The sequence below is a fragment of the Schistocerca piceifrons genome, chromosome 4, assembly GCF_021461385.2.
Source record: "Schistocerca piceifrons isolate TAMUIC-IGC-003096 chromosome 4, iqSchPice1.1, whole genome shotgun sequence".
In the NCBI taxonomy this organism is placed as follows: Eukaryota; Metazoa; Arthropoda; class Insecta; order Orthoptera; family Acrididae; genus Schistocerca; species Schistocerca piceifrons.
Genome location: NC_060141.1, coordinates 799115948 through 799260126, shown reverse-complemented (window position 1 = coordinate 799260126; position 144179 = coordinate 799115948). Strand labels below are relative to the sequence as shown.

The 144179-nt window shown below is 42.9% G+C and overlaps 1 protein-coding gene and 1 pseudogene across 1 annotated transcript; both read left to right on the top strand.

The window, feature by feature from the left end:
- The first annotated feature begins 41773 nt into the window (after positions 1–41773).
- Positions 41774–41891, top strand: LOC124796491 (annotated as a pseudogene).
- Positions 41892–48569: 6678 nt separating this feature from the next.
- On the top strand, positions 48570–115113 carry LOC124796181 (polyglutamylase complex subunit TTLL1-like). The gene is made up of 8 exons (XM_047260271.1): positions 48570–48676; positions 59708–59773; positions 63829–64007; positions 69764–69947; positions 80479–80680; positions 91496–91726; positions 103214–103323; positions 114996–115113. The coding sequence occupies exons 1-8, from the start codon at positions 48570–48572 to the stop codon at positions 115111–115113; spliced, it is 1197 nt and encodes a 398-aa protein (XP_047116227.1).
- The last annotated feature ends 29066 nt before the right edge of the window (positions 115114–144179 follow it).

The following is a 144179-nucleotide window of genomic DNA, read 5'->3' as shown; positions in this document are numbered from 1 at the left end:
GCGCGGTTCCACCGGCCGGCTCTCTGATTCTACAAATGCTGGAAATGTAGGTTTGGCTTTCCTTAATCTATTTTCTATGATAAGTCGTAGGGTCAGTATTGCCTCACGTGATGCAATATTTCTGTGGAATCCAAACTAATCTTCCCCATGGTCCGCTCCTGAGGGATAGCTTGCCACATTCTGTCCAACTGATGCGTTACATCGTCAAAATGCCGATATGGTTGGAGTGCCCTTGCGTAATTCTCCAAACTGGAGGAAGATCCCGCTACCTTCCAGGACGAGACAGGGTTTTTCAACCACGAAAGCAAGCCACACAAACTGTCGCCGTGTCTGGGTGGGTATTGTCTTGCTGAAATCTAAGCCCCAGATGGCCTGCCGCGAAAGGCAGGACGCACCGTTGTGCTGTAACGGTGCCGCGGATAACAACCAAATGGTGCCTGCTTTGAAACGAAGTGGCAGTCCAGACCATCACTCTTTGTTCTAGGGTTGTATGGTGGGCCACAGTCGGATTGGTGTCCCACTGCTGTTTGGGTCGCCTCCAGATTCATCTCTGATGGTCACCGAGGCTCAGTTCTAAGCGGGACCCATCACCGTTGACGATTCTACTCCAGTCAATGAGATTTCTGGCCGAATGTGCCCGACACCACTGTCAGCGGGCTTGTTTGGTGCACAGACGTCGGTGGTAGTCGGCGGAAGGGACACCGTTAGCTCAGTCCTCCTTCTGTGAGCCGCCTACTCATGGCCCTTGTGGTCACTGAAGAATCACTTGTACTTCCGATGGACGATGATGATGAATCTGGAGCTCTGAATAATTCTCTGACGATTGCTCGGTCCTCACGCTCTGTCATGTCTCTAAGTCGACAACTTCCTTCATGCCGCTGTGTTCAGTGAAGGTTCACCACTTCCGGCCAACGTCATCCAACAGTGGTATCGCTCCTATTCAAATGTCGAGCGATTCGCCGGTTATTCAAACGGGCTTCCGTGTGTCCAAATACACGTCCTCTCTCAAATGCTGAGGTCTGCGTAAATTATTCACGTGCATGTCTGCGAGGCACAGTTGCTGTCAAACTGTATGCGGACTGAAATTCGCAAATACTTTATGCGCTGGTATCGAAATGTCTTCGGTTTATTATCCATGGCAGCTTCGCACCGAAACTGCACTCCAGCGTCACACATTGATACCTGTGTGTATATCAAATTCTGACCCATTTAAGTAACTGCTCCGTGGTGCGTCGTGTTTCTTCGTCTTAGAGTGTTATTGGTTTCCTCAGGAAAAGAGATGTCGCTACAGGTACAGTCTCTCTGCAAACTGAAGAGTGAACAGGTGAGTCCCAACCCTCTCTCGCTCCCTCTACTCCATTTATGTCAGAAGGATCACCTACTGGATGTTTCACAATATTACACTGACCCATCAGGCGCTCTCACACTGGATGTGTTTCTCTTCGTTAAGCACGCGAGACGTATTTTGCATCGCGGTTGATGAACGTTCAGGAAGAGCTGGTGCATCACATGGAACGTGCAGCTCATCGTGATTTACTGCGATGGTACTATACAGAGGCAGTTGTCTGTTGTATGTGGTTCGCAAATAACACAGTACGTCTACGAAAATGGACGGGCGTGTAACTGCTGTGTTGCGCTGTCAATCTTCGCAATGACTACAGGAGGAGTGGGTACCTTACCCTCCCTTTTGAAAATATTTTAATCAAGTCAGTTAATTTATATTTTAAAATTGTGAAAAAATATTTATTGTTTTAATGAATTATTCTACCAGTCTCCATAGACGTGTTAAATTTTTCAGCTAAACTTTCCCCCAACGTGAATGCTGTATTCAGTAGTCCCAGGTTCAGGGCCTCGCTTATACATCAGTACCTCTTTAAAAAATAAGTTGAGAGTAGAAGACAACAACAGTGAACGAAATCTGCATTTCTAATTTTTTTGTGGTAATCGTAAAGTTGGTAATACGCATTCTTGAAATTGTGTTGTTATTGCTAAGAGTGCGCTAAAAGATATTTTCAGTTGTGAATGCTATTAACAAGTCAGTACCTCTTTAGAAAGTATTTTGTTAATATTATTCAACAACAACTAAGAAATAGTAATGCGCGTTATGAAAAATGCCTTGGTACCGCCAGAGTTAAAAAGCACATTACCTCTCTTACCCACATGGCAACCATGATGTTCTGTCTGTAGTATACAGTGTTACAAACATGATACACAGCAAAAAGAAAAGTTCCAAGTACAGCCAGTAAGGACATTGGCTTCTACAAGTACTGCGATATAATGTTATGATAATCTTTCACATAGGTCACACAAACTAGATTACTGCTCCTGTTCACTAGCAGAATTTTTAGTGGATATGAAATATAAGACTTCAAATAAGAAAGTGCCAAATATCTCACTATAAGTAGTGCAATTTCTCTTGTAGATGAAGCAAAAAAGTTATTTAACGTAATATTACTGGTAAACTCTCCTGCACTTCATTGAAGTTGTGTGTGTGTTTGTGTCTGTGTGTGTGCGCGTGCGCTTACATGCATGCATAAATGTGCGCATTAATTCACAATATTGGTACACAATGTCTATAGTGCCTGGAAAAGAATACGTGGAGCACCAAAAAGGGGAGAAGGAAACGAAATGAAATTTAATGGGTTGAGAAGGTATGTGATGTTATTGCACGGATTACAAAATTGCGTTCAGTTTGAAAAGACCTTGTCAGTGTTTACTCACTTATCAGTTAAAGTCGCATCCCTCTGGCCTGATTATGTTCCGTAGTGTATAACAAAACCGTTGTCTCCTCCCCTGAGGCATGCTAGCACACATCCGTTGTAACTGGCCCTTGATATTCTGAATACTGACACTGGAATACAGCTTGTCCTCCACATGTTCTGTCGCAAACGGACCTGGGGACCTTACCGAACATCGGTGTCCCTCATCATGGCGCAGATGGTTCGTAGAGAGAGGTTCCATGCTAAGACGAGCGTTTCCCATTTGCAAGACGGCACCTTGATACTGTAGCAAGTGAATGAACGCGTGAAGGCACAGTGTGTATGTGACGTACCAATCAGCAGCCAGAGATCCTTCAGGAGCTACCGGCCGTGACCTGAAGTCATACCTGATGGCTCTCCAGCTTGGAACACTAGTAATAACACTGCCATACTCGACTTTGATGGTCATCCTGAGTAATGTACAATCACTATTGAACACTGAACACATGCGATGGCATCCACCAGCGGGCCATGCTTCCACATCATGTTGTCACTCCAAACCTGGACGTTTACGTTCTGATGTTAATGGCAGCCTACCCCTGGGACGACATAACCTGTTCCAGCTGCTGATATTCACTGACTGTTGTGTACGACATCGTACACAACGCTAAGGAGAGGTGTGCTACGGAATGGTGTAGCAACTGCCGTTGTAGAAAAGCTGGACAAGTGTGAACACGATTAGTGAGTAAGTTAACGTGGTAAACAGAAGTGATCCGCCCGCTAAACCCGCTGGGCAGAACAGGTAATAGAATTGTGGAAAGCGCCAAAGGCTGAGGTCAATTTCTCCTTCTAATTGTAATTTACTGTAATTTAATAACCTTTACAACCAAAGCAGCACATAGCCGGACCTTTACCGAATGCAACTCTTTCACTGCTGAAGGCCTCCAAACACGAAATCTTAACAAATCAACAAGATAAAAATCCAAATAAGATAGTAATAAAATAATTTAAAAAGAAAACTAGCAAACATATGGGCCCACAATTAAATTTCAAAATTTTAGAATATATTACCATAGACTTTTAAGGCAGAAGGCCAGAATGTTTAAGAACAAGAAATCTTAAAAATCAACAAGATTAAAAAGCAATTACAGAGGAAAATGAAATAAATTAAAAAAAGAACGTATCACGGCTATGTGGAAAGCCTTAAGGCTAAGCAGATATAACATACACAAGCAAGGTGCAATACCAATGGCTGAAGCCCACAATTAAGTTTCCAAATTTTAAAATATATTACCATAATCTTTTAAAGGCAGAGGGCCACAATGTTTAAGCTTGAAAGATAAATTTAAAAATTAATTTTGCAAAATTTTAATAAAATCAACAAAGGTAACCATAAGCCTAGAATTTAAAGTAGCTGGCAACAGATAATTAAACCCCAGTGGCACTCATAAGCCTCCAAGGAGGTCGATCCGCCTCGTTCACTTAGGCGAGACAGGTGGTGAACCCAATTATACTTGATCCGTCGGAACCCAACCAGAGGGCAGCCACGGACCGACCGATACAGCGACTTGCTTCCCGTCAGTCAGTACATGAGAACTCAAACCGGAAAAGTTGCAAACGAGATAATCCACAATGGAGTACGTATTAGCTGGCAAAATAACACGCCATGTTGGACAGGGACAACAGGTGAGGAAAGGACGCTGCCTAAAATTACGTTAGTGCCCAGGGCAGGCCACAAGACAGAAAATTGCACTGGTGCACTCAAATTGTAGTCGACCAACATAGTTAATGGCACCGCATGGCGGCTAAAGCTCAGCAGTAGAAACACTCGGCGTTGCTCACAGCAAAACCTCCCCAACAGCGGACCACCGACACGAACCACCACAACGTGAATGGACGTGGCTTGGGTAGTTGAAACCACTACTCGACTTTGACGTCCTGAGTCGGCGAACCACGAAGCTCGTAGCGATCAGGCAGCTCCACACGCGCTCCGACACTGCACAGGGGCTGCCAGCGGCCCCAGCCGATTGCACCACGCGGAGATAACTTCCCTCGTCCGTAACAACCGACCGACTGCGTCCAGGCCCTCTAGCCGAAAACTATATGCACCAAACCAAATATGGTACACGGCGCAAATATCGATACACATCACTGCTCCCACATGTAGAAGGAAGAAGAACCACGACGTAACCGCAACAAGGGCGGGGAAACCAAATACAGATAGCGAAGTTCACGAAAACGCATAGTTCGGAGTGAGCACGGCTCAAGAAGATTCTTAACTTGTGTTTCTCTAAGCATGCGGAGGCTCCTTACAAATAAAGCAACAATAAAGAGAGCCCCGATGATATAATAGCAACAGGGATGACGCGGACTAAACTGAAGCAGGAACGACGGTGTCGGAGCAGCGGCTTAACGGCGTCTGCACAGTGTCATGAAACGAAGAGGCTCCGGATGCGAGTGGGCTGTGCGTCTGACGCCAGCCGTCCTATATAGCTGCAGCAGGGGCGCTCGTTGTGGATCAGCGGGCTCACACCACTGGCTTTGTTCAAATGGCTCTGGGCACTATGGGACTTAACTGCTGAGGTCATCAGTCCCCTAGAACGTAGAACTACTTAAACCTAACTAACCTAACGACATCACACACATCCATGCCCGAGGCAGGATTCGAACCTGCGACCGTAGCAGTCACGCGCTTACGGACTACAGCGCCAAGAACCGCTCGGCCACACCGGCCAGCCCACTGGCTCTGCCAGATCCCGTGCAACTGATGTCAGCATCTGCCAGAAACTTGCAATTCCGTTGTCCACTTTGAAAAATCAGTAGGATGGTACTGATATGTGATACCACACAGACAAAACGTGCAAACTAACACATAATGTTGCAGGCAATCCACCATATGTGGATGGATCTGAAGAGATTGTGATCGCTTGGTCACAGTACGATGACACTCGCTTGTTGCGGCAGGACCTGTCCGACACGAATCTCGATAGCTTAGTGTGCCAGCCCTCTTGCTCCCATGCAGCTCAACATGGGGCTTCTGTCACCTCCGAATTCCTCACAAATCGAGATAGAGCACGATTTGACTAGCCGGTCAAAAGGAGGTTCAGAATGAGGCACCTATCACACACTATCAATTTCTGATAAACGTTGTCACACATTATAAGCGTCACCTTAGTTTCTGCACTATGACCACTCAGTCTGACACTGTTCAAAAACCGTTGAAATGGCTCTGAGCACTATGGGACTTAACTTCTGACGTCATCAGTCCCCTAGAACTTAGAACTACTTAAACCTAACTAACCTAAGGACGTCACACACATCCATACCCGACGCAGGATTGGAACCTGTGACCGTAGCGGTCGCGCCGTTCCAGAGTGTAGCACCCAGAACCGCTCGGCCACCCCGGCCGGCTAGTCTGACACTGTTCCTGGCCCTTATATACGAGAGCGAATCACAAAGTTATTGCCCCTATTTTATATTAGCCGACATAAGGTAATCGCAATTATACTTTCTTATCAACGTACCACTGACAACTTTTCCACAAGGTCTTCACACTGGTTCAGACATCTGTCCCATTGCAGCCTGTAGCTGAATTCGCCTGGCTGATTGTGGGACCACCTTCGGAATGATGTAGTAGTAGTAGTAGTAGTAGAGGGGTTTTTTGGGCGCACGACAGCAAGGTCTTCAGCGCCCGTTCAGTAACACAGGGAGACGGGTGTCAAGAAAAATCCCAGAACAGGAATATAAAACGGAACATAAAACACGGGTAACAATCGTTGAAAAATATGTGCTCATCCACACCGAAGCGTGGGATAAAGCAGGGTGTCAGCAGTAAAACATGGACAACACAGGAAGAAAATGATAGAGGGAGCTAAAACAATGTAGCAGATGGAAGTGGCTGGCTGACCACAAGGAAAAAAGGGGAGGAGTCAGCCACTCTGCAATACACTAAAACCTCCAGCCTAAAAGTTTAGGCCAGAGTCCAGACACGTCACAAAACTTAAAAACCCTAGACACACACGTCTCATCATTAGATAAAACAGAAGGCAGATCCCCATCAACTTGTGCTTCTACCCGTGCATCACGGTATAAAATGCAGTCTTTTAAAATGTGCCGGACAGAGATGTGCACACCACAAGCACCACAAAACGGAGGATCCTCCCGCCGTAATAAAAAGCTATGTGTGAGAGGACAGTGTCCGATCCGAAGACGTGTGAGGGCCACCTCTTCCCGCCTGAGCAACCGGCAGGAGGAACGCCACGGCCGAGTGGTTGACTTTACCAACCGCAGTTTATTGGCCTTTACCGCCAGCCATTCGTCCTCCCACAACTCCATGCACTTCCTGTGGAGTGCAGCAATGACCGACTGCAAGGGGATAGGACACTGGACCACATCCTGCTCTCTGCAGGCCTCCTTGGCAGCCCGATCGGCCTGTTCATTGCCCCATATGCCGACATGACCAGGCACCCAGCAGAAGGATACCTCTTTACCTAGCTGTTGGAGCAAGTACAGTTGGTCATATATCAGCTGGACCATCTCCTCAGTCGGGTATAGGTTCTGCAGTGATTGTAAGGCACTAAGAGAATCGGAGCAGAGAAGAAATCAATCGCTCAGAACACGATGCATCAGCTCCAGTGCCTTCAGGATCGCGTGGAGCTCCGCTGCGAAAACGGTATATTCAGCAGGGAGGCGAATCCGGGTAACATGATCAGGGAACACCACAGAACAGCCAAGGAAATTCTCCTGTTTGGAGCCATCAGTGTAAACGACAGTGAAACCGTGATGCACATCTAAAATGTTAAAAAACAGTGACTGGAATGTAAAATCTGGCGTGCCATCCTTCTTAAAACGAGTCAAATCTAAAATAAGTTTGGATCTCCGGAGGAGCCAAGGTGGAGATCTGATCCAACCGCGACGTAAAACACGAGGACCAGCCATAGACATCGCACCGAGGCAATCCTGTGCTCGAATCCCATAGGGCTGCGTCGCACGTTGCAGGTTATGAAATAACCGTGCCAGAGGAGGCTGAGCAACTGTATGGTACGCAGGTGTGTATGGCGTGGACAAAGTTTAATACGCCTGGCGTACCGTAAGTAGCCGTCGCCGCATATGAAGTGGCGGTTCACCTGCCTCTGCACAGAGGCTTGGTATGGGGCTAGTTCGGAATGCCCCAGTGGACCTAAAGATTGGAAATCATTTTAGGACGAGGTCAGGACTGTGAAGTGGATGGTCCAGACTCTCACAGTGAAATCATAGGAGCTTGTCGTTCTGAATGCCACTTATTGCACCGTATTGTCGTGAAGGATAACTACACTGGTCACATCTAGAATATCTCGGCTCTTTTTCCTGATGGCACCCCGCTGTCATGATAGTGTAGGACAATAACCGTCGGTACTGACGGTGCACCTAATGGTATGAAATCCAGCAGGAGCGGCACATGGCGATCGCAGAAAACCGTTTACACCACATTCCCAAAAGATGGCACTGAATGCGTTTTTCCTTTTCCTTTTTTCTCCCACAGGGAAACCCGAAAGCTTCCAGTCCATGCTCTGCTGCTTCGATCCCAGCTTGAAATGCAGTATCCATGTTTCATCACCAGTTTCAGTGCCGTCCAGCAACTGTCACCGCATACCGTTGCAGATCATTTACTGAAGCAATCATTCTCCTGCCTTTCATCATGTCATCCAACTGCTTAATCGCTCCTTAGGCACCCACCGACAAAAAATCTTCCGTTACACTAACGACCCACTCATACAGTGGAAACTTCAATCTACCCTCGATTTGTTTGCGAAAATACATGTTCAAAGCGGGTGGTAGACAGTGAAGATCTTCCGAAATTGTACTAAACGCTTTCTCTGAGAATTACTTTGAACAACTAGTTCATGAGCCCACACGAATAATAAATGGTTGCGAAAACACACTTGACATCTTAGCCACAAATAATCCTGATCTAATAGAGAGCGTCATGACGGATACAGGGATTAGTGAACACAAGGTCATCATAGCGAGGCTCAAAACCATATCAACCAATACCACTAAAAATAAATGCAAAATATATCTATTTAAAACAGCAGATAAAAGTTCGCTTGATGCCTTCCTAAGAGTCAGTCTCCATTCCTTCCAAGCTAGTTATCTTAATGTAGACCAGATATGGCTCAAATTCAAAGATACAGTATCGACAGCAATTGATAGATTCATACGGCATAAGTCAATAAGAGACGGGACTGTTGCAGAAGCAACGAAAAAAGCGTGCCAAATTCAGAAGGATTCAAAATCCCCAAGACTGGCCAAGTTTTACGGAAGCTCGAAATTTAGTGTGGATGTCACTGCGAGATACTTTTAATAGTTTCCAAAATGAAACATTGTCTCAAAATGTGGTAGAAAACCCAATGTGATTCTGATCGTATGTAAAGTACACCAGTGGCAAATATACCGTCACTGCGCGATAGCGATGGAAATGTTACCGGTGATGGTGCCACTAAAGCGGACTTACTAAACACAGTTTTCCATAATTCCTTCAATAAAGAAGATGAAGTAAATATTCCAGAATTCGAAACCAGAACAGCTGTTAGCATGAGTGACATTAAAGTAGGTATCTTAGGTGTTGCGAAACAACTCAAATCACTTATGAAAGGCAAGTCTTCCGGTGCAGATGGTATACCAACCAGGTTCCTTTCAGAGTATGCAGAAACAATAGCGCCTTACTTAGCAATCATATACAACCGCTCACTTGACGAATGGTCTGTTCCTAAAGATTGGACAGTAGCACAGGTCACACCAATATTCAAGAAAGGAAATAAGAGTAACCCATTGAATTACAGACCCATATCACTCACCTCAATTTGCAGTAGGATTTCGGAGCATATACTGTACTCGAACATTATGAATCACCTTGAAGAAAATGACTTATTGATACATAACCAACACGGAACCAGAAAACATCGTTCTCGTGCAACACAGCTAGCTCTTTATTCCCATGAAGTAATGAGTGATGTCGACAAGAGATCTCAGATTGATTCCGTATTCCTAGATTTCCACGAGGCATTTGATACCGATCCTCACAAGCGACTATTAATAAAATTGCGTGCATATGGAGTATCGTCTCAGTTGTGTGACTGGATTCGTGATTTCCTCTGAGAGAGGTCACAGTTCGTAGTGATAGACGGTAAATCATCGAGTAGAACAAAAGTGATATCTGGCGTTCCGCAAGGTAGTGTCAGAGGCCCTCTGCTTTTCCTGGTTTACGTAAGTGACCTAGGTGATAATCTGAGGAGTCCCCTTAGATTGTTTGCAGATGATGCTGTAATATACCGTCTAGTAAAATCATCAGACGATCAATTCCAATTACAAAATGATCTAGAGAGAATTTCTATGTGGTGCGAAAAGTGGCAATTGTCACTAAACATAGAAAAGTGCGAGGCCAGGCACATGGGTACTAAAAGAAATCCGATAAATTCTGGGTATACGATAAATCGCACAAAGCTAAGGGCTGTCAATTCGACTAAACACGTAGGAACTACAATTACGAGGAACTTGAATTGGAAAGACCTCATAGATAATATTGTGGGGAAGGCGAAACAAAGGCTGCGCTTTGTTGGCAGAACACTTAGAAGAAGCGACAAGCCCACTAAAGTGACAGCCTACATTACACTTGTCCGTCCTCTGCTGGAATATTGCTGCACGGTGTCGGATCCTTACCAGGTAGGATTGACGGAGGACATCGGAAACGTGCAAAGAAGGGCAGCTCGTTTCCTGTTAACGCGCAATAGGGGTGAGAGTGTCACTGATACGATACTCGACTTGGAGTGGCAGTCACTGAAACAAAGGCGGTTTTCTTTGCGGCGAGATCTATTTAGGAAATTTCAGTCTCCAACTTTCTTTACCGAATGCGAAAATATTTTGTTGACACCCACCTACGTAGGGAGAAATGATCATCAAAGTAAAATAAGAGAAATAAGAGCTCGAACGGAAACATTTAGGTGTTCCTTTTCCCCACGAGCCATTCGAGAGTGGAATTGCAGAGAAGTAGTATGAAAATGGTTCGATGAACCCTCCACCAGGCACTTAAGTGTGAAGTGGAGAGCAACCATGTAGCTGTAGAAGTAGATGAAACGATGTCGTACACACACTTGTACGAAATGCAAAGCTTTCACCAATTGTCGTTGAGGAGCACACGTCGATCCGCCTTCACCATTGCAACTACGCAGGAAATGTCGTCAGTCAGCGACGAACGCCCCCCCCCCCCCCCCCCCCGAACGATGATGGTAATTCTGATCTTGACGGTCTTTTGCGAGTTCACAACACCACAACATCTCCTCCTCCTCAACCTCCTCCTCACTTCTGAAAACGAGACACGGTTTTCCACATGTGGGTTGCCTTCATCTGAAGATTTCGATGGGCATTCGTTGCTTGAAGAAGAAAAATCACACTTGGATGCTCGCGCCGTAGATGACTGAAGCACAGCTGCCATCTTGAACAACTGAGAGCGAGAAATATAAACAGCTGCGAATGGATATGTTGACTTCGCATTTACAGCAGTAATTTGGTTTAAAAATAGGCCAAAAATTTTGTGATACGCCCTCGTACGGTATCAGGCCTGGTAACAACACTAAACACGAACAACACTAATGAACTGTGGTGGCAAATCTACCTGCCACAGAGAACGGAACCCCTAATCACTTACCTATCTGCCGACGGTAAACAAGCGCACGAAATTACTTTGATATCCTACCACTTGCGTCCGGAAATGCATGGTTTCCATGCTAGATACCATTTATTCAATCATACATAGTTACAGAGACTGCAGTCTAATACGCGCTGTAGCATGTAGCCATAGTTACAGTGTGTCCTGAAAACAGTATCCTTGCGTCTCAACGCATGCATGTTGTGTCGTTGACATCGGCCGGCCTGCATCCGAACAGTTTCACAGGCGGCCTGAATACGCTGCTCCAGTGTCTCCACATCTGGAATGAACTATGCATACACGAAACTTTTGAGATGGCCCGATAACCAGAAGTCGTCCGGGTTGAGATCCGGTGAACGAGGAGGACATGCAACTGGACCCCCTTTTCCGATCCATCGACCAGAGAAGACACGATTGAGTGCGTTCGGACGTTTACGGCGAAGTGGGCTGGAGCACTATCATATAGCATCCAAATGACCCTTCGTATCATCAAGGCACTTCTTCCAGCAGGAGAGGCAAAGTTAGCCGCAAGAAACGTCGATTGTTCCGGCCTGTGGATGGAAGTATGGTCCCAAAACATAGTCGCTAATTATCCCCGCCCACACATTCCAGCTGTACCGATGGTGATGATTCGCTGTCACCATACCATCGGGGTTCTGCATGTTGCCCCAATGATGACTGTTATGGTAGTTGAGGGTACCACTCCGCGTCAAGGTGGCCTGAGCTGTGAACAGGATGGATGACACAGATCCCGGAATCGTTGTTGCCTGGTAAAGAAATCGGTGACACAACTGCTCGCAGTGTGGGTACTCTATCGCTAGTAAATGTTACAGGCAGTAACTATTCTCATGTAGAATCTTCCACACGGCCGTCTGGCTTACCCCGTACTGACCGGCCAACTGCCTGATACTAACACGGCTGTCACCTTCCACAGTGTTAATCACATTTTCCTCCAAGTCTGGTATACGAACTTTTCGGGTACGTCACTCATGATTTCGTGCTTCCTGAAACGACCCTGTCTCAGACAAACGGTGGCAAAACACTGTTGCAAACATTGAATGCTGTGGTTGTTGTCGGCTGGGATAGGTACAACCTTGCTGCCCGCCGCTTGCTGCCATTTGCCTTTCCGTCAGTAAACACCGTGTCGGCAAGCTCTCTATTGGAATACGGAAGCAATGTGTACAACGCTGCATCTCATCCACTACAAAGTGAGTCAGCAAGAGAAGTGAATCGGAAACAACATTACCAGTTACTACGGCTGGAGAGGGCGCTAGGGTGTGACGTGTGAGGAACAGTAGCACCCTCTAGGAGGAAACCGTACATATGTACTGTAACTGTGGCTGCGTGGTACAGGGTGTGCTAGACCGCAGTCTCTGTAATGAAGTGTGATTGAATGAATGTCCTCTAGCATGAAAACCATATATTTCCGGACATTAGTTCATTACACTTTTTGTTCCGCATGGTCTCATCGATCAAACTTTACAGTTTGTACACGGTTGAAAAAATCACTCTGTGCAGAGGCTTAACGTTGAATGTTTACATCAGTTGAAAATATATTTTAGCTGGGATTGAGGGAAAAATACTAACTCTACCGACAGATTTAACTGTGCTGCTAAACGATGTTTGTGAAGATGTGCTACGGTAACGGTCCTGAAGATCTTATTATAGCATTTACCTATATTGCATTATTATGTGCATGGCCCAGTGACACATAAGTTTACAATGCATCACACATAAAAAATATTACAAGTGATTTACGGTAATACGAAAGTTTCTTCATAGAGCAGAAACAATAAGCGGTGTGTATGCTAGTCTGAGGTAAGTAATCAAAATGTACAGTAATTTTAAAACCGAAATTATGCTACACAGATAGCAACGGGGAGAATGGTTTGAGAGAAGATGAAAATTCAGTCAACATTTTTTCCAACACGAATGAAAGAGCACTGACACATTTCGCGTGACTACTAAACTTCCCTGTTCGTAAGTCACGGACGAATAACTCCAAAAATATTTCCTTGAGAAATGCTGATAATATAGGAACAAAGTAGACGTCAAAAGAGTGGGTTCAATCAAGCGTGTTTATTTAATTGGGGGTCTTTTAAAAATCAACGAAGTATGACTTATTGCAACCCCCGTTTAATATTTGAAACAACTGTATATACGGCAAAAATTTCGTGTAAAGTTATACAATCCTTGTGTTAACGTATTTTTTGAAGAATATTATTTTGAGGAATTACATAAGATAATATCAGCAATATTACATGGTCTTCGTACCACGAGAAGTTGGAAAATGTGGATGTATGTGATTTCTGTTTCAGATATACGCTACTGTGTCATCATTCTAGCCCTTTATAAATAGATCTGTTCAGATTATGCACTATGGAGGACATTAATATGGTTATCATAAGACATGTATGCCTTGCTGACTCCTTGGCACACACAGTTTCGACAAGAGGATAACTATAATTGTGGAGTTGGTTTTTTACTGCCTTTCCGCTGTTTTCTGTTGTGTGTGTAATACGTTACTACACTAGGAAAAATTTTAGGAGACCGGTCACAGTGTCTTGAATAATCCACTTCGACACCCACACTAAATAGTATTAAAGGAAGAGGAGGAAGACCATACTCGTCACCTAGACACAGTAGCTATTTATATAGCTGATTAGTAGAGGTCAGTTTTGACATAGTGTCTGTATTGACCATGATCCCACTTAACGAAGTTATCGCTTACATAGCGGATGTTTTCCTAGGCGATTTGATTGCTCTTTTAGGACACTGTCTCACCTCTAGTCAGTTCCTGTGGGAGGATGAGTTTTATGAGCAGGTTGATGGTGTGGCCATGGGTAACCCGTTGAGTCCTTGATGGCCAACTTTTACATGGAAAAATTCGAACTATTAGCTCTGGAAAAAGCGAATAAGAAACCATGTCGATGGTATCGATACGTGGATGATACATTTGTGGTTTGGTCGCATGGAAGAAAAGCTTTAGAGGCATTCTTTTGTTATTTAAGTAGTACAAATCCTAAAATCCAGTTTACCATGGAAATGGAGAAAGACAATGCAATATCCTTCTTGGACGTCTTCGTTATGAGACAGACTGATCATAGCCTGAAACATGAAGTCTTTCGGAAGGTTACACATACCGATACTTGCATAAGGATTCCAATCATCAAAATCAAATGGTTCAAATGGCTTTGAGCACTATGGGACTTAACGTCTGAGGTCATCAGTCCTCTAGAACTTAGAACTACTTAAACCTAAATAACCTAAGGACATCACACACATTCATGCCCGTGGCAGGATGCGAACCCGCGACCGTAGCGGTCGCGCGGTTCCAGACTGTAGCGCCTAGAACCGCTCGACCACCCCGGCCGGCAATTTTGCTGGTACTTTCAGTGATATATGTGAAACATATCTGCTAACACACATAGGAATAAAGAAGTACTAAATAATAAATGCTCCATGCGGCAGTTTTAGTGCCTGAACAACGAAAATTTATTTAGCGATAAACGTTTTTCAGTTCATCGCTTTATGGGCGTTGTGAGCAAGAAAAAGTTCCGTAAATGTTTGAAATTACGTGTAATGCTTTTTACTCACTCACTACGCTGTCTCCTTTTCAAATAAAGGATCAATATAGTGATTTCTGTATCAAGTATGGTTGATGCCCGTCCAGTGGCTTAGGAGGAGGAGGTGTGGAAGATACATACATTCACACGTACATCCATATTTTTATAATATATGTGGATACGAAGAGCGTGAGAGGTGGCATGAGCCCCCTCTCATATTTCTATCTTACGATTCTCCTCTCTAATTGCATGCTGTGGAAAGTTGCTATTCCTTCACACGCGGACTTCCCACGCAGCGTCTCTCGTCACCCGGGTGGTCCGGTGACAGGCGGGATCTGCTGATCTGGAAAGCTTTAAGCCGACGGGTGTGAGGGAGTCGAGTGAATGCTTTGCAGACACCGACATTGTCAAGTGGCTCGCCCGCAGAGCCTGAAGTAGCGGCTGGGCTAGAGGTTCCGTTACTTCGCAGAAACTTAGCGAAAACACTTTCTGGCGGGCTACCAGCGAGGCGTGGGAATGACTTGTGTACCCAGGCAGCTGTGGCGGGAAAATTCCCGCACTTTCTGCAAAATAGTAACTGTGATTGGCTTGCTCAGGGCATAGCTCCATGACGTAGCAAGATCGGCGCAGAAATTGGCGCCAAGGATCTCCATTGGTGGAATGGTAGCGTTCCGGCAATGGAGTGGAATTTTCCGCCGGTTTTGGAGTTGCTGATTGGAACGTTTAACCACGGCCACTGTCGTGGGGGCGGGAATGTTCTGTGTTCGGTTTTTGGTACGGGTGCTCTTGTGAGTAGTTGGCTCTCGCTTTTCGGTGGAGGACGTCGAAGCAACCAGCCAACGGCTCCGGTACGGCAGATCGTGTCCTGGGAGTCAAGAAGTCGGTTTGGTAATGTATGTCCGCAGCACCGGCAGATAGGGATTTTCCTAGGTGACAATCAGAGCTCAGCAGAGCGCGCCTGTTCGTCTTTTTTTTCTAACTTTGTTCTGTCTTGGGTAGCAGCAATTAATGTTGGGTTGGCTATGTGTTTTCTCTAAGAATTGAGTTGCTAGGAATTGGCTGCACGTACCACTTCGTCATAATCCTCACAATCTAGTTTAGGGACAACTTCACATTCACAGCGTTTGTTTAAGTATCCAATTAGAGCCAATTTGATGTATTGTTAATGTTTCATGTGTTGTTGTTTATTATTTTGTGTTTAGTCCTAATAAATCATATTGTTATTTTGGACAGAACTTTCATTCTGTTAATAGGTAGAGCAACCCCATCATTCCTCACTATGTTAATGAAACCTTCGTTTAATTAACTTATTTATCGAATTAAATTATTGCAGGTGCCAAACTCTCTTCTACTCCACTGGCAGGGTTGATTAGAGTCAGTTCGCGTATTTTTTTTATCCTTGTGCAACAGGAAAAGTTGGAGTTAGAATAGGGGGGGGTCTTAGAGCATCATGTACATATGTAAATTTTCTAAGAATTGAGTGTTAAAAACACTACTAGCCCCGGCACCTCGCAAGCGTTTTTTAAGTAAGTGGCGTTTTGAAATATGTCCGTTGGAGCTTTGCGGGTGCTATACAGCGCTTGCTCGCAAATTAGCTTCAGCTGCTGGCTATTCACAAAGGGCATTGCGGTAGTTATCGTTGCATGAACATTTATTTACAATGACTCAGCCGATTGAAAATGCCGCCGATTGTAAAATTGGTGGTTTTATTAGCTTTTTAAATGCGAGAGACGTGAAAGCTGCCGAAATTCGTCAACAAATTAGTGATGTGCATGGAGAAACACTACGAGCGCTATAAAGTTTAGTTGATGGTGTAGACTATATAACAATCAAAGATGGCCGCATAAATGGCTACGACGATGAAGGAAATGCACTACCGTCCTTCATTACTGATGATTCGGTACAGAAGGTTGGTAACAGTTCAAGAACAAAGACATTTTAGTATTTTCTCCGTTTTCAGCAACTGTAGTCGTATATAATTAAATAATAAGCTACCAGTTGCATAAAAGAAACTTAATTTCTTTCCCGGTTTCAGGTACTTGTTGCCCTTTTTCAGAAGGTTATGCCTATCGCATTATTTTCGGGTGTCAATAATAAAGTGTATATAGCACAATGTCATGGTCCTAAAAATATATGTAGGAGCATTTAGTAACACAATAACGAATCTGTTAAGACAGTAAGAGCTCATAGATGCCTACATGGGTTTCACCGTGTCTGCTTAAAAGAAAACTATGCAGACATTTTGAACTACATGAACAACTGTACAAGCTTTGGAAGATTTAAAATCAAATAAGGCAGGAGGGATACATAACATTACATCGGAATTTCTAAAATCATTGGGGGAACAGGCGAGCAGTTCCGTTTTAGGAAAGGTAAAGGCACCGGAGAGGCACTTCTGACTTTGCGATTGATAACAGAAGAAAAACTAAAGAAAAATCAAGACACGTTCACAGGATTTGTCGACCTGGAAACAGTGTCCGGCAATGTAAAATGGTGCAAGATGTTCGAAATTCTGAGAAAAATACAGGTAAACTACAAGGAGAAACGGCAATATACAACACGTACAAGAGCCGAGAGGGAATAATAAGAGTGCTCAGATTAAGAGGAGTGTAAGACAGGGATATAGTCTTTCCCCCATACTGTTCAATCTGTACATCGAAGACGCAATGGTGGAAATAAAGGTTCAGGACTGAGATTAAAATTCAAGGTGAAAGGATATCAGTGACACGATTCGCTGATGACAGTGCTATCCTGAGTGAATGTGGAATGAACAGTGTAATCAGTTCAGAATATGGATTGAGAGTAAATCGAAGAAAAACCAAAGTAATTGGAAGTAGGAGAAACTTAGCATGAAGTTAGGGAATTCTGCTATCTAGGCAGTAAAATAAACAACGACGGACGGAGCAAGGAGGACATCAAAAGCATACTAGCAGTGGCAGAAAGGGCACTCCTTACGAAGAGAAGCGTACTAGTATCAAACGAAGGTCTTAATTTGAGGGAGAAATTTCTGAGAATGTACGTATGGAGCACAGAATTGTATGATACTGAAACATGGACTGTGCGGAAATCGGAACAGAAGAGAATCGAAGCATTTGAGGTGTGGTTCTACAGACGAATTTTGAAAATTTGGTGGACTGATGAGGTAAGGAATGAGGATGTTTTGCACAGAATAGGAGAGAAAATGAATATGTGGAAAACGCTTTGAAGCAGAAGTGACAGGATAGGACATCTATTAAGACATCAGCGAATTACTTCCATGGTACTAGAGGGAGCTGTAGAGGGCAAAAACAGTAGAGGAAGACAGAGATTGAAATACATCCGGCAAATAATTGAGGACATAGGTTGGAATTGCTATTCTGTGATGAAGACGCTGTCACAGGAGAAGAAATCGGGGCGGACTGCATCAACGTAGTTAGAAGATAAATAAAAAAAAAGTTCTGACCTGACTCTCTGTTACAAAGCGATAGATGAGGTTATACACTTCTGTGTCTTCCGTTGCTAAAAACGTGTTAAAGTTTATAGGCACTGCATTGCCAAAGGTGATCAGATACTGTAGTAGTTTCTTGATATCTTCTGTGGCAGGCGGAGAAAATGTGATTAGCATCTTCCTTATTGCGGCATTGACATGGAAAAGATATGACCATGTTGACACGGTAGAGACGTTCTCGAAATCTCCCATGTTTGACACGAAGACGCTCCGTTGTCAGTTTATAATTTCTGCTGCGGCTGCAAGTTTGTTACCAAGGATGTGATGGTAGGTTAGGCATCGCTGTGGCGTAATGTCTCCACTTGATTTTATAAGACTGTTGGTGATTTTCATTCCATCGGGCCCTGTTTTTAGTCCTTATTATATGAATCACGCCTTCGCTCATAACATTATCGTCATCTTATTTATGTGGCAAAGCAGTGCATGCTTCTATAAACAGATATACTTGTTCAGTTTTGCTGTTGTTGACGCGGTAGTATTTTAACTGCATAAATTCTGAGCGTGTCATAAAACTGTTGTTGTTCCTTCTTGCGGTGTGTCTTCCGTTGCTGAAAGCATTTGAGTATTTAAGTCCCCTTAAAATCGCTATGAGTTCTGCGGTGACTCAGGACACAGCTTCCGGGAGCTTTAATTCACCTGTTAAATTAGTCTCACCCTCCACAAATGCACTTCTTGCCCCGTCTCTTCGTTTAGATCCAGCTGTGTGGATCTTTACGATGCTCATACTGTCAGGTTTTGTTGTATATTGTATTTATTTTATTTTGAAACAATACTAGCTTGAAAAGTATACTTCGTGAGACAAGAGCTAGAATTATGCCTTAGTGACAAAAACAACATTGGTGTGACCGAAGGGGACTCTGCACTGGAAGAAGAAATTTGAAATCGCCAACGTATTTGCGAAGATGACATTCCCCTGTCAAATGAGTAGATGCGAACAGGTGTAGCTTCCAAAGATAGACCTAATCCACTCAGTGTGGTTGCAAATTTTAGCCAGTTGGAAGCTGCTCGTTCATGCCAGTATTGATGCCACTGTGGAACACTGCTACACAGTTGTGATATGACTCTCACATTTGTCGTATCAAGTTTGTGGTCCCATTGTTCAGATTCCGGTTCAGTCACGGAAGATTTAGATATACAGGTTATGCATGCGGGATGGGCAGCAGTTCAAAGCACACTCCAGTCATCCGGATTTAGTTTTCCGTAGATCCCAAAAATCCGTGAAGGTAGATAGCGGTGCAGTTCTTAGAAGAGGATATGTCCGATCTTCTTCCCCATCTGTAATTCCCTGTTCACCGACGAGAGGTGAAACACTTTTTCGAAGGCGGCATACTGGCACTTGCCTTAAGCCATGTGGGTAAATCACGGAAATGATCTCAAATGGAATGACCGGATTACAATAGTAACGGGAGAGGCAGACTCTAGACTGCGGTTTAATGGTAGACTCTTGATGCGATAGAGTCCTTCAACAAAGGAAATAGCTTACAATACGTTAGTTCGTCCAGTCTTAGAGTATTGTTCGTCTGTATGGGACCCTTACCAGTTGGGTCTGATTCAAGAGAGTGAGAAGGTCCAAAGAAGAGCGGCAATATTCGTGACTGGTACATTTAGCCATCGCGAGAGCGTTATAAATCTCATAGAAAGTTTGAAGTGGGACACATTTGCAGATAGACGACGCGCTAAACAGAATGGGCTGTTCACTAAATTCCGAAATCCGATCTTCACAGAGGATGTAAAGCATGTATTATTACCACCAACTTTCTAATCGCGCACTATTCAAATATAAGCGAAATTAGAGCTCGTAGTGAGGCGTTGAGATAGTCGTTTTTCATTCGCGCGATCCGCGAGTGGAACAGAGGGCGAGAAATATGACTTTGGTGTGAACTGTACCCTCCGCCACACACCGCTTGGTGGCTAGCGGGGTATATATGTCGATGTAGATGTAGAAAACCTAAATCAGTATACGCGGAAGGGGAATCGAGCCGCCATTCTCCTGACATTACTTCTCTTGAGGTGTTGAGACGCATTATTTATGATGTGTTGTCTGACACGCTGTCTGTTTTAACAAGTGTAGGTACACGGTCCTGTCACACTGGTGGGAAGACTTGTCGAAGGCTGAATAACGTTTTGCGGCGTAGCAGTGCAGGAAGGGAGCCACTGAGGTTCTGGAAGGCACCGGCACGAATGTGGAGCCATGTCGACTGCAGTGCCGTGGCCATCTCGGCTAAAATTATCGGCTGAGGACGCGTGACTTGAGCAGCCCGCTCGCCGTGGTCCCACAAATTCTAAAGTGGGTTTAAATGTGGTGAGTCTGGAGGCCACGGGTTCTCGCTTCCCGCGCCCGGGTTTCCGGGTTCGATTCCCGGCGGAGTTAGGGATTTTCTCTGCCTCGTGATGACTGGGTGTTGTGTGATGTCCTTAGGTTAGTTAGGTTTAAGTAGTTCTAAGTTCTAGGGGACTGATGACCATAGATGTTAAGTCCCATAGTGCTCAGAGCCATTTGAACCATTTTTTTTGGAGGCCACGGGAATATGGCTAACTCATTCCGATGCTGTTTGAACCATGCTCGTACATTGTGAGCTCTGTCACATTTGGCATGGTCCTGTTGCTAGAGGCCATCGTACATCTACATCTACATCTACAACCCATACTCCGCAAGCCACCTGATGGTATGTGGCGGAGGGTACTTTGAGTACCTCTATCGGTTCTCCCTTCTATTCCAGTCTCGTATTGTTCGTGGAAAGAAAGATTGTCGGTACGCCTCTGTGTGGGCTCTAATCTCTCTGATTTTATCCTCATGGTCTCTTCACGAGATATACGTAAGAGGGAGCAGTATACTGCTTGACTCCTCGGTGAAGGTATGTTCTCGAAAGTTCAACAACGAGCTACTGAGCGTCTCTCCTGCAGAGCCTTCCACTGGAGTTTATCTATCATCTCCGTAGCGCTTTCGCGATTACTAAATGATCCTGTAACGAAGCGCGCTGCTCTCCGTTGGATCTTCTCTATCTCTTCTTTCAACCCTATCTGGTACACAACCCACAATGGTGAGCAATAGTCAAGCAGTGGGCGAACAGGTGTACTGTAACCTACTTCCTTTGTTTTCGGATTGCATCTCCTTAGGATTCTTCCTATGAATCTCAGTCTGGCATCTGCTTTACCGACGATCAACTTTATATGATCATTCCATTTTAAATCACTCCTAATGCCTACTCCCAGATAATTTATGGAATTAACTGCTTCAAGTTGCCTGCTATATTGTAGCTAAATGATAAAGGATCTTTCTTTCTATGTATTCGCAGCACATTACACTTGCCTACATTGAGATTCAATGGCCATTTCCTGCACCATGCGTCAATTTGTTACAGATCCTACTGCATTTCAGTACAATTTTCCATTTTTACAACCTCCTGATATACTACAGCTTCGTCTGCAAAAAGCCTCAGTGAACTTTCGACGTTATCGACAAGGTCATTTATATATATCGTGAATAGCAACGGTCCTACGACACTCCCCTGGGGGACACCTGAAATCACTCTTACTTCGGAAGACTTCTCTCCATTGAGAATGACATGCTGAGTTCTGTTATCTAGGAACTCTTCAATCCAATCACACAATTGGTCTGATAGTCCATATGCTCTTACTTTGTTCATTAAACGACTGTGGGGAACTGTATCGAACGCCTTGCGGAAGTCAAGAAACACGGCATCTACCTGTGAACCCGTGTCTAAGGCCCTCTGAGTCTCGTGGACGAATAACGCGAGCTGGGTTTGATACGACCGTCTGTTTGGAAACCCATGCTGATTCCTACAGAGTAGATTTCTAGTCTCCAGAAAAGTGTTCCAAAATTCTACAACCGATCGAGTTAGAGATATAGGTCTACAGTTCTGCACATCTGTTCGCCGTCCCTTCTAGATAAGGGGATGAACTGTGCCCTTTTCCAATCCTTTGGAACGCTACGCTCTTCTAGAGACCTACGGTACACTGCTGCAGGAAGGGGGGCAAGTTCTTTCGCGTACTATGTGTAAAATCGAATTGGTATCCCATCAGGTCCAGCGGCCTTTCCTCTTTTCAGCGATTTTAATTGTTTCTCTATCCTTCTGTCGTATATGTCGATATCTACAGTTTTGTCATCTCTGCGACAATCTAGAGAGAGAACTACAGTGCAGTCTTCCTCCGTGAAACAGCTTTGGGAAAAGACATTTAGTATTTCGTTCTTTAGTCTGTCATCATCTGTTTCGGTACCATTTTGGTTACCGCTTTGACATAACACCAAAATTTCTTAGGATTTTCTGCCAAGTCAGTACATAGAAATTTACTTTCGAATTCGTTGACCGCCTCTCGCATAGCCCTCCTCACACTACATTTCGTTTCGCGTAATTTTTGTTTGTCTGCAAGGCTTTGGCTATGTTTATGTTTGTTATGAAGTTCCCTTTGCTTCCGCAGCAGTTTTCTAACTCGGTTGTTGTACCACGGTGGCTCTTTTCAATCTCGTACGTTCTTGCTTGACACATACTCATCTAATGCATATTGTACGATGGTTTTGAACTTTGTCCACAGATCCTCAACACTATCTGTACTTGAGACAAAACTTTTGTGTTGAGCCGTCAGGTACTCTGAAATCTGCTTTTTGTCACTTTTGCTAATCAGAAAAATCTTCCTACCTTGTTTAATATTTCTATTTACGGCTGAAATCATCGATGCAGTAACCGCTTTATGATCGCTGATTCCCTGTTCTGCGTTAACTGTGTCAAATAGTTCGGGTCTGTTTGTCACCAGAAGGTCTAATATATTATCGCCCCGAGTCGGTTCCCTGTTTAACTGCTCAAGGTAGTTTTCAGATAATGCACTTAAAAAAATTTCACTGCATTCTTTGTTCCTGCCACCCATTATAAACGTTTGAGTCTCCCAGTCTATTTCTGGCAAATGAAAATTTCCATCCAGAACTATAACATGGTCGGGAAATCTACTGGAAATATTTTGCAAATTTTCCTCCAGTTGCTGTGCCACAACAGCTGCTGAGCCAGGGGGCCTATAGAGACATCCAGTTAACATGTTTGAGCCTGCTTTAACCGTGACCTTCACCGAAATTATTTCACATTCCTGATCTCCGTCAATTTCGTTCGATACTATTGCACTTTTTATCGCTATAAACACGGCTCCCCCTTCACTGTCCAGCCTGCCTCTGCGGTATACATTCCAGTGTGACTGGCTCTTCCAATACGGGCACTTAAAACGATTGTTGCAGTGCTACACACGCCAACGACCATCTGCATGTCCGAGAATGAAAAGTGATTCATCTGGAAAAGTCATCTGTCACCACTCAGTAGACGTCCAGTTGCGGAACTGGAGTGCAAATTCCAGCCTTTCTCGCCGGTTAACAGCAATCAGCATAGCTGCATGATCCAGGCGCCTGCAACGTCCGGTGAACGGTCGTTGAGGAGACAGTGTTGACCTTTGATCCGGGAGCTTATGATCATGGCCTTTTGGACGTCGGAAAATCGCTCTGTTCCCACATTATGACAGCGACTGCACTGTTTTCCACGTCCCAACGACAGGTTTTACGTACCCTCCTCGGTCAGTGGTGCCATCTGCCGTCTGGGATTGGCTCTGCACATTGCCGCCGAACATAGCCAGGGGCCACATTAAACCGGCTGGACCACGTACTTGATCCATGCCACAGCTGCTTCAGAAGCGCATTGCCATATTCGTACAATTATATTTATTTATTTATGTATTAGCATTAAGTTATTACAAGCACACTCGGCTACCTGCAACAGTACTACACTGTTCTGCAGAACGTAAGAACGAAACCAGCTTCCGCAAGATGTGTAAATGGCAAGTAACACCAATTGATGGAACTTGCATCAAACACAGAAAGAGCTGCTACAGTGTAGTACAGAAGGTGGCCGAAATAAATGCCAAATGAGGCAAAGCGAAATGGCAGTTTTCTTCAAAGACAATAATTACACTGAGGTCACCGTGATTCATGACGGTCCCTTACGGCATTATGAAAGGTGGGCCGGCAGAGTACCTTGTACAAAGTGTTCGCAAGGTTCGTAAGAGGTTCTTGTGGTGGGGTGTTCTCCACCAGCGCGGTTGACAAATGCATCTGGACGTGCTGTAATACGTCCTCTCAACGAACCCCACACCTGCTCGATGCGACTTAAGACGGGGTAACGGGGGGCCAGCCCATTCGCTAAATATCCTCTGTTCCAAGAGCGCCTCCTGCTGTGCTGTTCGATGCACTTGCGCGTTGTCATCCATAAAAATAAAATCAGGCCCGAATGAACCGCAGTAACGACGTACAATGTTACAATGAAGTTGACAGATGATCGTGCCGTGTTCAGAGATTTCTAGTACGCCAGTGCAACATTCTCCTCGCCTCGCCGTAACACCTGTCCCACCAGGACGATCGTGTTCGGCAACGTTCCTGAGTGCATTAAGTGTCCCCTCCTCCCACCGTAGAGGCGAACGTCCAGAATCACTACGCGGGACTCTACCACCTCTCAGCGCAGGAGAGCACTCGGCGTCACTCCTCGCTGGTCCATTTCCCTATTCTCTTGGCACTAACATCTTTGAGCACGGAACATACATCGGTCACCGTCATTGTGACACTGCACTCCTTGCCCTGTGCTTTTTTCTTTAAGGGTTGCATTCGACCCAGTTCTAACCTCAATTTTATAGATGATAATGCGCGACCGCATCGAACACCCTAGGCGGAGCAGGTATTGGAATGAGAAGATATTCACTGAATGGACTGCCCTGCCTGTTTCCCCGACTTAAATCCCAGAAAATAGACGTGTGAAGATGTACTGCAGCACGTACAAATTCACCTACGACCATCCCGCGCTGGTGGCGGAATGTAACGCCCTACCACAATAACTCATCGCCAACCTTCCGCCCAGCGTGTGAAAACGTTTCAAAGCATGCCGTGCCGTCCATGGTGAACACAGACCCTGTCATAAACCAAGGCCCGCCTTTTGTAGCGTCTACAGGACCATCATGAATCGCGATGGCATCAGTGTAATTATTGCTTTTGAGTACAAGTGTCATTTGCGTTTCTCCCATTGCGTATTTCTTACAATTACCATCTGTACTATACTGTAGCAGGTCTTTCTATGTATACTCCAAGTTTCACTGATAACGTGACTTGGCAGTGCTAGGTTAAGCGAAAGTTACTTTCACGCTTAAATTTTGCATAAAAGTGTACACAAAGAAAAGTTATATGCCAACAAGTTCCCTCAATCCCAGAGAGAAGGCAAACAATGAGACTATACGATGCCATCAGAGGCAAGAAAACCGGTTAGTCAAAATTTCCACAGTAGCGGTGGAAATTCGTATGGGAAAAATGTCTCGGCGCGTTTCTCACCACAAGGAGACCGCAGCACGTACTGCAAAGATGTAAACAGAAAGATAGCGGAAAAAGAAAAACTAGCAGGCGTACACCTGGTCCTGACAGACGCCTGCGACACGTGCAGTGAACTAGACACTATGCAGCACAGGATTTTGTGTGGAACGGTCCCAGCCTATTGTCTAGCTCGTAAACAAATACACTACTGGCCATTAAAATTGCTAGGCCAAGAAGAAATGCAGATGATAAACGGGTATTCGTTGGACAAATATATTATAATAGAACCGACATGTGATTACATTTTCACGCAGTTTGCGTGCATAGATCCTGAGAAATCAGTACCCAGAGCAACCACCTCTGGCCGTAATAACGGCCTTGATACGCCTGGGCATTGAGTCAAATGGAGCTTGGAAGGCGTGTACAGGAAAGCTGCCCATGCAGGTTAAACACCATACCACAGTGCATCAAGAGTAGTGACTGGCGTATTGTGACGAGCCAGTTGCTCGGCCACCATTGACCAGATGTTTACAGTTGGTGAGTGATCTGGAGAATGTGCTGGCCAGGGCAGCAGTCGAAAATTTTCTGTATCCAGAAAGGCCTGTACAGGACCTGCAACATGCGGTCGTGCAATATCCTGCCGAAATGTAGGGTATCGCAGGGATCGAATAAAGGCTAGAGCCACGGGTCGTAACACATCTGAAATGTAACGTCCACTGTTCAAAGTGCCGTCAATGCGAACAGGAGGTGACCGAGATGTGTAACCAACGGCACCCCATATCATCACGCCGGGTGATACGCCAGTATGGCGATGACGAATACACACATCCAATGTGCGTTCACTGCGATGACGCCAAACACGGATCATGATGCTGTAAACAGAACCTAGATTCATTCGAAAAAATTACGTTTTGCCATTCGTGCACCCAGGTTCGTCGTTGAGATAAACGGGAACACCTGCAGGTGCTCCTGTCTGTGATGAAGCGTCAAGGGTAACCGCAGCCATGGTCTCCGAGCTGATAGTCCATGCTGCTGCAAACGTCGTCGAACTGTTCGTGCAGAGGGTTGTTGTCTTGCAAACGTCCCCATCTGTTGACTCAGGGATCGAGACGTGGCTGCACGATCCGTTACAGCCATGCGGATAAGATGCCTGTCATCTCGACTGCTAGTGATATGAGGCCGTTGGTATCCAGCACGGCGCTCCGTATAACCCTCCTGAACTCATCGATTCCATATTCTGCTAACAGTCATTGGATCTCGACCAACGCGAGCAACAATGTCGCGATACGATAAACCGAAATCGCGATAGGCTACAATCCGACCTTCATCAAAGGGGGAAACGTGATAGTACGCATTTCTCCTCCTTACACGAGGCATCACAACAACGTTTCACCAGGCAACGCCGGTCAACTGCTGTTTGTGTATGGGGAACTTCCCTCATGTCAGCACGTTGTAGGTGTCGCCACCGGTGCAAACCATGTGTGAAAGCTCTGAAAAGCTAATCATCTGCATATCACAGCATCTTCTACCCTTCGGTTGAATTTCGCGTCTGTAGCACGTCATCTTCTTGGTGTAGCAATTTTAATGGCCAGTGGTGTATTTATCCTGATCAACAGAACCGCACCGTAGCCTTTTTAAGTGACAACACTCAAGAGACCAGAACTGAAGTCATTCCCTGCTCGCGAGAGGTCGGTCACGTCCACGCAGAGCTCGCAATTTCCACCTCTGACACATCGATAAATTAAACCAGCATGAAAACTAAAACGAGGAAAACACCCAGATATACAGAAATCTCTGTGAACTTCTTCAACACAGCCTTTAAAAATTGTGATGAATGCCAGCAACCAGGCCAGTCATCAAACTATTTAGCAACAACATCAAGCCGACGGTTCCTTTCAACATCAATATATAGCAACAAATGTGTCAGGACCTGGTAAGAAGGATGCAGCAGACGTACAACGAGGCATTCCTCGGCACAGACACTGCTTCCCAGGAACATCTGCCACAACGAACCTCCGGCTGCAGTTACCTCCAACGGAAAAAAGAATCATGAATGTGGAAACCGAAAGACATGTCCTGAGTGAAATCGAAATATTTGTCTTTTCTGAATAACTTATTTGTCATTTTATTTTATATGTTTTGTTCCCTCTTCCACTATTTTTTATGCCGTCACTGTCAAAATATCTGCAATCCTAACATTAGAAACTTTGAATTAACAATGTAAGAAGTGTAAGACAACAGAAAATGATACTAGAAGGGAAGTCGTACACAAAATGTAAGCCCGTGCGGCAGAATATCTTGAGATACGGATCTCCCTTATTTGGCGATCCCTCACAAAGATATCTGTCTCCAACGACGACGCTACCGACTGTAGCTACCAGGAGGTGCATTACACTCGCAAACTCACGGCGTGGCCAGTCATCTGAGAAACCTACTGAGAAATACAACGTTAGTTACTAAGTAGAGATTGTGCACGCACTTCTACAGTTTCGTGAAACACTGACAGCTATCGAGTAAACACCACTGTCCAAAGAAACTCCATCAACTGAATCATCGTAATTTCAGCTCACAATGATGTTCCCACCAAGTGATACAGTGTATGGCTGGTAGGTAATCTGTCAAAACATCATCGTATGTGAAGTTAAAACTTTTGGTAAGTCAATTATTTCCAAGATTATGGGGAAAACTTAGCTGATTGCATTCACTCAACTCTTTACAGCGCTCAGTACTTTAAGTTCCTTGCAGTAGTATCATTTCGAATATTTTTCAGCTACCTCTGCATTGTTTCTGCTGTGAGCACTACAACGTATTGGCTATAGTAACTCTAGATCGATCTTCCAACAGGGAAAACTTAGCTGATTGCATTCACTCAACTATTTACAGCGCTCAGTACTTTAAGTTCCTTGCAGTAGTATCATTTCGAATATTTTTCAGCTACCTCTGCATTGTTTCTGCTGTGAGCACTACAACGTATTGGCTATAGTAACTCTAGATCGATCTTCCACCAGTTTTTCTGGGACGTGAGCAAATACAAATCTTTAAGAGAAGAGAGTACGAGGTCTTATCTCTGTGATTTAAGCTTCGTAAGACTTCATTTCTTCTGCAACGTCGCGAGATAACGTAACCCTTTAAGTAAAACTGGAAAGGGATATCGGACGGTGTATAACGCGCTAGAGACTGGAAATAGCTTCCAAGTCCATTATCAGCTGCTTCTACCGATATGGAGAAGTCGTGTTCCTTGTAGGGAGTTGTTTCAGATGCCATAAAACGTTCGCATTATGGCCCTGATAGTAGCACAACCTACATCAACGTTAAAAGCTAATGAGTGGGGACAACGAGAGTTATTACGTAGTAATTCGTCGCTCGGTCGGACCTAAATCTCATCCTTTCTTGTTAATTAGTGTTTATAGGTAACGTGAATCTTAAGGCCAGCTTAACGAGAATTACAGCCGCCAGACAAATGTCCTGCAGGAACTCTTGTAACTCTATTTCTGATACCTTCATTGATCCCGTAATCGTTAAGTCTGGAATGAGAATTCATCACGCCACAATTCTCTGTATTATTTTAGTGATTCATCCTTTTCGGACTGGTAGTTACGGTTTCTGAAACGCATTCCCTTGTTTGACGTTTCCTATAATTTAATCACCCCACTACTGCAAGGGCGACGTTCTGCATTCACTTCCGAATGAAACGATGTACATTATTTCTAAATGGAAACATCCTCGCTCATTGTGCGAGGTATTACGTGGGAATGGCTCTCGGAGACCACAATTAAGAAGGCTTGTAAACTGCTGTCTCTGATTGGTTCCATTAGATACGTACAACAGTGAAAATAAAACAAAGGAAAAACGTGAGAGTATGATGCAAGTGAAAGATATGGTCAATTGAGCGGACAATATGGAACTGTTTTTATTACGCATGCGCCACACTGCTCATGTTCGCAGTGGGCGAGTGAATATGGACTGCGTGATAAAAATTACGGAAAAATAACGGAACATATTGCGGATAGCCAGTGAGTCAGATAATCGAAGCGAAATACAGTTAATTCCGCAAAATTCGGCTCAATTAATGCAACCAAAGTGTTACTGCAAAACACGTAATAACCGAAGACTTTAGTTAACGAAACTCGGTGCCCACACATGGAATCGTCTCCCCTGTGAGAACAGCAGACTAATTTTTCAGTCTTCTAGTTCTGTCGTTCTGACTGGAACAATGAGATTACTTTCCCTTGTATCGTGACCCAGCCAGCAATCGAAGCTGTATTAATTGAAACGATCCGGTTACCACAAATTGCAAGGCGGTGCAATCTAGTGAAAACAGCGTAAAATTCCTCCTCACAACATATTTTTACTTCCATTTAAAGCTGCTAATCGATTTCTGAGAATTAAATGAAGTAGAGCAGCAAGCAGCATATAGAAGTCGAGACTGACCCATTGCCAGGACTTATTTAATTGCTAAGGCAGACCTAATGTTGTCCAAAGTAAGTGAAATTTTTCAATATCAAAGACTTCTTGAGTTGGACCTCTGTTGCAGAATATATTAGCATAAAACCTCATGAAAGTTTATAGTGCACTACCTTTTACATAACGCGTCAAACATTCAGGCATTAATTTTGCCATGAAAGTTGCCATGAAAGTTTATAGTGCACTACCTTTTACATCACGCGTCAAACATTTAGGCATTAATTTTGCCATAATGACAAATGAAACGTAGGGTTCTGCAGACGGTACTAGCGGTCTGTTCATAGAGATACGGTACCGAATGCTGCTCGAATAAGGACGTGACACTGGACTTGTGCATCAGCGGTGCAAGCAACATGCCAGATTCAGCGAAACTGCTACGACGACAAGCTACACTCCTGGAAATGGAAAAAAGAACACATTGACACCGGTGTGTCAGACCCATCATACTTGCTCCGGACACTGCGAGAGGGCTGTACAAGCAATGATCACACGCACGGCACAGCGGACACACCAGGAACCGCGGTGTTGGCGGTCAAATGGCGCTAGCTGCGCAGCATTTGTGCACCGCCGCCGTCAGTGTCAGCCAGTTTGCCGTGGCATACGGAGCTTCATCGCAGTCTTTAACACTGGTAGCATGCCGCGACAGCGTGGACGTGAACCGTATATGCAGTTGACGGACTTTGAGCGAGGGCGTATAGTGGGCATGCGGGAGGCCGGGTGGACGTACCGCCGAATTGCTCAACACGTAGGGCGTGAGGTCTCCACAGTACATCGATGTTGTCGCCAGTGGTCGGCGGAAGGTGCACGTACCCGTCGACCTGGGACCAGACCGCAGCGACGGACGGATGCACGCCAAGACCGCAGGATCCTACGCAGTGCCGTAGGGAACCGCACCGCCACTTCCCAGCAAATTAGGGACACTGCTGCTCCTGGGGTATCGGCGAGGACCATTCGCAACCGTCTCCATGAAGCTGGGCTCCGGTCCCGCACACCGTTAGGCCGTCTTCCGCTCACGCCCCAACATCGTGCAGCCCGCCTCCAGTGGTGTCGAGACAGGCGTGAATGGAGGGACGAATGGAGACGTGTCGTCTTCAGCAATGAGAGTCGCTTCTGCCTTGGTGCCAATGATGGTCGTATGCGTGTTTGGCGCCGTGCAGGTGAGCGCCACAATCAGGACTGCATACGACCGAGGCACACAGGGCCAACACCCGGCATCATGGTGTGGGGAGCGATCTCCTACACTGGCCGTACACCACTGGTGATCGTCGAGGGGACACTGAATAGTGCACGGTACATCCAAACCGTCATCGAACCCATCGTTCTACCATTCCTAGACCGGCAAGGGAACTTGCTGTTCCAACAGGACAATGCACGTCCGCATGTATCCCGTGCCACCCAACGTGCTCTAGAAGGTTTAAGTCAACTACCCTGGCCAGCAAGATCTCCGGATCTGTCCCCCATTGAGCATGTTTGGGACTGGATGAAGCGTCGTCTCACGCGGTCTGCACGTCCAGCACGAACGCTGGTCCAACTGAGGCGCCAGGTGGAAATGGCATGGCAAGCCGTTCCACAGGACTACATCCAGCATCTCTACGATCGTCTCCATGGGAGAATAGCAGCCTGCATTGCTGCGAAAGGTGGATATACACTGTACTAGTGCCGACATTGTGCATGCTCTGTTGCCTGTGTCTATGTGCCTGTGGTTCTGTCAGTGTGATCATGTGATGTATCTGACCCCAGGAATGTGTCAATAAAGTTTCCCCTTCCTGGGACAATGAATTCACGGTGTTCTTATTTCAATTTCCAGGAGTGTATTGCACTGATTATCTTTGATAATTTCATGAAACACAGGAGCAAATAGCGATAAAAGGCAAAAATATTATTTTTTTGTATCAAGTTACATATTTTGTATGATTTTTAGAATCTAAAACGTTAGAACAACAGGTAAAAAATAGTTACCAGCTTTAAAATATTCTATTAACATTCGACTCCGACAGGAAAAAAAATCTTATGAATTAAATATCTAAGTAAATCATATTTAACTGACTGTAATTTCGATAACGAGAGTACATTAAACAACATGATCCGTCGTGGAACCAGCGTCAACAGATGTCTACATTTGACATACATCCTAGAAGAATTACGGCCCGTGTTTCAGAGTTAATTCGACACTGAAGAGCCAAAGAAACTGGTACATCTGCCTAATATCGTGTAGGGTTTCTCGCGGGACAATAATAAAAATATGTAATGTGGGCGCGAAAAACTTTTTAAATGATTGATATTTGGGTGTAACGTTGAATTGAAATTATTTTTGAGTTTATGCTATTAATAACAGGCTGATTAATAGAGATTAATATGAGCAAACGTTTTGTTCACGTTACTTACTGTAATATGGGCCAGTCTAGAAACACATAGCATTTAATTTGAAAACTAAAAATTAATTTTTGTATTCTGCCTCGGATAATTTTTTTTCTTTACAAGCATGATTTCTTTGTTATAATTTGCAACTGCCCACACACACGAGAGAATTGTTCTTACCGCCATTAACAAATAATTAAGTCCGAGTCCTGGCTCTGCATTTCGGCGAGCAACTGAAAATAAAAATCTAAAAACCTATGTTATCATCCGGTGCGTCAGGCGGCTGTAGAAAAAATATTTATTATATTATGAGCGGGCGATAACTCCTCTTCCGCCAAATTCATGAAATAAAATTTCCACGTAACTGCATCTGTTACTGCAGCGGCGGCTGCAACTGTTGCGCTGAAGATTACTTAGAATACTGATTTTAAAAAAGAAGCGGACATGACACAGGTCTCACTTTCCACGAATAAAATGGAACAATAACTTTAAACTATTATCCTATTAAATCATTATCACAAATGAGCTTACATTCATCAGCAATTAACAAACATGTTAGACCCTTACCACATCAGACAAGAGAGAGAGCAAAAGGGTAGTAGAAGAACAATTGAACTCCCTTCTTCTTCACTTGCCTTGATTGTCTTGTACATAATTAGTAATCTTTGCACTCAAAAACTGAAATTAACATTTTATATACACTACCGGCCATTAAAATTGCTACACCAAGAAGAAATGCAGATGATAAAAGGGTATTCATTGGACAAATATATAAAACTGACATGTGTTTACATTTTCACGCCATTTGGGTGTATAGATCCTGAGAAAACAGTACCCAGGACAACCGCCACTGGCCGTAATAACGGCCTTGATACGCCTGGGCATCAACTCAGACAGAGCTTGGATGGCGTGTACAGGTGCAGCTGCACATGCTGCTTCAACACGATACCACAGTTAATCAGGAGTAGTGACTGGCGTATTGTGACGAGACAGTTGCTAGGCCACCATTGATCAGATGTTCACAGTTGGTGATAGATCTGGAGAATGTGCTGGCCAGGGCAGCAGTCGAACATTTTCTGTATCCAGAAAGGCTTGTACAGGACCTGCAACATGCGGTCGTGTAATATCCTGCCGAAATGTAGGGTATCGCAGGGATCGAATAAAGGCTAGAGCCACGGGTCGTAACACATCTGAAAAGTAACGTCCACTGTTCAAAGTGCCGTCAATGCGAACAGGAGGTGACCGACATGTGTAACTAATGGCACCCCATATCATCACGCCGGGTGATACGCCAGTATGGTGATGACGAATACACGCTTCCAATGTGCGTTCACCGCGATGTCGCCAAACACGAATGCGACCATCATGATGCTGTAAACAGAACCTGGATTCATCCGAAAAAATGACGTTTTGCCATTCGCGCACCCAGGTCACTCGTTGAGTACACCATCGCAATCCCTCCTGTCTGTGATGCAGCGTCAAGGGTAACCGCAGCCATGGTCTCTGAGCTGATAGTCCATGCTGCTGCAAACGTCGTAGAACCGGTCGGGCAGATGGTTGTTGTCTTGCAAACGTCCCCATCTGTTGACTCAGGGATCGAGACGTGGCTGCACGATCCGTTACAGCCATGCGGATAAGATGCCTGTTATCTCGACTGCTAGTGATACGAGGCCGTTGGAATCCAGCACGGCGGTCCGTATTACCATCGTGAACCCACCGATTCCATATTCTGCTAACAGTCATTGGATATCGACGAACGCGAGCAGCAATGTCGTGATACGATATACCGCAATCGCGAAAGACTACAATCCGACCTTTATCAAAGTCGGAAACGTGATGGTACGCATTTCTCCTCGTTACATGAGGCATCACAACAACTTTTCACGAGGCAACGCCGGTCAACTGCTGTTTGTGTATGAGAAATTGGTTGGAAACTTTCTTCATGTCAGCACGTTGTAGGTGTCACCACCGGCGCCAACCTTGTATGAATGCTATGAAAAGCTAATCATTTGCATATCACAGCATATTCTTCCTGTCGGTTAAATTTCACGTCTATAGTAAGTCATATTCGTGGTGTAACAATTTTATTGGTCAGTAGTGAATTAATACAAATGAGGAAAATTTTTTTCCGCCTGTGAGGCCAGCATCGTACTCAATATACTATTTCTCATCGAGATAAAAGCTCTTGTCCATATTAAGGCGTTTTAATATTTGCGTCAGAGGTTTTTTTTTTTTTTCAATATTTTCACTGGGGACGGCACAGGCTTCCGGAACCATGCAGAACAGCCACAACACGACGTGGCATGGACTTGACTAATGTCTGAAGTAGTGTTCGGGGGAAGTGACGCCATGAATCCTGCAGGGCTGTCCATAAATCCGTAGGAGTAGGAGGGAGTGGAGATCTCTTCTGAACAGCATGTTTCAAGGCACCCCAGATACAAACAGTAATGTTCATGTCTGGGGATCTGGATCTATTATGTGGCAATTATGGACGTGTGGAGTGTCGCATTGTCCTGCTGGAATTGCTGCCAAGTCCGTAGGAATGCACAATGGACATAAATGGATACAGGTGATCAGACAGGATGCTTACGTACGTGTCACCTGTCAGAGTCGTATCTAGACGAATCGGGGGTCCCATACGACTCCAACTGCACGCTCCCTACACCATTACGGAGCCTCAACCAGCTTGAACACTCCTCTGATCACATGCAGTATCCATGGATTCGTGAGGTTGTGTTCACACCCATACACGTCCATCCACTCGATACGGTATGAAACGATCATGCAACATGTTTCCAGTCATCTACAGTCGAATGTCGGTGTTGACTGGCCCACGCGAGACGTTAAGCTGTGTGTCGTGAAGTCATCAAGGGTACACGAAGATGTTTCGTTGAATGGTTCGCAAGCTGACGCTTCTTGATGGCCCAGCATTGAAATCAGCAGCAATCTGCGGAACTATTGCACTTCTGTCACTTTGTACAATTCTCTTCCGTCATCGTTCGACGCGTTCTTGCAGGATCTTTTTCCGGCCCCAGCGATGTCGGAATTTTTATATTTTGTCGTTTTCCTTATATTCAGAGTACACTCGTCAAGTGGTCCCGACTTCATCGCTTCCTCGGCGATGCTGTGTCCCATCGCTCGTGCGCCGACTATTACACCACGTTCAAACTCACTTAAATCTTGATAATTTGCCATTTAGCAGCAGTAACAGATCTAACAACTTCTCAGACACTTGTTGTCTTATATAGGCGTTGCCGACCGCAGCGCCTTCTTCTGCCTGTTTGCGTATCTCTGTATTTAAATACGCATGACTGTACAGTTTTACTGGTGCTTCAATATATTATAATAATCCATATTACATTAATAACGCGAAGACAAGTCGTGGAGATATTACCAACAGCAGTCGCTAATTTGCGGGCGAACGAAACTCGAATAGCGCCCTACTTTTCCCGCAGTGTGACATCAACTACTCGAAATATTCTAGTCGTTCTCAAGCACAGCACTGATAAAACACAGGGAGAAATATGACTTATTTCTTCCTAAAGTAGTGAATCTTCACATGAAAGACTTGAAACACTGAGTCACTTTTACTTTAACTATTTGATTAAGACATAAATGACGGAGAAAGGGCATCTTGATGACGGCCTCGCTGCGGTTCTAACAATGGGATGCGGATGTTCATTTCCTAGCAACATTCTGAAGTTATAACATTATCCAGTTTGGCCGCTCAAATTTCAGGTATGTTCGTCCGTCACTATAACATTGTGATGTAGCTATTTTATCGGAGAGTATGCGTTACATTGTGTACGTCAGTTTATGTCCGCCCTGCCGTTATAGACATCGTCAATTTACTAACGTACAGTAACTGTATGGATACGTGTTCGTTCAGTGCATAGTGAATAATTACCCTGCAGAAGTATCGTCTCAGTTTTCCTTTATTTTTATAGACTAAACATTTCCAGCATAAATAATGTACATGACATCGCATTCGTTCAATATAAGTTACGAGTTTTTCAAAGTGTGAAGACGTTTCTCATAGTGTGACCTGCATATTTTATGAAAGCTATTTGTCATTAGGCGTAATGAGAATGTGAATTTATCTCAGTTACTTTTTTACTGCAGTTTGTTCACACCGTGCTGTATGTTAGAATCCCTATTTTGACTATGTTGGGGTCAGCTGAAGAATGGGATACAACTAATGACGTCATCGTTTACTCACAGACATTAATGTCTTTAGTTTCGAGCCCCAGATAATAAATCGATTTTCTACTGCGACGAGGCGTCATCATTGTAAACTGAAATAAATGAAAGTGATTTTAAAAGACACTGCCAGACTTTGTGTACGATTTTTGTGGCTTGTATTAATTAAAATGATTTGTTCGTTGTGATTCATTCAGTACTTATTTTGGTTCTTAGTGAGTTTGAGGAATTTCGGAAAAATTGTTTTTGATTCTGGAGAAATTTTACTTTTTGATTTTCATTTTTAAGTCTGGATTTATCTATTCCTATGAATATGGAAGATTTGAAGCAGGGTTCGTCAACTGCAGTACGGAATACAAATTTTACAGTTGTCGTTATTTTTCGCCTTCGCTAGCACTAGTATCCTACTTTTCAGTAGACCTATATAGGCCAAATGAAGGGTGGGATACAATTCTTATGTACGTCGCTTTTTTTCGCGTTCGTGTAGTTTAACTGAGGTACACGATGCTAATGTTACGTACATTATCCTTTTAGTCTTCGGTAGCATTCTTATCTTATTCTGCAGTTGACCCATATATGCCAGCTGAAACATGAGATACAAATTTTACGTATGTCGGTCTTTTCGCCTTCGTCAGTTGGCCTACATAGGTCAGTTGAAGAATGGGATACTAAATTCCACGCTAACGTTACTTCTGTCGTTTTTCATCTTTCCTTTTTCCACTAATATCCCATTCTTCAGGTGAGCAATATAGGTCCACTGAAAATAGGAAACTAGGACTCAAAGAAGCGATTCACTTAAAATTATGTTCGAAATATGAATTTACGTGACATATGTCTACCGACTGTTTTCTTTGTCATGTTTTCCCTTTTTTTTCAACATCAGTCTTTGCTGTTAAATCTGTGCAACACATCGTCTCTAGTAACTTCTGTAGCCATTGGGCAAAGCCTACGAGTCGTATCCCATTCTTCAGTAAAATGATATAATTTCTTGGTTAACATTACTTTTCGGTGAATTGTGATTTTCGTCACGTTATAGTGATGTGTGACTTTCAGAAACCTGTTGATCTGAACAGATTAATTTTACTTTTCTGTGATCGACTGTATGGTATGAAGCACTTTTATGCCCTAAACAGTATCTAATACATTAGAACTACATCGATATTGCACTGACTTCATGCCACTGCATTCAGTACGATTGGGGTAATCAGTTACGTGTGTGTATTTTGCAACAAATTTTCAGGTACTCTTTGTTGGTCTTTATAACTAACAGTACCCAGGAGAAGACGGTACTTTTCCATAAAATTGCATTAGACAATCGTGACCTGTATTCACATATCACTTGTTACAACAAATCTCATTCTCAACGGAGAGAAATCTTCATACGTTAAGTAACATTGGGCGTGTCCCAAAGGAACGCTGCAGGACCATTAATTTTCATATGACCTAGTGGATAACGTCGGACGTAGCATGAGGATTTTCAAGGATATTGCTGTGTTGTACAAAGATGTCACGACATTAGAAAACTGTAGCGCAATGCAAAAAGAATTGCAGACAATCAACACTTGGTGCAGGGAATGGCAACTGACACACGACATAAAAAAATAATCTAAGGTATTGCACGTAAACAGGAAGAAATACCCATTATTGTACGATTACACGATTGCACAACAACCACTGGCAGCAGTCACGTCCGTAAAATGTCTAGCAGTGTGTGTAAGGAGCGATTTAAAGCGAATCCGTGACATACAATAACTGCAGGTAAGGCAGACGCAAGAAGGAGATTCACTGGAAGAATCCTCAAGAAGTAGGGTCCACCCAAAACGAAAGTATCTTACAAAACCTCCGTTCGACTAATGCTTAAATATTGCGTTTCAATTTGGGACCCGTACCAGATAGGATAAGTAAAGGAAGTAGAGAAGATCCAAAGAACAGCAGCGCGTTTCATGTTCATTTAACGAGCGCGAAGATGCTCAGCCAACTCCAGTAGCAGACGGTGCAACAGAGGCGTTCTGCATCGCAGTGTGGTAAAATCCCTAGAGGTTACGTTCCTGGAAGAGACAACCAGTATGCAGCTTCCTGTTACGTGTAAGACCGTTAGGGTACAGTCACAGATATTCGGGCTCACACGGTGGCTTACCAGTAGTCGTTCTTCTCGCAAAGCATTCATGACTGGGACAAGAAAAGGGCGAAGTGACACGGGTACAAAAGGTAACCTCTGCCACAAATAGCTGGATCGATTGGGGAGCAACGATGTCCTCAGTTTCGTGGGCTTTCTATTGTCATGAATCCTGTGTGAGCCTGTATGTGTCTAACGACAGGCAGGTAGACGAGAGTATGGATCAAGTTGGTGTACCTGGCTTCAGTCAACGCGATTTATACCTTACGAAGTTTCATTCAATCCTTACTTACACAAAAATGTAAAGTGTTATGTCCAAAGACATAGGTATCTAACTAGCGGTACTTTCATGACCAGACCGCAGATTAGCCACAGTGTGATTGAGATGGGGCCTCAGACAGATGATAGAATATGGAGGAGCTGCGTATCTGAAGTTCTTTTTTGTCATATGTGGACAGCGGAACTACCCCAAGTTATTTAACTAACGTATTCTCTCCTTAAATATAAGGAAAATCATTAATTTAGTCTTATTTTGCTTTTGTGCATCTTACAGCCCTGAATTAGCATATTTCATTCAATCCTTACTTACACAAAAATGTAAAGTGTTATGTCTAAAGACATAGGTATCTAACTAGTGGTACTTTCATGACCAGTCCGCAGATTAGCCGCAGTGTGATTGAGATGTGGCCTCACACAGATGATAGAATATGGAGGAGCTGCGTATCTGAAGTTCTTTTTTGTCATATGTGGACAGCGGAACTCCCCCAAGTTATTTAACTAACGTATTCTCTCCTTAAATACAAGGAAAATCATTAATTTAGTCTTATTTTGCTTTTGTGCATCTTACAGCCCTGAATTAGCATATTTTTGTTATCGTTAAGCACTTAATTCTCGATCACTTTTTTTATATGACAAACGCGACCCACATCAATTGAGTCCTTATATCCGTTATTGCTTCTTCTATATTGGAGGATAGTCTTCCTAGGAACACTTGATGTTTCCAGATCGGTGTTTCAACCCAGTGACCGATTTTAGAAACGCATGAAAGAATGCGCACTAGACATTGCCATGGGCAGTTTCCGGCATTATGTACTGTTTTTGTTGTTGTAAGACACTGTTTTTGTTGTTATAAGACACGAGGTTTTGTTTTCTGCAGCGTTTGTAATTATTGCAGTTTCTACCTACTTAAGTTCTGTACCACATAGTAAAGCTATTTTGATGATATTGATAATTCTTCAGTTGCAGAGCTTTATGCTGAGTAAAATTCTGTATATTTTTGAAACTAGTTACATAACGTGTGGACGGTTCCACACATCGTCGTCGTGCATCACCTTCTACCACAAAACGAAATAGAGAGAATTCAGTCGTGGTTGAAATAAAGATGGATTTATTACTTTTTCGTTTTGCCTGTATTGAAAGACATCTTCAAACAGTCTAGGAAAATTACAAAACCCAAAAATTCTAAAGCCACAAACCACGTAAAATTTTTTCAACTCCACACCATAAAAGTTACAGCTCCTAAAGTGTGTTTTGGGAGTGCCGACATGGTAGCTAAAGCGTGTACTAGCTCCCATACCATGAAATATAAAAATTGTCTCATGAAAACAAGAGCCAAAAGCATTTAATTACACCCAGAAAAGAATGGGAAAAGCGCATGTATAACGCTAAAATACGGAACAATGCCAGCGATCGCAATTTGAACCTAAAACAAGAACGACATCAGGCCGGATAAGCAATTATTAGGAAAGAGAAACAGGCAGAAGCCTACCTTGTCACGACTTACAGTGAAGTGGTAACACACCACAAGCCAATAATGATAATAAAAGTTAACTCTCAATCGCAAAATCAAATGTGACTTATTTTTAGAATACAGGTTCTGTCAACAGCATAAAAAATCATCTGAAGAAGGAAAAGAACACTGTTAAAATATGTAAACCACGCCTTGTACAATAGGAGGAAGCAAACACAGACATTATTTGACTTAGCAAGCGGAGACGACGCGCCTTAAACACAAAATAGCCCTTCTTTACATCTGTTGTACGAGCGCAACCTTACGTGCTATGAGACAAAAATTAAGGCCTGCGGTGTTTTTGTAGTACCGGGAAGTTCGCCCGGTGGCGACGCTAGGATTTCTAACGATGGAAGGCTATGTGCAAACAATCGGGAAGAACGTCCAGTGTCAGAACTAATGTACGGGTAAATTCATAAAATCTTTTGACGATGCGCATCATTGCATCAAAAAACGCCTGAATTTTCGACAGTAACAGTTCGCTGAAAAGCGTCGGAGACTTGAAGCAAATATGTTTCGAAATTTCGAAAGGTAAATTTAATTTTGGCCCTTTATTTTCTATGTGCAGGATTATATGATTTTCCAAACTAAGGGACTGATGGCCTGAGGCGTTAAGATGCTCAGCGAAGGGGAAATATTTTTTTAATTTACTCTTTCTTCGTTAGCAACTGTTTGCTGAATCTAACAGTAAATGACATCGTCGCCTGGCCGATGTATTGGGATGGAAATTCTGGGCACCTAATTTTATGAACCACCAACTTAGCGTTATACATACACTTGGCCCATTCTTTCCTGGGTGTAATTTCGTTCGTTTACCTCCTCATTTCATGGGATGATTATTTACCCATAGTTCGGTAAGTGTTAATTGTTATATTGGATACTATGGGAGCTAGTACACTCTTTAGCCACCATTCCTCCCCCCTCCCCGTACACCCTAAAAGCAACTTATAACCGATAGCTTTTATGTCTTAGGGTTCAATAATTTTTCCATGGTTCGTTGTTTTAGAATTTCGGTATATGGCCATTATATTCGTACCGGATTTTGTAGTTTTCCCGTATTGTCTGAGGAAACGGCCTTGCCGCAGTGGCTACACCGGTTCCCGTGAGATCACCGAAGTTAAGCGCTGTCGGGCGTGGTTGGCACTTGATTGGGTGACCATCCAGGCCGCCATGCGCTGTTGCCATTTTCGGGGTGCACTCAGCCTCGTGATGCCAATTGAAGAGCTACGTGACCGAATAGTAGCGGCTTCGGTCAAGAATACCATCATAACGACCGGGAGAGCGGTGTGCTGACCCCCACGCCCCTCCTATCCGTATCCTCCACTGAGGATGGACACGGCGGTCGGGTGGTTCCGGTAGGCCACTCGTGGCCTGAAGACGGAGATGTTGTCTGAAGGTGCCTTCCAACACTAGCGAAAGGCGTCGCTAATGAAGAACTAATACATCCATCTTGATTGCAACCAAGACAGAATTCTATCTATAACCTTACCACGGTTGCTGCATCAGTGCTGCAGAGTTGGAAAAATAGAGTGGAATGACTTTTGTTATGAAACCGAATGCCTTTTTACCGTGAAACACATCATATCTACAAATGAGCTGAGTTTCTTTAATGTCTTAATGGTGTTCTGTGTCTCAAAAACTGAAATTTGTGTTAGGTGCCAATAGCCTCTATTTCAAAAAGTTTTTAACGTGTAACTAATTTTTGATAATATTTCTTAATCTGATTTTACTTACTGATTTAGCCGGCCGCGGTGGCCGAGCGGTTCTAGGCGCTTCAGTCCGGAACCGCGCGACTGCTACGGTCGCAGGTTCAAATCCTGCCTCGGCCATGGATGTGTGTGATGTCCTTAGGTTAGTTAGGTTTAAGTAGTTCTAACTTCTAGGGGACTGATGACCTCAGATGTTAAGTCCCATAGTGCTCAGAGCCATTTGAGTCATTATGAACTTACTGATTATTGGTATGTAGTAGAGCAATAATGCAAAATATTATACACAGTATTGAGGAGTTTCTTTCCACCACAACACTTTTAAATTTGAATAGATTATTTTTCGTACGTACATGACCATATTGTACCCTGCAACAGTTTTCACATTTGGAAACACCTTAATTTTTCCGAGCAATTTTTGTAATTTCAGAGAAATGCCGCAGCACACGTAAAGTTAATGATGTAATTTCGAAATGTAATAAGGATAAACATTAAACTTCTGATGCAGGGCAGAGTAGTGTCCCGAAGTGCAACACTCTCCCCTACGAATTAAATATTAGTGGGTATTGATTTCCTGATCTCGACCACATATCAGTCCGTCACTCCTGACTTACCGTCTTTTTCACAAAATGTGTTATCTCTTCATCCCTGTACTTGACACCAGTTTACCTGAGAGAGGACCCTATACAATATTATAATCCTTTTTCGTACATATTAATAGAAAGTGTTTTCCTGTTTTTTCCGCATCCGCCTTGTGCTACTAGCACAGTACTTTTCTGAGTAACTTTTTTTTCATGCATGTAGTACCAAGCTGTCACCACATAGAAGAAGTTTCCTCGTCACAGATCCGTGAGCTCCTCTTAGTTGAATATGAAGAAAACCATTTGTTCCTTAAGCATACAAAGACTGATACTTCTAGTTTCTCTAAGATAATGTGGTGACTGCACAACTTCATGTCTGAGAAACTTCACATGAAATCGTGGTAGGGAAAATTTTGTAATAAATGTATTTTAACAGGTGGTCAGAAAAGTTATTTTAGGTATAATAATAAGTGGAGAGGCCCTTCTTGAGCACAAAATAAAACACAGAAAAAAATATTTAAAGATATTTTTAACTATGCTTAAGCAAATTATTTATTTGCAACTGCTACCACTCACATTTATATACTATTTTATTTGTTTCGTACTTTTACCTCTCACATAATTTATTAATACCCTGCACTGGATTTTTGGCATTTTTTGCTTATTGTCAGGTGTTTTATTGCGCGCATATGAAAAGAAAAGTTAGTTCTGAAACTAACACATTTTTCATCATGATAAAATATTTTCATGCGACCAACAAGGACTGCAATGTGCAGTTCCGCAGTTACGGAACTGCCTGCCTTACATCAAAACCCAAAAGCTATCACCATTAGCCGTTAAAAGAACCGACCGTCAAGATTGCATTAGACTTAGTCAATAAACCATCAAACAGTTAGTTTTGGAACTAACATTTGTTTTCATATGCGCGCAATAAAACGTCTGATAATGAGAAAAAAATGCCAAAAGTCCATTGCAGATTATTAATAAATTATATGAGTGGTAATAGTACGAAACAAATAAATCTTTCTTCAGTTGGACGTTGCTACTTTACAATAATTTGTTCGTTACCTTTTTGTATCCTTGACGCTGACCTCTTGAAATATTATGCCGGACTCCTTCATCAACTGTGTTGTTACCGCTGTTTAATAGCATAAGATGTTCATTTTGATTAACAAAACCATATACTGACACTAAACTTTGGCAAATCGAACTGGTCACATCAGTAGGTTCTGTCAACCAGAACGTCACAACGTGGGTTGTCAACGTACAGTGAATATCAAAAGGCCATTTTATTTGTCTCTTTACACCACGTAGTAACTATTGTCAAAACTATTTGTATACCATCTGAGTACTTCTGCAAAGCTTCAAAGCAGGTCGGCGTTGCCCGGAATTTCGGTATAGGTACCCGAGCAAGTGTTACTGAAGTACTCACATAGTATATACATAATTTTGACAAAGGTTATAGACGCTCATCGTCCTCGGCAAGAGTTGCCACATGCAAATAAAATAACAGTTCCGCACAATATCTGTGCTCTTACCTGCGATAGCTAATTTTATAATTTTCATTTACGAGTATCATTCGTCGGTAAGAATATGTAGAGATTTAGATCATTACTCTGGAATAGTACTTATCATCACAGACGTTAGTGGAAAACAGGTCAATACTTACTAAAAACTGTGTGAATACCTTTCTTAAATGAAGACCTCACAGTGTCACACTTTAGCTTCTCTAGACAAGTAACATTTGAATGTGAGGCGTTTCATATGTGGCTGACTGCCGTAGCTGTACAAGAATAACATTCTTTCAATATACTTGTTGAAATGTTATCAAATCTATGAGAATTTTTGATGTAGACAGAGTTAATTATTTTTGCTCTTGACCTAGACGACTTTAGAATGTTTTCGTAGAATTTATTCTTACCTACCAGCAACGGATTTTTTTGTTGAACCGATCTCATAACGTTTCTCTGCTATGTTTACGAAGTGATTGTTGAGGAATTTGCTGCATGAAAATTCACGGCAGATTAAAAACTATTGGCCGAACTAGGACACAAACCTGGAACCTGACCTCCCACGGGAAATGTTATTTTTTCCGACTGAGCTATCCAGGCAGTATTCACTGCCTGCCCCCGAAGCTTTATTTCGGGCACTTCGTTTTCCTACTTTCCAAATTTGGCAGAAACTCTCCTCAATACCTCGGTAAATCAGCAGTTCTGGGGATAGTGCAGAGAAATCATTTATCCACAGCCCATGGGAATGCTGCCAGAAAGAATCTCTCATCTGCATCGGAGTGGGTGTTTTTTTAAAAATCTTTGGATGATTAAATCTATGTGCTGCACTGCGACACGAAGGAGGAACCTTGCCTTTCGTCGGCAATGCCCTTACATGAGCCACCCTGTCTCTTCTAGCAACCTCCCACCGCAGCTTCACCTCTTTCAGTACCTTCTAGCAGCACTTCTGGAAGAAAGGACAGTGCAAAAGCATAGATTCATCACAGCGTAGGACACTGATTTCGGAACCTTCTTTATTCGTGTAAGAAGTACCACAAAAAAAACAGATATTCAGCGTAAAGAGTATGAAATATACATGGGAAAATTAATCAACTGACAATATATAATTAAAGAAATTAAAATAAAGGCATATAAAACACTACAAAGAACTTAAATGACGATATTCAAATATTTGCATCTATATACCTGAAAATGCAACAATCCGATTGTTTAAAATCGTTAATCTCAGAAAGTTATTGTCCGATTGCTTTGAAATCTTGACAAAGTTGCTTTCTAATAAAATCGTCTTTTTAGGTACCTACTTCAGGTACAGGGTTCTCAAAAAAGTGCTGAATACTTAGATATGTGATAGTACGCATCTAAATAAGAAAAGTAAGTCTAATAAACACGGTTCCGGAAAAGCATACTTTCCGAGATGAAAACGGGTTTATACACTGAAGAGTCAAAGACACTGGTACACCTGCCCAATATCGTGTAGGGCCACCGCGAGCACGCGGGAGAGCTAAGACTCGAGGTGGCATGGACTCGACTAATGTCCGAAGTAGTGCTGGAGAGAACTGACACCATGAATCCTGCAGGGCTGTCCATAAGTCCGTCAGAGTTGGAGGGTGTAGAGATCTCTTTTGAACAGCACGTGGCAAGGCATCCCAGATATGCTGAAACATGTTTATGTCTGGCGAGTCCGGAGGCCAGCGGAACTGTTTAAACTCAGAAGACCGTCCCTGGAGCCACTCTGGACGTGTGAGGTGTCGCATTGTCCTGCTGGAATTACCCAAGTCCTTCGGAATGCACGATGGACATAAATGGTTACAGGTGTTCAGACAGGATACTTACGTACATGTCACCTGTTAAAGTCATATCTAGACGAATCAGGTGTCCCATATCACTCCACCTGCACACGCCCCATACCATTACAGAGCCTCCAGCAGTTTGAACAGTAGAGGTTGTTTCTATATCCGTACACGTCCATCCGCTCCATACAATTTTAAACGAGACTCGTCCGACCAGGCAACATGTTTCCAGTCATCAATAATCCACTGTCGGTGTTTGCGGGCCCAAGGGAGGAGTAACGCTTTGTGTCTTGCAGTCGTCATGGGTATATGAGTGGCCCTTCGGCTTCGAAGTCCCATATCGATGAGGTTTCATTGAATAGTTCCGACGCAGACACTTGGTGATGCGCCAGCATTTAAATCTGTAGTAATTTGAGTTAGGGTTGCACTTCAGTCACGTTGAACGATTCTCTTCAGTCGTCGTTAGTCCTGTTCTTGCAGGATCTTTCTCTGGCCGCAGCGATGTCTAACTCATAGTATTCTACCTACCATTAGTTGGTCTGCAATCAGCTGTGCAGTTCGAATCGTTTTGTAGGGTACGTTAGTTTCTGTCGTGTTCGTGTGCCTTATTGTACAGTTCTATTAACAATGGATACGTACCAAGGTGTTTTACCTTCTTCCAAACGCTGATTTACTGATGTGTGTACTATTATTGCGCCGTTTGTACTTGGAAATAGTGTAGTACATTTAAATTTTCTCTCTTCCACCACTTGTTAGCAATGAAAGCCTACTACTCGACATGTGAAATGGCGGATATGTTATTCGCTATGGTTTAGCAAACGGACCTAGACTGCGAACCCGTGCCCTCTATGCTGGAAAATATCCACAGCGCCGAGTGGCTTCTTAGCTGTCCGGAAGACTATTCCGGCGTCTGAGGGACGCAGGCTCCCTAGCACCTCGTAAGGCTCCGCACAGGCCTCACACTTGACGTGGTGGATCGCGTGCTACGTTCGGAGGATGAAACCCCTGGTGACCAGTGCGCGGCGATTAGCAGCAGCAGAAGGCGTATCACACTCTCTTATCTGGGACTACCAACAATTGCTACATCCATATCATCTGCAGCGCGTTTAGGCTCTAAGGCCACATCATGGCAGACGGCGGGTCTGCCAATGGCTGTTGCAGAAGTGTGCCGCAAATCCACTGTTCACATGCGAGATTTTATTTACCAATGAGGTGGGTGCTTTGAATTTCCGTAACCAGCAAATGTAGGCAGGTGAAAATCCCCACGCAATTCAGGAAAGAGGGCATGAACACCGATTCTCAATCAACATATGGGCAGGTGTACTTGGCGATTGATTAACAGGGCCATAATTGCCACCACAAAGGTTGACTGGGGCGCAGTACCTGGACTCCCTCATTAATGTGTTACCTACCTTGTTCAGTCTGGAACCGCGTAACCGCTACGGTCGCAGGTTCGAATCCTGCCTCGGGCATGGATGTGTGTGATGTCCTTAGGTTAGTTAGGTTTAATTAGTTCTAAGTTCTAGGCGACTGATGACCCCAGAAGTTGAGTCGCATAGTGCTCAGAGCCATTTACCTACCTTGTTGGAGACTGTGCCACAACAGCAACCATTACAAATGTGGTTCATCCATGATGGCACACCAACGCACTTACGTCATAGTGTGCGCGATAATCTGACGCAAAAGTTTCAAGACAGGGGTCGTAGGGAGGGGGGAAGCGGGGGGGGGGGGAGGGGGGGTGGCAGGCGCACACACCTTAGCCTGCTCATTGCCCAGACGTCAACCCCCGGCAACCCCCTAGGCTTTTGATTAGGAGTACACTTGAATGAACTGGTCTACGCCACGCCAATCAACGATAGGCGGACACGATCTTCAGTGCTGGCCAGCTGATACAGTAACAGTCGGGTGTACTTCCTTACGCCGGAGGGCAGACGGGAGCGTCTTCATGAATCGACGCCACGTTGAGCACCTCCTGTTCAGTTAAAATCTGCGACCGCAGCAGCAGCGCGGTTCCGGACTGAAGCGCCTAGAACCGCACGGCAACAGCGGCTGGCTAACACCTCCTGTAAACATGTCTTTATCGCAAAATGTATGCATTTTCGGACCCATCTTTGTAGTATCTATGTTACCTAGACAAATGTATTCCCAGAGTTTCGTGACTGCACCTTAATTATTTTTCGGTGCTGCGACCTTTTTTCTATCAGAGTATATTCTTGTAAGGGTTTTGTACCTCTGTTCCTTCCACTTACGCTTTCTTTTGCGTTCACAGGCAACATGAAAGTCCACTATTGCAATGATCTGGAAAAACTTGTGCTGGACGTCAACTTCCAGAAACGCGGATGGAGAGCGGTTGAACCAGAAGATGACTGGAACTTTTACTGGTAAGATTTGTATCAACTACTGTTTGATTCACTTACGACTGCCAGGCCACTTAGTATTTCTAGCAAAATGTTTCTCTCGTTTTCGTCTTGTTTCATTGGAAAGGAATTATACATACACTGCGTCACAAAGAAAGTGAAGCACATAGAACGGGAACAAACGAAATAAACATACTGGATTGAAAGTGTATGTGACTTTACATCAGGAAATCGATTCAAATTTGCAAAGAGCTTAGCGGTATGAACCCATTATGACGTTGCACGCTGTCCCCTCATCCCCCACACCTCATCGCTTGCCAGACTGCATCCGCCGGTTCGTTTGTGAAGCCACTGTATCCTCTCCTGCAGCAACCTGGCTCAGAACTGCTGCAACTCTTCCTTGATATCCTCGACACTGGTACTGAGACGACTTGACGTCCGAGCTGGTCCCACACGGTGTAGAGATCTGGACACTTTCGGGACACGGAAGCACTTCAACATGGTACAACGCCGCGCGGCGTAACAGTGCGGTCCGCGGAGCCTTGTCACGTTTTCCGCTGCTCACCTCATCGGAGGTTCGTGTCCTCCCTCGGGCATGGTTGTGTGTGTTGTCCTTAGAGTAAGTTAGTTTAAGTTAGATAAAGTAGTGTGTAAGCCTAGGGACCGATGACCTCAGCAGTTTGGTCCCGTAGGAACGTACGACAAATTTGCAAATTTACATGATACAATCAGTTCATACAGACGCATGCCATGTGGGAATGAGCAGTGTTTTCTTGAAATATGGCACCATGATGAGAAGAAGTGCATGGAGCCCAAGGATGCCTGTGACGTACCACCCAGCTATCACAGGTCATTCAGTCACTATTACCCGTGACCCGAAGTCATACCTGACAGATCCCCACAACACGACGCCAAGAGTAACACCGCTGTGCGTCTCGAAAACACTGGAAGAATGGCACCTCTCACCAGGTCATCGCCGTAGTCGCTGTCAATGGTTATCAGGTGTGGTGCGCAAACGTGATTCATCCTGAACACATTGCGACGCCATTTTCCAGCAGTCCAGCTCTGCTGTCACGGCGCCACTCCATACGCAGCCGTTGGTGTTGCGATGTAAGCGGTGGCCTGCCCATAGGAGGTTGAGTCTCTAGTCTCTCTGCTGCTAGTCTAAGACCAACGGTGCGAGATGACCCAGAATGTTGCACGCGCTCCATTACTTGTTTACGGATGGTAGGCACAGATAGGAAGAGGTTACGATGAGGTTGGTGCACCAATACAGCTATCTTGCTTGGTGCACCAATAGAGCCATCTTCTCATGTGGTGATCAAATGTGGTGGACCGGAACCTTGACAACGGGTATGTATATCCTGACATTCCCATACTGGCCAGCATTATTCCACTGTCACATAAAAAAGTCCCACATATCTCGATGTTGCCCGATTCGATTAGCCAGCAAAATAAAGACACACAACGAGACCCCTTCCAAACTCCGTCAGCTACTGTCTCATATGAGTATGAAGCATCTCGATGTCCTTCAGCGTGATCGCTCTACGACTGGTGCTTTACTCTTCTCTTATATACCTTACAAGACCTGGCAACAACATTGACCATGCTGGCTGGCGGAGGTTCTACCTGTCGTAGGGAAGTGCAAGTCTAATCATTTCCTACCTGCCGATGGTGCGTACGTAGGCGAATTTACATTGACATCCAATCACGTCTTCTAGGTGCTTTACTTTCTTGTCAGGCAGTGTATTTCTTATAGTTTTCGCTACCCGCGGTGAACAGTGTAGCAAAGTGTTCGTTATCATACACCTTGCATCGGACAGTGGAACAAAGAGGATCCCAAATGGGAATATTTGGGAGGGTATTACCAGTTCCAGCATTTGCCTTGCTGCCAAGGGTAACCCTGCAACGTCTGTAGTTCATAACGTAATGAAGCTTTGTATCTCCTAGTTCCTTCTCTAGATTGTCGCACAGATGACAAAATGGTAGATATCAAAATAGACGACAGAGGGGTAGAGAATCAATTAAAATCGCTCAAAAGAGGAAAGGCCGCAGGACCTGATGGAATACCAGTTCGATTTTACACAGAGTACGTGAAGGAACTTGCCCCCCTTCTTGCAGCGGTGTACCGTAGGTCTCTAGAAGAGCGTAGCGTTCCAAAGGATTGGAAAAGGGCACAGGTCATCCCCGTTTTCAAGAGGGGTCGTCGAACAGATGTGCAGAACTATAGACTTATATCTCTAACGTCGATCAGTTGTAGAATTTTGGAACACGTATTATGTTCGAGTATAATGACTTTTCTGGAGACTAGAAATCTACTCTGTAGGAATCGGCATGGGTTTCGAAAAAGACGGTCGTGTGAAACCCAGCTCGCGCTATTCGTCCACGAGACTCAGAGGGCCGTAGACACGGGTTCACAGGTAGATGCCGTGTTTCTTGACTTCCGCAATGCGTTCGATACAGTTCCCCACAGTCGTTTAATGAACAAAGTAAGAGCATATGGACTATCAGACCAATTGTGTGATTGAATTAAAGAGTTCCTAGATAACAGAACGCAACATGTCATGCGCAATGGAGAGAACTCTTCCGAAGTAAGAGTGATTTCAGGTGTGCCGCAGGGCAGTGTCATAGGACCGTTGCTATTCACAATATACATGAATGACCTGGTGGATGACACTGGAAGTTCACTGAGGCTTTTTGCAGATGATGATGTGGTGTATCGAGAGATTGTAACAATGGAAAATTGTACTGAAAAGCAGGAGGATCTACAGAGAATTGACGCATGGTGCAGGGAATGGCAATTGAACCTCAATATAGACAAGTGTAATGTGCTGCGAATACATAGAAAGAGAGATCCCTTATCATTTAGCTACAAAATAGTAGGTCAGCAACTGGAAGCAGTTAATCCATAAATTATCTGGGAGTACGCATTAGAAGTGATTTAAAATGGAAGGATCATATAAAGTTGATCGTCGGTAAAGCAGATGCCAGACTGAGATCCATTGGAAGAATCCTAAGGAAACGCAATCTGAAAACAACGGAAGTAGGTTACAGTACACCTGTTCGCCCACTGCTTGACTATTGCTCACCATTGTGGGTTGTGTACCAGATAGGGTTGAAAGAAGAGATAGAGAAGATCCAAGGAGAGCAGCGCGCTTCGTTAAAGGATCATTTAGAAATCGCGAAAGCGTTACGAAGATGATAAACTCCAGTGGAAGACTCTGCAGGAGAGACGCTCAGTAGCTCGGTACGGGGTTTTGTTAAAGTTTCGAGAACATACCTTCACTGAAGAGTCAAGCAGTATACTGCTCACTCCTGCGTATATCTCGCGAAGAGACCATGAGAATAAAATCAGAGAGATTAGAGCCCACACAGAAGCATGCCGACAATCCTTCTTTCCTCGAACAATACGAGACTGGAATAGTAGGGAGAACCGATGGAGGTACTCAGGGTACCCTCCGCCACACACCGTCAGGTGGCTTGCAGAGTATGAATGTAGATGTAGATGTAGATGTCACGTTCTAATTTTGTGCTTCAGCGTATATGTGATGATCTAATTATGATAATAATGTCATTTTTACTCTGTAACTTATGTGGAATCATCTAAATTGCAACATTCTAAAATCCAACGTGGCACTGCATCTCTTGTGAACGTAAGATGTAATGTTTATTTAAATGAAAACCTCTAAATGTATGATGGGATATCACCTAGCATCTGTGGGTATAGCTAGGTATCAGTTGCTTGTTCTCACGAAAACTTATTGATGATTACCATTGTACTAATGTAATACATGATATTCGTATACTAAAACTAAATCTCCAAAACCTATTATCTGTCTACGCGTAGTTACGGACACAACTTTGGAATCATATAGAAAATGATCAATAATCACTGTTTCCTAAACATATCTAAGAATTGTTAATCAAGGCCATAAAATTGTAACCCTGCCTGTAAAACGAAGATCTGCTTTTCTCTGCTATGCCATAGTGCCTGTAACAAATCAGTAAACAGCATGTAGATCTCAAACAAATACAGATTCAGTGCAATGCGCTGCTAAACATATGCCTACTGAATAAATCAAGCTAAGTGCAACGCATGCATAAGGATTTAAGACACTAATCATACTCGGTAACCTGTCAGCCATCAAGCTGAAATATGTAAGTTCGTGGTCAAGGAAACAAAAAACCTATCTGAATGTAAAGATACATTGGAATGGAAATGAAGTAACATGCTTCATGACAGAGCGTAGGGGAAACTCAGAAAACACACAGTTGAAGAATTTCAGTTACATTTGAGTGAACACTTCTTCCTTCTTTTAGGCACTACCGTTAACAATGAGATGGACACAAGTACGATGCACAAAACTTTATCGATGCACTAAACAGCTTTGACAATACGTTATTTCTACATTACGTACATTTAAAAATGACAAAAGTAATGTAACTATTTCCTGAATACATTCATGGTTATCTTAAAATGTCTTGCGAAACAATATTTTGCTAACCACGAATTTCACACCCACGTAATAACTTACTAAATGAATCATTTATCCTAAACATCTTGAGCGAGGATTGCTAAAGCCGAACTGCACACAAGATAGCAAATAGTTTAATATAAAATGATCAATTATCCTTATATACACAGCCTTTTCAATAACTTTAGCAAACACTGATGCCATAGAAATAGGTCTAAAATTGTCTACATTGTCCACTTCTCCCTTTTTATAAAGCGACTTTGCTACTGAGTACTTTAATCGTTCAGCAAACTGACCATTCCTAAAGGAAAAATTACAAATATGGCTAAATACAGGGCTAACATGAGCAGTGCATTACTTTAATATTCTGCTAGGCACTCCATCATATCCATGAGAGTCCTTAGTCTTCATTGATTTAATTATTGACTCAATCTCCTCCTTGTCTGTATCACAGCGGAGTATTTCAGATATCAATCTAGGAAAAGCATTTGCAAAGAGAGTTATATGATTCCCTGTAGAAACTAATTTTTTATTTAATTCACCAGCAACGCTCAAAAAATGATGGTTAAATATTGCACATATATCTGACTTATCATTGACAGAAATACTTTTACTACGAACTGACTTTACATCGTCAACTCTGTGAAGCTGACCGGACACTTCCTTCACAACTGATCATATGGTTTTAATTTTATCCTGTGAATTAGCTATTCTATTTGCGTACCACATACTCTTTGCCTTCCTAATAACATTTTTAAGCAACTTACAATACCGCCTGTAATGGGCTACTGTAGCTTGATTGTGACTACTTCTAACATTTTGATGTAATTCCCACTTTGTTCTACAGGATATCCTTATCCCACTAGTCAGCCAACTGGGCTGTCCATTACTGCTAGTACCCCGTTTAGAACGTTCTAATGGAAAGCAACCCTCAAAGGGCATGAGGAATGTGTTAAGGAAAGCATTATATTTGTCGTCTATGTTATCGCTACTATAGACGTACTGCCACTCTTGTCCCTTTACAAGCTTTAAAAATCTCTCTGTTGCTGTTGGATTCACTTTCCTACACACTTTGTAATTATATGTCACATTCGTTTGAGTACAAAAGCCCTTTAGTGTTAAAATTTGTGCATCACGGTATGAAAGACCATTCACCCTTTTACTAACAGAAAGCCCATCTAGTAATGAAGAGTGAATAAAAATACAGCCAATGTCTGTGCTACTGTTTCCCTGCACCCTAGTTGGAAAAAACACAGTTGAATCAAATCGTATGAATTTAGGAAACGTTCTAACATTCTTTTTCTTGCACCATCATACTCAAAATTCATATTTAATTGAACAACATTCAAATATCTGTTTAGTGCAGTGCCGCGATACTTCTATGGACTCAAATGGAATACTGTTTTTTACGTACACGAGCACTTCCCCACCCTGTAAAGAACTCCTTGAAAAAAAGTCAGCTAATCTGTATCCTGGTAAAGGAAGCCTCTGAATTGCCAAATTATTTAAGTGGTGCCCCGATATACCAATAATTTCAGAGTCAACATCTAGGAGCAGTCAATTAATTAACTTTATCTCCAATACCTCTTATATTTTGATGAAATATGCTAATTCCTTCTCTGCTTTGAAACATGACGTCCTCTGAAGGTGAGCCCTTAGGTTGAGGGACTTCCTTTTAGCAGGACACATAGAATCATCATTTCCTCCATTAGTTTCTTTAATATTGTTGTACACATTTTCCTATCTGTGCTACACCAATTCTTGTTTATTTTCCATAAATTAAATCTAAAGAAAGTTGCAGCTCTAACACCAACTGCTACAGGAGTTTTTCCATGAGTGACCCCACCACCACCCACTACATTGTCACCTATCAGCCTTGTCAGTCTCCCCTTCCCATACCTATTAAGGTGCAGGCCATGCCTAGTGAAACCCCATACACTGATGGACTCAACTGGCACCATTGAAATATGGCCCATGTCGTCTGCCACCAGTGCTTTCTCCAGCCCCATGTTAACGCGCCTAACAGCCGCATTAAGGTGAGGCCGATCATGACGCTGAAACAGTTGCACGAAATGCACGTTAGTGTCACCAGTTTGAGTAACTGTGTTCCTATTATCGTGTCGGACGTCCTTTTGTCAGACGTAGTGCAGAAATTGTACTTGGTTTAGACTCTATAAGCCAATGAAAGCAGAAATACTGAGGCATGCTGCCTCTATAGGGGTCCATAATTGCGAAAGTGCTGCCAGTAGAGGGGTTTGTGCACGAAACGACCTCTCAGTTACGTGCCATAAATGTCCGATGGGTTTCACGCCGGGCGATGTGGATTGTCACATCTTTAACTCAAATTATCCAGAATGTTCTTCAAACCAATCGCGAGCAATTGTGGCCTGGGAAAATGGCGTATTGTTATTCTTAAAAATTCCATCGTAGTTTGGGGAGATGAAGTCCATGAATGGCTGAAAATGCTCGCCAAGTAGCCGAACATAATCATTTCGTCAGTGATCGATTAAGTTGGACCAGGGGATGCAGTCCAGTCCATATAAACACAGCCCACACGAGTATGAAGCCACCAACAGCTTGCGGAGTGCGTTATTGTCAACTCGGGTCCACGGCTTCGTGAGGTCTGCACCACACTCGAACCCGGCCATCAGCTATTATCACCTGAATTCAGGACTCCTCCGACCAGGCCACTAATGTTCATTCGTCTAGCGTCCAACCGACACGGTTCCGAGCCCAGGAGAGGCTCTGCAGGTGATGTCGTGCTGTTAGCGCTGGTCGTCCGCTGCCATAGCCCATTAACGCCCCATTTCACCGCCGTGTACTCATGTATATATTCGTCATACGTTCCACACTGATTTCTGCGGTTATATCGCGCAATGTTGCTTGTTTGTTAGCACTGAAAACTCTACACAAACGCCGCTGCTCTTGGTTGTTAAGTGAAGACCGCCGGCCACTGGGTGGTGATGAGACGTAATGTCTGTAATTTGTTCTCGGCACACTCTTCACACTGTGGACTTCGGAACTTTGAATCGACTAACGATTCTCGAAACTGAATGCCCCATGCTTCTAGCTTCAACTACCATCCCGTTTAAAGTCTGTTGATTCCCGTCATGCGGCAATAATCACGTCGGACATTTTTCCACTTGAATCACCTGAGTACAAATAACAGCTCCGCCAGTGCACCGCCCTTTTATGCCTTGTGTGGGCGATACCTCCGCCATCTGCATACGCGCATATCACTATCCCATGAGATTTGTCACCTCAGTGTGTAGTCACATGTGTAGTGTACCTTACTGCGAAGCGAATACGTCTTTTGATCAAGTTATTGTGTTTTGGTGTTTCTGAGAGGCTACTTCTCACAGCTGTTTTCTAAAGTAGCTACAAGATACGTGACAAAGCGAACAAAAGGTAACTAGTACGTACTAATTTTTTGTACTTTTCCTTGTCCTAACCGAGAAATAGAGCCGGGGCTTAGAGCTCCGTTGCATTAAAGTGTTGTCCATTATTTCAGTTAAATATGCCAGTAGTTTAGGAGTGGTGCAGAGGAAATATCTATGGGGAACAGAAACTGTTTCTTACTGCTCTTCATCCTTTAGGCAGAGCGGACTGTTCGAATACCATCTACTGGAGAGTCAGATGTTTCTCAGCCAAATACCAGCAAGCTGTTAGTGGGGCAAAGGAGGGTTCAGTTTGGAATATCTGGACGGGGTTTTTTTGTACTCACAATCAAGGGAAACCATGCAGCATTACTTTTTATTTTTGAAAAAAGAGAAAATGTTCAAAACGTTCAAATGTGTGTGAAATGCTGTCGGACTTAACTGCTAAGGTCATCAGTCCCTAAGCTTGCACACTGCTTAACCTATGTTATCCTAAGTATAAAACCACACACCCATGCCCGAGGGAGAACTCGAACCTCCACCGGGACCAGCCGCACAGTCCGTGACTGCAGCGCCTCAGACCGCTCGGCTAATCCCGCGCGGCGAAAAAAGAGAAGAAAGACAGATTGAACAACAGACAAATGAAAGACTGAAATTATTATTTACCTGTTTCATTATTTTATACTTGTTTCTCAAGTGAATTAAGATCGTCCAATGCATCAGACCGGACGGTTTAGATTTTCAACCAACCAGATGATGGTAACACAAGAAAAGATACACAGATTTACGGAATATAAACAAGAATTGGTGTAGTACAGATAGGAAAAATTGTAAAACAATATTAAAGAAACTAATGGAGGAAATTATCATTACATGTGTCCAAATTTGTGGTTAGTAAGTTACGACAGTAACAGTTAGCAATGTTCAGAGGATTGAACATGTAGCTACCGTTACTTGAAAAGATAAGACATTGATTTGGATCTGAAAGTGAGGATATGTGTAAAAGGTCACATGTTTCAGACATATTGTTACAGTCATGATATAGCTTATGCAAAACTTTCTGTAAGGTTTAGAGGAAACAAAGGTATACGCAAAGAGAGGGGTGTTTACGAGATGGTTTAATTGGTGCTGTTTATGCAGTACATTTAGCTTTGTACACGTGTGTGGGTTTATATCACAAAGGAAAGCGTAGAAGAAGAATAGGACCAACAACATTCATTTAATAAATCTGAGCGTATCAACCTGTATCCACTGCACTGTTGATACTTACCAGCAGTCGTTCTGTTGATGTCGCGAATGGACCAGGAAAGGAAGAAAATGCTCTCCGACACACAATGGAAATTAGGCTGTGCCGTTTACATAAAAATGTACATATTGAGGCAATACAACTCCGCTCTCGTGGTTCTACTTCTGTTCAGAACGGCGCGATCGTAAGTCTGAATATGTAGTCACTTACAGTGATGAGAACAAGATCATTGGCCTATGGAAGAGTGGTAGGAGGTTATCCTGCAGTGTTTTACCTTAATATGTTTTCGGAACGATGAAGTTCGGTAAGACTATGTGATGAACTGGAGCTGTTGTCGTTGCTTTTCGCTCGGACTTTTAGATGTGCTCAACGGTACACGGAATGGTAGCGCTGGGTTTTGAGATACAGTCACATATTCCTACAGGAAGTAGTATTCGTGAAAACTAGAACGAAGTTCCTGTAATCACATGTCCGGAAACCATTTTATGGCAAAATATCATCCAGTCCATCCTCTCATTCCCATACATCTGTTATGTACAAGTAGATACTATAGGCAGTGCACATTGCATACCACGTATTATGTATTGTGTGTTTAAACCGGGGACCTAGAAACGACGGAGAGGCTTCGCCCCGCCGTAGCCCTCAGTGGTTCACAACCGCACAACACTCCACAGCAGTCCATCCGCCCCACCGGCGCCTCACACCGAATCCAGGGTCATTGTGCAGTTCGGCCACTCGTGGCCAGACGAGGGTAACCCCAACTGTTTACGTGGTAGAGTAATTGTGGTGTACGCGTACATGGAGACAATGTTTGTGCAGTAATCGCCGACAGAGTGTAACTGAGGTGGAATATGGGAAAGCAGCCCGCATTTGCCAAGGTAGGTGGAAAACCGCCTTCAAAACCAGCCACAGGCTGACCGGCACACCTGATCTCCATACTAATCTGCAGAGCGGATTCGTGACGGGGACCGGCACGCCTGCCCGCTCGGAAAGCAGCGCGTTAGACCGCGCGGGTAGCCGGACGTGCTTGCTTACCACGTACTGTGTCGCATTATTCGGCTCTTCTTCACAGTAAATCACGCACTCTTTCAGATACACCTTCCTCCATTGTAAATGCGTCACATGCATTTGTCACATGCTCCTCTAATGTCTGCAGGTTGTGGATGTATCAGGCATACACAAGTGTCTTTGAATGTCCGCATATCCAGAAATCCAGTGAGTTCAAATCCAATGAACAGCGAGGTTACGCTACTGGAATTTCTCGACCAATCCATCACCGACGAAACGTTGCGGTGAGGTCCTGTTGCAAGATCAGTAGAAAATGTGGAGATCGTCAGTCGTGCACAAAACACAGTCGTTGTCTTTTCGGAGGTCAATTTCTGCAAGGGTGCTGGTAACTCATCGCACAAAAGTCGGTGATACGTAGCGCATGTTAATATCTTTGGTATCGTGCATACTTCGAATGTCTTGTCACCGACAATTCTTGCCGAGACTCTGAAGCTGACGAGATCCTGATGTCTCACCTCCACTGCAACTGGAGCATCCGTATCTGCTCCGATGTGGGTATTGTAATGATTTAGTTGCCATCACTTGTGAATCTTGCCTCATATGTATACAAAATATAGGCCAAGAACTGCGAATCTTCAACTGCGCATATCTCAAAAGGGACTGAATTCCAGCCACATCATTATAGGAAGTTACTTACTGTAAGAATATGAGACACCTTCTTTTAAACACCTGTACATATGGAAACATTTTAGGTAAGAGCTTTAAATACAGTTGTAAGATTCATTTGAAAACTAAGAAAAACAACGAACTTGTAACTTTTCATAAGTGGAACTGTTATTGCAGTTTAAGACGAGGCATGAAATTACTAATACTATCAGGATAAATCAAAAAATTAGTAAGCATCATTTGGTAATATAAAATGAAACTAAACTGAAACTTTTATCTTTAGGGCCAGTACTCAGACGTGCCGCAGCATTTTCGGCGTTGAAAGCGGGATGCGGCTGAACGATTGGCAGTAAGTACACTTCTGTTTCCCACCTACATTCAGTTCCCACTTTTAATATACAGCCGTTCTGTTGCTTATTGGTAATGGTACATGTTGCGAAATCCTTTAGCATCCGTGGTATTGCGTGATAGTAATGTTAGATACTGTGAGGCCCCTTGGTGTAGTAATTGCATTATGTAAGTGTCTAAGACTACACCTACATTTCTCCCAGTCCGATCCACTCCGACGCCGGCCGACGATCGGATAACGTCGGAAGAAGAACAAACACCCAGATTAAATTGTAAGTCCAGACACAAAAGAATTAAATGCATTAGCTGCCAGTGGACACTGATTAATGCGGCAAGTTAGACAGTTGTACCAGATCGGGAATCGAACCCAGGTCTCTTGCCTACTAGGCAGATGCGCTGACCACTACACCATACGGACGCAGTGGTAGCTACAACCGCGCCCCCTGTCAGATCCAAATTCTCAACTTACGCCACACACTACTGAGGTAGTGCCCTTGCTCGTTAGCCTCATCTCTCCGATTCCCTTAAGATTTAGAGCTTAGTGTGCATCTGCACTGAAGAGATCATTGGCCATCATCGCCTTAATTACAGAGACAGTAAAAATAGTACAACCTTTCCATGATTTATTGTTGGAACAGTGCATACTGAGTACGTGAAATGATTACGTTTGCAGATCAAGAGCACAAGCTGTTCTGAGGTACCAGGCATCGACCCTTCGTGAAACACCCATATTGGCACGCGCTGTAACCACCACGTGCGGCAGTGCAGGGGCGGCAATGCAGTCGCTGTCTCCGGCATTCAGTCGATCATACAGGTGGCGAACACTGTCCTGACATACGTTCTGCCACTCCTGCTCGACCTGTTGGCATAGTTTTGTAAGTGTTGTTGCTTGACAAGTCGAGCTAGCCACTTCTCGTCCCATCATATCCCACACATGCCCGACTGGAGAGAAGTACAGGGATCTGGTTGGCCGGAGAAGTTTCTGCACATCTTGATGAGCACGTTGAGTTTCTCGAGGAGTGTGTGGGCGTGCATTATCGCGTCGGAACAACACATCACCTTCCTACTGCAATAACGACAAAAGAATGGGTCAATAACATTCTGCGGATACCGAGAGCTTTTTAAAGTCTCCTCCAGAAATATCAAATGTGAGGGAGAGTTTTAGCTTATCGCACCCAATACCCTAAGTCCTGGGATGGGGCCGTATGTCTTCCGTGAATGGACTCTACGAAACAGCGTACACCAGGTCTACGTCGTACGCCCAAATGACCACCACATGCGTGCAAGCAGAATCTGTTTTCGTCGCTGAAGACCACGGCGCGCCATTCCACCTTACAAGTGATCCTCTGACAGCACAAGTCGAGCCGTGCGCGTCTAGGCTGCGGCCTGAGTGGAAGCCGGGCTAGAGGTGTGCGTGGCCGTAGACCTACTGCTGATGACCGGCTCCGAACAGTTGGCGTTGAGACGTGTGGGCTCACAAGCCATGTTATCTGTGCTGCGGTAGCTGTACGAGCTGATCTGCCAGTGCTGCCCTTACAATACAGAGATCCAGGCTGGAGTCTGTGCTGCGTGAACGCCCAGAACCTCCTCTACGGTGTGAGAAAGGTCACGTGACCATTGATACCAGCATCGTTGCACAGTGGATGCAGCGTGTCTAAATTGTGTGGCAATTCTCCCGAAGGACCATCCCACCAATTGGAAGGCCACAGTCTGATCATTTTCAAACTCATTCATTTGGTTGTAGGAAGCACGATTGCATCTCCGTGGCATGGTTGCCTGCTTGCATCACACGTTTGCTCCACACTGAGCCTTCTGGTTGTGAGAATTCCGACATAAAGGGTAGTCATGGATGGCGCTCTGGTAGGTGTGACACTACGCTATCCGTTGGCGGAGAACGTTGTAACCACTATTAGTACAGCTACCATCCCCCGGTTGGAAAATGCCATCACCAGGTCAAAATCGACATCGTACTTCAATGTGCACTACTTCATTTTTACAGTCCTGGCCATTAAAATGGCTGCACAAGGAAGATGACGTGCTACAGACGCGAAATTTAATCGACAGCAAAAAGATGCTGTAATGTGCCAATGAGTAGCTTTTCAGCGCATTCACACAAGTTTGGCGCCGGTGGCGACACCTACAACGTGCTGACATGAGGAATGTTTCCAACCGATTTCTCATACACAAACAGCAGTTGACCGGCGTTGCCTGGTGAAGCGTTGTTGTGATACCTCGTGTAAGCAGGAGAAATGCGTACCATCACGTTTCCGACTTTGATACAGGTCGGATTGTACTCTATCGCGATTGGGGTTTATCGTATCGCAACATTGCTGCTCGCGTCGGTCGAGATCCAATGTTAGCAGAATATGGAATCGCTGGGTTCAGGACGGTAATACGGAACGCCGTGCTGGATCCCAACGGCCTCGTATCACTAGCAGTCGAGATGACAGGCATCTTATCCGCATGGCTGTAACGGATCGCGCAGCCACGTCTAGATCCCTGAGTCAACAGATTGGGACGTTTACAAGACAATAACCCGCTGCACGAACAGTTCGACGACGTTTGCAGCAGCATGGACTATCAGCTAGGAGACCATGACTGCGGTTACCCTTGACGCTGAATCACAGATAGGAGCGCCTGCGATGGTGTACTCAGCTGCGAGCCTGGGTGCACGAATGGCAAAACGTCTTTTCTTCGGATGAATCCAGGTTCTGTTTACAGCATCATGATGGTCGTATCCGTGTTTGGCGACATCGCGGTGAACGCACAATGGAAGCGTGTATTCGTCATCGTCATATTGGCGTATCACCCGGCGTGATGGTATGGGGTGGCATTGGTTACATATGTCGGTCACCTTTTGTTCGCATTGACGGCACTTTGAACAGTGGACCTTACATTTCAGTTGTGTTACCACCCATGGGTCTACCCTTCATTCGAGCCCTGCGAAACCCTACATCTCAGCAGGATAATGCACGACCACATGTTGCAGATACTGTACGGTCCTTTCTGGATACAGAAAATGTTCGACTGCTGCTCTGGCCAGCACATTCTCCAGACCTCTCACCAATTGAAAACGTCTGGTCAATCGTGGCCGAGCAACTGGCTCGTCACAATACGCCAATCACAAGTCTTGAATCCGGCCGGGGTGGCCGAGCGTTTCTAGGCGCTACAGTCTGGAACTGCGCGACTGCTACTGTCGCAGGTTCGAATCCTGCCCCGGGCATGGATGTGTATGTTGTCCTTAGGTCATTTAGGTTTAAGTAGTTCTAAGTTCTACGGGACTGATGGCCGTTGAAGTTAAGTCCCATAGTGCTGAGAGCATTTTGAACCATTTTTGAACTACTCTTGATCTACTGTGGTATCGTGTTGAAGCTGCATTGGCGGCTGTACCTGCACATGACATCCAAGCTCTGTTTGACTCAATGCCCAGGCGTATAAAGGCCGTTATTACGGCCAGAGGTGGTTGTTCGGGGTACTGATTTCTCAGGATCTATGCACCCAAATTGCGTGAAAATGTAATCATATGTCACTTCTAGTATAATTTATTTGTCCAATGAATACAAGTTTATCATCTGCATTTCTGCTTGGTGTAGCAATTTTAATCGCCAGTAGTGTATTTTGGCGTGTGAGGCTGGGTAGTAAATGCGACAGTTGAAACTTCGTTTCGTTGCGAACGTAATCATGTAAAGAGATGTATAGTTAATAGGTGGACATCTGATAATGACAGCATGCTGGCGAAACACGTCGTGCCAAAGCAGTGACTGCCATTAAACCTGACTGACTAAGCGAAGTATGTTGTTTATTATTTAAGGCTGTTACGCACCTCAAACACACCTATATAACATGAATAAATTTAGGTTATTTCATATAGTCTAGTTTTCCAGATAACATTCCCGTAAATTTCTAAGACTTCTTTTTTTCTATATGAACCGTCATTAAGACGGGTGGGGAGCGCGGAGTTTTAGAAGGACACGCTGTATTTGTACCTTCAACACAGCAGAACCTGCCACACGTTCAGTGACAAGTTTGTTATTTTGTGTTTGTGTACCCACTCAGGATGATAAACCACTTCCCGAACCACCCGGAGCTGACGCGGAAAGACCTTCTGGTGCGCAACATCAAGCGTTACTGCAAGGAGCTGGAGCGCCAGCAGAACCCGCTGGGGGAGCGCTGTCCGTTCACGCGCCGCTACAAGCACCTCGACTTCGTGCCCGTCACATTCGTCCTGCCCGCAGGTAAGCCGGCCTGCCCACACGCTCCCATCAGGCTCCTCTGTGTGTATAAGGCGACAAGTGGGGCACATTAAGGTAAGGCACATTGCACAGAGTTCACACTTAACGTCGCAGCTGAAGCCGACACAGTTATTAATGCAGACGCTCTGCATCCCTTTGAAGGAAATTATTTTACTCCCGTTTACTCCCGGGAACTCCACCGACAGTTGCAGGAAAGTCCACTATCATACAGAGTAGTAATTTTATTTACGAGGATCGTTCAGTAACTAAAGCAACACTTTTTCCTAATGGTTTTGTTCATTATTTAAAAGCACTTTACTGTTCCCACATTCTTTGCCTATAAAACTGTATTTTTCAACGCAGTCTTTATACATTTCTATGGCCTTATAGCTTCTTGATATGTGACCCTGCATGCCATCATCCTGGCGGTGTACTCTCTGCATCTCGATGACACTGCTATGACAGGCTTAGTTTTGCTTTTTATTCGGGCAGGGGGCTTTGATCACTTAATCTGTTTGTCTTTTTTTATGTTGAGTCTGGCGTTTTGCCTACGATTTTAGACTGGGTTTTTAGCGTGTTTCTGGGTAGTTGGCTTTTCCTTTTTTGTCTCTATGGTCGGCCAACCACTGTCACACTCTGTGTGATTTTAATTCCTTTTGTCTGCTCTCTGAGTATTTCTTGTCCTGTGTCGTGTCTTGTCATCTCCATTGTTCGTTTTTATTCCGTGTGGTTGTTTGAAGTCTTTGGAAAAGGGACCGATGACCGTAGCAGTCTGATCCCTTCAATCCCAAAAACCAACGAAATCTGCATCTCGCCCATGTTCTGTTCCATCAGTAACTTCCCGATCTCTGCTTCAGTGCTTCCCGCCGCGGAGTTCATCCTCCAGTGGACCAAAGAGATGCGAGTTTGAAGGTACGATATGAGAGCTGTAGGGCGGATGAGGAATAACTGTCCAGTGGTGTTCTGTGATGTCTGAGTGTGCAGATGTGTTCGTGTCCTTTCGTTGTTGTGGAGAAGGAAAATTGTGTTTTCATTTTTAAGCCACGAGTATGCTTTAAACTTTCCTACAATTTCGTAAAAGTCTCACAGTAGACGGAGTTGGTCGTTTGTTATCGAACGAAATAACACCTTCAGAGAGCGAGAAAATTTTAGCCATGACCTTAGCAACTGAGGGTACTGTTTTGAATTTCTGTTTTGAAGAAGATGTTTTGTAGCGTCACTCCATAGATTTCCGTTTTTTTAAATTTTTTAATTTTTTCCAGGCTCAAAGTAGCCAACTGCTGTTTCATCGACTGTCGCAATGTTTTACAAGAAGTCGTCACCATCAGCCTTATGAGGAGACAACAATTCGGCACAGATGTTCCTTCTTTCTTGCTTATGGTCTCCAGTTGGTCATCGAGGAAATCATCTGGCACAAATCTTTGAACACACTAACTGGTAGATAATGAGTCAGCATTCCTAACAGAGAGGTCAGGTTGAGCCCTGAGTTGCCCGATTATTATTCGTCGATCACCCCGAATAATGGTTTCTGCACGTTGCGAGACTTCAGGCATCACAGCTCTGTGTGACCGGCCTGCCCTTCGGAGTCCAGATTTCCTTATCATCTTCCTGTTGACAACAGATGCTTCTCTCAGCGATTTACGCTGGTTTTATCCACATACCTGGGTCTGTAGATATTCTGCAAACACCTCTGGATATTTGCAGTAGTCTGCTTTTCCGCCAAAAGAAATTCGTTAACTCGTCTTTGCTCTTAGAAATATCTCATTTGTATGCGCCATTTTAAAAACTGGTTACAGCGCGCCCATCTACCGGGCGTTACTGTAAACATATAGGATGACGCAGGAACGCCTAAGGAGGTCGCAAACAAAGTCAATATTTTTTAAACGAACACTGACAGAGAAAAAAAGAATTGTCACTGTACTTAATGAACGCCATTCGTAGTACTCTAATTCGATGCATCGTAGCATCGAATTCTCAAAGGAAGTAGCAGAAGTTGATATTAGTCCTTTTCTCGATAGTTTGCCAAAATTCAGTTCCCTCAAGGCCATGCTGTTTTTTACTTTGGATGTTCCCTCAACACAAGCGAGGTTGTGTCATAAAGGACTCGCCCAGTTTCTTCTGCCCTCCTCATCCGTATACAGACTGCACTTCACTTGTAATGTCCTCATCAGCAAAGGGACGTTGAATTCTAATCTCCCTCTTGTCTCTAGATATTTACACTCGAGCAGTGACTTACCACAGATGTCAGACTTTCTAATCAGTAACATTATTTCGTTTCGTAGAAAACAAAATTGTTATGTACATCGGATAACGTAAACGGGCAGTCTGTTACGTTTATTTCAGTCAATAATGTCATTAGGTTCACTCCTGATACATCGCACGCTGGCTCTTGCTTCTGCTCTGTGTTGATGCCTTGCCGAAGTGCTGGTCGTTATAAGGGGAGTTCTGAGCGAGGGAGAAAGGTGTGGTTGTGCTCCCTTTCAACAGATGACCATAGCTTTTCCCGAAGAAATGCACGTGTACCATGAATCATCTCATTCCTGTGGGATAAAAAGGGAAATTTGTACCACATTCTTTCCGAACAAAAGAAATACGTTTGAAGCAAAAGATCGCAAATATTCATAGACAAAAATGTTGATTCATCGACAGTAAGCTATTCATTGTATTATATTTAATTTGATACCAGGAGTAGTAACCCCACTAATATTCTTCACAACACATTACATTTACAGAACTCACTTCATGGACGCAAATGAATGCGAGACCCGACTTTGTTATAAGAGTAGAAAAGTTCTGCAGAACAGTTACCTCTTATGACTGACTGTCGCTGACCTGTAGCAGAACTCATATCAGTATTTATTTTAAAAAATAAATTCTACTATTACGCTAGTCGTGTCTGGTCATTCTCCATCACTTTAAACGCTGCACCCTGACGCAACACCATCCTGTTCACATAGGGTTGCCAGGTCCAGAAACAGAAAAGCGGAATCGGCGTTGTATTTAGTCGGACATTTTGCCTCAAAATCTGGGCTATCTATTTCAAAACGAAATAGTCAGTTGGGTATTTTCTGTCGTCTATAAATGATCAATTACAGTCCGTTTTTACAAGGTCAACGTTAAACGTGGTTAAACTAAAAAAAAGAAAATCATTAAGCAGTTTTATAATTTGGCCATTTTGACAGCAATTATGTGCTCACTTTCTTTACCTGCTGTGCTCCTCCTGAGATAATCTTATTTAGAAATAAAGAAGTTCGTCATGACACTAAATAAACAATTATCTGTTTTTCTGAGATGGGAAACCAAATAGGTGTTTGTTAACTTTGATCATTTCAATTAAATTATCTAAAAGAAGCAATAATTTGTAGTTAACTATTACTATTTCCTATTTCAAAATCCGCTTTATCAAGAAACTAATTTTTTGGAAATCATTTCGTGAAACTCCTGACAGGATAAGTTAAAATTGGAAAGCAACATCATATTCGTGAATATTTTGCATTTTATTGCCTTCCTTTGTCCACTGGGAGTTTACGAGAGATAACACCCTACTGACGATGGCATTGTGGCCCGGAACAGTAAGGTAATATTCCACAAAGTAATACTGAAATGATTCAGTATAAAATTATTCATTATGATGCAATTTGAAATAATGTGTCCACTTTTCATGAGCGAAAAACTTTTTAAAGGTAGAGCCATCTGTTTTGTTCGGTAAATTTCGTGAAATCTTGCCGCTGATCAAAAACTTTCTGTCATCCAACTTTGGTTTTTCTAGAGTTGCAGTAGTTGGTATATCTATTTACCGTTGTGGTGTATCTAAAAAAAATGGTTCAAATGGCTCTGAGCACTATGGGACTCAACTGCTGAGGTCATTAGTCCCCTAGAACTTAGTACTAGTTAAACCTAACGAACCTAAGGACATCACAAACATCCATGCCCGAGGCAGGATTCGAACCTGCGACAGTAGCGGTCTTGCGGTTCTAGACTGCAGCGCCTTTAACCGCACGGCCACTTCGGCCGGCGTGGTGTTTCTCCTGAATCGTTCTTATACTTACTCCTCGCGCTGATGTTATTAGCTTGCAATGGGCCTTAGCTGCGCATTCTCTATTTCGTCTCTAAAAAAACCTAACGTAAGCCGAACAGCCCCGCTTGTATATATTTCGACAGACAGGACGGTTAAAAACAGACACGTTCACATAATGCCGGAAACCTGGCAACCCCATGTCCACGCGTTATTACAGTCCGCAGAAGGTGACGAGTTATTCAGCATGTGGCGTCCAGAATCTGCCGTCAGTCGAGGCAACGCACCCATCAATCGTAACGGTTGAAAACAATCATAGGCCACAAAAGTATGGCGGCCTGCTGCTCTCAGCGTACTAAAATAACTGCGTGGAGGAGGTCTTTAACATAATTTTCTGAAGGCAGTATAAAACCTAATTACTGAAATGGAAAGCGATTTATTACGTTCACGTCGAAGCTGAAAATATACGTTTGGTCTAAATGTCTGAGGAATGAAACCGTGACGATAGCTGTCTCACGAAGAAATCGTACTCAATATTCATCAAATGAATGCAGCTCAGCATTCGTGGTGGTCATGTCGGAAAAGTTACTCCTGGAGGACATAGAAGCATTTCAGAGGCGGGCTGCTAGATTTGTTACTGGTAGGTTTGATCATCACGCGTGTGTTACGGAAATGCTTCAGGAACTCGTGTGGGAGTCTCTAGAGGAAAGGAGGCATTCTTTTCGTGAATCGCTAGTGAGGAAATTTAGAGAACCAGCATCTGAGGCTGACTGCAGTGCAATTTTACTGCCCCCAACTTACATTTCGCGGAAAGTCCACAAAGATAAGATAAGAGAGATTAGGGCTCGTACACAGGCATATAGGCAGGCATTTTTCCCTCGTTCTGTTTGGGAGTGGAACAGGGAGAGAAGATGCTAGTTGTGGTACGAGGTACCCTCCACCACGCACCGTATGGTGGATTGCGGAGTATAGATGTAGATGTAGGCGTAGAACTAGAGTAAAGAAGAAATACTTTCTGGATTTTCCGCTCTAGACTGCGCAGTGAATAATAATTCATTTCAACATCTGTTATTCATTCGTCCTATGTATTTTATCGGATGATTTACAACGCAAATAGGAAAAAATTTAATGGTATTCGTCTTTATTGACTTTTCAGTCTTTTAGCCGACGATATGGTTTCAGTAAACAGCCGTGAAAAGATACTCTGTTTACTCAGCGTGATTAGTTACATCATATGGTAAGCGATGAATAAAGATCGCAGTAGCCATACATGACAGCAGACACTGACATTGCTGCAGGTCATGATGATTAAATTCTCGCACTGTGTTTGCATCAAAAATTTCCAAGACAGGTACGTGCGAAATAAAAGAACGTGATATTACCAGAAGATAAAACGGTAAGAAGGAAATATCCTCCAGAATTTCCCTGTAACTAGTGAAAGAACAGTACTATACGAGGTTCAACAATGAACAATAGCTACTAGGCTTCAAAAAGAACTTCTAAGAGATAGTATTTTCTGAAGCAGCAATCGCAACTATTTAATGTAGTTATTTGTATTTCTAGGTTTCTTTTGAAGCTATTCACTGGCTGTTAGTTAATGGGAATCGCTGTTCCAAAGATAGATTAAGAACATGATTATAAAGGAAAGAATCAGTAATACAGTACGCAATATTAATTTCTTGTGACCACTTTTTTTTCGTTGACCGTAGCCAGCTGACCATTTGATGTTGTTCCACTGACGCAGATTACAACATATTTCTGGAAGAATACCGCACCGGTCCTCACAAGACGTGGATAATGAAACCGTGTGGAAAGTCTCAAGGCGCAGGAATCTTCCTCATCAATCGGCTGTCGAAAGTCACCAAATGGACCAGAGACACAAAGGCGCTCATGGGACCATGGTCGAGAGAGTCCTACGTCATTTCGAGGTACGTGGATATCAGTCCTTTCAAAATACTCCTATGAGTAAACACTTGCCTTGTTCTCATTCGGCTGCTAGTGTGCAGTAAATGCACACTTATACTAACACTGAGGACATTAGTATTCACATGGTAATGGCTGTGTTAATGTATATTTTGAATCAAACACCCACTACTATGTTGTAAGGCAATTAGGCAGCCTAGTGTCAAAGTCCAAGTCAGTATGACTGAGATAGAGACGCAACTTCCTTCTCTTTTACAGCAAATGCAATAGCACTTTACATTTTAATAGCCCGTTTCACACACTGCCGTATTTATCTACTATAATATTTACTTTTTTATACGTAAAAGTAATTTAGAGCAAATGTAATTCAAGAATTTCTGGCAAAAGTAGGAGAACATATGGATTCTGCAAGTTTTTTCTGGGACAGCGGTAACGTTCAGATGGAGTGACGTGACGGGAAGTGAGCTTGAGAGAAGTAGACAACCTCTCTTTTATCCCGGTGAATGATACCGCGTTTATGTAAGTGTGTACGAAATGTCGGATGCAACATAAATTATATATACGTCTTATTTGGAATTAACTGAAGGAAACTCGAATTTTAATAATGAGATATATTTTGTTGGATCCAAGATCACCAAAAATCCCTTTATTTGCGTGTATCCCCGAGCATACACATGGAAACAGTCTGTTACTATTCATTTTTGACTACAACAGGTAGGTATAGAGTGTTTCAAAATGAGTATACGGATTTTGAGGCTTTGTACCATTTATTACATTCAACTTACAATTATAACTAACACGTCAAACGAAAGAGCAACTCAAACACCTTTCTTTGCATACCTGTGCGTAAAGGACTGAGTATGTACCGACCAAGAGTGACTGAAGAACGTGTTGAATGAGTGAGTGTGTATCAGGCGTAACCCAAGAAATCAGCTCAGAAGGCCAGTCTGTGTTGAGACGTCTAAAGAGACACAAACAGCTACGTCCTTATCGTTTGCAGCTGTTACAAGCTCTAAATCGTACACACTACGATTTATTTGCAAATTTTGCAATGACGATTTTCTGGAACGTGTCGTCTTCAGTGATGAAAGAACATTTCACCTAAGTGGAAATGTGAACACACATGATGTGTGTATATCTGGAGATCATAAAATCACCACGAGATGCTACAGTTGTAAACAGACTACACTTCGTAGATTTTTTATGCCATATTCCGGAGGAAAGTTTATGAGCCTTTCATTTTCGTTGAAGCAACTGTTACTGGTGTTTCTTATCGTGGTACACTAGAGCTATGGCTCTTCCCTCGATTGCAAGAAGCTGAACCACACAACTTTAATTGGCAGCAAGACAGAGCGTATTCTCACTGGCGTAACTCAGCATGCAATTGGTTCCACGGACGTTGTATCCGACCGCTGGACTGGCCGCAAAGGGGCCGTATGACCGAGCCTGTTTTGCATGACCTCCACGTTCACGCACGATCTGACACCATGCGATTTTAACCTTCTGGGATTCATAAAAGATAATGTGTATGTGCCTCCACTACCGTATAATTTACCTGACTTTAGAAACAGCACTGTTGCAACAATTACTCCAGACACTGTGATCAAGGTTTGGGAAGAACTTGTCTATTGACTCGTTGCGTAAAAGAATGGTGCTCACATTGAACACTTACAAAAAAAGAACTATTGGAGTTGCTCTTTCAGTTGATGTATTATCTGTAATTACAATCTGAATGTAGGAAATGCTACAAAGCCTTAAAACTCGTACATTCATTTTGAAACACCCTGTATTTTCGCCGCTACTTATACGGTATTGTTTAAACGCTAGCACGCGCACTCGCTCTGTTCACCGACAGTACCACTAACAGTCGCGGAAAAGTGTCATAAATGTGTTTAGAAGTACTTCTTGAGTTGTTAGCAATTTAACTTAGTGGTTCTTTTCAGTGCTCCAACTATACTGAACGGCAAATAGCAATATTTTCGTTTCCTGACATATTGAGGATAGTTAGACGAAAAATGGTTACATTTTCGTCCCTGATTCGGCTACAGTGCTGTTACTACTCGAATCAAAAATATTTTACGGTTGATGCTTGAAGTACTGCGAAGTTTATGCACTGATAGAAAGACTTTAGGGTTAAGTAAAAGTTACCGAGATGCCTAACATGTATGCCAGAAAGAGACCAGTCTTTTATCTGAATCCCTTCGATCATAATGACTGTTCATAGTGAAAGATTGGTATAATCAGATAAGGAACAACCGTATAATAAAAATAATTTTAACCCCTTCTACTCTTAAAACTAGTGTTTCTTTGGTAGCATGGAGTCTATAAAACCTGTTAGTGTTCTCTGACACCGTGCACATCGGCATCCTGATATGTTTTTCATACGGTACTTTCTGGAGCCAGCGTATCAGCTGAAAGTATTTAATATCCTCCTCAAACCACTGTAACTCAGTTAAGGTCATACATAAGGGAAGAATCTTCAGTTGGAAGCCGCGCGGGGTAGCCGTGTGGTCTCAGGCGTCTTGCAACGGGTCACGTGGCTTCCGCCGTCGTGGGTTCGAGTCCTTCCTTGGGCATGGGTGTGTGTGTGTTGTCCTTATCGTAAGTTGGTTTAAGTAGTGATAAGCCTAAGGACCGATGACGTCAGCAGTTTGGTCCATAGAACTTACCACAAATTTCCAAATTTTCTGTTGGAAGCATGTAGTCTTACACGGAAGACATCAGCCGTGGTGCCAGGTAAGGTTTCAGCTGCTACACTGACCAAGTAAGTAGTTAACTTCGTATTCGCATAAACTTCCGCCATACCATCTGTGTGAGCCACTGGGAACTGGAAGGCATAGGTGAATACCCCTCATAGCATAACCATGCTATCAATAGCCCGAGTACTTCCGTCTTTCATACATCCAGCAGGAAGTCACTCTCTCTTTTTTTGTTTTATTTTCTTTTATTTTCCATAACTTGTGCGTTGGAGATCTTGCGTCTGCATTTTCTTCACACCCAGCGTCCTCGATCATGGATGGATGTATTCCAATGTCTGTACAGCCTTACAGTTCTTGCCTCTACAGCTCCCTGTACTATCATGGAAAGTTCTCAACACAGGTCGTATCATGCTCCCTTTACCTTAAGCCACTATTTTGTATACATTTCTTTCGTTTGCCAACTATGCGGAGAATGTACTTATTTCTTTCTTTACCAGTCTCCTTAATTTTTAGCATTCTCCTGTAACACCGCATGTTCGTTCGATTGTCTACTTTTCTGATTTTCTCACAGTCCATGATTCTCTTCCAAGCCAATTCGTGCTCTCGGCGTACTTTGTCACAAAGTTATTCCTCATATTAGGACCTATGTCCACTATGTATTCTTTTACTAGCCGGCTAATGCTACCACGACCCTAACATACGAGAGATATATTTTAACGCAGAATTCATTTTAATTTTTTCATCGTCTTATTGCAATATTACCATGTAATCTATAACTAAGAATTATCATTTCTTCACTTCTTACGAACACACTTCCTAACTGTCTGTAGTCGGATGCAGATAGTTGAATGGTACCGACGTGTGTGCTTTGCAACATTTGGTCTTTCCACAGAATTAATCTCCAGTGTCAGTTACCCGCACATCAGCCACATATTTTGCTTTACAGAATCCATGACGTTCATGTCCTTGGTACAGGCGTGGACATTCAAAGCCTTGCCGTAGACTACATTTCATCCACATTTTTTCATCTTTTGTGGACGCGTCTGTCTTCGGTTTGCAAGTATAGCGTTACGGCGAAATTAGTTCCAATACTCTTTGTCAAAATCGATTATGCTGGGAACATTATAGTGTCTCAGTGTGTATCACTGGCTGAATAATATGCACCAGTAACCCCAAGACAGAACGCATGACAAATGACACGACGCGTATTGTGCCATGTACATACCTGGCATATGTGTGACTCGGCGAAAATACAATTGATTCACCGTTAGTAACGTACCACAATATATTCTTCGGGCGATGAGGAAGTTGTGGTTTCATTCAAATTTGTTGATATTAATCAACAAAAGTCTAAAAGGTGTTGTTGGGTAAATCCTTACCGGTATACAAATGTGAACGAAAGTGGAGCTTCTAAGGTGTTTAAAAATTTGAATATCGATCCATCATTACTTTTATTTTTTCCGAGGATACACTACCATTCAGATAATAGTGGCTGAAACGTCAAAGACAATAAAAGAACATTGCAGGCGGTATATTTACCAATGCCATCCGTTGTAATATGGAAGAGAAAAGCTGATAGTTACTAAGAATTATCGAGTCTACCGAACACTATTGGTAGCTTAGACGGAAAGCACATCATAATTCAAGCTTCTTCTAACTTTTACAATTAGAAACAGCGGTCTTCTTAGCTGTTTATACGTTGAAGGATTATTTTTATCAGTTGGCGTTGGGAAGTATAGCCCCATCAATGTTGGGAGAGTACAAAAGAAAGTTGGTACGGAAAGCATTGGATGGGGGCTCGCTGTTGTTTTCGGCACATACATCATTCCCGAAAGAAGACTGAAGATTTCCATAGTACTTTGTTGTGAATGAAGCTTTTCCTTTAACAAAGCACATACTGAGATCATATCCTCTTGCACAGACAATTGATGAAAAGCACATTTTTACTTAGGAAGTACCTAGAGGAAGAAAGTATATAGATTGTTCCTTTGATATGTTGATGTTGAATATCGGATTTGTAAATATCAGTAAACTGTGACATGAATAAAATCTATGTATAGATCACGGTACTCTTTTGTTGCGTGGCCTCATATCAACGCATGACCGAGTAATGGTTCAAATGGCTCTGGGCACTATAGGTCTTAACATCTGAGGTCATCAGTCCCCTAGAACTACTTAAAGCTAACTAACCTAAGGACATCACACACATCCATGCCCGAGGCAGGATTCGAACCTGCAACCGTAGCGGTCGCGCGCTTCCAGACTGAAGCGCCTAGAACCGCTCGGCCACATCAGCCGGCCATGACCGAGTGTATTCTACGTCATGTGTCTGGGTAATGTAGACCACTCTGTAGATAACTCACGTCAGTACTCACTAAATAAACAGAAGTCTAAAAATATTGCTATAAAGTTGAGAAAAGGGCTCTGTACTTTCTTTCTTAGCCCATGTGGAGAATTATTTTGGTAGAAAAAAGTATGTATGTAGTTACATACCGATAGGATCTGATATCACATTACATCCACCGAATCAGTAGAGCTAACGGAAGGCTTTTTTATGAAAAAGCATCTAACGTATTTCTGTTTGGTTTTACATTTTCCTTCTCTTGTACTACTAAATTACATGATTTTCAATTCCTGTGCCTCTCAATGATGTTTCACTTGCAATCCTTTCCCCCAACTTATCTGAGCGTTGTAGTTGTTGGATACAGCACTGCTGTGGTCATAAAAAAAAGCACTCCGTCTGCAGGCCACGAGTGGCCTACCGGGACCATCCAACCGCCGTGTCACCCTCGGTGGAGGATGCAGATAGGAATGGCGTGGGGTCAGCACACCGCTCTCCCGGTCGTAAGATGGTATTCTTGACCGAAGCCGCTACTATCTGGTCGAGTAGCTCCTCAACTGGCATCACGAGGCTGAGTGCAGGGGTGATGTGATCATAAACACATACAAATTTCTACATACGATCAACAAAATGAATAAGTTACTCAGGACTGTCTCTCATTTTCCTCGATACTCAGCCAATCTCCCAACGAAAGCAGAAATTTTCGTACACTGTCAACTGGCACATTCGTGTCGCGTGGCGGAAGTGGAGCACGCCGCATTCGTCTGGCAGTGACGTGGCACGCCATATCATACAGTGACGTCGCGTCAGTGTCGTAGGCTTTCTTCCGGAAGACGGTGTTGGTTCCACGTGAAGTTGGGGGCTAGACGTTTGCTTTGTGTAGCGCCATGCACCAAAAGACTTGTCACATCACTCACTTCCCTCTGCCTCACACAAATTTAACATTACGGAATGTATTGTGATTTCCGTGTGATATAGCAGCAGTCATTCTCAAATAACAGAAGTGATGAAATAGTTAAACTCAGCATGGAATGTACAGTAAATGACACTCGTTACAGACGATAAAGTTTTCTATATTTCACTATTTACTAAATGCGAGTCCTTTTTTGCAGTTACAATGGAGTTTCAGTAGCATTATCAGCTGGCAGTAACATGCTGTGAGATGTTAGCATGAACTCATAGTAAGCATTACCTTTACAAATACTCATTCTATCGATCCTCCAGTGTCTCGGAAGAGCACCAAGCTGCGCTAGAGGCAGTCATACGGAATATTCAGAGACAGACTATACGTATTTTCACGAGTTTCTTCATTCAGCTTGGGTGTATCTAAGAAATGCTCAACAATCAGGTTTGCGTGGTCCACCAAGAAATGCGTCGTGCATCTCTGGCAGCCTTACAAACATCTATGAGTCCCCATACCAAAAATGGTCAAGAAGCGTGCTACCCTCGTTAGCACACACCTTGAGTGATGATCACATCTCTAAAGTTAGGGAAATTGGCTTTTGTTCTGAAGGGTTCTTCTGAAGTGTTTCCTCTAGAGTACCTTGTACAAGTGTAATAGCTTGGGGTAAATCTATCTGGTAAAGGATCTATACATCACTGGGGTTCGTGTATAGAATGTCTGTTTAGATGAAGATGTAGCCCGGCGTCCCCTTCGAGGAAGTCCCAAATAAACGGAGGGACCACCTACAATACCAGTACAATCTCTTAGAGAAACGAAAGCTGCTACGATGCCCCTTTTATTTTGTGACATGCAGTAAAACCACAAAACTGTTACAAGTCAGACATAGTTCGATCTTCAGGACGGAATCGGCAGCAGACAGGATACAACAGTCATGGAATGATCAGCAGTGCCAGTCTGAGGAACTCTTCAAGATTTCAAAGTACAGGATGGGGCAAATAGGACTAGGCTGGGGAACAGAGTTCCAAGGTACAAGGAAACATAGCAGAGGAAATGGAAATGCAGAACTGACCTGATTACACCAGATGTTGAAAGGGACCACCATTCATCTCTTAGCACTCTTGGGTCCTGGTCAGCAAGTTACTGAAGGCGGATAGAAGCTGGACTGTTTGGAACTGCTACAGTCTCATCTGAAATGCTCTGCTGCAGTTCTTGAAGACTATGAGAGTTATTGCGAAACGCCTTGGACTTGAGGGCTCCCCACACACAGTAACCGCACACTGACAGATGATGTGGCCCATGTGGACAGCTAGGGCTGCCACCAGACCGAAGTCCTCTAACGTCTCTGTCAAGCGTGAAGGTTGTCTAAATGTACTCCAAGGTTCGGCCGGCTGTATGGGCAGTTTCTCCATCCTGTAGGAAGTAACTGTAGGTCTCTTCCTCCAACGCTAATGCTGCCACAAAGCGTTGCAAAATGTTGGCAATAAAACGCGCCAAAGGCAGCGTCTGATAAAAGACGCTGGTGGCAATAATGCGGCGTCCAGACACTGCACACAAAACCCCAACCTTCTGATCATACAATGGTGTTCCGTGGAAGTTATGCGGATTCCCCGCTGCCCAGAACCTGTGCTTCTGTGAGTTGACGTAACCATTCAAGGGATAACAGGCTTCATCACGTAAAATGAACAGATCCACGTCCGAGACATACATTGCTATCTCAGAGAAGAGCCACTCTCAAAACCTGAGGCGCTGAGGAGCATCTACTCGTTTTAATGTATGAACAACAGACACTTGGTACGAATGCTTGTGGAGGTCCAGGTGGAGTATTCGTTCGCATGGTCGACATGATATGCAGGTCACTTGCGACAGGTGTCGGGTTCATTTAGTAGGACTGTGAAGCATTTTCTGGTGAACTGCAGCCACATTATCTGGCGTGCGGACATGTTTCGGGATGACTTCTGACTTGTTCGAATCAGTTCGTCTCTGACGTCATTTTTCGGACTAAGTGTTTCATGGAACTCATTGCTGGCACTTTCACACCCTTCTGAGTAAATAACTGACGACACTGTTTCCACGACTTTGTTTAACTTTCCGCAACGGACACCTGCTGCTCCACTGTGAGTGCTATCGTCCCCATTGCACCGTTCACTGACGCTGATACAGCCCGCACTAAGCTCTGAGCCTGTGTGGATCACGTAGCAGGCGTACACGTGGTGTGCGCATCACGGAGTGTGGTTGTATGCATACAGTCACGTCACGGGGTGTGATTATGCGCGTACATTCGCGGCCAGTCGTATCCACTCGCCCGGGCCACTTTTATTCGCCACACCCTCCATTAGCTCACAGAAGCTATTCGTTACGGTCGGCTGGGGTGATGTAAGAAATATGCGAACAACATAGAAGCTTAAGACACTTTCCTATAAAATCCTGTAGAAATCAGCAATGACGCAAAATATAAGAAGAACAACAAACAGTAATCCTGTCAATTCTTCACTTAACGTCGCAAGCAGTGCATCGCCAAATACGACTACAAGAAGGAACTGAATACCCTACCAAGCTACCAAGATGCTTCATCAAAAGCTACCGTTGAAAGGGCTGATTTCCTTTCCAGTGGGTCTGTCGTGGTGTAATTTGATCTGAATCTACTTCTGCACTCCGAAAGTCACCTAACGGTGAGTGCCGGAGGGTACTTCTCGTACCAACTGCATTTTCGGCCCGTCCTTGTTCATTTTCATGAAAGGTAAATCTCTGTATTAGATCTCGTTTCTTCGACTTTCTCGTTGTGATGATTTCGCGAGACGTATTAGAGAGGAAGCAATATGGTGTCCGATTCTTCCTGGAAGCCACACTTTCGGAATTTTAATAGTAAACCTCTCCATGATAACACAATGCCTCTCTTGTAGCGCCTGATAAACGATGCCGTGATAAACTCCCCCGCCAATCCTCTCTCTCTGTCTCTTTCTTCCTCTTTCATCTTCTGTTAATCCAATCTGATAATGGTCCCTCATATGGTAAATTCTAACATAACATTCGCATGCGCGTGTGGGGGTGTACGCGTTAGCTGTGGTAGATCAGCTCTGGCAAGTGCTATCAAGCGTAGATACCTGGAAGACGTATGACACGCGTGCCTCAGACTTTTGAGATACTACAAACTTTCCATACACGACCGCGTGTATGGGAAAGTCATTCGGTGATGTATTAGTCAGTAAAAGACAAACTGTCGGCAATAATTAATTTACTTGAAGGAATTAATGGTGTTTGTCAAGTACTCAGCCTAGTTGCTATTTAAATTTTTCGCACAATTTTTTGACGACAGTCCCAGTCGTCTTGTTTCGCTGCTGGAGCTATCCTACTACACTGTCCAGTCACATTAATGTGACCACCTGCCAAAAGTCTGAATAACCACCTTCTGCAGCGCGGACTGCCAAGAGACATGGGGGAACACAGTCAGTGAGGTTCTGGTAGGTAAAGACAGGGATGAAGGGCCTTGGCGACTCCAGTGCCGCAGCCATCTGCCCTAGCTTTCTCGGCTGAGGACCCATGACCGGAACATCCCGGTTGAGGTGGTCCCACAGATTCTCGATTTGGTTTAAATCCGAGGAGTTTGGTGGCCAGAGGTAAACTTATGGTAAAGTTACCCTGGACTACTTGAACCAAGTTCCTACATTGCCAGCTTCGAGACACTTTGCAGATGGTATCGTGCCGAGGAAAAACAAACCGTAAATAGGTGTGGACATGGTCGCCAAGGATGGATGCATACTTGTGTTGATACATAGTGCCTTCCAGAATGATGATATCATCCAGCGAATGTTACGAAAACATTCTCCATATCCCAACGCTCCTTCCTCTGCCCTGGACCCTTCAAACGACTGTTGCAAGGCCACACCCACCCATGGCCACCTGTCTGATGAAGTGCAACATGTGATTCATCTCAAAACGCCACTGTCGCCACTGAGTGTACGTCCGTTTGCATTATTGGCTTGCAAAATACCAGTCTCCATCGCCGATGAACAGTGGTCAGCACGGGATCATGAACCAAGTGCCTGCTGCGGAGGCCCATATGCAGCAACATTCGCTGAACGGTCGTTGGAGGAGACACTGTTGGTAGCCCCTTGGTGCATTAGGGAGGTCAGTTGCTCAACAGTTGCACGTCTGTTCACCCGTACACATCTCCATAGCCACCGTTCACCCCTGTCGCCTACGGCCTGTGGTACAACACAGTTGCCTCAGAGCAGATTTTGGATAGCCTCGATTGACCATGCGTGGTATATATCAACCAAGCCAGCACTCAGACAGTTTACAGACTTAGTCATTATGGAAATGTTTCCACCCTTGGCCTGAAAGCCAATAATCATCCTGTTTTGGACGACAGATATTCGCGCCGTTTTCGCATCACAACGACTGCACTGTTTTCCGTTCCCCCCCGGCACGTGTTATACCCTTCTCTGTTAGTGCTGCCACGTCTGTGAGTGATTATTGTACATTGATGTCGAACGTAGGTGGTGGTCAGATTAATGTGACAGGACTGTGCGTATATGCTTACTTCCTGGACTTCGGACTGCTGATTACCTCAAGGAAAATTTTCTACTGTGCAGGTACATCCAGAACCCTCTGTTAATTGGTGGCAAGAAATTCGACTTACGGCTGTATGTACTGGTGACGTCATTTCGCCCTTTGAAAATATATTTGTTCAAGCGTGGCTTCTGTCGCTTCTGCACCGTCAAGTACGACACCAGCATCCAGGAGATGGACAACGTGTTCGTGCACCTGACCAACGTCTCCATTCAGAAACACGGAGTGAGTATCAGCAATATCTCTTTTTGTGATGTGACAGCTATTTCCCTTTTTTCTTAAACATAGCATTTTTCTTCGCTAACGGATTTACCAAAGATAGTTAAGACACGTTAAATCAATTATAGACTTAGAACTTAAGCAATACTTACATGTTATTAGCAAAAATTCTGAATGATTAAGTTTAGAGCTCACCGGATAGATACCCTAATGTTTAAGCAATTGAAGAATTGAAGATTGATTAATCGTTGGACAGGACACCTATTCTACCTAGGCAATCACAAATTCCTAATATGTTTAAACAACTCCATTCACTTTCCCCCATGTCCTCACTCTTGCTGTCACAATGCCGTGTCCAATTTCGCACTGTAATGAAATCTCCACCTTTGGACATGGTTTCACTAAGCCAGTCGAATGGAAATTCTTTTACTTTCATTCATAGTCATCGTTTAGGGACCGATGACCTAGCAGTTTGGTTCCTCCCCCTCTTTTACATCAACCAACCAACCAGTCGTCATTTACTTTGCCAACAACTTATACTTGGTACATCAGTTATGGCGTATCCTGTCATATTCAGAGACTTTTCAAGTACGAGCATATTCTAGTGATTCTTGAAACATATTTGCGTACAAAACTTATGAAGAACCTTTTAAACCACTGATTTCTGTATCGTGTCACCAATTCAATTACACTGCTCCCTGTGTCGGGAACAAAATTCATGTAAAATCCGTAAGTGAAACTGGGGGCAACAGGTGAAAAGTGGAGCCGATATTCAAACTGATAGTGTTTCTAGTTGTGCAACTATTTTCCAGAATGCACATACACGATGACTGACCATTTCACTATTATAGAAAATAGCACCTCTAAACACGGTAAGCCCTCTTTACGTACTTATATTTCAATATGTTATGACGTCTGTCAGAATGACACTACTAGTGTACTTTTGCGAAGTATAAAGAAATATTATTGTGCTGCACTAGTAGAAGTACAGTTCGGCATCTGTTTATGGTGAACGGTTAAGTTTAGGAGAAGGATGAGATTGCTGTTTAACGTCTCATCGACAACCCGGTCATTAGAACGGAGCAAAAGCTTGGACGTGGGGGGGCGATGGGGAGGCAAATCGGCCGGGCCTTCTCAAGTGAACCATCCCGGCACTTTCTGAAGCGATTTAGAGAAATCACGTAACCCCTAAGTCAGGACGGCTAGAAGATAGTTATAATCGTCGTCCTGCCTTATGCATGTACAGAGCGCTAGCAAAAAACGTTGAACTGCGAGCTCTTCGCACGCTAGGTAACAATTTTCTGACAGAATATATAGAAAAAATTCAAATCCTACAAGAGGCCAATCTATAGGCAGAGTACCCATCAAGGTGTGATCCGAGCAAGAGAAGCGTCTAGCAACGTCACGAAACACAGTACTCACAGCTCCGGCGGGTGACTGACGCGTTGCTATGTTCATTCGTGAAAGGTGACCTGTGGAGTTTCCATAACTCATGGTTCCGTTGACGTTCGTGGCGATCATGACAGCAGCGTGTGGTGGTGTCCTCCATACCAGTCGATTATCACCGTAGTTTTAAAACACTCTCTTGCAGGAATATTAGAAAGATAGTGTAGCATTTGTTTATTTACTTTAAAACAGTATGTTGCGGACAGAGCTAGCACAAACGATTCTAAATAATATTGCCAAGAACTTGGCGAAAGAAGTTACATGATCACTAGAAACACTAATAATTTTACTTTCCATTTACATCATATCAACACATACCTATATTTCAGATGCATATTTGCAATTAGTTTGATTATGCTATCGCCTGTCATACAAACACAGACTGCGAATTTTCTTTACACCACACGCCCATTGCAAATTATTATAGCGTCCATTCGTACATATGTACAGCTGGCTGAAGCTGGTGTATCCACGTCTCTGCTTCCGCTTCTGTATATTTCCTTTATCCAGACTATCAGCGTTCTTTTTAACATAATTTTTTCGTTAATGTTTTTATTTTTCTTAAACATTTTCTCTCCATATTCCAAACTAAGTAACGCTGACGTCTCGCAATGTAAGTCACCGAACTTCTTACTCTGTTGTTTTATTCGATACTTCCACGTCCGTCCAATTTATGCTTCCATTCCCAGCAACATAAGTGTTGCCTACTATCCTGTGCGCTTCTTTTCTTCCTATTTCGACGGTCTTCTATGATTCCTTGTTGGTTTTCCACAACAACAGAGCGCTATAGCTGAAGCCAGTTTACTTTTCACTGCCTGATATTTCTTCCTGAGCTCGTATAATATGATCGAATTCCCGTGTAGGAGGACTCTTGGCAAAATGTTTCAGTACTTGCCATTAATTTTATCGTTAGTGCCCTTGCTCAAGGAAACGAATCCAGCCTAAATGATGTTTCTATGATTCGTACATACCGGATATTTCAGCAGGACCTAAAATAAAAAGGAATTATCGAACGAGAAAGATTTCGACGGTCGGTTCATATAGGTCTGACTATTAACTGATGGCGAATGTTTATTGTTGTAAACCATATGTACCTACATTTAAATTGTTTCTCTTTTTTCATGAGAAGAGTGACGACGCGGTTGCGATATCCGTACAGGCTGCATGCACTCAAAAACAACCTCTATGCCAAGCGGCGATGCCATTTCTGGGGATGACATCATTACACAGATCGTATGTTAGAATGTTTAGAAATATGTAGCATGACATTTCCTCATTTTTTGTCAACTTCAGGGATTGGAAGCTTTTCGAGTACCTTTGTAACAACATCGATTGACAGCACTGACAGATGAAATCGTTGTATGTGTTCCTCAGTTCCATGTTGAAACTGTTTGCTTCGACATTTGTAGCCTAGTTAGCCACCTTTATGACCAATGAAGTTTGGATATCGACATGAGAACCTACAAAACTGTAGCGTGGTGTTATAGACAGCTGAAATTCTAATTAGTTAAGAAAAGTTTGGAGGAAAATGAAGTCTAAGCTAAGTTCAAACGTGAGGTAGTATCCTCTGACGTACATGTCAACCTAATAAAACATACACTTCTCGTATATTAAAAAACCTCGTCTAAACTGGGGAGATTTCGAGTAGTAGTTAGTTTTCCACCTTCTTGCACGGTTCATAAAAATAGAAAAGACAGAGAAAAGGTAAGTGAGCCCTCACAAACTATTGAGGTGTTAATTTAAGTGTGAGCGCCCGTGTTCGCAGAGATAACTAACTGAAAGTTACTTGGAAACAGATAGACTGTGACAAACCAGTAAAATATGCATGTGTTGGGTTTGAAGAATTTCCAGTGGTTCTTTGCCCCACATGTGTTTCAAGTGGTTTCTCAAATCGTTTTAATTACTGCGTGCTAATTACCTATCTGTCTGTCAAAGTAATAACACGCAAACAGTGCCAGAAAAGGATCTTATCAAACAATTAATAGAAATTCTAAACTGATCCGTCTCTAAAGACCAAATAAAATATGGTGATGAAGATTCTACCTAAGTATATCGCCACGTAAGGAACAGAATTAAAACTTCACTAATTAACACTTGCCAGTCCATGTAAAGTGTAAATTATGTATGTCGAAGTTAGAGAATGTACCTTTAAGAAGCATAATCGCTTGCTGCTGACTTCATTGTCCTTTGAACGCTGTGTTAAGATTCATTTCTTGTACACAATATGAGATAACAATAGTGAATGAACACCAGCACAAATATATGTACTCACCACAGTAAGTGAAATGTAAAGGTAAGACTTCCAGCAACAATGCGTAGTAATTAAGCTGTTTTGTAACTACCCTTTGCGTAGACCTCGGAACCGATAGGGGGGATATATTTGCTCGTATTGGATAGAGATTTACATTCGCATGTGACCGACCGCGGCTGAGAGTTCTGATTTTAACCTATTTTGTGCCATTCAAATATATATTTATATATTGTCATGTACGTGCATATCTTGGAAACCACTGTGTAGTGCGTGGCATAGGGTACTTAGCATTGTACCACGTCTTATAGTTTCTTCCCGTTGCAATCACGTATGGAGAGCGGATGAATAACTGCTTAAATGCCTAAGTGTGTGCTGTAATTAGTCTCATAGTTTCTTCATGACCCTTACGGGAGCTATACTTAGGGGACTGAAGAACATTTATATATTTAAATTTTATTTTATCCATGGTGGGTCTTTGAACTCCATGACCGTTAAGGTTGTTGGTGAAGAACACAGCCAGCCACAAATACTTCGAAGATGTCTAATTTCACTGCCATAACCGGTTTCCAGCTGCCTTACCCATTATCATATGGCTAACGTTCCCGATTACATTTTGTCAGCAGCATGTATTCACTACTGAACTCCACCAAAAACAAGTTAATGAAGGACTGTGTACACTTTTATATGTTCCAATGAGCAACATATTTTCTTTTCTTAGTCACTACGCCTTTTTCAGAATAATGTACAAACTGTTGTAGTGCGAAAAGCTCACGTATTCTAAATAAACCACTGTTGTTCACAAACACTTCATAATGTTCTTCGCGTCAGATTGGGCCCGATACATGTACGTTATGTTCGATATTTCTGTTCACAATGCAAGGACCGTCTGATAAACAAAATCAGCTTAGAAGGAACTGCAACTGAGCAAATTTGGAATCTTTTTCAAGTAACCTGATAATAATTCTCTGAAGACTAGACTTTCACACTCGGGCAAATTGAAACATAGACGAATCGGCTGTTCTTTAGTGCAGTGGCCTGAACGAATCGTTTCCAACCATGAAACTCAGGAAAATTGGCTCCACTGCACAAAATGAAAGACGAGCGCACAGGTTAAGCACCGAGAGTCAACTAACATTCATAAATGTGAAAATTTCGAGAGGACGCCCAAAAGTAACTAGAATAATGTGGAATATTTTCTTAAATGTTTACTCAAATTACTTTTTAGTCCTAAATTGATCTTAAATATGTATTAGTGGTTCATCAATGTCGCTGTCTGATTTTTCTGTTGTAAATACGATTTTTAATTAGTAATTTCTCATCCAAATAACCTGTGATAACCATCACCAATGCCAGTGCCACTTCGTCACAAAAATTTACTCCAATGCAACTTTCATTGTCAAAAATTTTGAATATTTTCCATGGCTACAACTTAGTGGAAAAATACAGACGTGGGCACATATTACGAAACTTACTAATGTTAGTAACGTGAACAGCAATTACTGCTTTAAGCAGCTAAAAGTAGCATCAACATCCTTGACTGAAATTAACACAATTCTAAAAATTTCAAAAAAACGAAAGCTCTTGTGGGGTTGATGGAATTTCAAATAGAACCCTAAAATTTCCAACTTAATAAGTAATATCAATAGCGATACATGCAATGCATCATTGGCATAGGGAATTTTTGCAGACAGGTTAAATACGCGATTATTAAACCACTTCATAAGAAATATGACAAGGCAGAGTTAAACAACTATCGTCTAATTTCCTTAATGACTTTTTTCCAAAATATTCGAAAAAGTAATGCACTGAAGAGCAGTCGCACATTTAAGTGGAAACAGTTTGGGTAGCATAAAACAGTTTGGATTCCAGAAAGGTTTCTCGACTGAGAATCCTATTTGTACATTCACTCAGCAAATAGGGTACGGTATTTTTTGTGATCTTGGGTAGATTCTCGCTTTGAAAAACTAGAATTTTATGGAACTGATGGCTTTAGACACAACTAGTTCGAATCATATACTTGGAAGGAGAGACAGCATTGGTCGTATATTTTTGTTTATTATCGCAAAATCGATTTTCGGTTACTTAGTGACCATCTTCAGTGCTGTAATATATAACTTAAATTAGTAAGCACTGGTGTCAATAAGCTTACGGCGATCACATAGACTGAGCTCAGTCCATGTGATCGCCGTAAGCTTATTGACACCAGTGCTTGCTAATTTAAGTTATATATTACAGCACTGAAGATGGTCACTAAGTGACCGAAAATCGATTTTGCGCTAATAAACAAAAATATACGACCAATGCTGTCTCTCCTTCCAAGTATACCCATTATCTGGTCGTATTGCACAGGACACTATGGAGTCGCCAATCAATAGCTCGAATCATACTTGACAAACAGGAAGCGGAAAGTTGTATTCAATAATTCATACACTATCGAAAAGGTAGAACATTTTAGTGATTGGAGAATAAAACCATAAATCACGAAGAGAGTCAAAAAATGGTTCAAATGGCTCTGAGCACTATGGGACTCAACTGCTGAGGTCATTAGTCCCCTAGAACTTAGAACTAGTTAAACCTAACTAACCTAAGGACATCACAAACATCCATGCCCGAGGCAGGATTCGAACCTGCGACCGTAGCGGTCTTGCGGTTCCAGACTGCAGCGCCTTTAACCGCACGGCCACTTCGGTTGGTCCACCCCTATATCTCTTATATATGAATGCTCTTCCTCTTAACACTCAACAAGTAAAATTGGTAATTTATACTGATTATACTAATGTTATCATAAATCCCAGAGAGAAGCAATACAAGTGTTGGTGGATTATATTTTACAAAGTTTACTAAGTTGTGCTCTGAGAAATAGACTTTCTCTAAATTTTCAAAAAAAAATACATTCAGTTCTGTACAACAAACATAGCCATACCAACAACAGCACATCAACAAGAGTCAGTAAGAAGAGTAGAATGCACAAAATTCTTGGATGTACATACTGATGAAAAACTTGAACTGCCTGAAGCATATTACTGAGATTCTCAAACAGTTAAGTTCAGCTAATTTAGCTCTTTGTATAATTGGTAATCTTGGAAACTAACGTATCATCCTCTTGATATATTTTGCATATTTCCACTGAATAATTTCATACAAAATAATTTTCTGGTTTAACTCATCACCTAGGTAGAAAGTACTGATTGCACAAAAGCGAACAGTAAGAATAATATCTATTGTACATCCACAAACTTCTTGTAGGTAACTCTTCGAGGAGTTAGGCATTTCAACTGCACCATCACAGGCACGTATCCGCTACTGAAATTCGTCATAAACAGTCCATCAAGTTCGAGAAGAATAGAGCTGTACATTCCTTCGACACTAGAGGGAGAAATTGCCTTTATTACCTACTGTTTAGCCCTCGCTGCTTGGCTCGTGAGGACTGTATGGCCTGCAGAGACTTTTTTTGTTTTCATGTAGTCGAACGTACTTCTGAGCAAAAAATAATTCTGGTTGCTGGAATCCAAAATTTTTGTAAATCATGTCTTTTGCGTTCTTATGTAACTAACGGAGAACCACCAATGTTCATATACGTAATTAAATTTTTCTTAATGTAACGAAATATTTTCTTAAAATTTTTCATCCTCTATTGCACTCCGTTAGGGGATGAATTTCCAGAAACACTTAAAGACTTTTTGTGTTTGTAAGCGAGAAGTCAAATGCCAGTTTTCATGTATGTAGCCTTACAAATCTGTTATTAGTTCCTTAGTAATTATTTATTTGCAAAATAATTCAGCCACTATGTCATCCCCTTAGTGGTTCAATTTCCAAAATGCCAAAATACGTATTTTTTTATTTTGTGACTGAGAAACCAAATACTAATCTTTGTAGTTCTAGCTTCAAAATTCCCTTAATAGTGACATGCTTTCTAAAAGCCTTTCATCCTTTATTTCTCTGCATTATGAGCAGGATTTCTAACAATCCCTTCTCGAGCGATGAATACAGTATAGGATCCACAGATCCTCTCCAAACTTCAAGTTCGTATCGTTATTGGTTTAGGCCAGACGATGACGAGTCTGCGAATCAATCTGATCCTATTACATTCCCTTAGGGGGTAAATTTCCAAAAACAGTGGCATGTTTATATTTTATTACCAACAAAGAAGCCAAATGCAAATTTTCGTAGATTCAGCTTCAAAAATGTTTGCACAATGAAATATTTCGATAAAACCTTTCATCCCCCATTTCACCTCGATAGCAGCTGAATTTCCAAAAACACTGAAATATGCATTTTTTATTTCTAACTGAAGCCAAAATTAAATTTTCATACATTTAGGATTAAAAATGCTTTTATAATGGAATATTTTCACAAAAAGTCTCACACTGTATTTCGCCCCCATAGGGATTAAGTTTCCAGGAACACTGAAACACGTCTCCTTTTATTTGTAATAGAGAAGTCAAATATCAATGTTCACAGACAAAGCTTTAAATATACATTAGTAGTTCTTAAATAACAAAGTATTACCAAATAAGGCTTTTACCCACTATTTCACCCTAATGGGATTAAATTTCCAAAAATGCTGAAACATGTAATTCTTTATTTCTATTCGAGAAACCAGATACCAATTTTCGTAGGCCTAACTTCAAAGTAGCCTTAACTGTGGCTTTTTCAAAAAACGTTTCATCCCCTATTTCAACCCCGTTGGGCCTAGAATTTTAAAAAAAAATCCCTTCTTAAACGACGCCTTCAGTATAAAATGCACTCCTCCTCCAAATTTCAAGTTTCTGTCATCAGCGGTTTGGGTTGGGCGATGATAAGTCAGTCAGTCAGTGAGGACATTGCCTTTTATGTACAGAGGTTGTTAACGCTGTCAGTGGACCAGAGAGGAGTTAAATATGCAGCAATAAAAGCTTTTGATCATTTTCCCAATAACAGAAAATGACTGGCTAATTTGGAATCATTTCTCCTGGACAACTCTTTCTATTCCATTAACGAATTTCCACTTAAAAATTGACAGCAGTAAAAAATATACGAGGGTCACTCCAAAAGAAATGCACACTTTTTTTTAATACATCTTTTATTCTACATGTTTGAAAGTTTTACAGTGTGTTGATACATCCTTTAGAAACAATATTTTCATTTCTCCACATAATTTCCATCCCTCTCAACTGCCTTACGCCATCTTGGAACCAGCGCCTGTATACCCGCACGGTAAAATTCTGGACAAACGTGTTGGGGCCACTGTTTGGCAGCGTGCACAAGGAGTCATCATCTTTAAATCTTGTTCGACGAAGAGAGCCTTTCAGTTTCCCAAAGAGGTGATATTCACATGGAGCCAGGTTAGGACGGTAAGGCGGGTGTTTCAGTGTTGTCCATCCGAGTTTTGTGGTCGCTTCCATGGTTTTTTGACTGACATGTGGCCGCGCATTGTCGTGCAACAGCGAAACATCCTGCTTTTGCCGATGTGGTCGAACACGACTCAGTCGAGCTTGAAGTTTCTTCAGCGTCATCACATATGCATCAGAATTTATGGTGGTTCCACTTGGCATGATGTCCACAAGCAAGAGTCCTTCGGAACCGAAAAACACCGTAGCCATAACATTTCCAGTAGAAGGTGTGGTTTTAATATTTTTTTCTTATGTGGATTTGCATGAAGCCACTCCATTGATTGCCTCTTCGTCCTTGGTGAAAAGTGATGGAGCCATGTTTCATGACCTGTCACAGTTCTTCCAAGAAATTCATCTCCACCATTCTCGTACTGTCCGAAAAGTTCGCTGCATACCGTTTTTCTTGTTTCTTTGTGAGCCACTGTCAACATCCTGGGAACACACCTGGCACAAACCTTTTTTAACGCCAACGCTTTCAGTATTCGGCAAACTCTTCCTTCCCCTATCCCAACGTAGCGTGACAATTCGTTCACTGTGATGCGTCTGTCAACAGTCATCAATTCGTTATCTCTCTGCACATTGTCTGGAGTGTGTGCAGTACGAGGCCTGCCGCTGCGAGGACAATCCTCAATATTGCCGTGCCCGCTTTCATCACGTAACATGCTTGCCCACCGACTAACTGTACTGCGATCGACAGCAGCATCTCCATACACCTTTTTCAACCTCTTGTGGATGTTTCCCACTGTCTCGTTTTCACAGCACAGGAATTCTATGACACCACGTTGCTTCTGACGAACGTCAAATGTAGCAGCCATCTTGAAGACATTCTGTGACGGCGCCATTCACGGGAACAGGTTGAACTAAGTTTGAAAACAAGCGGGAAGGATGTATCTAGACTCTGTAAAACTTTCACACATGCAAAATGAAAACTGTATGTTTACAAAAATAGTGTGCATTTCTTTTGGAGTGACCCTCGTACTTGTTTTAAGTGTAGTTGCGTGAGTTGGCATAAAATGGTAACCTGTTCATTAATGTTAACACTAATCTGGTATACTTTTGTGTTAGCAGAAGGGCCAACACCGTGTTACGAGTGGAGGCTGAAATGCACTCGTTTTAGCTCACGAAGGCTGGCGTGAGGAGGGAAGAACTATACTGACATGGGGTCTGGAACATGACAAGGAATGAGAATTCAGAAAACGGACGTAATTAGTTTGATACTTAACTTTAATCCATTAATGACTAACGTCGCTCTTGACGGTACATGATTCACAGTATTATCTGTTCAGAATATATTCTTGAAAATAGTAATTATAGTAACTGAATATGGCACCTTGCTAGGTCGTAGCAAATGACGTAGCTGAAGGCTAAGCTGAACTGTCGTCTCTGCAAATGAGAACGTATGTAGGCAGTGAACCATCGCTAGCAAAGTCGGCTGTACAACTGGGGCGAGTGCTATGGAGTCTCACTAGACTAGACCTGCCGTGTGGCGGCGCTCGGTCTGCAATCTCTGATAGTGGCGACGCGCGGGTCCGACGTATACTAACGGACCGCGGCCGATTTAAAGGCTACCACTTAGCAAGTGTGGTGTCTGGCGTAACACCACATATACATATCCTGTAAACTGACTCGTTCCACATAATTTCCGTAAAGGAATCGTTAAAATTATCTATGTAACATGAAACTAGCTAACTAAGTTGGTGAATTAAAAGTCACGAATTACGCCAACGAGCCCCGGCGCCCGCTTGCCCGCAGACGGAGTACAAGGAGGGCCACGGCGGCAAGTGGGGGGTGGAGAACCTGCGCCTCTACCTGGAGGGCACCCGCGGCGCCGCCGTCACCCAGAAGCTCTTCGACGACATCTCGTGGCTGATCGTGCACTCGCTCAAGGCGGCGGTGCCCGTCATGGTCAACGACCGCCACTGCTTCGAGTGCTACGGCTACGACATCATCATCGACAAGAACCTCAAGCCGTGGCTCATAGAGGTGAGCCGGCCTTCCATCTTTGCCATCATCTTCTGATACAACCATTAAGGTTTTCCACTTATACCTGAAACCTGTTCGTGCACTGCTATGTGCTTTGAGTATGGTGAATATACAGAGCTCAGATCGCCTGCCAGTACTGACTGAAGAAGTGATTACTGTAAGGTGGAAGGATTATACAGAGGGACTATGCAAGGGAAACGAATTTGTGGACAGTATTATAGAAATGGAAGAGGATGTAGATGAGAATGAGTTGGTAGATATGATTTTACGAGCATTGCGTGACAGATGGCTGAAAGATCAAAGGTGATGCAAGGCTGATGGAATAGACGACATTCCTCCAGGATTATTGAGGTACTTGGGAAACCTAGCCAAGACAGAACTATTCCATATGGTATGCAAGACTTTTGAGTCAGGAAAAATGTACTCACACCTCAACGAGAAACGTAATAATTTCAAAGATAGTGGGTAATGAGAGATGTGAGTCCTACTGAACCGTCAGCTAAAGTAGTCATATTTGCAAAATACTGGCACACATTATTTAAATAATAATGGAAAAATTGGTGGAAGATGACCCTGAGAATGATCAGATTGGGTTCCGGAGAAGTGTACGAACACGGGGATCAGCTGACCCCACGACTTATCTTAGAATAAAGCTCAAAAAAGTATGTACATAGCATTTTTATACTTACAGAAAAATTTTTCAATGTTGTCTGGAAGACACTATTTTCAGTTATGAACGTAGCATGAATAAAGTACAGTGAGCGGAAGCTCGTTTACAAAATGTAGCAAAGCTAATCAGCAGTTCTAAAGTCGAAAGACATGAAACGGAAGCAGGAGCTGAGAGTATATTGAGACAGGATTGTTGCGTACCACCTCTGTCATCCAGTCCACATATTAGGAAAACACTAAAGGAAACCGAGGAGAAATTGGAAAGGGCATCAAAGTTCATGGAGAACATATGAAATAACGAATAATTGCTGATAACACTGTAATTGTGTCGCATCTGCATCTACACCTATTAACCACCATTCTCTTCACCCTTAAATGCTTGACAGAAACATCAACGAACCACTTTCAGCCTATTTCTCTGCCAAGCTACTCTCGAATAACACGTGGCAGAAATAAAACTTAAATCTTTCTGACCAAAGTCCAATACGTTAAGATGTTCGTTTATCCCTATGAACGTGGGAGTCAACGAAATATTTTCGCATTTGGAGAAGAAGATTGGTGACTGACATTGATTGAAACTGAGATTCTGCCACGAAGAGAAACACCTTCATTTTAATGACTGCCGCTCCAATCCGCGTATCTTATCTTTGACACCTTCTTTCCTTTTTCGCTGTCTTCCGCCAATCCTTCCTGGCAAGGATCCCATACCATGCAGCAGTACTCCAGAAGGGAACGGACAGGCGTAATGTAAGTATTAGAACAACCCTCTCCATTGTTGCCAAATTTATTCAAGATGGCGGAGCTAAATGGGGACGATAGATATGGCAATATCGCAATGACGTCATGGCAGAAGTACAGATTTTGGCGGGAAAATAGGTCAATTGGGCCATTTCCACTAACCTAACACCTTCCCCTCCAATCCTCCCCTCCCCCCCCCCCCAGAAAATGGAGGTAAGTTCAAATTCCAGCAGAACAATGCAACACATCACGGCTATCTCCACCAACCTAAGAAAATGGCGGGGAAGAAGGACACTTGGGCTACCGCCACTAACCTAAGTCATCCAAAAACCAACTCTTCCTAGGAATTGGCACGAGGTCTCAGCATGTGTTGGATACGATAGATATAAGCCTTTATTTTGCAGGCAGTCTTTATTAAAATCATTAGAGGCAGTAACTCCTTCCAGTGTGTTCGCCACAAGGTCTGGAGTCTAACTGATTTCGTGCACAGGACTGCTACAAGAACCAGAGGGCACTGTTGTACCTCCTATGATGGAATCCAAGATGGCGGTCTGGGGAGGAAAATTGGCGGGGAAAGTACTCAGATTGTGCTGGGCTGCTGGATATGTTGGATGCAAGTCTTTATTTAAACAATTTTAGGCAGTAGCCCCATCCACTGCGTCCATCATGAGTACCAGAGTCCAACTGACCTAGTACACTGTACTGTCACTATAGTGCAGTTTGATCCAGTGGTGGTCTGTGGGAATATGGTAGGAAAATGACTGAGCCTCTGCTGGGCTGCTGGAGAGAGGAAGGGGTGTACTCTATTTATTTAGGGACGGATTTCACAAAGTTTATTTATTGCACTGATACAAAACATATGCTCTGACGTGCTTGGGTCGAAATTCACAGCCTACAGACCCGTAAACTACTCGTAAATCACCGAAATAATGCAGTAAACTGATGTACAGACACGCAAACAATTCGTAAATTGTCATGATCATGCATGTATAATGCTCTGCAAACACGCTTGCTAATTGTAAACTGTTGAAATAAGGCATTGAACAGCCTACAGAACTGCAAACTACTCGCAAATCACCGAAACAATGCAGTTCACTGATATGCACACACCTATTATATTTACTACACTAATACAAAACACTCGCCCTGCCACGCTTGAGGTCGTAGTAAGAAGTCTACAGACCTGCAAACTACTTGTAAATCATCGAAATAATGCAGTACACTGATGTGCAGAGGCGCAAACAACTCGTAAATTGTCAAAATAATGCATGTAAAAGGCTGCAAACATGCTTGCCTCTACCTGTGGATACAGACGTCACAGGTCTCGCTATACAAATCTGTAAACCACTGAGTAGCTAAAAACTTACCCAATCTGCTTAGACCTTTAAGTGAAAAATCGAAAACAGTAGAGGAAACTGCTCTTTCCATTCGTGAATACTGCTGCCAGTGATGTAACAGATTCCAAATCATAGCTATAATTCACAAAGTCAACTAAAGTGTTTCTCATGTCTAGACACCCAGAAAACGTGTCTTATACCCGTCTTTCACCTGCGAAAAAACCACAGCCGCTGTTCTCTCAACTAAATAAAGGTGTGAAATAAGCAACCACACATCCATATCGAATATTCTCAAACTTCAACATGATCACGAAAGCTGTCCAACACATACTAAACATTAATTCGCTATTCGGCCATCGAGAGGTCAACACGGTTGAGTCAGTCCTGCATCTCAACAGGTCTCTCCTTTCTGACAGCTCCTACCATTAGCCAGAAACGTGAATCATAGCATCCACATGCCATCAGCACTGTGCGGCACACACACCTAGTCAGAAAATCATTCTATGTAACTGGTCACATATGTATTTAATCCCAGGACTTACAATTAAATATTAGAATCATCATCTCAGTTGAACGACATTCATCAATGAGTGAACTTTCGGCAATACACCCTGCTGCCGGGTGGGACTCTGCAAACAGAAATATCTGTACCATTTTTATGACTTGACATACTCTTCCCTTTGCTATGACAGTGTCTCACCCCCAATCCATACCCTCTTTACGACTGGACATAGCCATTTCCTTTGCAAATATAGGAACACAAACACATACTTTACAAGCCTGATGCTCAAGGCGAACCTATCGCACAACCCCTACTACTAAGTATAATACTTCGCCAATAACTTATTGCTGACGATACGAAATAATACTGTCCAAAAGTCTGTCTGGTTCTACAGATGCACACAAGTATTCATGTTAAAAGCTATACTGGCTTTATAAATCGAGGTATGGCATTACCTCTGAATGAATTGGGCTTTCCCAGCCAAACATATTGTCACTCAATATAGACGGTGATCATAGGAGTGTATTTTATCAGACCAGCAGGTCAATTACACATGGCCCACAATGCAACCTCGTGATAAAATCGCTGAATTTTGAAAGTGATTTGGCTAAGGAACGGGGTATGAAACTGTTATTTGCAGATCCCTCATGTAGCCCCTAGATGTTTCTCCAGTATTTGTAATGTATTCTGTCTCGATACCATGTCTGAGGTTCCACAATATATCTACTGGATTATGGGTGATGGTTGATTGAGAAGGATCACAAACAGTAGATGGCATGGTGATTGATGTCATAAGAAATGTACACAGGCTTCTCAGATCTCTAGTGTTTCGCTATCTGCTAGAAATTATATCTGTGATTTGGAATCAAGTCTTTCCATTCAACCACATGCATGTGTTTGATACAATGGAGAAGTCCTTTAATGATTACAGCCAGTCTGCTACAGTAAAATGGTTTTAGGTAGTCCCTACACGTCTTGCAACAGCTGTCATTTCTGATACTTAGTGCATGAGACCATTCCAATGTAAACTGGAACGGAGCGTAAGTCAGAGAGAGCAATATCAACCACTTTCTGCAACATGCATAGAAATAGAGTGATGTGAGTTGGTGTGACAGGACCGCGATTTGACGATTTGGTGGAAATAGGAAAAGTTGTCATAACTCTGCCAACAGTGTATGAAGTGTAAGGTCAGCGCCAAATGAAGCCTGCCCGTGCAGCACTAGATGGTATACAAGACAGTACGGGAACTGGGAGAAGGGCGAGGATTTTGCTACTGCATTGAAGTGCGTCCCCAAACTAAATACAGATACCACAGCCTGAAGCACATCTATGTACCTCAGGGCCCATTCACGTCTATCAGTCCAACATACTATCTTCTACAGCACTTTACAATATTTGAGAGGTCGACTTGGCTCCTATTTTACATAGCCATGTGACATCGGTATAACATTGAGAACCACTTAGATGGTGAGTCACCGTGCGCCAATTTAACAGCAATGTGTCAGCCACACTGGGCAGTTAAGCATGTAATCACAGCTATACGCAGCTCGCATGTCCCATTAGGATCGCTAGGGGGAAAGCAGTCGATGTTATTCTGGAACAGATTGTTATAGCGCAGCCTGTGACGTCGGTATTCATACGGAGAGGGGTATCGCGCCAGCAATGGTAAACACACATGCCCGGATTCGTCTCGCATATGGAACTGGTATGAGTGTGCCACCTGGCATGTGCACTTTGGAGTTCTGTAGGGGACCAGTTTGCTGATAAGTCGAAAGCGTTTTCATACGTGCACTGAGTGTTAGTGCAGTGCATTATATTCAGCTGTTTAAGCGTTGTGAGCGTGTTGGCAGAGAGTCATATATGCATTATTTCGGTGATTTGCGAGCTGTTTCCGTGTCTGTTACATTACTTTGTGAACAAGTCTATAGGCAGTGCAATGCATGATTTCGACAAATGACAATCAGCAAGCATTTTTGCAGCCTTTTACATGTATTATTTTGACAATTTACGAGTTGTTTGCGTCCCTGCACATCAGTTTACTGTTTTTTTTGGTGATTTACAAGTAGTTTGCATTATGAAGGTTGTGAATTGCGACCCCAAAGCATGTCAGAGAGTGTTTTGTATCAGTGTAATTAACTATGTGATACCGCCCCAAAATAAATTGTTCCAAAATAAATAAAGTTCACTCCTTCCACTCTCCAGCAGCCCAGCACAGGCTCAGTCATTTTCACGCCATTTTTCCCACAGACCGCCATAGGATGAAAGCACACACTGGCGACAGTATTGTGTACTAAGGCAGTTTGATTCTGGACCTAATGGTGGACACATTGGATGGAGCTACTGCCTAAAATTGTTTAAATAGAGACATAAAATAAAGACTTACATCCAACCTATCCACCAACCCAGCACAGGCTGAGTCCTATTCCCGCCATTTTCTCTTCTGGACCAGTATCTTGGATACGTCATGGAAGGGACAACAGTGCCTTCTGGTGGCAGTACTGTGTAATAGGCCAGTTGGACTCCGGACCTCGTAGTGGACACACTGGACGGAGCTACTGCCTTAAATTATTTAAATAAAGCCTGAAAATAAAGACTTACATCCAACCTATCCACTACCCCAGCACAGGCGTAGTTCTTTTCCCGCCATTTTCCCCCCTGGACCAGCATCTTGGATTTTGTCACAAAATGGACGATGGTGCCCTCTGGTGGCTCTACTGTGTACTAGCTCAGCTGGACTCTGGACCTCGTGATGAACACACTGGATGGAGGTACTGCCTCTAATTGTTTAAATAAGGACTGCCTGCAAAATAAAGTCTTACATCCACCCTATCCATCACAGGCTGAGTCCTTTTCCTGCCAATTCCTAGGAAGAGGAGGCGGTGGGATGACTTAGGTTAGTGGAGGTAGGCCAAGTGCCCTTTTCTTCCGCCATTTTCTTAGGTTAGTGGAGGTAGCTGTGGTGTGTTGCCTTGTCCTCCTGGAATTTGAACTTACCGCCATTTTCTGTGCGGGTGGGAGAGGGTTAGAGAGGATGTGGTTAGGTTAGTGGAGGTAGTGCAATTGACCTATTTTCCCGCCAGATTTTGAACTTACCACCATGACGTTATTGCGACTTTGCCATATCTATCGCTGCCATCTAGGATCCGTCATCTTGAATAATTTTGGCAACATTGGAGAGTGGGATGGTATGAAGATTGTTCTACTACTAATGTAGGCAGTCTCTTTGAGCGGATTTGTTGCATCTTTAAACAGATCCGCCAACAAACCGCAGTATTTAGTTCGCCTTCCCCACAACGTTTTCTATAGGATGGTTCCTGTTCAAGTCGTTTGTAACTGCAATCCCTAGGTATTTATTTGAACTAACAGCCTTTAGATTCGTGCGGTTCATAATGCAACGATAATTCATTGGATTCCTTTTAGAATTCACGTGTATTGCTCTTAGCACTCGTGTGTATACAGATATAATATCTAAGTCAGTTTGCAATTGGTGTTGATACGCTGGTGATTTTACTAGACAGTATCATCTGCAAACGATCTAAGAGCGCCGCTCAGATCGTGTCTTAAATCTGTTATGTAAATTAGGAACAACAGAGAGTCTATCAGATTCTCTTGGGGAACGCCAGATATCGCTTCTGTAATACTCGATGACTTTCCTTCAATTACTTCGAACTGTGACATTTGTGATAAAGTGTCAGGAATCAACTCTCACAGCTGCGATGGGACTCCAAAGATACGCAGTGTAATTAGAAGCAGTTTGTGGGTAAACCTGGCAAAAGCCTTCTGGAAATCTAGAAATACTGAATCAATTTGGGAACCCCAGATGATAGCACTCATTACTTAGTGTGAATATAGAGGCTGTTGTGTTTCACAAGATGGATGTTTTCTGAATCCGCTCTTATATGTTTCAACAGGTCGTTTTCGACGATTGAATTCCTTATGTTCGCACACAATGTTTTACCAAAATCCTATTGAAGTTCAGCGTCCGTAATTTCTTATTCATGTAATATTTGCAACTTAGAGTTACAACAGTATATGTCACTCCTCGAGCGAGCGGTTATTCATGAAATAGTGCTAAATATGGAGCTAATTGTATCAGCATACTCCAGAAGGAACACGTCTTGATACTAAAATTTGCCTTTATTGCTTGATTCAAGTTACCTTGCAACTCTGAGGGTATCTACCACTATGTTACTCATGTTGGTGGCTGTTCGTGCTTTGAATTCTGGAATATTTAAATTGATTAAGTTTATTTTGCTGCTCTGAGGTTATCTACTACTAAGTTACCCTTGTTGGCAACTGTTCCTGCTTTCAGTTCTAGAATATTTACTGCGTCTTCTTTGGTAGAGGAATTTCAGAAAACCATGCTTAGTAACTCCGCTTTAGTGGCACCGTCATCGGTAACATTCCCGTTGCTAATCGGCCAGTGAAGGTATTGAATCTTTTCTTGCCGCTGATGTGTTTTACAGAGTTTCGTTGTGGAAACCACTAAAATTCAACGCTAAATTTGGAGCTTCAGTAGAGCATCGACAAGCTTATAAGTTTCTCGTTATTTGAAATCTGGCATGCTCTTTTCGTTGCTTTCGTAAAAGAGTCCTTCCGCCTCTTATTAATTTTCCTTGTTACAAATCCCTCATTTGCACCAATACTATTCCGCTAAGTCACATGTGGTCTAAGTTACATAGTTTGTTTGGAAAGTATGGAGGCTGTATTATAGGAAGGCGTCAGGTGAATTTTTATATATTTTTAAATAGATATATTTTACGTTGACTATTGGTGAGTTTAGATGTTACGGCATTCAAGCTCCCTACAACCACCTTTCGGTCATTTATCACTGTGTGCATCTAGGAGCCCGCTGTTTGCTCAGCATTACTTGTTTTTTGAGAGATGATGATTTTTATTGCAGCCACATACACTTCAAGTTGGCTCCTGAACTAATTGCTCAACATAATTTTCGAAGGAAACATTTAGTGACATTCCGTGTGAAATTTAATGCCTACCACCGATTTTACACATGTATTTTCGCCAATAAGGGAAGGTCAGATTGAAGTCACAGCCCACTATATTTCTATAAATGACCTTGACGAAATGAGACAAAAATATTCATTAAACCTTTCAGGAACCGTATTTCGTGAATTGAGGCTCGGTAAAAGGAACCAGTTATTACTTTATTACGGTTGTTAAGTGTAACCTCTGCTCATACTAGCTGACAGCAATTATCCACTTCAACGTCGCTACGATATAAAGAACTTCTAACAGTAACAAACTCATGTCCACGAGCTGAATGCAATCCATCACTTATGAACACAGTTAGGTCCTTAGTAAAAGGCTCTGCTGAACTTATTCCGGCTACTGCCAGATTTCAGTATCCATAAGGATTTGACCTTCTGAGCTTTCTATTAGCGTTTGGAACTCTGTTTTTTTCAACACAGACACGAAAATTTGCAGCTGCAATGCCAATGGTTCCTGGAGATATCCTCCCCTGTGTTAGACATGCACCCTTTGAGACCGAAGCTCTGTTTCTAGTTTTCCTAGAAACTCTAACCAAAAAAAACTACCCTGTCGATTCCACTCAGCCCCCGCTACCCGTACCCCTGCTTCCTGTATGTAATGGACCCCTCAGCTTTCAGTAGGTCGTAAGACCTCTCCACCTTAAGACGCAAGAGTAGGAACCTGCAGCCTTCTGAGCCTCTGGTTAGACCAACTCTCTACCAAATGTCCGTTGTCGGTCCTGTCGAAAATGCTACACATAGTGACCTCTCTCTTCATCTTGTAAGCAAGCCTGGCCCTCTTTACACACCGTATATCAACTGGAAACCAAAAAGATTTCTTCCTGTTCCAAAGCGACACACGTCGTTACTAGCTGCAGGTGCCACTACCTACAGTTCGCTACCATGACCTCTTCAGGGCATCCGAAAGGACACGTTCTACGCCCGCGCTGACTCCATCCAGTACGTACACAAATTGGACAATGGATTTCTTCCCCTCATCGGCAGTCATACGCCTAATAACTTCCGTCACGCAGGCGTTAAATAACTTGAGACAGAAGTTAAACGTAATAGATAATGTCTTGAAAAGAGGGTTGAAAATTACATAAACGAAAGTGAAACAAGGGTAATGATGGATTGTAGTCGAATGAAATCAAGGAATGCTGAAAGAATTAGATTAGGGAATAAGATAGTAACATTGTTCGACTAGCTTGCTCATTGTGCTAGAAATAGAGATGTACACTACATATGCAATAGCAAGAAAATACACTAGCAACAGCAAGACAGAAATAAAGGACTTCGCACCTCAAAGGAATTATCCGAATGGGACGGAAATCGGAAGATATGCTTTACATCTACATTCAAACAAATAATTTCAGTTTCAGTAAATTTGGATGATTCATTCACGAGAAAGAGCTTCACAAATTGAGCAAATCAATAAAGAGTTGGTCCACCTCTGGTCATTATACAAGCAGTCATTCGGCTTGGTATTTGTTGACAGTGTTGTTGGATGTCCTCCTGAGGGATACAGCGCCAAATTCTGTCCAGTTGGAGCTTTAGATGGTCAAAATCCAGATGTGGTTGGAGGGCCCTGTTCACTAGTATGGGTATTTTGACGTGGCCATATATATATATATATATATATATATATATATATATATATATATATATATATATATTCACTGTCGTTTCATGTTAAGAATATCAGCTTATTCCCAAGAAATAGCAATTTTCAGTCAGTTAATACTCAACAGAAACCCAATCTGCATTTGGATCGCACTTCCTTAACTCTTGTGCACAAAGATGCTCAGTATAATGCTGCATCCATTTCAATAAGCTCCCACAAAAATTCAAAAATCTTAGCAGTAATCCGAACTGTTTCAAATCGAAACCGAAGAGTCTCCTCATGGGTCATTCCTTCTATTCTGTTGAGGAGTTCCTTGAAAAATGAAGCTGATTCTTATATTACATTGTTGATTGCGTCTTCGTAAGCGTATGGCTTGACTTTTTTCGGGTTCGTAAACGTTTTATTTCATCTCTTATTACTTTTACGTTGTAATTTCATGTACTGACACGTTCCATGACCTTGGAGATTTGCTCCTTAGTTTGGTCCTACGGAACTAGACGTGTAAACAAAATAAATAAAAAATACTACTCCAGACCTTCTTAAATGGGCAGATATCCATCAACCTTGCTGGCGAAGGTACGGTTAGAAAAATGCGAAGAGAAGCAGCTGAAACTCTCGCCGTGTGTTGGTGGACATTATTTTGCTAAAATGTAAGCCCAGGATGGTTTGCCATGAAGGCCAACAAAACGGGGCTCAGAATGTCGTCGACATCGCTTCTAATCAAATGTCGAGTGATTCACCGATTACTCCAACTGGCTTCTTCGAGCCCAGCTACACGTCCTCTCTCAAATGCTGACATCTGAACATATCTTTCATAAGCCCTTCTGTAAAGCATAGTTGCTGTTCAATTGAGATCATGGAATGATATTCGCAAAAACCTTACGCGCTGGTATCTACACGTCCCCTGTTTGCTATCCTTGCCAGCTACCTAGTGAATTGCAATGCAACGTCATACATTTATTCATCGGCCACCAAATTGAACAGTTTTACATTTTCTGTCAATATCTGGACGAATATCAATTTGTGACCAATTTGCATGACTCTTCCGTTGTGCGTCACTTTTTTCTTTCTTTTTTGTCTTGCGGAGTGTTTCGTGAAAAAGAGAAATTTGTTAACCTCCAATACAAAATAAAATGTTAGGATATCGTTCTGAAAGTAATTTCCTAGTTTGTAGCATTATACGGGAATGAAATGAGGAGGATAAGCTGTTCAGATGAGAAGGAGATATAAGATTTTGAAATGCACTATTACAGAAGAACTCTGAAGACTCAACGGATAGCTCAGATAACTGTTGGAAAGGCACCCAGTCGATTAGGAGAGTAAAGAAATTTAGAGCACAACTGACAAAGAGAACGAGTCGTTTGACCGGATACGTCATGAAGTATAAAGAAATCGTTAATTTGGTAATGAAGAAACCTGTGGAGGGGAGGGGGAGGCTAGCACTTGACTATTGTTAGCAGATTCCAGTGGAAGTAGTTGCTGGTAAGTATGCAGAGTTGAATAGGCTTGCACAGGACGGAGTAGCGTGCAATGCTGCAACAAACCAGTCTTATGACTGAAGACAACGTGCAGTCTGCCTTGCCCCACACATACAGTAGTCATAAGCTTGTTGTGTTTCTTCTGTTACAGATCAACGCTTCACCTTCTATGACATCAACAACTATTAAAGACCGCATCCTTAAAACGAAGTTGATAGACAACATTTTAAACGTCGTTCTGCCCCCTGACGGCTTCCCGAGGTGAGTACGTGACTTCAGCAGTCAAAAATTAACTGCGTGTTTTACTTTCGGACAGTTGACTAACACTGTTGTACTCTCTAAGACTGCAGATGTGTGTGCAAGTTGCGTTTGTGTGTGTGTGTGTGTGTGTGTGTGTGTGTGTGTTCGTGTGTGTGTGCGTGTGTGTATGTGTGTCTACTGCTGCCAAAGGCCTTAATCGCCGAAAGCTTTAATTATGTGAATCTTTTTACTGTGCCTATCGCGACTCAGCATCTCCGCTATATGGTAGCAACCTTCGTTCTCTGGTATTCCACGTGATTTCCACGAGTGACGAGCCAGTACAGACAGATTTGGAAAACGGAGGAACGTTAAGCCGACCCATTCACTTTCGGCATTACCACTCACGGCGTTAACCCTATACTCTGCGTAGATCTTCTGGCTAAATCTTCAGAGTTTGCATCTTTGCTCTTGCTTCTTACCTCTCCAATCATCCTTATCCTTTGAGAATTTCAAAACCCGACGTCCTTTTTTTTTTACGATTTATAAGTCACTGCAACAGTGCCCTTATGATAATTTTCTGCCAATTTCTTCCACTGTGTCACTACTTTAATTCTCCTTGCCACATTACAGCGTCCAACTATTACCACAAAAAAGTCTTCTTTCCACAAAATACCACTCCTTTCACCCGTAATAATCAGTCATGCCCATCTTGGCACTTGAATCTCCTCTGTTCAACTGTCCGTACATGATAATTCGATTCTCCTTTCCACGTGTAACAGTCCATTCGTTACCACGAAGAAAAACAACTTCTCCGCAGAATACAGCTTACCACTCCACTATTAAACTGAGATGTTACTCCTGTCCATCTTTACACATCAGCATCCTCTCCTCAGTTGTCATTTCTGCGATAAAGTTTAAAAACATTAACTTTCAGTTATGGCAACAAAGCACTCTCTGCATCGTTGACATAATATAAACTACATAAAACATGAAATAAATGGATTCATACAACATTCGCTTCAGATCTGTATGTAAATACAACTGAAGACCAAAAGACGCAATACGATGCAATTATTCGAATGAGACGGAAATCGGTACACGTTACGTAAGTATACAGGCAAACAAATGATCGCAGCATGTCATTCTCAATGAAGAGAAGCCTTCAGAAGTAAGAGTGATTTCAGGTGTGCCGCAGGGGAGTGTCGTAGGACCGTTGCTATTCACAATATATATGAATGACCTTGTGGATAACATCGGAAGTTCACTGAGGCTTTTTGCGGATGATGCTGTAGTATATCGAGAGGTTGTAACAATGGAAAATTGTACTGAAATTCAGGAGGGTCTGCAACGAATTGACGCATGGTGCAGGAAACGGCAATTGAATCTCAATGTAGGCAAGTGTAATGTGCTGCGAATACATAGAAAAAAAGATCCTTTATCATTTAGCTACAATATAGCAGGTCAGCAACTGGAAGCAGTTAATTCCATAAATTATATGGAGGTATGCATTAGGAGTGATTTAAAATGGATTGACCATATAAAATTAATCGTCGGTAAAGCAGATGCCAGATTGAGATTCGTTGGAAGAATCCTAAGGAAATGCAATCCGTAAACAAAGGAAGCAGGTTACAGTACATTTGTTCGCCCACTGCTTGAATACAGTTCACCGTGTGGGATCCGTACCAGATAGGGTTGATAAAAGAGATAGAGAAGATCCAACGGAGAGCAGCGCGCTTCATTACAGGATCATTTAGTAATCGCGAAAGCGTTACGGAGATGATAGATAAACTCCAGTGGAAGACTCTGCAGGAGAGACGCTCAGTAGCTCGGTACGAGCTTTTGTTGAAGTTTCGAGAACATACCTTCACCGAGGAGTCAAGCAGTATATTGCTCCCTCCTACGTAAATCTCGCGAAGAGACCATGAGGATAAAATCAGAGAGATTAGAGCCCACACAGAAGCATGCCGACAATCTTTCTTTCCACGAACAATACGAGACTGGAATAGAAGGGAGAACCGACAGAGGTACTCAAGGTACCCTCCGAAATACACCGTCAGGTGGCTTGCGGAGTGTGGATGTAGATGTAGATGACTGCAAGTCCAGAAAGATTGCATGATTCTTCCAAGAGAAAGAGATCCACAAATTGAGCAAGTCAGTGATGTGTTCATCGACCTCTCGCTCTTAGTCTAGGAGTTATTCTACTTGGCACTTGTTGATAGTATCGTTGGATGTCATCCTGAGGGATATCGTGCCGATTTCTGTCCAATTTGCGCGTTAGATCTTCAAAATCCCGAAGTGGTTGGAGGGACCTATAATGCTCCAAACGTTCTCAATTGGGGACAGATCCGGCGAACTTACTGGAGAAGGTACGATTTGGCAAGCACGAAGACAGGCAATTGGAACTCTCGCCGTTTGCGGGCGGGCGTCACAGGATGACTTGCCATGAAGGACAACAAAACGGGGCATAGAATATCCTAGACGTATCACTGTCCAGTAAGGATGCCGCGGACGACAGGCAAAGGGTTTCTGCTACGAAAAGGAAGGGCATCCCGAACCATCACTCGTGGTTGTCAGGCCGTATGATGGGCGAGAGCGAGGCTTTTAGCCCACTGCTGTCTGAGGCACAATGCAAGGCGAGACTCATCAGCGAAGGAAGTTTTACTCCAGTCATTGAGATTCCATGCGGAAGACATGATTGGAGACACCCCGGACAGAGGTGGGATACCAAAATGAGAGTTGTCCTCAATACGACCCGACAACAACGAATGATGTTCTGGGAAGCCGTTTCGTTTCGTAACGTGAAATCTTTGGTCGTCATCTGTGGCACCTTTAACAGCACAGCGATACGCCAACAACATTGTACGTCCCGGTTTGTTGGCCTTTCATGCCAACCCATCCTGGGCTTACATTTCAGCTAGATAATGCCGGCCCACAAACGCCGAGAGTATCTACTGCTTCCCTTCGTGCTTGTCAAACCCTACCTTGGCGAGCAAGCTCGCCCTGATATCTCCCTAGGTGAAAACGTTTGGAGCATTATGGGCGGGGCTCTACGACCAGCTCGGAATTTTGACGACCTAACGCGCCATTTGCCCAGAATTCCACAAGATATTCACAGGAAGCACATCAAACAGCTCTGTCAGTCAGTGCCAAGCCGAGTAACTGCTTGCATAAGGACCAGGAGTGGACTAAAGCGAAACTGACTTGCTCCATTGTGAAACTCTTTGTCCTGAATAAATCGTCCAATTGTCCTGCAACTGTAATCATTTGTTTGTCCGTATATCTTCATCACATCTACCGAATTCCACTCCATTCCGTTAATTCCTTCGTGGTCCGTCGTTTTTCTGCCTTACAGTGTATACCAAAACTTATATAGATACCGATTGATTAAATCAACATCAGATACATTCTCCGTCACTCAAAATAAGATGAAATAAATTATGAGGAGGAACTGAACTGAAAGCCAAAAAATAAAAAAAAAAATAAAAAAAATTAAGAGACAACTCGACTAAAAGAAGTGATCCGTTGACGGGACACATCCTGACGCATCAAGTAACAGGGAAGTGAGGGACGTAAAAATTATAGAAAGAGACATGGGGATGAACACGATAAAGGGGTCAAAACGGATGGAGGCAGCAGTAGGTACTTGGAGATGAAGAGCCTTGTACAGATTAGGCAAACGTGCACAGCTCCACAGATTCAGTCTTTGAATTAAAGACCACAACAACAATAATAACAATAACAATTTTGCGGTGCCATGTGCTGTTGTTTGATTAAATGATAACATGAATCTAACTTCTTTGGCAATTTGCTTTAACCACGTGAATTGACCACATTTTGCAAAATTATAAATAAATTTCGAATCCTACCGAAATAAACTTAACCAGTATGTCCCCATATTTTTTTTATAAACGTTAATAAATCCAAACCCCCCAGCTGCACATTTTGTAGTGACTACAGCCCGAAGGTAATACGCAGAGCGTCAAACTTACGCTGCCGTAGAAGGAGAGCTTCTGTAAAGTTTGGAAGGTAGGAGACGGATACTGGCAGAAGTAAAGCTATGAGTAGCTGCCGTGAGTCGTGCTTCGGTATCTCAGTTGGTAGAGCACTTGCCCGCGAAAGGCAAAGGTCCCGAGTTCGAGTCTCGGTCGGGCACACAGTTTTAATCTGCCAGGAAGTTTCTTACGCTGCCGTATCTGTTTACTGTATTTATCTATGATTATTACTATACTTTTGTTTCGTTAAATTATTGCAAATTAATTCCAGAAAACTTAAGCTGTGCCTAGATGCGTTTTTCCAGCCCAGTATAGCAGCTGGCATTTTAGCCTTTTAACAAAAGATTTAAAGTTCCTATCAGGTATCTCTGTCCAGCATTGCTGCTCATCGGAGAATCTGCGTTTCGTTTAATGGGACATGACAAAGAGCAATTGCTTACTGTGACGGAGTGCACTGTTTAGTGTGTTTAAAGGCACATAACAAGGTGTAACAATGATATTAGCACTATATACACTGATGAGGTGAAACGTTATGTCCACCTTCCGAACTCAGTACAGCAGCGATTCTGCGTGCCATTGTTACGACAAGTCCAACGTAGGTTCTTGGGAGTATGTGGCAACAGATGTTTATGCGTAGTGTACGCGATTCCCAGATGCTTCCGTCGGATTAAAATGAGGCTAATTCACTTTCAAAGACATGAACATGAATTCACCTCCATGCGCCTCAAACAACTGACGCACGAATTGGGCCTTTGATGAGAACAGTGATCCAGCTTCTAATCTCCCCCCTCCATCCTAATTCCAGTTATTGTCCACAATGAGCAAAGTCTTTTATGAAGAAGTCGTGAAGGGCGAAGATTACAAGAAACTTTCTAGTTTACTTAGTTTTTCGTGTAGGGTTAGCTCCACTTCTTCTTGCCTAGGAGTCTTATTCTTGAAGTTGAAATTCTTACATTTTAGGACGAATTGATCCAAATAAATTTGAAGACTGTTGCACAATTTTTGTTGTTATGTTATTACATTTTGTGACATTTTACTATATCGTACAGTCTTTTGAATTTTAACATTAACAAAGCCTAAATTACATTGTTTGCCCAAAATACAAAAATACGTCCGATCACATCAGAGGCATGCTTACTAGTATCTCACTCAGCGAAAAGAACAGTATTAAAGGGTTTACAAGCGTTCTTGAGAAATGAATTTCTATTAGTTTCGATTATTATTTTATAATTGACTCCAGAAATAAACATAGTAAACAGTACTAGATTGCGTAATTAATTATAGAAATTTTAAGCGTGCCAAATAATTCGTAATTTCAAATGTTTCTAAAAAATTCAGAGCTAGTTCTTATCGATTGTGACATCGAAAAGGAAGTAATTCCTTTTCGTAAATTCTAGCTTGAAATACAGCATATAGTGTATAGAATTATATGAAAGTTTTCAGCAAAGCAGATGAGATAATACTGACCTATGTAAAATTAGAAAAACAACACTGGTATTACAACTAATGTTGAGGAGAATTAATGCCTTAGGATGATTTCCCGTTACAGAGAGAAAGATGCCATCGCTGCCGGGGATGACACCGAACATGAAGGAATTCCGGTGGTCGGTAATAATGTTCACGTTGTCCTCAGATATCGTGGTGTGTTGGATTACTACCACGGGTTTACTACCCCTCAAAGCATAATGGTGCCCACACTGGATGCTCGTCTGTTGCACGCTGCGCGTCTCGAACAGCCGTTCGCTGTACGATGGCGTATCCCGACACCACAATCGACCAAGTGTAACAAGAAACGGATAGTCATCGAGTAAATCAGTGAATTCTGGCGTTCCCCAAGTTAGTTTTATAGGCCGTTGGCTGTTCCTTATCAATATAAACGATTTGGGAGACAATCTGAGCATCCGTCTTCGGTTGTTTGCAGATGACGCTGTCATTTATCGGCCAATCAAGTCATCAGAATATCAAAACAAACTGCAAAACGGTTTAGAAAAAATATCTGAATGGTGCGAAAAGTGGCAGTTGACCCTAAATAACTAAAAGTGCGATGTCATCCACGTCAGTGCTAAAAGCAGCTCGTTAAACCTCGGTTACACGATAAATCAGTCTAATATAAACGCCGCCGGCCGGGGTGACCGAGCGGTTCTAGGCGCTACAGTCTGGAACTGCGCGACCGCTACGGCCGCAGGTTCGAATCCTGCCTCGGGCATGGATGTGTGTGATGTCCTTAGGTTAGTTAGGTTTAAGTAGTTCTAAGTTCTAGGGGACTCATGACCTCAGAAGTTAAGTCCCATAGTCCTGAGAGCCATTTTTTGAATTCAGCTAAATACCTAGGTATTACTATTACGAACAACTCAAATTGGAAGAAACACATAGAAAATGTTGTAGGGAAGGCTAACTAAAGACCGCGTTTTATTGGCAGGATACTTAGAAAATGTAATGGACCTACTAAGGAGACACTACTCTCGTCCGTCCTCTTTTAGAATACCGCTGCGCCGTGTGGGATCCTTACCAGATAGGGCGGACGGAGTACATCGAAACGTTCAAATGAAGTAAGTACGTTTTTTACTATCGCGAAATATGAGAGAGAGTGTCACAGAAATGATACAGGACTTGGGCCGGACATCATTAAAAGAAAGGCGTTTTTCGTTGCGACGGAATCTTCTAACGAAATTGCAATCACCATCTTCCTCCTCCGAATGTGAAAATATTTTGTTGACACCGACCTATATATCATCACGATAAAATAACGAAAATCAGAGCTCCTACCGAAAGATATAGGTGTTCATTTTTTCCGCGCGCTATACGAGATAGAAAGATATAATAGAGATATAATAGAGAATTGTGAAGGTGGTTCGATGAATCCTCTGCCAGACACTTAAATTTGATTTGCAGAGTATGCAAGTAGATGTAGACGTGGATTCAAATCCTCTGTTCATAAACATCTTCTCACTCCTGTATCCACTAAACAACCACACAGCGTGTGAGTAGGACACAACACTATCTACCAGAATCCTTCACTTCGCCTATTTCGTTAACCCCAATTCTGATGTTAACTTTCTTGTTGTAGTCATTTCTGCTGCTTCTCTTTAATTTTTGTTTTTATTTTATTTACTCTCAATCCATAATCTCCACTCATTAGATATTCATCACTTTCAACATATCCTGTAAGTGCTCTTAACTTTCATTGAAGATAGCAGTGTCATCAACGAATCTTACGACTGATATCCTTTTACCGTGAATTTTAATCTCACTTTTTATCCTTGCTTTTATTTCCGTCATTGCTTATTCGATGTGCAGATTGAACAGTAGAGGCGAAAGACGAAGTCCCCGTCTTACAACCTTTTTAATCTGAGCACTTCGTTCTTCGTCTTGTAGTCTTATTTTTCCGCCTCGGTTCTTGTTCGCGTTGAACGAGGGTTGGAACTTTAATACTGGCAACTATTTATTTACAGCTCGTACAAAATAGATACGTGTTTCAAAGTTTTGCTGACCTTCAATGTAGTCACCTAGCATTGTGTATAACCTGTTGTCAGCAACGTGGAAGTCCTAGGATACTCTTCGCAGTGCCAGTTGTGTTGACAGTTCGAGGGGCGCGGTCTATTGCCCGACGAATTTGTAGCAGTTCTGAAGCGAATGCCGTGAAGTGTTTCGTTGGTTCAGGAATGGAGTTGAGCTCATGAGGGCTTAAGTCAGGGGAGTACGGTACTTGGTATAGCACTTAGCAGCTCCATCAGTCAAACACATCAGTAACAGCTTGCAATGTACGTGCTTGAGCATTGTCCTGCAAAATGATGGTCAGGTTCTGCAGAAAGTGTCATCACTTCTGTGACTATGCTGTTCATTTTTGGAACACAACCTACGAACAGCTTAGAGACAGAAATGATGACACTTTCTGCAGAACCTGACCATCATTTTGCAGGACAATTCTCAAGCAGGTACAGTGCAAGCTGTTACTGATTTGTTTGACTGATGGGACTGCTAAGTGCTATACCACCTACTGCACTCCCCTGACTTAAGCCCTCGTGAGTTCAACTCGATTTCTAAACTGAAGGAAACACTTCACGGCATTCACTTCAGAACTGCTACAAATTCGTTGGGCAATAGACCGCGCTGCTCGAACTGTCAATACAATTGGCACTGCTAAGAGTGTCCTACGGCTTCCACATCGCTGGCAACGAGTTATACACAATGCTGGTGACTACATTGAAGGTCTGTAAATAAAAAGTTGGCACCATTAAAGTTCCAACCCTCGTTTATTAGCTATCTTTCCTTACAGCTTACCCACATTTCTCTCGGAATTTCGAACACCTTGCCTCACTTGACACTATCGAACGCTGTTTCCACATCGACAAAGGCAATCCATTGTAAGACGGTCCGAACTGGATGGTCCTGTGCCCAGTACGATGTGTTTGGGTCAACATGGGAACACAATGGCGTGTCTGCCTTAGAGCCCCATTTGCAACGATGTGCGCTGAACGGCGGGCTCCGAAATGATTATGCTTGCGCAAGCACTGTACTTTGCCGTCTGTTCTGTCACATACTGCTCTACACAGCAGGAAAGCCTCCGGCCTGCACTTCCTGTGACGAGGCGCGTGGCGTCCAACACTTTGTCGGATACTCGTTGTTTCTCTCTCCTCCAACAACTTTCCATAGATGCTTGCGACAGTAAAAAGGAGACAGTCAACCAGTTTCTCAGTTTGCGAGATGCTCGCTCCCAGACGCCGTGCGATAACAGTCTGTCCCTTATCAAAGTCGCTAATGTCAATGGATGTGCCCATCTTGGGCCAGTCTTGTCACTGCAAAAAGTTCAAGGTTTGCACTTGGAAAGCTGCTGAATTCTTGGCTTCTGTCGGGGCCCGCGAAGATTAGGATCAGCTGGACAGCTATACAACCAATCGTCTTATACGGAATAGAGATATGGACTATGAGGCAGGAGATAGAAAGGAAACGCCTGACATTTGAGAATGCTGTTCTGAGACATAGTTTTTGGTCAGTGAATAACGATGGAGGAAAAGGAAAAATCGCGTATTCCAACACATATACAAGTCTCTGGACATTGTGGCTGTTATTATAGAGATGAGACTGACGTAGGACAGGCACGTTCTGCATCGAGAAGGCCAGATTACGAGGCAGGTGGTGCAAGAAGACATCAGAGGCAACAGTCCGAGGGGAAGACCACGTCTGAGGTGGACTGATGGGATCAGAGAGGTTATGCGTAAGATGGGACTTGCTGGAGAGGACGTCACGGACCGAGGAAGATGGGACAGCCCGAAAACTGGCTGCAATTTGTGTGGCCATCGAAGTAGTAAATCGTTACTAGAATAATTACCCATTCATCTCTGCTCCGCATATACAGGGTGGTCCATTGATAGTGACCGGGCCAAATATCTCACGAAATATTCATCAAACGAAAAAACTACAAAGGACGAAACTCGTCTACCTTGAAGGGGGGAACCAGATGGCGCTATGGTTGGCCCGCTAGCTGGCGTTACCATAGGTCAAAGGGATGTCAACTGCGTTTTTTAAAATAGGAACACCCATTTTTATTACATATTCGTGTAGTACGTAAAGAAATATGAATGTTTTAGTTGGACCACTATTTTCGCTTTGTGACAGATGGCGCTGTAATAGCCACAAACGTATAAGTACGTGCGGACGGTATTTGCTTCGTGAAACATTACCCGTCTTAAAATGGACCGTTTACCAATTGCGGTAAAGGTCGATATCGTGTTGCTGTATGGCTATTGTGATCAAAATGCCCAACGGGCGTGTGCTATGTATGCTGCTCGGTATCCTGGACGACATCATCCAAGTGTCCGGACCGTTCGCCGGATAGTTACGTTATTTAAAGAAACAGCGACATGTGAAACGTCACTCACGACCTGGAGCGAATGATGATGCCCAAGTAGGGGTTTTAGCTGCTGTCGCGTCTAATCCGCACATCAGTAGCAGACAAATTGCACGAGAATCGGGAATCTCAAATACGTCGGTGTTGAGAATGCTGCATCAACATCGATTGCACCCGTACCATTTTCGATGCACCAGGAATTGCATGGTGAGGACTTTGCCACTGGGCAAACGAGAAATTACGTGACGATGACAGATTTTTTGCACGCGTTCTGTTTAGTGACGAAGCGTCATTCACCAGCAGCGCTAACGTAAACCGGCATATTATGCACTATTGGGAAACGAAAAATCCACGATGGCTGCGACAAATGGAACATCAGCGACCTTGGCGGGTTAACATATGGTGCGGCATTATGGGAGGAAGGATTATTGTTCCTCATTTTATCGATGCCAGTCTAAATGGTGCAATGTATGCTGATTTGCTACGTAATGTTCTACCGATGTTACTACAAGATGTTTAACTGCATGACAGAATGGCGACGTACTTAACAACATGATGGGTGTCCGGCACATAGCTCGCGTGCGGTTGGAGAGGTATGATATGTGGATTGGTCGTCGAAGCACCATACCATGGCCCGCACGTTCACCAGATCTGACGTCTGCGGATTTCTTTCTGTGGGGAAAGTTGAAGCATATTTGCCATCGTGATCGACCGACAACGCCTGACAACACGCGTCAGCGCATTGTCAATGCATGTGCGAACATTACGGAAGTGCGAACTACTCGCTGTTGAGAGGAATGTCGTTACACGTATTGCCAAATGCATTGAGGTTGACGGACATCATTTTGAGAATTTATTGCATTAATGAGGTATTTAAAGGTAATCACAATGTAACAGCATGCGTTCTCAAAAAATGGCTCTGAGCACTATGGGACTTAACTTCTGAGGTCATCAGCCTCCTAGAACTTAAATCTACTTAAACCTGACTAATCTAAGGACATCACACAGATCTATGCACGAGGCAGGATTCGAACCTGCGACCGTAGCATGCGTTCTTATAAATGATAAGTTCACAAAGGTACATATATCACATTGGAACAACGGAAGTAAAATGTTCAAACGCACCTAGGATCAGTATTTTAATTTAAGAAACCTACCTGTTACCAACTGTTCGACTAAAATTGTGAGCCATATATCTGTGACTATTACAGCGCCATCTACCAGAAATCGAAAAGAAATGGTCCAGCTAAAACGTTCATATTTCTTTACGTACTACACGAATATGTAATAAAAAATAGGGGTTCCTATTTTAAAAAACGCGGTTGATATTCGTTTGACCTATGGCAGGGCCATCTAGCGGGCCCACCATAGCGCCATCTGGTTTCCGCCTTCAAGCTAGACAAGTTGTGTTCTTTGTAGCTTTTCCGTTTGACGCTTATTTCGTGAGATATTTGCCCCGGTCACTATCAATGGACCACCCTGTATATGCGCAGCAGAGATGAATAGGTAATCATTCTTGTAGCGATTTACTACCAGGATGGCCACAAAAACTTCAGCCGCTTTTCGGCCTCCCCAATCTTCCTCAGTGCATGACATCCTCGCTAGCTAGTGCCATCTTACACATTACCTCTTTGAACCCAACAGTCCACCTCACCCGTGACCACGATCAATGGACCACCCTGTATACTGTCCTTACCGCGTCACTTTCGGTGGGTGGTGCTCATAATGCTTTGGCTCACCAGGTAAGACACGTACGCCATAGAATTTGTAGGGTGTGCTGTTGAAAAGTGTGGCCACGTAACGATGTATTTTGCCGAGAGAGCTGTGCTTTGTCGTGTCGTGTCGCGGTGCAGCGCCCGCTGGAACAAGGTGCCGAGCGCCAAGGCCCTGGGGGAGTTCGAGCTGCTGCTGGACGAGGAGCTGGCGGCGGTGCACGAGCGCGCCTACTGCTCTCCCAGGGCGGGCCGCTGACCTGGCGGCGACGCCCCCGCCACCGCTGCCAACCACCCACTGCCTCGCACTGCGACCACACGTCGGGTGAACCGCATCCGGAGTCCACCTGTCGCCGTTTGAAAAAAATCTTCTCAAAATCAAGCGTCAAATACAGTATTGGAATCGTTCTGTGTTGCTAGATTCTAATAATGACACGGTTTCCGTACCGTCAGAAATGTCGAGTCGTTAAAACACAAACGTTTCAAACACGCTGCATGTAGTTTGCAAAATTATCATGTTACAGTAAAGTTTTTTGTCCACTTCTGTTTTTAAAGTCTGTTTCCATTCCATTTGTAAATTTAAAAACCTGCTGTAGTCTTCAGAAATTATGCAAAATGATCAATTAAAATGCGCTGCTGGCCATTAAAATTGCTACACCAAGATGAAATGCAAATGATAAACGGGTATTCATTAGACAATTATGTTATACTACAACTGACATGTAATTACATTTTCAGGCTATTTGGGTGAATAGATCCTAAGAAATCAGTGCCCAGAACAACTACCTCTGGCCGTAATATCGGCCTTGATACGCATGGGCATTGAGTCAAACAGAGCTTGGATGCGTGTACAGGTACAGCTGCCCATGCAGCTTCAACACGATATCACAGGTCATGAAGAGTAGTGACTGGCGTATTGTGACGAGCCAGTTGCTCGGCCACCATTGACCAGACATTTTCAATTGGTGAGAGATCTGAGGATTGTGCTGGCCAGGGCAGCAGTCGGAACATTTTCTGTATCCAGAAAGGTCCGTATAGGACGTGCAACATGCGGTCGTGCATTACCCTGCTGAAATGTAGGGTTTCGTAGGGTCGAATGAAGGGTAGAGTTACCAGTCGCAACAGATCTGAAATGTAACGTCCACTGTTCAAAGTGTCGTCAATGCGAACACGAGGTGACCGAGACGTGTAACCAATGGCTCCCCATACCATCACGCCGGGTGATACGCCAGTATGCCGATGACGAATACACGCTTCCAATGTGCATTGACGGCGATGTCACCAAACACGGATGCGACCATCATGATGCTGTAAACAGAACCTGGATTCGTCCGAAAAAATGACGTTTTGCTATTCGTGCATCCAGGTTAGTCGTTGAGTACACCATCCTGTCTGTGATGCAGTGTCAAGGGTAACCGCAGCCACGGTCTCCGAGCTGATAGTCCATGCTGGTGCAAACGTCGTCGAACAGTTCGTGCTAATGGTTATTCTCTTGCAAACGTACACATCTGTCGACTCAGGAATCGAGATGTGGCTGCACGATCCGTTACAGCCATGCGGATAAGATGCCTGTCATCTCGACTGCTAGTGATACGAGGCCGTTGAGATACAGCACGTCGTTCCGTATTACCCTCTTGAATCCAACGATTCCATATTGCGCTAACAGTGATTGCATTGCGACCAACGCGAGCTGCAATGTCACGATACAATAAACCGCAATCGCGTTAGGCTACAATCCGACCTTTATCAAAGTCGGAAACGTGATGGTACGCATTTCTCCTCCTTACACGAGGCATCACGACAACGTCTCACCAGGCAACGCCGGTCAACTGCTGTTTGTGTATGAGAAATCGGTTGGAAACTTTCCTCATGTCAGCACGTTGTAGGTGTCACCACCGGCGCCAACCTTGTGTGAATGGTCTGAAAAGCTAATCATTTGCATATCACAGCATCTTCTTCCTGTCGGTTAAATTTCGCGTGTGTAGCACGTCATCTTCGTATTGTGGCAATTTTAATGGCCAGTAGTGTCCTTAAAACAATTTTACACGATTTTGAGCCAATTTACATGCATGGTTTCCTGATAACTCAGTCTGACTTGTGAACGTTTAGGTAGTACGTCTACACGCATTACAGTGAAGTTGAATCTCAGGAATGAATTTAAATATTTTGAACTGTAGCTCATCGGCAGACATGAAGACGGACCTGTGACGGAAATGATAGCAGTCTATGAGTTCTCGTTGTCTTGATCATAAAACCTGATCGGTAAGCACGTGATGTGTTATTGTGGGTAAATGGATTACTAATCCGTGAGAAGAAATAGGCAGGCATATGACATATGGAACTTTAGGTCAGTCCGGAGAGCATGCCCCAGTAGTCTAAGTAATGAGGAAACCGCTCGCGACAAGCGGAAAATCAGGGTTCGAGACCTGGTTTGGCTCAGATTTTCGTGTCTCGCTTTGGCAGTACATCTGTTACTTATTACACATAGTTAAATTTCAGGAATAAATTTCGATATTTGAAACTATACTTCATCATTAAATATAAATATTAGGGAGGAATTTCGACTTTATTCACAAACATCTTATATTTTTTCCTTTTGTTTTAAGAAGAATTTCAAGACCTATTTAGTTAAAACTCAAGACGAGGAACTTACGCCACGGTAGCCGAGAAGTTGCTTCATGTCGCTTCGTGCTGTTATTACCGCTCATGCAGTATGCTCCGTTCTAAAAATTCTGAGCCTTGGACGACCGTTCAACACACTTCTTTCGCTGCCAGTGACTGGTTGTTTCGCATGGGAAAATACTGAAAAACGACACTTAGTTTTTCACGAGTTCTCAGAACATTTCTTTCCGACTTTGGGCGCCGAAATTAATTCCATTCCACTGCCGTGGGGCCAGATTGTCGCCTCTACACCTGCTGGTGTGAACGGCACACAGGAAGACTGTCGGAATATTTTACTTGCTTTCAGTCTTCTTTCGTTTTCTTTTGCTTGCTCCTTTGTTCCGCAGATTTTGCAGGGTCGGCATGGTTACAATCGGATTTGGCAAGGTTAATTTGGAGAGGTTGGTGGATGCCCTTCCTACCGCCCCCGCGTACCCCCTGGGACAAAATCAGTGCACCCCAGCTTCTGCGTCTAGTGTGATTCATGGAATAGTGTGAACGCGTTTCAAATGTCTGCGAGTCGTGTAACTGAGGCGGGACGTGGGGACAAGCCCGGTATTGACCTAGTGGGATGTGGAAAAACGGCTAAAAACCTCATCTTGGCTGGGCGGCACACCGGCTCCCGTCGTTAATCCACCGAGGGGATTCGACCCGGGACCGGCGCGCCTAACCAACCGAGTCCAGGAAGCAGCGCATTAGCGCTCTCAGCTAACCTGCCGGGTTTTACTTGCTTTCAGTCCGGGAGGAAAAATATCTCTATATAAATGAGCATCAATACTCCTCTCTTCCGCGAATTTGCAGAACATATAATAAATCTCAGAAGACAGTGTTTTACAGAAGAGCTGAAGAGTAAAGATATTAGCTCCTCTGCTGGGATGATTGGCGACGGCGCCGTTTTAATAGGGGCGGGAGAGGGGATGGAGGGGGGAGTCTACACCTATTGTTGTTTAGATGGCGAAAGCTGGTCCAGTATTCCACACTGACGCCACACCAAAATACATTCCCTGGTTGCATACGTGAGCCGTTTGACGCGGCCACTGTCTTCTGTCCTTTGTGGGCGCATTCCTCGAGGCCTGTGCACAGCAGCCTGTGCGGTGGGACGTCCGCTACGAACCTAGGAATATTTTAAGCTGACACTTGAAGGAACCGTATAGTAGGCGAGAAATCCTAGAAGCAGAACAAGACTAGAATATGAAGAACACACTAAACGGGATGCTACGCGTGGTAGCTAGGTAGAGATGAAAGGATCTGACACTGGAATAGTCGGTAAACTGCTGAGTATTTAAAAAAAGACTGCATAAATCTCAAATTAATTTAGGGATACCGTTGAAGTACCGTTTCTTGCGAAGATTCACAATTGAGAAGTCATGAGTGTGCAGAGACTTTAATGCTAGATTAAGAATCAGAAAAATTAAATCAAATAAATATATCAACACAGTAATTGGTGGTGGATATCTGCGTCTGGTTAAATTATTCACTGTTGTCTACGCCTACAGCAACAAGACAAATGAGTTAAGTGTTATTGCTCTCAAAAAAATTGTTCAAATGGCACCCAGCACATGGGACTTAACTTCTGAGGTCATCAGTCCCCTAGAACTTAGAACTACTTAAACCTAACAAACCTAAGGACATCACACACATCCATGCCCGAGGCAGGATTCGAAGCTGCGACTGTAGCGCCTAGAACCGCTCGCCCACTCTGGCCGGCTATTGCTCTCAATTGAAAAGTGTGATCAGACCTTCTTTACGTATGATGTAGCTTTCCTCCTTTAGAAGTCTGTCATCACTTTATATCTTATGCTGATAGTCAGGATTCATTGAAGATAACGAGAGTGTGTCTAGAAAATTAATTCTTCTTATTTTAAATGTTAAGGATATGGTATTGTTGGATGAAGAGCGCTCGAGATTTTACTTTTTTTGAGTCCATTGATAACATACTGCGTATTTTAAAAACTGGATAAACTTCCTTGTTCCGCATATAGCTTCCGTTACGTCTTTTGTGTACTAACAATAAAAACTGAAAGACGAAATTTTCTCTTTCATTATAAATAAATCCACACCAAGTTCAACTCCGATGTATTTATGCACGAGCTAGGCTCCAAATATATGCCATCATTTAATTGTTAAGATTCCACGATGGGTGGTTAAGTAGATTATTTTCCATGTCGCTTACTGTTATAACATTCAGTGAAAGAGCAACTAAAATAATAATCATTTTGATTAAACAATATTAGGAAACGAAAGGAATACCGACATAAACAAATAGGTAAATGAATTTGTCGTTTCCGTAGTCTGTAATGGCTATCGTTATAAAATTTCAGTCGAGCAGGGCTAGCCGAGCGGTCTAGCGCGCTGCTGTCATGGGCTGTTCAGCTAGACCTGGCGGAGGTTCGAGTCCTCCCTCGGGCATGGGTGTGTGTGTTTGTCCTTAGGATAATTTAGGTTAAGTAGTGTGAAAGCTTAGGGACTGATGAGCTTAGCAGTTAAGTCCCATATGATTTCACACACATTTGAACATTTTATAAAATTTCAAGATGTGAGTTGAAGTAAGAGATTCCAGTTGGAGCAGCATCTTGCCAACTGAACCAGCTATTCGCTTTCCTTCTGATCACGAAGAGCATTTTGTATAAGGATCTTTCTGAAATTAAGCTAATCCCTTAAGCCGGCCGTGCGGCCGAGCCGTTCTAGGCGCTTCAGTGTGGAACCGCGTGACCGCTACGGTCGTAGGTTCGAGTCCTGCCTCGGGCATGGATGTGTGTGTTGCCCTTAGGTCAGTTAGGTTTAAGAAGTTCTATGTTATAGGGGACTGATGACCTCAAATGTTAAGTCCCATACTGCTCAGAGCCGTTTCAATCATTTGAACCAGTAATCCTTGCTTTAATTTCAACTTCTTGAAAAGACAATTTCAACTCTTATAGATTTTATTCGCGGAATGTAACCTCTCATAAATGCAATAGACATATAAAGTTACAGGAAACTGCATAGAATTTTTAAAGACTCTTTCTATAAGAAATGTTCAAATTACTCACAATTTTGCTTCGTCGGATGCAAATTTTTCTCTCTTTCTTCTTTTCAGAATTAGCATTAATTCTTTAGTGACAGGTGTGAAACAGTTCTGAACGTTGCTTACTTGTAGACTGTATACATAGCCTTCAAAAGTAATTGGAGAGACGCAAAAATTAAGACTACCACACATGATTTAGATATCTGATGTGCTCTTTACAATCATGAAGAGATTCTCTACATCAACACGATGATTCAGAGTGAAATGAACAAGCATACCGTCCCGAAAATATCTGCTGGTGTGCGAATATATATATTTAAACGCGTGGATGCTTTTATTTGTAATTAAAAGGTAAGCAGAAAGCTTGTACCACTCGCAGCCACGTAATACGGTGTGAAAACAATGGTTATAAAAGGATATTAAGTGACAGGAAGAAGAAAAGACTGCTTCGCATAGTCAATGACAGTCGATTTCAAATCCAGCAGGAATAGCTGCTCTCACTGAATACAGACTCAGCCAGTTACCGATAGAAATTTGAGAAGAGAGCGACATGCAGTGATTGTCTGGAGTCACTTACGTAGCAGATGGCCACTGATAATGTACCACAAATAGACTGCACGTCTGAAACGGCCAAGCAAGACAGAAGCTGGACAGTAACTAACTGGAGACGTATAATGTGGTGTCACGAGTAGCAACTATAGCTCTTTCCAAGCGATACAAACGGTCAAGTGCACCGACAACCCAGTGAGGCGTTTGAACAACAACACCTTCGCCAGAAGTGTGTGTACCTAGAAGGCGTCGAAATGAGATCCAATGCTTGGAGAGTGTTGTTCAGACAGGAGGTGGTTCTGTGACGTAAAGTATTTGGTCATCAGCAGACGCTTTACTCACTATCAGCTCAGAACGAAATCTGGCGTGACACTGCACCATTAAGCTGGATCTCGCACTGATCTGACTAGTGCTGGAATGTATGTAAACTCCCCCTCTATGACCATGGTGCAGCAACTGTGACGTATTTTCAGTAGGAAAAAACTATCTAGGTTACAAAGAGAGCAGAAACTTTACTGATGCGTTTCGTCTTTTCGAGATATCTTTTGAATTTCAGTGGGAAAAATGCAGTTTATGATTCAACGATGACAATTTTTTAAAGAATTAGTCTGAGCACAGGTATAAATCCTATCATAAAGATGTAAATTTATTCCTAAACCTTATGTTTTACATTTAGCTAATGGAAATTTTTATATATACATTGTGTCTCTTAATCTGTAATATCCATGTATTTCTTACGGACTTCTTGTCCGTACTTTTGACACCAGCAGATGGAGTAGTGCCATATATTTTATGTCGCATTTGTAAACGAGCTGTAAAGGCCGAGTATTTCTTATGGATTTCTTGACGGTACTTTTGACGCCAAATATTTGGCACCATGTGTTAGCTATTTTACCTCTTCTTTAATTGTTGTATATCTGTTTTACTTCTGCCACCTATGTTTTATTTATTATCATTTGCATTCACTTTAACTACTTCTATATTTTCCCGTTATTCTTTTTACTTTACCAGTACTTTCAAATACGTAATCGCTGCCCATCGGAGAATTATTCTGTCAGGCGCAGAGTCATAATCGTGGAACTGAAAAGCTTCTGCAATGCCACGAGTGCTTTGCATTACACAGAAGCAGTAATCGAACTTCATGTCAAGAAATTTAGACTGCAAGGTCAATTTGTAAAGAATGAAAATGACCATATAATGCCGCGCGGATGGTGCGTAATCGACAGGTTAGGAAACCAATCCTTCCCCAACGATACTGAAATGTAGACCAAAGCTTTACATGTTATTAGTAGAAGAAGTTTGTACCTTATCCAAGAAATAGAACAGATCTCAGTTTAATTAATTTATTATTATTATTATTACACACGTTACGGCCTTTATCGTATCACGTGAAGCATTTATGACCACTTGTTCTTCCAGTAATCTTTCATTCGTTGGCTAAAAGCCCTCTTCCTTTCTTCAGCCCACTTTGGTCTTTGCGCTTCAGGTGCTGTCTTCTCTGACATTACTTCCCAATTGTGTATTTTGTGTCTAAAGACACTTTTGTCTATGATGTCCGCTGAATCTACCTATGCTTTTTCCAGGTCAATTTTGACTTGTACCATCCAAGGTGTAGTGGTTTTGAGCCTCTGTATGTATCTGAGTATTCTGTTGGTATGTGTGGTCTGTGAGAGTATGCTGATGTGGCCGTGAAATTTTAGTCGCCTTTTTCTGATGTCCGCTGCGAGGTTGGACAACTTCTCTGTGTTGTCTCTGGAGTGAAACCCGCGTCTTTCGTCTGTGTGTTTTGGTCCAATAATTTTCCTGACAATTTTTCTTTCCTCTGTGAGGATCTTCTCTAGGTCGTCCCTGGTGTGTAGGACCAGTGTCTCGCAGGCGTATAGCACCTCAGGTTTGTAGTGACAAATTTTGATGGAGGTGGCAGTCATTTTTTGTTGTAGATACCCTGTGTTTTGTGTAAGGCTCTCTTCATCTTCAGTAACCTGGTGATCCGCGTGATTTTCTCCTTTCCTGCCGGCTCGAGCACTTCCTCTAGGTATTTAAAATATGTTACTCTGTTGATCTTGCCATATTTTGTACTTAAATTCAGTATGTTGAGTTTCATGCAGTGTGGAAGGAGATCTGTAGCCCTACATTTTCTGCGCACTCTTTGAGTACTTCTGCCTAACTAATTTGTTACTCTAGGATGAAATTTTCACTCTACAGCGGAGTATACGCTGATATGAAACTTCCTGGCAGATTAAAGTTTGGAAGGTAGGAGACGAGGTACTAGCCGAATTAAGGCTGGGTAGCTCAATTGGTAGACCGCTTGTCGGCGAAAGCAAAGGTGTCGAGTTCGAGTCTCGGTCCGGCCAGTTTCATAATTTATTATTATTATAATACACTGAATGAAAAAAATCGCAACACGAAGAAGGAATTGTGCGACATGACTGAAGTTGGTAAGCGCGTTTCCACTTCTGAAAGATGACGTCTATTGGAATTTCGCGCCAGTCGCTTAAGAGTTGAGATAGTAACACCGTTGTAAGGATACGAATCAGGTTTGCCTTAAATACGTGTTGTAACGGTCTTGAGCGTTAGTTAGCTTTGAGACATGATGAGTTAATGTTAGACAAGAATGCTTTAAGACGACAAAGATGCCATTTCTCAGCACGTCAGTGGGTTGAATGTGGTCGTTTAGTAGGGCTACGAGAAGCTTCATGTTCCTTCTTCGATACTGCAGAAAGTCTTGGCAGGAATGCAGCCGCTGTACAGGGCTGCTGGCGACATCGGTCATGAGAAAGTACGGTCGCAAGCAGAAGGCACATCCTACAGCATCTGTTGCAGCAATCTGAGCAGCAGCTGGCACCGCAGTGACACAAAGAACTGTGACAAATCGGTTGCTCCAAGGGCAGCTCAGAGCCAGTCGCCCTGTAACATGCACTCCACTGAACCCAAACCACCACCGTTTCCAATCAGTTGTGTCAAGCGAGGACTCATTGAAGGGCAGCCTAAAGGTCTGCTGTTTTTTCTAATGAAAGTTGGTTCTGCCTCGGTGCCAGTGATGGCCGACAGTTCGTTTGAAGGAGGCCAGGTTAGGAGTCATCGCCTGGGGTGCAATATCTTATGACAACACGAGCACTCTCGTGGTTATCAAACGTACCCTGACTGTAAATTTCTTCGTCAGTCTGGTGGCTCGATCTGTTGTGCTGCCATTCATGAACAGCACTCCAGGGCGTGTTTTCCAACAGGATAACGCGTACTCGCATACCGCTATTGTGGCACGACATGATCTACAGAGTGTCCACATGTTGCCTTGACCTGTTCGATCACCAGATACGTCCCCAATCGAGTCGAGCACACACGTAACATTATCAGACGGCAACTCCAGCGTCAGCCAGAAACAGCATTAACCGTCTCTGCATTGTCCAACCAAGTGCAGCAGGCATGGAACTCCAGTCCACAAACTGATATCCGGGGCCACTACAACACAATCCACGTAAGTTTGCGTGCTTGTATTCAACGTTCTGGTGGTTACACAGGTTATTAATGTACCAGCATTTCATATTTGCGATGGCAAATTTCGTGCTTGCTTTTACCTGTGATCTTATCATTTTAAAAAGTTAAAGATGTTACCTAGACATTTCATTAGCCTACAATAATTATTTTAGTGTTACGTTCTTTTTATTCTGTCAGTGCATTAGAGAGAGCAAGGAACATGGCGTGAATACAGAATGCAAGACGTAAGAAAAAGGGTGATGGGCACGAGATGTTTCGTGTCTTAGTATAAAAAATGAGAAACGATATTACTTAAATGGTGTTATACGTTATTAGTAGTAAAGGGTACAATTCTATCTTTGATTTTTGAAAGAGGTGTTAATTTGTAATAAAACATGTGCGTCTGCTTGAAGGATTGTAAGGTCTAGGGCTGTGAGTCGCCATTCCCTGCTAGAGTATAACATGGACTTACTGCAATTCCACTAGTGCGGGATCACCTTAAAGCGACTGCTCGGCAGTTCTGTGAAAAGACTCTGCAGTCGGATAATAGCTTAAAATCTAATGTGAAGCCGGCCACGGTGGCCGAGTGGTTCTAGGCGCTTCAGTCCGGAACCGCGCGACTGCTACGGTAGCAGGTACGAATCCTGCCTCTGGCATGTCCTTAGGTTGGTTAGGTTTAACTAGTTCTAAGTTCTAGGGGACTTATGACCTCAGATGTTTAGTCCCTTAGTGCTCAGAGCCATTTGAACCATTTTTTTCTAATGTGAGACACCAGAGACATTAGGTTGCCTGACACGCTACGAGAGTAAACTGTTTACGTAACAGAATAGCAGTAAAAGTACACAAAAGCATCAGTAGCAGACGTAAAAAAGTACAAAAATGCTAGGAAAATAAAAAACCAAAAGGTTATTAAGTGCTGGAACACCGCAGCTCGCTTACCACGTAAAAACAACGAGATATAAGGGCGTGCCTCTTTGGGGAAAGAGCGAGCGCCAACTCAACTGCATTATAGCGAATATTAACCAAGCGTTTTGTTTCAGCGTTCTCGGTAAGCAAGTTTTGCTCTTTATTCTACAGGATGAGCCAGAAATACGCAAACCTCATATCAGAAAAATAATGTGGTGGGGAAATGAGTTGTTTACCAGTGGGAATGTTTAGCGTTGAAATGGAGAAAATCATGGCAAGTGGTATCCTAGCAATTTCCCGCACTTTTGATATCAGTATAAAAGTTGTCTGTGTGCGGATGAGTATACATTTTTCCGAGGTTGGGCTTGTGCTCATTCTTGAAAGTTACGTCAAACTGCGATATTTCTTAAAATGTCAGTGCAACATTAGTGTAGCTTATACTGAAACAGGGGTGTCTAAGAAATCAACGATTTCATGCATAGGCACTCATTTCACATAAACTGGTAGTGGGAATTAATGAGAAGCAACCAGTCGATCTTCAGTGTTAAATGATGCCACACGGAATAATGTCCGCGCATCATTGCTAGATTTGATGTGAAAAGTGTCAGCAACTGTTCATGCCAAACTATGTCTTTGTACGACACATCGTTTAGGATATACGAGCATAACGTCATAAACAGTAAGATGTGTGAAAAACTGTACAGAAACCAGATGGCACTTATAAGAGTCGAGGGACATGAAAGGCAAGCAGTGGTTGTAGCCTCTCCCCGATGTTATTCAATCTGCATATTGAGCAAGCAGTAAAAGAAACAAAAGAAAAATTCGGAGTAGGTATTAAAATCCATGAAGAACAAATAAAAACTATCAGGTTTGCCGATGACATTGTAATTCTGTCAGAGACAGCAAAGGACTGGAAAGAGCAGTTGAACGGAATGGACAGTGTCTTAAAAGAACATCAACAAAAGCAAAACGAGGATAATGGAATGTAGTCGAATGAAGTCGGGTGATGCTGAGGGAATTAGATTAGGAAATGAGACACTTAAAGTAGTAAAGGAGTTTTGCTATTTGGCGAGCAAAATACCTGATGATGGTCGAAGTAGAGAGGATATAAAATGTAGACCTGCAATGGCAAGGAAAGCGTTTATGAAGAAGAGAAATTTGTTAACATCGAGTACAGATCTAAGTGTCAGTAAGTCGTTTCTGAAAGTATTTGTATGGAGTGTAGCCATGTATGGAAGTGAAACATGGAAGATAAATAGTTTGGACAAGATGAGAATAGAAGCTATCGAAATGTGGTGCTACAGAAGAAGGCTGATGATTAGATGCGTAGATCACATAACCAATGAGGAGGTATTGAATAAGGTTGGGGAGGAGTTTGTGGCACAACTTGACTAGAAGAAGGGATCGGTTGGTAGGACATGTTCTGAGGCATCAAGAGATCACCAATTTAGTATTGGAGGGCAGGATGGAGGGTAAAAATCGTAGAGGGAGACCAAGAGATGAATACACTAAGCAGATTCAGAAGGATGTAGACTGCAGTAGGTACTGGGAGATGAAGAAGCTTGCACAGGATAGAGTAGCATGGAGAGCTGCATCAAACCAGTCTCAGGACTGAAGACCACAACAACAACAACAACAACGTCATAAACAGTAAGACGTGTGAAAAACTGACGCATCGTGTACAGTGAGGTGACAAAAGTCATGGGGTTTGTGATATTCAAATATACAAATGGTGGTCACATCGCTTACACGAGATATAAAAAGGCAGAGCATTGGCGGAGCTGTCATTTGTCCTCAGATGGTTCATGCGGAAAGGTTTCCGACGTGATTGTGGCCGTACGGCGGAAATTAAGACTTTGAACGAGGAATGGTGGCTAGAGCTAGACGTATGGAACATTCCATATCAGAAATCGCTAGGTAATTCAGTATTCAGAGAACCACTGCGTCAAGAGTGTGCCGAGAATAGCAAATTTTAGGCATTACCTATCACCTTGGACAACACACTGGCCGACAGCCTTCAACTAACGACCAAGAGCAGCGGAGTTTGTGTAGACTCGTCAGTGCTAACAGGGAAGCAACGTTGTGTGAAATGACCGCAGAAATCGATGCGGGATGTACGACGAACGTATCCGTTAGGACAGCACGGCGAAATTTGGTGTTAATGGGCTGTGGCAACAGAGACCGACACGAGTGCCTTTGCTAACACCACGACATCGCCGGCAGCGCCTCTCCTGGACTCGTAGCCGCATTGATTGGACCCTAGGCGGCAGGAAACCAGTGGCCTGTTCAGATGAGTCCCGATTTCAGTAGGCAAGAACTCATGGTAGGGTTCGAGTACGGCGCAGACCCTTCGAAACCATGGACCCAGCTTGTCAACAAGGCACTGTGCAAACTGGCGGTGTCTCCACAATCGTGTGGGATGTATTTTCATGGAACAGACTGGGTCCTCTGGACCACGTGAAGCGATCAGTGACAGGGAATTGTTATGTTCGGCTATGAGGAGGTTATTTGTAGCCATTCATGGATTTCATGGCACCGGCCACACTTGTTCGCGATTGGTTTGAAGAAGATTCTGGACAATCAGAAAGAATGACTTCGCCATCCAGATCACCCGGCATGAATCCCATCGAACATTTATGGTACACGATGGAGAGGTCAGTTCGTACACAGCATCCTGCACCGGCAACATTTTCAGAACAGACTGCCAACGACCTGTTGAATCCGTGCCACATCGGGTTGCTGCACTAATCCGGGCAAAAGGAGGTCTGTCAGTGTATTAGGTGGTGATCCATGACCTCTGTCACCTCCCTGTATGGCAGAAACGTTTGTTATTGCTAACCGCTGGACAAAATTAGATGAAATTTTGTAAGGAGACAACTTGAACACAAAGGATGAACATAGGCTACCTTAGAATGTGTGTAGCACAAGATGCTTACTGTTTTGAACAATATTCCGCGAACTGGGAAAACCTACACTACTGGCCATTAAAATTGCTACACCAAAAAGAAATGCAGATGACAAGCGGGTATTCATTGGACAAATATATTATACTAGAACTGACATTTGATTACATTTTCACGCAATTTGGGTGCATAGATCCTGAGAAATCAGTACCCAGAACAACCACCTCTGGCTGTAATAACGGCCTTGATACGCCTGGGCAATGAGTCAAACACAGCTTGGATGGCGTGTACAGGTACAGCTGCCCAAACAGCTTCAACACGTTACCACAGTTCATCAAAAGTAGTGACTGGCGTATTGTGACGAGCCAGTTGCTCGGCCACCATTTACCAGACGTTTTCAATTCGCGAGAGATCTGGAGAATGTGCTGGCCAGGGCAGCAGTCTAACATTTTCTGTATCCAGAAATGCCTGTACAGGACATGAAACATGCGGTCGTGCATTATCCTGCTGAAATGAAGGGTTTCGCAGGGATCGAATGAAGGGTAAAGCCAAAGGTCGTAACACATCTGAAATGTAACGTCCACTGTTCAAAGTGCCGTCAATGCGAACAAGAGGTGACCGAGACTTGTAACCAATGAGACCCCATACCATCACGCCGGGTGATACGCCAGTATGGTGACGACGAATACACGCTTCCAATGTGTGTTCACCGCGATGTCGCCAAACACGGATGCGACCATCATGACGATGTAAATAGACCCGGATTTATCTGAAAAAATGACGTTTTGCCATTCGTGCAACCAGGTTCGTCGTTGAGTACACTATCACAGGCGCTCCTGTCTGTGATGCAGCGTCAAAGGTAACCACAGCCATGCTCTCCGAGCTGATAGTCCATGCTGCTTCAAATGTCGTCGAACTGTTCGTTCAAATGGTTGTTGTCTTCCAAACGTCCCCATCTGTTGACTCAGGGATCGAGACGTGGCTGCACGATCCGTTACAGCCATGCGGATAAGATGTCTGTAATTTCGACTGCTAGTGATACTCTCCTGAACCCACCGATTTCATATTCTGCTAACAGTCATTGGATCTCAACCAACGTGAGCAGCAATGCCGCGTACGATAAACCGCAATCGCGATAGGCTACAATCCGACCTTTATCAAAGTCGGAAAGGTGCTGGTACGCATTTCTCCTCGTTACACGAAGCATTATAATATCGTTTCACCAGGCAACGCCGGTCAACTGCTGATTGTGTATGAGAAATCGGTTGGAAAATTTCATGTCAGCGCGTTGTAGGTGTCGCCACCGATGCCAACCTTGTGTGAATGCTCTGAAACGCTAATGATTTGCATACCACAGCAACTTCTACCTGTCGGTTAAATTTCGCGTGTGTAGAACGTTATCTTCGTGGTGTAGCAATTTTAATGGCCAGTACTATATTTGCTCGTTGACTATTGAGCTTTACTAGTTTTGCGAAAATGCTGTTCTTCGCGAATGTGTGCTACATAGCACGATTCAAAGTAACGAATGCCATTTTTATACAATCCAAAATGTTTTTAAACCGAACTTCCACACTATTTGTTCTTAATATACAAATTGTATGGTGCGCGCTGTCCAGTATTTGAGAAAGAGAGCATTTACTGAGTTGCAACAAACTCTACACATAAATTCACACAATTAGGATAGATTTTCTCGCTTACAGACCCTACAAAATGATGAAAAGAATTTATCACTTACTACGTTTTCGGTGTTCATGTACAGGACTGTCACACCTCAACAGACATCATACGAACGACGGGTAACAGAACCACCATCCTTCACAATGACCTTAAATCTGTGACGACTAGAGTTATCAGGTTTCTTCAGGCGTGCATGACGTACACCATGTACATCCGAAGTCACTCATTGATTATGACGATTTCATATACGTACCAAGCTACGAGAATGTTGACTGGTAATTTCATTTGCTGCTCTAAATACTCAGACGTATTTTCTATTGTATTAAGCTTAACTGATTTAACAGGCGAGAGGAGATAATGTGTCTGAGCGTTCGACGGACCAGGACATGCGAAACGCCGCATGAACGTGACTGACGTCATATTCAAAGACTAGAATTTCCGCAACATGAGCCAGATGTTAAGCAACCCTAAATGCAAAGAATTTAAAAATCTTTCTTAATTAACTTGTAAAGTGCATATTCACAACATACATTTTCTCATAATAGATGCTAAAAATGTCCTCCATGTGCTGAACACATACCTCTACATGTTTCTTTACGTGAGTTGCTATTTTTTGGATGCTCCCCACACTGTAGAGTGATATTTCGTCTTCAGTGTTGTGCTTCAGTCAGTCGATTGTGTGAGGGTTGTTATCAGAGGCGTTACGCTTCGCACGTCCCCAAAGAAAGAATCTGGTGGTGGGGAGGGGGGGGGGGAGAGCGAAGTCATGTGAAATGAAGTGTCCCCAAGAGATCTCAGGTAACACTATCGTGGTGATATTCGCCGTGTGCACTATTGCATCATCAGATTTCCATAATTATCTCTAGTTCGAATCTTCCTAAGAGTAAGACGTAGATGGAGATGTATGTATCTTGCAACGTATTTCTGGTAAATACAGTATGTTATTTATAATCAAAGCACTTATTTCAGCAGCAGTAGCATTCCAACATGCATGAAAAATTAATTGTACATTTTTTTCAGATATTAGTAACGTGCGGTACAGAGCGAGTTTAGTTAGTACTGTTGACTGCCATTTGCAAGACGGCAGATTCTTTTCCAAATTGACCTAACATTACGTGTCTTAAAGCCAAAGGGAGACGTGTTACAATTAATTTTTTGAATAAACAGACTAAAGTCAAGTTAATTTCATTCATTTTGCAAAGAGTCTTGTTGATATCAAGACAGATATTTGTGGTTGTTGCTTCACGGCTATCTTTTGTTCAAGCGACGAGATTTTCACAGTTAAGAAAGTGCTCATATTTGAAGTAATAGTAACTGTATCACGTAAAAGGTGTTTCTCTACGCGAACCTACGGAAGTATAAATTATTACTCATATGAAAAGACATTCCATTACAGCCATGAGATATTTCTATAAGTGAAAGATAAAGGGCTTTTCTTACCGAGATGTTTCTAATTTATTTTGCGTCTGTATGGACATTCGAAAGCGATTTATTTATCGGGCACTTGAATAGAGAAAGTGTTCACAATATCAAATATGATAATAATCAGCTGTGATAAGAAGTTGTAGTGAATATATCGTATGTAGCTCCATGTTACCTTACTGTGTTTTATTAACAGAACAACACACACACACACACACACACACACACACACACACACACACATATATATATATATATATATATATATATATATATATATATATATATATATATATATATATATAAATCGTTACACCGTCAAGAGGTTTCCGAGGAGATGTAGAATGTACGTAAATACATTCATACATTTTTGTAACACGTGTGAATTTCTTTTTTTTTTTCCTTCGTGATCAACTTTAGATGAAATATTGTCTGTACGGTACCACTAGCGGCACTGAAGTTACCAGTTTAAACGCCATAAAAATCGATCCCACAGCTCTGAAGATTAGCGTGTTCAGACAGAAAGACAAGAAATTTTAGTAAAATTTTATATCTTTATATCTTTCTTTCCGTGATTCGATATTAATGAATTAAAGTCTCTACGGTACCCCAAACTGTACTCAAGTTAACAGCAAAAACCCCATGAAAACTGGTGTGGCATTTTTGGAGATTAGCTGTGCGAGGACAGAGAGACACGACATTCTGAAGATTTATTATTAGTAGCATAGAAGTTATACATTGATATCTTAACACAGGTCCTGTCACCCGGTCCCTACTTACCATTGCTTTCCATATATTTCGTTCCACGCCAGTTCTGCGGAGGACATCCTCGTTTGTTATCTTAGTAATGCATCATATTTTCAGTATTCCTCCGTAACACCATATAACAAACGTTTCGATTCTCGTGTTTTGTGGTTTAGCTGCAGTCCATAATTCACCTCTATACAACTCTGTGACCTGAAAGACAATCTCAGAATTTTGTTCTTCAGATTAAGGTCAGTAGCACCATCTTTGCCTATGCTATCTGTTCATTATATAGTTCTTGCTCCAATCGTCATTTGCTACTTCGTGGTTGCCAGTTACAATAGTACATACCTCACTAATCTCATTTCTATTAATCCTCATTGCTTTCGTCTTTCCCTGGTTTTCTCCCAGTCGATATTGTGTGGTAAATAGAGTGTTCAATCCGTTGCACACGTCCTGAAATTCTTCTTCACTTTCACTGAGAACAGCAATGTTATCAGTGAATCATATCTGTGACATTCTTTGCGGTGAATTTTAAACACTTTGATATCTCTCATTCTTTCTTCGGTGTATAGACTGAACAGTAGGGGAGAAACACTACATCTCTCACATTATTTTTAATCCCAGAACATCTTTTGCGGTTTTTATATTTGAAGACTGAAATGTTTCCACCAGACTGCATATAAAAGTTTATTGTATTTTACACTACCAGTTTCGGGCATTGTTCACTCTCAAGTATGTCTCAAAACATAACAACAACCATAGCAAAATTTTGCTAAGCACATATCACATGACCACACTGAACGTATCATCAAACAAACATAACACTTACTTAAAGTAATAAACGTGGCTATAGCATTGCCATTAATTTAAAAATCGCCTGCCATGCATAGTTATACAAAGCACAGTCATCACAGGTCCTCATCTAAAATATAAAGGTACATGAGATAGAAGTGCTTACGAGGGCAAAATTATTATCACATTGTTTAAATATCATATCCGGACAGAAGCGCTAAGAAAACAACCCTTGAAGTATTTCCTACGAAGCACACTGTATACATTCACTCATCAAGTTGTAACATGTGCAGTTTTCGTGGAAAAACTTGACCTGTCGACTAGAAAATAAAAATAAAAATACAAGTATCAAGTACAATATCTTAATAAATGCAGTAGAAAAATGTGTGGAAATATTTCCACATCTTCAACGTAAAGCAAAGTGTTCACAATTACAGCATGTGACAGACATGGAGACACGACGACTGCAATCAATTGTGGCCGAAACAAACTTGTTACGTGACATAAACAACTTTGTCCATACAGAGAATAATTCTGATAAAACAGTAATAGCAGATGTAAGATGAAAACAGATAACATTAAGATGGCTGTCTGTATACGCTCTTGTACATTAAATGCATCTTTTGTTCCACAGCTTGTGTCTATGGACTTATGTTTAACTATTGATGATTGTTGAGGCTGTGGGGCCCAAGGTGAAAAAAGTGGTTTATAAATATTGTTTATTACCTGTCGTCCCCTATAATAATGACTCTGAGCACTATGGGACTTAACAGCGGAGGTCATGAATCCCCTAGAACTTAGAACTACATAAACCTAACTGACCTAAGGACTTCACACACATCCATGCCCGAGGCAGGATTCGAACCTGCGACCGTAGCGGTCGCGCGGTTCCAGACTGAAGCGCCTAGTACCGCTCAGCCACTCCGGCCGGCTCTTCCCTTATAACTCACAACAATTTTTCTGAGAGTTTCGAACATCTTGTGCGATCCTACACTGTCGAAGAATATCACTGAAAGCAATATTAATAACTGCTTTGTGACGAAATCATTGTCCATTATCGTATCCTATTGCTTCCTTACAACACTTCATAATTTCCCTTTAATGTTCATTAATACTATCTTATAAATTTCTTTACTTTACCATCGAAAATGCACTTTCCCAAGGTTTCGCTAGTGACCCCTGATAGTAAAGTGATCCACTTTGTCTACATGCGGTGAGTGGCTATCCCCAGAGCGTTGTTGTAAGTTGGTACGGCGGAGAGCGCTCCCGGACGTCATATTAGGCAGACAGCAGGGCCTACGGGAGCCCAGCGGCGCCGTGTGCTGATGCTAATCCCGTCCCTGCTCGCCGGACCGAACGCTTTTTGTTGACGGTGCCAGCGACATCTGAAAAATCCACTTGTGCCCTCGCTCCCACCCTCTCCAACCACCCCGGCTACACCTCACCACGTTGGCTGCACCCACCGACGTTTCTCTTTCTCTGCTACTGCCGCCGCTGTCGCCAGCATGCGACCGACAGACTCTGGATTGTGGGGTGGTGGAGGAAGGGGGGGGGGGGGTTAGGCTTCGCTCGGAGGGACGGAAAGTAACTTTGTCCGGGCGGCCGTTTCATACATATTTAATTCTCCTGCCGAGGGAGGCGGACGGCCGCATGTGACGTACCCACACGGCTATAAATAGAAGAGGGATGGCCGCTTTCGTAGTTCGATCCATTACCATAACACCGCTCGGCCGTTTTGACGAACTTTTTCTCCACTCGACGCTGTTCATCAATTACGTGTCCGCCTCATTTACTTTCTCCTGCTGTATCCTACTTTCTTTCTTTGTCCTTACTATCTTCCCTCGATAATGTCTTGTTTTCTTTCTACAGATACGTTGTACTCCATGCTAATACGTAACTTAGACGGGATTTTGCATCTGATGTTCGACGCCGAGTGCAACAACACGAGTTGTAGTGGTACAGATTTTGCGCTCTGCCACTGAAGGCCGGCCGTTGTGGCTGAGCGGTTTTAGGCACTTCAGTCCGGAACCGCGCGACCACTACGGTCGCAGGTTCGAACCCTGCGTCGGGTATGGATGTGTATGATGTCCTTAGGTTAGTTAGGTTTAAGTCACATAGTGCTCAGAGCCATTCGAATCACTGAAGAACTGACCGCCTGAACGATGTTGATAAATTACTATAGATGGTATAAAAAAAGCACTCCGTCGTCAGGCCACGAGTGGCCTACCGGGACCATCCGACCCCCGTGTCATCCTCAGTGGAGAATGCGGGTAGGAGGGGCGTGGGGTCAGCACACTGCTCTCCCGGTCCTTATGATGGTATTTTTGACCGAAGCCGCTACTATGCAGTCCAGTAGCTCCTCGATTGGCAACACGAGGCTGAGTGCACCCCGAAAAATGGCAACAGCGCATGGCGGCTTGGTTGGTCACCCATCCAAGTGCCGACCTCGCTTAACGGTGATCTCACGGGAACCGTTGTATCTACTGAGGCAAGGCCGTTGCCCTCACTATACATGGTATACTCCATATTAATGTTAATGAGCTGTCATAGAGACAGTTACTTGAAGTGAAACTAAAAAGTGTTTTGTTTCACATGGGTCGCAGAGATAGGAGGAGCTATGATGACCTTTCTTCGCGAAGTACGAGAAAATCAGATCGCCACGTTCAAATTTCACGGGATGTATAATTAAGAAAAAGAATGGAAAACTGATATTACACCGAATTTTCTGGATGTTGTATTCTCGTCTTGTCCAGTCCATATGTTGTGACCGTCTCTTATTTAAAACCATCCAGTGTGTGTGTTGTGGAAGCAGCAACAGCAACATAATTTACACCACGCGGTATGTAGTTTTCTGTGAGAGATAATGCATCAAAAGGTGTTAATTTGTGTTTAGAAACTGACACAGACTTCGAAGTCATGGCGCAGTAAACAAAATGTAAGACGGTGTACAAAGTTGTGTCATACGCTGCTTGGATGTGCTACAGCAGAAAGAAACACAATGTATGAAACAAGAACAAAGGGAGCGTCCCCTGCGACTGGTAGTATAGTCTGTGGGATATGTTCCCAAACCTACAGTACAGGCAATGACACTTATATTTAATGGTGGTCAGTGCATATGCTCCATGCCAGTATGCAGAATGGGAGTAGGGCTAGAATTTAACATCTGATAAACGTCCAGATCATAGGAGAAGTAGCATAGGGTCAGATATGGTAACAATACGGCAAGCATTCTCTCGTGGACGTCTAGAAGAATGAATCAAGATAATCGATCAGAAGCAGCGAAAAGTACCAGACAGATATTGAAATACTGATCCTACCAAATGTGATTTCGATGTTCCATCCAGTCAGCCACTTCATTCCCCACTATGAACGAGTGGGGGGAGTGGAATCCAGTGCCATCCTTTTGTGTGCTAACCTCCACAACTTTCACGGAAACCAACTAGAGAATTAAGCAGAGGGATCGTCATTAACAGAATTTCGTTGTTACATCATAATCTGTGTAGAAAGTTTAGCTAATGATTCTGACACATAGTCAGATCATCACAAAATAGACACCATCTCCTCTACTGGTGCTGCGGTCCAAATTACGGTGGTGAAAATTTGTTCGGGAATCAGCATTCAAGACATTCCCCACTATGAACGAGTGGGAGGAGTGGAAATATATATGTTCAAAAAAGAATCGTTGAAGAAAAAATTGTGGTGCAATACTTTCTGGGCAATACTCATATATCTACATTCGCAATCAAGTATATCATACTTGCAAAGCAGTGGAGAGGCAGTTTAGAAATTGGACAGCATGCTGCTTCATCATTGCTCATTGTTGAAACTACGGTAAAACTGCTGAAATTGATAGCACTACCAACTGTTACGCTTATTGATACAGTACACTGACGGTGTCTTTTCCATCCCATCTGTCTACTGCTATGCTGTTGATTACCACATAATGATTGACTGAAATCAGTTGTTTGAGATGGAGAAAGGGTCTTGGTGGGTGGGTAACACCTTCCAAGGATGGCTACTACTGAAACAGTTATCATGTACATGACTGCAATCCAAGGAACCAATTGTTACAGTACACTGAGCCATCAGCTATCCCCTTATTGTGAAAGATGAGTTTAATTCTAGGGACAAGCAATCACCTTCGACAGCTGTTTGAAAACACTCCACAATGCTGCAAATCTCTTCCAGTTTCCATATGTTGTTACTGTCTCTTATTTAAAACCATCCAGTTGTGTGTTGTGGGAGCAGCAGCAGCAACATAATTTACACTGAACAAGAGCTAGTTTTCTGTGAGAGCCAATGGATCAAAACATGTTAATGTGTGTTTAGAAAGTGACTCTGACTTCGAAGTCTGGAGCAGAAAACAAAATGTATGGCAGTGTACAAAGTTGTGTAGTACGCCGCTTGGCTGTGTCACAGCAGAAAAAAAAGCAATGTATCAGACAATGACTCAGGGACCATCTCTTGCGATTGGTAGTATAGTCTGTGGGATATGTTCCTCCACTTACAGTTCAGGCGACTGAGTGTATGAGTACCTGTATATTTAATGGTGGTCAGCGCATATGCTCCATGCCAACATGTAGACGGTATTTGTTTTATATATATATATATATATATATATATATATATATATATATATATATATATATATATATGGCTGCTGTAGAATCTTTTGATTGAGTTCTCTACAGGATGACGTTAGCAGATTTTTTATGGTTAGTAGTTCTTTATTATCTGTTATATGGTACGAAATAACGATGATAGAGAATATGTTTGGGTGACAGACTTCAATACACCCTGAGGGACACAGATTTCCTTCATACTTCAGTACCTGTATGTAGTTTGGAGACGCACTGCAGTGCGGTGGAAAAATGCTCGGCCTTTAAAGAGACTCCACAACGCTGCAAAACTCTTCCAGCTTCCATATGTTGCGACTGACCTTTATTTAAAATCATCGAATCTTTGTGTTGTGGGAGAAAGCTTCATTTAGCGTTGGCCTTACACATTGTACACTATTGACAGAGCCATGACAAGATGTTCCCATTTCCACCGAACGGTCAAAACACGGTCCTGTCCCAGTAACTCAGCTCACTGTTTCTACATGGGTTGCAGGAGATGGTAGATATAGCGCTCTCTGTCTTAAAGTGGAACAATCATATGGACAAAGCTGCAGAGATTGAGGAACTGTTACAAGGTGTACAGGGGCTGCCTAAAAAACCACTTTGGAGTTTTGCTGTGGCAGATAGGTTCGAAAAAGTAACTTTCTAGATATGAGAGTGCCATGAATATGAGTGACTAGTGGCTGTAATCATTGACAGATTTCTCCAGAGGATCCAGCGTAGCTATATATTTGAATGGAAAGATTTGGCTCGAAATAGCAGACAGCATTTCTACCAGAAAGCCTAATACTATAGATCTCAAAGACCAATGTATTGGTCATAGGATTTTGACATTTCTCACAACCAAAATACGGCGTCGATTTTTTTTTTTTTTTTTTTTTGTGTGTGTGTGTGATTCGTCACACAGCACACCATCCACTGCATGTGATCATTCTCAATCAACCATCGCCTTGATTCCAGTGGATATATTGCCGAATCTCTGAATGGCACCAAGATAGAATGCGTTGCAAACGCTGCAGAAATACTTAATGGCGGCATGAGTGAGCTGCAAATGCCAGCTTCATATCATGTTCCTTAATCGAATCTCTTTATAAATTCTGTGATTTTATTACGAGCTTTCACCGTCGGCGACGTGCACCCCGTGCTTTCCGTCTGTTAACACACACCCCAGCGATTACCTTCTGTATTCAATGGCACGGTATTTGTGTAGAAAACCACTTCATTTGGAGGCAATATCACATCTAGATTTATAAAGCCTATATAGTTTGTAACATGGGTATCGTTAGCGATACTTGTCTGTTTCTATAGAATCAAGACCGCCTGTGACAGTAATACAGCCGTTGCAATCGTGTTTTCGTAACAAGTAACAGCTAGTCGCTTATAAGATGATTACGTCTCTGTTCCTAAGACAGACAGGTGCCACTCGCAAGAAAAAACATGTGGGACATGTCCATCCATTGCGGATTATCACTCAATATTGTTTGATATCACCAGCATTCAGTTACTGGCGAAGTATTATACTTAGTAGGAGATGTGCGGTAGATTCACTGTGATTAGTGGGCTTATAAAGCATGTGTGTGTTCTGACATATGCAAAGAAAATGACTATGTCATGTTGTAAGGGAGGTATGGACTTTACGGGAAAACTGTGCTTGCCGTCAGGTAAATACAGGATTGTTTTACGTGAAAAATTATGTCCAGTCACATGAATGCTATAGATATGTGTATTTCCAGAACCACAGTCGCCCGGAGGGTGTATTTCCATTACTGCGCTTATTATCGAATGTTGTCAGATTGAGATTCCAAACGTAATATTTAACCTTCTGTCTGGCGCAGTGTTTTTCGCTACGAGATCGGGAGTGGTGTATCAAATTAATCATATCGCTTATTCACGTGATTAGTTATTAAATTTCATTAACAAAAGACACAATAAATTAAATATATCGTTAAAGAAAGACAAAGATGACATAAAAGCACACAGCAACAGAAATATTATTTATTCAGATTTCTTTTCGTCCGTGTTGGATTATCTCTACAGAAAGGCAAAGATGACATTATGGGACAATAACATTGGTAAGAAACTTCCTGTCAGATTGAAACTGTGTTCAGGACCGAGACTCGAACTCGGAAACTTTGCCTTTCACGGGCAAGTGCTCTACCAATTGAGATACCCAAGCAAGACTCACGCCCCCTCCTCACAGCTTTACTTCTGCCAGTACCTCGTCTCCTACCTTCCAAAAGTTTCATATCAGCACACACTCCGCTGCAGAATGAAAATCTCATTCTGGAAACATTGGTAACATTATTTATTCAGTTGAATCATCGTCACTTTTGGACTATGGTAACGTATGAGGAATTTTGCCACAGTCAGAACAATAAGGTTCAATGTGCTTCAAACAGGTTGGCTTTTGACATATTTTGCAACAATATTTTCTCAGTTTTCTCTTTACAGTGTAAGTATTATACTTTCTCGTCTTGCTTGCAGTTGTACTTTCTCCTTTTCTGCTTTTGTCTTCTGCTTCATCTTCACACGTTGGCCTATAGTGCTGTAGCCTCAGTTGAAGATCCCTGTGAACTCCTGTGAAGTCCAAACGTCTTCGAACCAAGTGAAATAGTTGTTTCAGGAATCCTTTCCTTCTGATACAATTCTCATTGTTCTCACAATAGATTACTTGTGCACTGATTTCACTCATATTGATCACTGCAAACAATATATCCATGGGCCAACAGCTCACGTTTCTTGCAAAATTGTACGAAGAGGTCAAGTTATCCGTAGTGTCGAATCCACCTTTGGTGCTATTGAAGAACGTTACAATCGACGGCTGCAGTTTATCTCCAGTGTCAGCATCCATTGAATTATCGTCAGGCATACTTGATTTTAGGATCACACACTTTCCCTTTCTAGGAACATAGGAGACTAGAGTACATCGTTTCTTGAAGCCAAAAAGTGAACCCTTTACACGTTTGTTTTTCTTCATAGTTCCAACAAAAGAAAGATTTTTCCTGCATAACTCTTCTATCAATCCGATACAAGTAAACCAGTTGTCTGCGGTCACATTTCGAACTGACTGATAAATAGGTTCACATAGTCGCAGAACAACATATGAAGGTTTATTGCTCATGTGATATAATACTTATTGTTTCAACCCAGCGTATATATCCAAATTATAAAGGTAAAATACTTGGGAATCCACAAGAGCATTTATCCTAATCCCATATTTGTTTGGTATGATAGGTAGATAGTGGTGAAAACTGCACCGTCCATGGAATTCTTCCAGTTTCTCATCTACTGTAACATTTTCTCTGAGGGTGTAGGATTTCTGGCAGTCCAGTAAAAATATATAAAATAATTCCCGAATAGCTGTTATCTTGTCTAATCGTTTCCTTTCATCGCGAGTCGCAAGATTATCAAATCTAAGACACCACATAATGAATTTGAAACGTTTTACGTTCACTAAGAGGCGAAATTTCTCGAAGCCATCGCCATCAGTTCCCCACATATCCTCTCATCTTTGTCTGTTACTTTTGCTTACACCAGCTAAAAATAAGAGACTGATGAAGGCTTTCAATTCATTAATCTTTATTTGGTTTACGTCTCGCTCACGCTGGAATAAGGCTTTGACGGTCTCAGTATACTGATTTGTACAAAAAATTATAATAGACAAAATTTCGTCATCTATGAGGCATTCAAAAGACGTTCTCGCTGCTTTTCCCAGGTAACTTCCAAATAATACTGAGAGACCTGTATCGTATTCTCTGCGATGGCGAGACTTTATTCCATTTTGTCTCTTTGTCCCCTCCAATATAGTAACGGCCGTTTTCCTCAAACACTTCCTCAGCATCTTCACTGTTGTCTTCCTCTGTTTCTGAATCTTCCAGCCAGGCTTCAGCTACGCCGTCACCATCTGTATCTACTTTGTCTTCAAAATCCTTGTTAAGCGGAGATTTTATGTCAAATTCACAGAAGTTAGACATTTTCTGTTTCCTACTCTATAATGTACTTCTGATTTTCTTGAACATTTTGGTATATGATTCATTAAAATCAGTCAACTGTGAGACCTTCAAATAATATTTTGAATGTCGATGTGTGACTGTCAAAGTTTGCATTTTATATTGCCACAGTTGAGCATTCATATATAGGTAAGTACCCACTCTAGATAGCTGTGAATTTCTTTGTTTTGTACCTACTGCTACTTCTCAGAAGTTGGTATTACGAATAAACAAATCAGTTCTTTGTTTCTGATATTTGTTTTCGTTGAAAGTAGTGGGATTATTTGTTATTTTTGTAGAAAGCTAATTTCTATTGCTTTTTATACGTAAATAAAATGACTAAGCGTGAAAGTAACTTCAAGAAACGCAAATTTGCGGGTAACAGATATGTGAGACCTGCATTTTCTTCTGAAGTACTTGATAACACATGTACTAGCAGTGAGGGAAACCACGATAATGTTTCTGAAGTGATCACACCTCCTAGTGCATCGAAAACGACAGTAACTTTAGAAACGGGTGACAGTGGTAAAGGTAATGTATTATGGACAACGTCATTATTGATCTACAAACCCCTGCACAAGTTCTTTCTGAAACTGTCTCTTGCTGTCTTTGTGTTGGTGAAGTTAAACTTTATGAGGATATTGGAGATAGAACAGGTGTTGTGTCTACATTAATTATTGAATGTCAGAAGTGCAAAAACGAAAAAAGCATTTCATACTTCATCAGAGTGCTCAGGCAATGAATTGTATAAAACTAATGTGAAACTGTGCTATGGCCTTAGATACACTGGTAGAGGTACAAGGGCTGGGAATGATCCCCGCACTGTGTTTAATTTGCTAAAACCACCTTTTAGGTATACGAAATATGTAACAGCAATTGGGGACTCTGTAAGTGCTGTGGCTGGAGACTAAATGGTTCCTGCTACTTCAGAAACTGTTGAGCAAAATGAGGGTGATGGATGGATCCTCTCAAAAGCGTGGATTTAGTTCTAAAAACGGTTTTAAATCTGCAATAAATATTGATGCTGGAAAAGTTTTGGATTTTGAAGTTCTCAGTATGTACTGCCAAGATTGTACAGTGAACCAGAAGAACAGATTACTTCATAAGCAGTAGTGTATATATAATTATGATGGCACAAGTGGACGAATGGAGGTAAAAGGACATTTTCCAGCGTTGGCAGAAGGAGAGAGAGGTCAGATATGTGAATTACTTAGGTGATGGAGACAGCAAGGCTTTCATTGCAGAACAAAACAGTAAGCCATATGATGTTCCTATACGATTCAAAAAATGTTCAAATGTGTGTGAAATCTTATGGGACTTAACTGCTAAAGTCATCAGTCCCTAAGCTTACACACTACTTAACCTAAATTATTCTAAGGACTAACACACACAGCCATGCCCGAGGGAGGACTCGAATCTCTGCTGGGACCAGCCGCACAGTCCGTGACTGCAGCGCCTCAGACCGCTCGGATAATCACGCTCGACTTCCTATATGAAAACTTGAGTGTGTAGGACATGTCAAGAAAAGGGTGGGAACACATTTGCATAGCCTAAAAACTAAGCTGGGTAACACAAAACTGTGTAATGGCAAGACAATAAAATGTGCTGGAAAATTGATGAATTACAGGAATATTATGGGAAGGCCATTAGAGATAACTGTGACAATTTAGAGAAGATAAAAAGAGCTGTGTGGAGCACTTTGTTTCATCGAATATCAACCGATAAAAAGCCATGTCATGCTTTGTGTCCACCTCCACCAAACACTTGCTGTAAATATAGATAAGCTGAATTTTCTGGCACCCTGCATGAATTTACACAAACATTCTCTTCCTTTGGCAGTTATGTAGGCTATCAAACCTATTTACAGAGATCTGGCAAGTCATGAACTACTAAAGAAGTGTTTACATGGGAAAACCCAGAATGTCAATGAGTCCTACAATAACGTTGTGTGGTGCTGTGTGCTTAAAATGTATTTGTTGGCCTGATGACTCTAAAGTTAGCAGTGTCTGATGCTATAATAACTTTTAATGGTGGGAACTATGAAAGGCTTAAGGTTCTGGTGAAGTTAGGGGTAAGATTTAGACAGAACACAGCTAAAGGACTCAGGGCACTGGATGAGCTTCGTGTATGTGGAGCACAGTTGTTCAGCAAATGACAAAAGAAGCAAGAAAGAAAAGGAGAAGGCAAGCACTGGGTTGTTGTGGCGAATAAGACACAGACTGTGGGCCAGGGCAATTCTAGTGCATAAAAGGCGCTGAAATTTAAGTCTGTATAAGAATTTGTTATAAGAAAATTTTAAACCTCAATATCATTGAACTACGTTTTTTGCAATAAATGAACTATTTTCTAAAAAAGTACTGATGGTAGGGACTGGAAATTTTCACAGCATACCAAGTGTGAGATTCGACACACATGGAACTAGAATAATTAAAATATCCTGACATGTTTTGTTTTCATGTTCATTTATTTACAAATTCTATGAAAAAAATTGAATGTTTGAAAAAAGATAACATGCCCCACAATACAACTTTCGTAATAATTCTAGTTCAGTGTATCTAATGAATTTAGAAAGATGCATGCAA

Bases quoted from the DNA above. Each gene is read 5' to 3' on its own strand.
- LOC124796181 (XM_047260271.1), top strand. From the start codon at position 48,570: ATGAAAGTCCACTATTGCAATGATCTGGAAAAACTTGTGCTGGACGTC. The intron at 48,677-59,707 runs GTAAGATTTGTA...TTTTATCTTTAG, and splicing joins GATGACTGGAACTTTTACTG to GGCCAGTACTCAGACGTGCC. The intron at 59,774-63,828 runs GTAAGTACACTT...GTACCCACTCAG, and splicing joins ATGCGGCTGAACGATTGGCA to GATGATAAACCACTTCCCGA.